This window comes from Schistocerca serialis, chromosome 9 (genome assembly GCF_023864345.2).
Source record: "Schistocerca serialis cubense isolate TAMUIC-IGC-003099 chromosome 9, iqSchSeri2.2, whole genome shotgun sequence".
NCBI lineage: Eukaryota > Metazoa > Arthropoda > Insecta > Orthoptera > Acrididae > Schistocerca > Schistocerca serialis.
Window position 1 is genome coordinate 341708840 of NC_064646.1, and position 144179 is coordinate 341853018.

Consider the following 144179-nt stretch of genomic DNA (forward strand, 5'->3'; position numbering starts at 1 on the left):
TGAGTATCTGGGGATTTCCAGTTCTCTTTCTGAAGTCTAACAGCAACTTCTTATACAATTATATACTGCTGCATTTCTATCACTGTCTCTGTATTTCTTGATCATAACTTTCTACAAACTTGAGTATTGGTGCTTATCAGCCATATGTATTTCAGTGTGCGCACAGAGATGAGAAACAGTAGACTGAACCAAAAGCTGTCTCAGAATTTTTCACGGCCCAAATTTGTGACGATGTTTGGACCGCACGTTACGACGTGTGTGCGCAGAAACAATACACATGTCTTTTGCGCATACTTTTCGTTGCGTATGGGCTGACGTGCTCGTAAACAGCTCGAAAAGTCAAAGAGAACGGATGGAGTGCGGGAAACCAAGACTTGCACAGTGATCTTTCTAATTCTAAGAGTTCCTTGGGTATGGCGGCGGCTGTGCTGTTGAGGGTTTATGGTGTTTCTGGGTTCGGATGCTTAAAATTGACGTATCGTCGTCCCCGTGGTGTATGCTGTCGAAATATTTCACATGCCAATCTTTACAAGAAGCCGAAAACTTTGGTGTTTAATGGAACATCATTGCTATATAACCCTCTTACGTCAGCACGAGTAAGTTACTAAGTTAAAGAAGTTGTATGTCAATTTTTACGCGTTTCAAACGATTTGCCCGTATAACGTTTTGCTTAATGACAGACTGAAACGACCATTATCCGATTTAGAACTGTCTTGAGGTGTGTCAGTGTGTTTGAAGTTGTAAGATGGGCCGGACACGCAGAAGCAGACGAAGAAGAAAGATTGCCGGTAGATGCTCAAGAATAGACTATCAGCAAGAGTTGAGGACCCTTGGCAAGTGGCTTAGAAGCCAGGGATGGAACCCAAATTGTAAATTAAGAGTGGCTGATTTCGACATTACAGGAAGAGGACTTATGGCTGGGGTTGATATAAAGAGTGGTGACAAAATTATGAGCATTCCGTGTGACATACTGTTGACAACAAACACAGTGAATTTGTCTGATGTGGGTTGTTTATTTCATGGAACTGATAACATGTTTTCCGCGCAAGAGGTCTTAGCGACCTTCCTTCTTTGGGAACGTCATTTGGGGTATCACTCTAAATGGTTCCCATATCTAGATACTTTACCACCAAGTTTTTCAACTCCAGTTTTTTGTGCAGATGATGAAATAAAAATGTTACACAATCACCTTTTGGATGCAGTAGTCTCACAAAAACAAGAAGTCAAGGATTCATTTCATAGAATTAGTGATTTAATTTCTATGAGAAAGACATGCACATATTGTGGCAGTAATAAATTTTTGAACAGAATGGAAACCTTTTTTACCATAGAAGCATTTATGTGGGCCTGGTATGTCGTTAACACACGCAGTATATTTTACCCAGTCCCTTTGGCGACATCTCGACCTTCAATTAAAATTAAAGATAAAAATTGTATGGCATTGGCACCATTTTTGGACCTATTTAATCATTCATATGATGCAGTTGTTGATATTGAAATGAGCCAGAACAGTTATGATATTATTAGTAGATCATGCTATTCAAAATATTCTCAGGTTTTCATTAATTATGGTCCCCATTCAAACATGAAATTGTTTTTAGAGTATGGTTTTATAATTCCTTGCAATCCACATGACTCTGTTGATTTGACATTAGAAGACCTTGTGGATGCTGTAAAGAGAACTAAAGGCATAGAATGCAGTTGCTCTGGAGCAAAATATGATTACCTACTTTCTCACAAATTATTGGAAAACATATTTTTATGTTCTGAAGGCTTATCATTTAATGCTAGGGCTGCCATATACATTTTGATTTCACCCGAAGCCAGTAAATTGGGATATAAAAGTGTGTACTCTTCTGAATTCTCAAAAGAGGAAATGTATATGTTGTGCATGACTGGCAAAAAGTTGGTGTCAATGAAACGTGTGGAATATCAAACTATATTTGGCAGGATGATTAGAAAAGAAATCAACCAGTGTACTTCAAGTTTTCAGGTTGCAAAAGACTTAGTTACAGAATACTTGACTGTTTTGGACAAGTGTGAAGTTTCTTTAAGTGAAATGTGCCAAGATTGATTTGTGAAATGATTGTTCTAAGACAGCCTTGTTTGCTGCTTTCACACAAATCTGAAATGGAAACACGCGGTTTATGTAAGTAAATGTGCAATGTTGTGGTAGTATTTTGGTGAAGGACAAAATATTAAAATTAGGAAATGCTTACAGTTTTTTAAACAAAGCTCTGTAACAGTGTAATTCCTTGTTTAATTAATCTGGTATTTTAGTTCATTGTCAAATGCACATTTATTTTGATAGTGATAAAGAGAAGTGAAGAGAGGTTGCGAAGGTGTAAAATAATCTTTTGGAGTTATACAGCAGTTAATATAAATAACTATTAGTGAATATGACCATTTCGTCTATGTCAAAATTGTTACTGTGTTTAGTAAACTAATCAGTATGAAAATTTATAACTCTGTTAACAAATCTTCGGTGACGGTTATGTAGTGCAATCCCTTCCTCTTGCATTTTTCATAGTCTATGGGTGAAATATCTATGTGCACCAAAATATTCCTGGGATATTTGTTTGTCATACAATCTTTCTGAATTTACTTCATAGATTTAGATTCATAACAAATTGCATTAAAGATGGTGCAAAAGTAGACATCATCCCATGCTACAGATCAGTCTGTTATATTAACAAGGTTTTCACTACAGCCATGAATGTGGGGCTGCAGAGTGATGGCTCAATAATAGCCTGAGTTCTTTGTATAGTAAAATTTTGTAGGGTGTTTACAAGCAGAATGATGTAATGGAAACCAAAAGAATAGATTTAAGAAAAAAATATTTTAAAGGATAGATTTTGTGCTCTCACCACCTACTTGTGTAATGTTAGGATGTATTTTGCAATTTGTGTATACAGTGGTCGAAGTATTTCAGTGCGTTTCAGCACGGCCGCCAACAACGGGTAAACCATCTCCTGCAGACAAACCACCAGTTCGACAATGTTTCCACCCTGGTACTGCATCTCTTGCAAGGGAGGGGGAGCAGTTGGTCAAAGGTGGCCGGAAGATCACTGCTGTAGAAATGCTGAGTGCTATGGGAGCGTACATCTGGCCAAAGGTGAGCGTGAGCCATTGTAAATTTAATTAGGTTACTCTGTGTGTATTGTTATTGTAGTAGTATCATTTTTCAACATTACAGTAATATGGTACCTGTTTCATTATATCATTTACATCTTTGTGTAAAATGTGATGAATTAACAAAATTGTTTATGAAATGTAGATCTGCTCAGAGTTAGCAGCCCACAAGTTGATATAAGTCTGCTGTCTTATAATTCAATTGGCCTATTTCTGTATAATCTTTCATTTCACCCAAGGGGACTGTAAATAGTGAACAGAAGCAGTGTAGTATACCACTTTTAATTTCTCAGTAATTAATCAGATTGACACATTAGATTCCACTTCACCAGCTTACAACTAGTCGCCTTTCAACCTAAGCTAGACCTTGGGCTATGCGAAAAGTCAGAGATAAACCAGAGCATTTGACTAAAGGAAAATTAGTGTTTAAAGTTCCATTGACAGAGAGATCATTGGGGACCGAGCACAAGCTCTGATCAAGGAGAGACGGGAAAGACTCTCTGACATGCACTTTGAGGATCTATCCAAACATTTGCCTTAAGTGATTTGCGGAAATCTGGAAAACCCTACATATGGATGACTGGATGGGGATTTGAACCACCTTTATCCAGAATGTGATTACAGTGCGAGGCAGGGTCGGGGATTTTCTCTGCCTTGTGATGACTGGGTGTTGTGTGTCTATCATCATCATTTCATCATCATTGACTCGCAAGTCGCCGAAGGGGCATCAACTAAAAAGGACTTGTAATACGGCGGCTGAACTTCCCCGCATGGGGCCTCCCGGCCAACAATGCCATACAATCATTTCATTTCATCTGGCTCAGTCACTGTGTTTGAAGTAACGCTCATCAGCTTTAACTATTGATGTCACATCAAGCTTTGAGATGCTACACAAACATGATATCAAAATGGCAACCAATAACATTACATGTTTTCATGGCATGAAAATATAATCATCAAATACAGAATCATACAAAATCTTAATAATAAATATTGAAGTTTACAGGACAACCATGGGTCAGGATAAGCTAAAATCTAAACTAAGAATTGAAAAATTGTGATGATAGTAAAATATAGAAAGCTACCAAAGGTACACTTTATGTTGGCTCCAAAATGCAAAAGACTTGACATCAGATGTGAATCAACAGTAACTGATATTGAAAACATCACTTGTCCTATAAACTGTAAATGCTGGTACCAACGCAGAGAACCAAAATGTGTAAAAGTAATTACACTTTATATCATTTTAGTGGCACTAAAACATACTAGGCAAGCAACTCAAACAAAGCAGCAATATAACATACTAGGTAAGCAACTCAGATGTACTACAATATTGAACGAAATAAACCAACACTAATGCCTTGAAGCAGAAAACTTACAAATAATAGCTTAGATACTTCAACAAAACAGAAACACAATTTACCACACACACAGTTTGCCATCAAAGAAACACTGAAACTATGAAATGAAACCAAATGATAAAGAAAAACTGTCAAAAATATAAAAATAGTACAATTTAAGAAACCAGAAGAATAAAAAAAAAACTAAATAAAAAACACCAGTGCCATACACAAAGCCCCCCTTAAAATTTACCAATTAAATTCAGGAAGCCCTGAAGAATACAGAAATCCTTAGGAGCATTGTTCCACCAGCAATACTCATAAATCCAAGTCTGCAGGATAGGATAGCACCTTTTTCTGTTCCCTACAACAGTGTTCACAGCCACAACTATCCCCTAGTAGTGTTCATACATGCCCCAGTTTCATACTCTTTTATTCCAGGTCATGATTCACATGAAGATGGTTGTAACTCTTCTGTCCAATCCTTTATAAAGAAGCAAATCCATTTAACATTACCGTAGGATCTTCTGCAACATGTTCTCATATAAGAGAAACCAAAACCTACTTAGGGCAATTTTCATCCACAGGACATGCACACCCAAAATAACAGCCCCACCTAGACAAAAAGAACCATCTCATCTAGCTTTCTCCTGCCCTTGTTCTTATTATAAGGTGATTCATCACTTTCCTCTGTCAACCCATGGGCCTTTCTCTCCTCTCTTTCTCTACCCCCCCCCCCCCCCCCCCCCCCGCCTCCTGCTATTCGGCCCTCAATATTTAATAAATTTACAACATAACTCCCTAAGAAAATAGAAAATATTCAGCCTGTTAATGTTGCCACAAACATCTGTTTTGTGCATGTCATATCTTACAGAGGACATACAGTAAAAATAGTTGACATCCCTACCAGGTACTATGCCAGATTGACTGCCCCAAGCACTCTTTACAACAACTTTGCGTGTAGCAGTTGGATGACTAATGAGACAAAACCTTCATCAAGCACATAGTAACATGACATATACGGCATCTGCATTGTTCTCCAATTACATGTAACTTTTGTAAAAATTCAATAGTTGGCTCCTGATCTTCCATAACAACATACGGCTGTTAAATATTAATGAAGGATGTGTTTTGCAAAACTTACAGTGCAAGATCAGAAACTAGTAAAACAAAATAATGAAACAAGAAATAAAACAAAGGAGCGTGTTATTTATCTCTAATACACAAAATGAGCCTTGATGCCTTGAAGAATTTAGATACACTGGATAAAAAATTTATTTTTGAAAGGAAAATGTTTATATATGTATCCTAAAGCTCATATAAATTGTAATCAGTGTTTTTGCTTGTTATTAAGACAATTGGAGACCGTGTTTAATCTCTGACTGCTTAGAAGATGAGACATTTGTTAATGAATGACTTCTATAATGGCACTACTCAAAGCCAACTGATGGTTTTGAATGCTAAGTTGTTCACAGTTACTATACAGAAATTTTTGCTGTCTTTACTCTTTGACATCTTCATATGAATGTTACTTTTTTCCCTTTGTTGTCTGTTAGAAATGACGAACAGGTGCTTCTGTCATATTATGTTCACTCAATTCAGTGGCATAAAGTTTTTGAATGAGTAATTTCAAACTCTAGTTTTCTCATGGTATTGTGTCCCTGAGATCCTTAATCTGTCCAGATGAAATTCAACCATTTAATATTTCCTTTGTTTTGTTATTCCATCATTTTGATCTACAAATAACTTTTGCAGTTTAGCTATGTGTGCACTAATATCGTCTGCTTCATTGTGCTTGACCCAAAAAAGGTTTCAATCATGTTTAAACATTGCATACTGCTAAGTACAAATCATACATGTAGTTTTTCCCCATAGTTCCTCAATTTTTGTATATCAACAAAAATTGAACTCGTTCCCTTTGTGCACTTGTTATGTGTTACTGCTTGCTTTCGTACCATCCCCTTGCCAGTCTACATACATTATTTTTTATTAACGTTCCTTTGGCCACTCCACATGTTGGCACATATCATTAATAATGTTTTAGAATTCATATGAATGAAGCTCCATAGAGATGTGCCACTTCCATTTTGTTCAGTCATCTGTACCTTCAAGCTTATCAATATCCACTTTATAGTCACATTTATGAGCAATGTTCTTATGGAAGGGTCTTATTATCGTAAGACATGTTTCAACAAAAATTTCATCCATCACTCACTGGATTGAGACAGTCTTCTTTTTAAAACTTTTCTTTTTGTGCCATGTACTCATAATAGCTCAGCCAGCAAACAATAAAGAAGGTTGATTAGGGGGAAAAAATGTGTAGTCACAAATTTTTTTACAGTGGTAGGCAGGAGTGCCAGGAACAACACACTAAAAATCCTGACAAGTGGTGTGTGACCATTGGAGTGAGTGGGTGGGTGGGAGGATGACACATACAGTGAACTTTGTTTTTCTTAAAGAATTTGAAAACTGTGATGTTTTTCAAAAACTTTTCCCACTGTGGAATTAAACAACATTATATTTTCGACAAGAAAGGGGCTATTCGTTTTAGCTCTGGGACCAATAATTTCTGCATTGCAGGAAATGGAAAAATTGCAGATTATAAAAAATGATATTTTAATGGTATAAAATGAATGTTTGTTTGTTAAATACAGTGAGATAAGAAACAAAGTTGTGTAACTGTGTTGTACTCACTTCGTGCTCAAATAATAAATGGTCATAAAGTTACTGTATTGGTCTCACTATTAATTGTATCAATGGTAGACTGTGTAAATCTCTACCATTAAGAAATTGTTGGCACTTGTAAAAGTGGGCTGCACTCGGTGGAACCTGTTACCACACCTCCAACATCTTGCAAGGTGGCTGTGAATATCTCTGATCAAATGGGACTGATTGTGTTCAAGTCTAGAACAATAATTGGCTGCAATACTTTGTTTGAGGTATGTTGAAACATCTGAAGCTTCCCTAACACCTGAGTGAACTACTTCTATTGCAGAGGGAACAAATTTAATCCTGCGGGCCTCTTCAGAGCTTGAGAGAGCTGAGACAGGAGTGATGCATTTTTAGATTAGATTAGTTTTTTGTTCCATAGATCCGTGCTGAGGAGATCCTCGTGGATGTGGAACGTGTCATTTTTTTTTTTTAAAGCTGATATAACAATACAAATAGTATGAATATATACAATACATGCTTTGTTTCTATTAAAAAATTCGTCAATGGAGTAGGAGGAGTTGGCCACTAGTAAGTCTTTCAGGCTCCTTTTAAACTGATCTTTATTAGTAACTAAATTTTTTATGTTTGCTGGCAAATTATTGAAGATGAGTGTTCCTGAGTAGTGGACCCCTTTTTGAACTAAAATAAGTGCTTTTAAGTCTTTGTGCAGATCATTTTTGTTCCTGGTATTGCATGTATGAACTGAGCTGTTTGTTGGAAAAGAGATATATTATTTTGGACAAATTTCATTAAGGAGTAAATATTCTGAGAGGCAGTAGTTAGTATACCCAGGTCTTTGAAGAGGTTTCTACAGGACGTCCATGAATTTACTCCACAAATAATATGTATTACACGCTTTTGGACTCTGAAAACTTTTGTTTGACTTGAAGAGTTACCCCAAAATATTATACCATATGACATTATGAAATGAAAGTAGGCGAAGTATGAAAGCTCTTTTCATTTTTATGTCGCCTATGTCTGTTAACACTCGAGTTGCAAATACAGATTTGTTAAGGCGTTTCTGTAGTTCTGTGGTGTGCGCCTCCCAACTGAATTTATTATCAAGTTGTAATCCCAGGAACTTAAGACTGTCAACCTCTTGTATTTGCTCTTCTTCATACTTTATGCATATGCCGGGTGGAAACCTCTTACAGGTTCTGAATTGCATATAGTGAATCTTTTCGAAGTTTAATGTCAGTGAGTCGGCTTTAAACCATTTATTAATATCCATGAAAATATCATTAGCAGAGCTTTCTAGAACTACACTCGACATACTATTTATTGCAATACTTGTGTCATCTGCAAACAAAACAAACTCTGCTTCTGGCAGTGTAACTGATGAGAGATCATTAATGTACACAAGAAAAAGCAATGGCCCTAATATGGATCCTTGTAGGATGCCACATGTAATTTCTTCCCATTCTGATGATGACTGATGACTTAATTCACTAGTCTCTTGCACTGACACCCTTTGTTTCCTTTTAGCGAGGTATGACTTGAACCATTTTGCAGCACTGCCCATGACACCATAGAATTCTAATTTATTTAAAAGGATGTTGTGGTTCACACAATCAAATGCCTTTGACAAATCACAGAAAATACCTGCTGCTTGTAACTTGTTATTTAATGAATTAAGTACATTTTCACTGTAGGTGTAAATAGCCTTCTCGATATCAGAACCCTTCAGAAATCCAAACTATGTTCCTGATAATATGTTGTTTGTGGTCAGATGGTTGAGAAGTTGCCTGTACATTACTTTTTCTAACATTTTTGAGAATGCTGGCAAAAGTGAAATTGGTCTGTAGTTTGATGGTATCTCTTTATCCCCTTTCTTGAATAGAGGCTTAACATCTGCATATTTTAGCCAGTCAGGAAATGTCCCAGTTATAATTGACTGGTTACACAAGTAAATTAGAATTGTACTAAACTCACAAGAACATGCCTTAATTAACTTTGTTGATATTTCATCGTAACCACTAGAAAGCTTTGTTTTTAAAGATTTTGTTATGGAAGTTATTTCTTTGGGAGAAGTGAGTGACATATTCATGTACCTGAAGCTATTTGTAAAGGCTAGTTTAAGATATTCAAGGGCATTATTTACTGATCCTGACAATCCCATTCTATCAGTAACGGATATAAAGTACTTGTTAAGTAGATTTGCCACACTATGCCCATCGGTTACTAATGTGTCATCTACCCTTAGTACTATTTGCTTCTCTTCCTTTCTGGTTCTACCAGTCACCTCTTTCACTATATCCCATATCGTTTTTATTTTGTTCCCTGACATTGCTATCTTCTTCTCATAGTGCATTTGTTTAGATGTCTGGATTACTTTTTTTAATATTTTACAGTATTCCTTGTATTTAGCTAAATCATCAGCATTGGAGCTATTCTTGGTCGACAGATACATTTTCCTTTTTGTCTTACAGGAAATCTTTATTCCTTGTGTAATCCATGGTTTTATTATAAACTTCTGTTTAATTTGAGTAACTTTTAGAGGAAAACAGTTTTCAAACATGGTACTGACATTGTTCATGAATGTGTTATATTTTTCATTCACGTCATGAGCACTATAAACATCTTTCCAGTTCATATCTTTGAGCAGTTTTCTAAACACTCAGTTTTTGATTGATTGACTACTCTCCTGTACTCAGATTTAGCAGTCTTGATAATCTGCTTAGAGTTTACATCTATAACAAGGAGCTGCATGTCATGATCTGATAGTCCATTTATTACAGGTTTTATGATATGATTTTGTTCCTTTGATTTGTCTAAAAATGTTATCAGTGGCTGTCCTTGAGGATTTAGTGATCCTAGTTGGAAAGTTTACAGTGTGAGTTAGATTGAAAGACAACATTCTTTCTCTTTGTTGAGTCACATCCGACTCTTCGTGACCCCATGAACCAAATCACCCCACTTTTTCCTGTCTTGCACTTTCTCCTGTAGACCTTCCAGGTTGGAACACATTGCTTCTGTGATGCCATCGATCCATCTCATCCTCTGATGTCCTCTTCTTCTAGTTCCTTCAGTCTTCCCCAGCATTAATGTTTTTTCCAGCGAGGCATGCCTTCGCATTGTGTGTTCAAAGTAGGTCAGCTTTTGTTTTAACATTAGACCTTCCAGGGAGACATCTGGTTTTATTTGCTCCAATATTGATCTGTTAGTTCTCTTTGCAGTCCATGGAACTCAGTTTCCTCCAACACCACAATTCGAAGGAGTCCATTCTTCACCGTTCAGCCTTTCTAATGGTCCAGGTCTCACATCCATACATCACAACTGGAAAGACCATAGCCCTCACAACACGGATCATTGTTGCTAGTGTTATATCTCTGGACCTTATAACCTTGTCAAGGTTTGACATCGCCTGTCTACCGAGCAACAGGCATTTCCGGATTTCATGGCTGCAGTCGCCATCAGCAGAGATCTGGGAACCGAGATAACTGAATGTGGTCACTACCTCCATGGTTTCTCCTGCTATATCCCATGAATTGATAGGTGTAGTTGCCATAATTTTCATTTTCTTCACATTCAGCCTAAGACTGGCCTTTTCACTTGAGTCTTTCACCTTCAGCAAGAGTGTTCTCAATTCTTCTTCACTTTCTGCATACAGGATCGTATCATCCGCGTACGTGAGGTTGTTTACATTTATTCCAGTTATTTTAATTCCTGTTTCTCCTTCATCTAGCCTCGCATTCCTCATAACATGTTCTGCATACAGATTGAATAAGTATGGTGACAGTATGCAGCCTTGCCGGACCCCTTTCTGAATCTTTATCCATTTTGTTGTTCCATACATAGTTCTCACTGTGGCTTCTTGGTCAAGGTATAAACTCCGTATCAGATGAATGAGGTGATCTGGTACACCATGTTCCATAATTTGTTGTGATCGACGCAGTCAAAGGTTTTGGCGTAGTCAATAAAGCAGAGGTACACATCTCTCTGGAATTCTCTTGCTTTTTCCATAATCCACTGAATGTTAGCAATTTGATCTCTAGTTCCTCTTCCTTTCCTAAATCCAGCTTGTTCTTCTGGTAGCTCTCGATCTAGATATTGGCGAAGTCTATTTTGTAAGATTTTCAACATGACTTTGCTAGCATGTGAGATAAGTTTGATTGTTCGGTAGTCTGAGCATTCTTTAGAACTTCTCTTCTTTGGAATGGGGATGAATACTGATCTCTTCCAGTCTTCTGGCCACTGCTGCGTGATCCATATTTTTTGACTTATTGAGTGCAGCACTTTCACTGCATCCTTTCCAGTGACTTTAAACAATTCTGCTGGTATTTCATCATGTCCACTAGTTTTGTTATCAGCCATATTTTCAAGGGGCCCCTGGATTTCACTCTCCAAAATATCTGGCGCTAGTTCTAAATTAACATTAACATCAGCAGTAGGAGCCCTGTAATTATGCAGTTCTTTCTTGTGTAGGTCTTCTACATATTCTGCCCATCTTTCCTTAACATCCTCTGCTTCACTCAGATCTTTCCCGTTTCTATCTTTTATCATTCCAATTTTTGCCTGGAGTTTTCCTTTAATTTCTCTAATTTTCTTATAAAGATCTCTTGTCTTCCCCATTCCATTACTATATTCAACTTCCTTGCTCTGTTCATTAAAGAATATATTTTTATCTCTTCTAGCTAATTTCTGAAAATCTTTATTTAACTCAAACATAGCTGATCTATCTCCCTTGATTTTTGCTTTCCTTCATTCTTCTGCGACTTGCAGTGCCTCAACTGATTGCCATCTAGCCTTCTTGCTGTCCCTTTTCTTGGGAATGTGTTTCTCTGCAGCCTCCTTGACAGTATTAGCTACTTCTGTCCACATCTCTTGTGAGCTTTTGTCCTCCAGCTCTAATACATTAAATCTGTTTTGCACCTCTACAGTGTAGTCGGAGGGTATAGAGTTAAGGTCGAATCTGCAAGTTGGGATACTTTTTGCTACATTCTGAAGTTTCAGCCGAAATTTTGCAATCAGGAGCTCACGATCTGATCCGCAGTCAGCGCCAGGTCTTGTTGTAGCTGACTGAACCGCGCTCTTCCGCCTCTGATTACAAAGTATGTAATCAATTTGGTTCCGGTGTTGTCAGTCTGGCGAAGTCCAGGTATATAGGCGACGTTTTGGTAGTTTAACAGTGTATTATTAATTATGAATGAATTTTCTTGGCAGAATTCTAGGAGTCTCTGTCCTGCTTCATTTGTTGTATCAAGACCATATTTCCCTGTTATACCTTCTACAGCTTGATTTCCCACTTTTGCATTCCAATCTCCAACTATGAAGACGGTATCCTTTTTTGGTGTTGACAGTAGTAATTCTTGTAAATCTCCATAGAACTGGTCAATAATTTCCTTTTCAGCATCAGTTGTTGGCGCATAGACTTGAATTACTGTGATGTTGAGGGGCTGACCTTGAAGTCTGATGGACATCATTCTATCATTTTTATATTTGCATCCCATTACAGCTTTTCTCACTTTATCACTAACTATGAAGGCTACTCCATTACTTCTGTTGTTATCGTGCCCAGAATAGTACACCATATGCCCATCCGAAGCAAATTCTCCCATGCCAGTCCACCTCATTTCACTTATTCCCAATATGTCGATGTTAATTTTCTCCATTTCTCTTTTCACTATGACTAGTTTTCCTTGATACATGGATCTTACATTCCATGTTCCTATGCAGTGCTTCTCTTTGCACCATCTTACTCTTCGTGAAGCTCCTCTCAACCTGGTTCCCGCCGGAGATCCGATCGGGGAACTTGAAACTCTGGAACATTTTGAGCTGAGCGAAGCCATGGGGTTTTCTTGGGATAGTTCAGTGGTGGTTTCCCGTTGCCTTCCACTGTCCTCCAACTTCTATCTGCTCACCGACTCAGTTTCCCGCTGGGGTTGGTTACCCAACCTTCCGCTGAGTTGCTCGGCTTAACAGGGGCACCATGTGTAGGTAGGAAGTTGGAGAATTGAGGTGACAGAGGCTGTGAGAACTCTCTTGCCGAGTTCTTGTAATCGCGTATCACCCCCATTTTATGCCAGTCTCATGATGTCTGCAGAGAGACAGCCCCCCCCCCCCCCCCCACCAGGTCGTTTCCTGGGCCCAAAGACAACATTATTAACTGCAGTAAATGTTTACTGGAAGATTGCATTAGAAAATCTGTATTAAAGTCACCAGCAATCAAAATTTCTTTGTTTCTTCCTATTAAATAACCCAAAAGAGCTTCTAGATGATTTATGAATAGATTATAATTTCCTGCAGGTGCTCAGTAAATAGTTATTATTATATAGGATCTGTTATGGAACTCTACTTCTGTGCACATGCTTCTAGATGCTGCTCTAAACAGAATTTATTAATGTCAATGTTCTTGAATTTATGGCAGTTTTTAGTAAATGTGGCAACTCCTCCTCCATCCATATCTACTCTGCAGAAGTAGGAAGCTAGCTTAAATCCTGAAATGTCTAACATATCTATTCCAGTGGTCACTTGATGTTCAGAGAGGCAGATTATGTCAATTTGGTTAAATGAATTCATTTCATCGATACAAATGAGTAGTTCATCAACTTTGTTTCTGAGTCCCGGAATGTTCTGGTGTAATAAAGATAACTGATACTGCATACTAATGGGATTATAACTGCTTGGGCGAAGATGAACTGGCGGTTTCTGATTACTTTCTGTTAAACATTGTTTAAATGGAAGCTGTATGCTAAAATCTGACTCCTGTTCATCTGTTTTCTTAAACTGAGTGTGTCTGCCAATCTCCCTTAAAACTCGTTTTCTTTCCGCCTTCCGTATCCTAAAAAAGGCATCCCTCTGACAGCTGTGACCACTGGTATTTTACCACTTGTGACAGTGTTCCCCCTTAAGATTTCTGCAATCAACCCGGACAGTTTTCCCTTTCCTTTCCTATTGAGGTGAAGGCCGTGCCTAGTGTAGTCCCACCTATCGATAGCATCCACAGGAATCAAACCAATATGGGACCCTATATCCGTCCTAAGCAGCCACTCCAACTCAAAGTTCACCATCCCTACAGGAGAGTTCAAATGAGGTCGATCATGGCGTCTCAACACAGACACAAATCCCACACTCGTATGCTTCGTTGCTGATGCTATATTCACCAAGTCACTCTCTATGGATATTCAGTCTCTGCCAATGCTATTTCCCAGACCACCCACTATAACCACGGCATACTCCTTTGTGAAATCCTTGCATAAAGAACCTACATCCTCTGTTACCTGACCCAGATCTGCACTAGGCTTGAAAATGTTTGTGACCTGGTACTCTGGACCTAGATTTTCCTGCAGTTGTTGGCCAACACCTCTACCGTGGGAACTACCTAACAACAGAACTTTCTTTCTGTTTACAAATTTCCCTACCTTTTTCAAGTCCATGAAAGCTGCTTGTGCCCTTTCTACAGCTTCAGCTACATGAGGCTCATCCAATTCTGACTGAGGCAACAGGTCAAATCTATTTTCAAGATTTATGACAAAGCTGTCTGATGCTCTCCTTTGCCTGTTCCCCCTATTACCTGTTGCCACTTCCCACCTCCCACCTCTGTTCACCCTTCTCCCTCTTTAACCTGTCCAGATCCTCCCTTGCCTTATCTAGGTCAGCTTGAAGAGCTGCAATTTTCCCTTCCTGTTCCAGTATTTTCCTATCTCTACTGCAGATCCTACAATACCACTGGTGAGCCTCATTTATGTCCCCATTTCCCACGCCAGTACATTCGCCCCAATGAAAGAAACTACAGCACCCATCACCCCATACCCCAAAACTAACGATCCTACGGCGTGTCACACACTTCTCACTCATGATAAAAACGGAAATCGTATAAACTGATTTAAGTGCTGACTAAAACGTAAACTATGGTTTAAGTACTGACTAAAACATAAACAAACAAAAGACCCTAGAAACTATTCAGGCAGATATAAATTTCATGCCCCACATGTTTTGAAAAGTATTTGGGCCCTTGTCAGTGGAGACAATGATACTGACATTGTCGAATAAATATTGGTTGCATGTTTCACTTTGGGAGGCTCTTCAGTGTGGTAGACAGCTGATAGCTTCAGTTGTTGAGCTTTTTGAAATAATAACCCACATAACAACTGCAAATAAGTGCTAACATAATAAGCTGAAAGTAACTCCATTGTATAAACCCAAGCTCTGTGAATTTATTTTGTGTACTCACTCATCGTGGGTAAAATTGCCTTTCTTGGATGAACACTAAAACTATCTTACAGGATAACTAGGGAACAGTTTCCCCTCTAGCAGTGTACAACAGTGTGCAAAGATTTAAGTAGAATTTGTCCATATTTGCATTATTATTGTTAGTAGCTCATTTCTGTATTCCATGAAGTAAGTGTTAACACACTTTGTGAAAAATACACCCCGTAAATGTGTGTGTGTGTGTGTGTGTGTGTGTGTGTGTGTGTGTGTGTGTGTGTGCACTGTTTGCTGACTCGCTCGCTAGCTCTTCAGTTTGCACACCTGTGAAGGAGGGAAGTAGAATGTGCAATAACCTCCCTCCACTGCCTAAAGTCTAGATCAGGGCTGCGGCAGTTGTGGCAGTGCTTATCTGCTGCTCATAAGTTGGCAAGGCGCCAATTTCGCATAGCCAGTAGGATGATTCTTTGACGTAACCAAAGAAAGGTGAGAACAGAAGCAATGTATTTCTAGCTCTGAAATTGAAACCATTGTCTTGTTTGTTGTTTTTTGGTGTAGTAGTGAGCATCGAGAGAAATATTTTGTGATTATGGCAGCTTATACTATAAAGTGGGCTAATTTAAGTGATTTAGTTCTGCACAGCAACATCGACTGTTAGTGCATGTCTTGTGGATTAATTGCCGAGAGACGAAAATGTATCAAATTCGGTGGTGAAATGACTCTTAGTCAACGGTTTGTATGGAAGGAATCATCTGGAAGGGCAGCAAAAGCTGCCACTTTGAGTAAGTGGATCAATGTTTTTAATTCAGTGTTTTTTAATAAGAGTTGCATGTTCAGTATATTAATGAACATTGATCTACATACCTTCTCTAAAGATTTAACGAAAAAACTTGATCCACTTATCCAGTGTGCTTGCACACATCGACTGTGTAACAACACAGAACGGAGAAAGTTCACTGCTTTTTCGAATATATCATGGGTTGCGACACTGTCCATGGTTTGGAGAGACTGGCACAGTTCAAATAACTGTGACTCAAACAAGGAGCAATTAATTTATAGTCCTTGTTTATGGCAGTGTTTCACACTTTCTTACGTATGTATTCCTTCAAAACTCTCATCTGCCTGCTGCTCTCTCATTGGCTATGTAATGTAAACAGTGGACATGTCTTCTTTTTTTCCATTGTCCCTTACAACAAGAGCGGACAACTTTCCTGCATGAAATGCATAAGTATCCCATTGGCCCTGTTGTAGACTTTTACCCCTCCAGCCTGCCACACCAGCAGGATGCAATTTATACCTTAATAAGATTCTGTTGTGCTTACATGTTGTACACACATTTAATATTTGTTCTTAGGCCACTTTATTCAACAATAAATATTAATTTTTTTATTATTACAACACCATGTTTAACAATTTGCCATTTTTCCACCCTTAGCAATGGGAAAACTATTAATTCTAGAGAAAAAATGAATATGACCTTTTTTGTAATAAATTTAATATACTCTAATTTTGTAGAGGGAAACATTTTTGCTAGGAGCATTAGTTTAAGAATTATATAAGAAAAATATGAAAAAGCTATCTTAAAGCATCAGCCCCTGCCCTTCCACCCACCTACCCCACACTCACACTCAACTAGTCAATATTGTTTGTATGTTTTTCCTGGCACTCAGCAGCCAGAGACTGTGTCATGTGTGGGCAAGTTGTGTTTACGTATGTTGTCTATTTGTGAGGAAGGCCTTGTTGCCCAAAAGCTCACTCCCTGACAGTCTTTTTGTTGTTCCTATCTGCTATATTATCCGTAGCAACTATCCTTTTCATAATATTGTTACATTCCATCCTGGATTTTACATTGTTTGATTTCTCAAGGATTTTCCTTTTATTTCAACACAAAGCTGAGAGAAGAATTATATTTTATTCATAGCAATATATCATTAAATCGTACCAAGCATTTCGGACTTCAGTACCTCTATCTTAGATACTTTGCAACTTTTTAATTGTTCATCTTATTCTGTACTGCTTGTGCCTATAGAAAAAAGGTATTTTGAAATTCTAGCAATAAATTTTGTAAATTCTTTAATATTAATTAGTTTTTGCCCAATAATTTATAAAAGTTGCCTTTTTTATTTCTTGAAGTTTGTCGGAATACATATGCCTGTGCTTGTGTAACAGTAGCAGTTAGCACTATTCCATGCAGTATGCATACTTATTTAGAGCTGTTTTAGGTTTCAGAAGATTCTGCTTTTTGTCTATATTTGTGAACAGATATGTTACAAAATAAGGTCAATGAAGAACAAGCTGTGTTGTTTTTGTAGATGGTTCTATTTTAAGCCTGCAGTATTTTCATACATTATTTTATCTCATTTGCTCTAGGTAACTCCTGTGAGCTCTGTGAACAACTGACTGAAGTACCTATATTACAAGTACTCAGTCTAAAATGGAGACACAACCTCAGGCAGTATGTCTTTTAACCCTCTACTACATGGTGTTCCTATTTGCCAACAAACTGTAAATTTATGTACAATGTTAAGAAAACCACTTATATATACATGGTGTTGCTATGTGGTAATGCACAGTGTGTAGCTGTATGGACCTAGACTGCAGTTACATCTATCTAGATCCAACCTATGCGAACCATCGTGAAGTGCATGGCAGTAGGTATGTCCCACTATACCAGTTATTAGGGCCGTTTCCTGTTTCATTCGTATATGGACCACAGGAAAAATGATTATGTAATGCCTCTGTGTGTGCTGTAATTAAACTTATCGTTATGATGCCTATGGGAGCAATATGCAAGGGGCTGTAGTATATTCCTAGAAGTCATCAATTAAAGTCAATTCTTGGAACATTGTTAGTAGACTTTCTTGGGATAGTTTCCATCTGTCTTAGTCTGCCAGTTCACTCCCTTCAGCATCTCAGTGACTCTCTCATGGGTCAAACAAACTTGTGACCATTAGTGTTGTCACCCTCTGTCTGTCAAATATCCCATGCTAGTATCTCACATGATTTGTAAGCAATCACTTTTGTAGATTGGTGGAATTTTCCTAAATTCTACCAATAAAAAAGTCTTACCACCTGCTTTACCCACGACTGAACCTATGTGATCATTCCATTTAATGATATACACGTGCTGTGCTGTGGGGCAATCAGTATGGTCGAAAATGAACACACTTCATATGTCGTGATCGCAGTATTGCTCCAAGATGACCGGTTTCAACAGTCTTATGCTGCCATCATCTGATGTAATGGGAAAACAAAGATAATAAGGGGGGCTGGAGGGAGACTAAAATTCATATGACGGATATACGAGGGTCATCCACAAAGTGAGTTCCGTTTCTAATTCTGTCCTCCGCAGCACTATGATCGCAGTTCCGAGCATGTGCGGCAGTTAATTTGACTCAAGGAGAAGACATATATGCTATTTTCAGATTGCTGCTGTTGACGTGTGCATTGTAGTGTTTCTTTATAGTGTCAACCATAATTGAAAATGCCACCATGTGTGAAATCAGATCTGTGATTCGTTTTCTAAATGCAAAGAAAGTTAAACCAAAGGAATTCATCCGCAAATCTGTGAGGTTTACAGACAAAATGCTATGAGTGATTCAATGGTTAGAAGATGCGTCAGACTGTTCAGTGAAGGACGTGATCAAGTGCACGATGAAGAAGGAAGTGGATGCCCGTCTGTGGTTACTGATGAACTGTTTCACACAGTTAGAGAGAAGATTAAGCACAACCATAAGCTTACACTTAGTGCCCTTGCTATGGAAGTTCCACAAATCTTACAATCACCAATTCATGATATTCTTACTGAAAAACTGAAATTTCAAAAACTTTGCTAACATTGGGTACCCAAAACTCTTACTGAACAACACAAAAAACAAACAGATGGGCAGTGCACTTCAGTTTTTGACACAGTGCAATGAAGAAGGTAATGGTTTTCTTTCTCGGATAGTCATGGGGGATGAAACTTGGGTATTGTATGACACCCCTGAAACAAAACAGCAATCAATGGAATGGAGGCACACTTCATCCCCAACAAAGGTTAAGCCTAAACAAATCTTGACACCTCAACTTCATGTGCACCATTTTTTGGGACAGAAAAGGCATTTTGCTGATTGATTTCTTACCACGAGGCCATACAATCAATGCACATAGTTACTGTGAGACCATTAAGAAATTGTGCCGTGCTATACAGAACAAGCGCCGAGCATTACTGTCAAAAGGTATTGTTTTTTTCCACGATAATGGCCTACCTCACACAGTGAATGTAACGAAACAACTCTTACGGCAATTTCACTGGTACGCGTTTGATCATCCTCCGTCATACAGCCCGGACCTCGCTCCTAGCGACTTTCATCTCTTCTTACACCTAAAATCTGTCTTTGGTGGTCAACACTTCAACGGTGATGATGAGCTGAAAGAACGTGTTACCACATGATTGAATACACAGGTGGCAACCTGCTGTGAAGAAGGCATACAAAAACTTGTGCCACGCTATGACAAGTGCGTACAAAATTTTGGAAGCTATGTAGAAAAGTAGGTTAACAGTTGTAGATTTCTGTACAATAAATATTTTTTCTGTGTCTGTACACATTTGTTTTATATAACGAAACAGAACTTACTTTGTGGACATACCTCAAATAAAGTATGCAGTATTCCATGTACTTTCTGGAACTTACTATAAAACTGTCATGTCTCATTACATGAAGTCAAAGCATAAAAGGCACTTTCCGCATGTACATGTCTTGATAAAAATCCAATCAGTAAAATGCACACAGGTGTGAAAATCCACACAAGTGATAAAACGCACACAGTTAAAATCGTCGTGTTGTCCATGCAAGCTGGTGCTGAACACCATTCTCACAGTTTGTCGGACACTGTCAGTGGATTGTTAACATGGAGGTGGCAGACCCGCTACAAAGTCATCTATCTCGCTGTTGGATGATCACATTCAGTGGTTACAAGCAATGAATAGCGGTATTTTATTGCCATGTCCTATTTGACTTGAACACAGTTGTATTTGCCACTGCTGTCTGCTTTGATGTGGATAACAAAAGTGTAATCTCTAACTTCCTTTTTCAGTTTAGATTTTTTAAATTTCTTCTATTCCGTAGTATTTGAAGTGACTTTTCTGTTTGCTACACTGTGTGTGTTTATTCAGCTTTATTCTTTTGCTGTCATGCAAACCTGGGGATTGGACATGTTATTTAATAAAAATGTCGTGTCACACTCAGAACCGTAGACAAGGGGCAGAGTTTACACTAAAATTTATTCTGTATCTCGTACTGTTATTGTGGGGGATCACAGTACAGTTGAAAGGGATGTTTATTGTCTGTAACAAAAGCCACTAAGGAGTAAATGTGGTGAGAAGTGAATGTAAAATTCCAGGGAACTTAAAACAGGCTTCTACAATATGTACCATTATCTATTTTACTCTGTTGCTCACGTCTACTAAATGAACACTTTGTTTACTTTAAGTGCTTTGCCGTAGCAGACAAATGCGTAAGACAACAAGGACTGAAGATATGCAAAATGAACCGACACCTGTGTCTTTAGGTCAACACATAAGAGATGCGTGCTGGTTTTCTCGATTAGTGTGCAAGTTGATTCCATTTTAAATTCTCCAACTAGAGCACAAGAAATTTCTTGCAGTGTTTCATCTAATAAATGAACATTGTTTACTTTTGGTGCAAGCTGGCCAGTTTAACTTAGTAGCAATAGCATTCCACGAGTCTTTGTGAAATTAAAATTACACTATTAGCTGTGAACCTCTTGTAGGTGTGTTCAGTCCTCATCTGAAGTTTCTTCTAGGACTGAGTTGGTCCCTTGAACAATAGGCATTGCAGTTTTTGATCAGCTCTTTAAAGTCATTGAAAGACCATTTATGTTGGTTAGTAACAGGAGTGGATCCACTACTGATCATTGGGGCACTTATCATACCATATCCCCCCAACACACACACACACACACACACACACACACACACACACACACACTGTGGTTAATTTCATGTCTGGGACACAGCGTGGTAAAGAGACCCAGTGCTTTCTGTTATGAAGGTAAGATTCCATCCTTGAAGAGGGTTGCCATTAATGCTATAACATTTTAGTCTGCCATCTAGGATTTTGTGATCTATACAATTAAAGCTTTGACAAAATCACACAATATGCAAGTGGATATTTTTTCTTGATATTCACATCAGCTCTTATCTGGAACATAATGTCATCTTGACACAATATTTTGGCAGTCCCCTTTTGCCGCCATCACACTAACTCACTGGAAATGAAATCAAACCACAGCAGCAGCTCCATCATACGTCGCCTGTATGTTCACCGCACATGCACGAACGTAACTGTCCTCCAGTGCAAAGACGACAGCACACCAGTGCTGAAAACTCACAGAAACGATAAATTGATATCAAACACTGTTGACACCTTTTTATAAACAAAATAAAGACTCTTTTTAATGTCAAACAAAACAGGATTCCAACTCTTACTTAAAGGATGTCCATTATGTCTGTTTATATATCATCAGATAGCCAGATTTAAAAAGCTTCTTTCACTACACAGTTCCAATAACATGATGCAGGGGAAACCACTTGTCTCTCATCATACAACATTTTATGTCCTTCAGTAAGACAATGTTCCGCAACTGCAGATTTTTTTCTGGCTGAAATAAATGTGTGTGGTGCTGGTGCCCCAGGCATTGATCATGGACCGTACAAATTGTTTGTCCAATATAGGCTTTCCCACAATGGCAGGGAATTTTGTGCTACTGGGCTTCTTCAAACCCAAATCATCCTCCACTGTACCAAGCAGCACACTGGTCTTAGCTGGCAGATAGAATACACTTTTGGTATCAAATATTTCTAAAATTCTTACTATTTTTAAAGATACGGTTCTCATGAAAGGTAGGAACGCAACTGATTTGCTTGTGTCTTCTGTTGGTTTCCGTGAGGGTCCAGTCTGTAGAGCACGGCAGATCTGACTGTCGTTATAACTATTCTGCTTGAACACTGTTTGTAGATGATCCAGTTCTTGTGTCAAACTATCTGCATCTGAGATGGCATAAGCTCTTTTTACCAATATACATAGAACGTCTTTATTCTTGTACAGTGGATGACAACTTGATGCATAAAGGTATTGGTCTGTATGTGTGGACTTAACGATAAACTGTGTCCTAATGTCCCATCATTCCTTCAGTAGAGAAAGACTTCCATCCTTTTCAACTTCCATTGAGAACTTAATATTGGGAGGCAGACAATTAAAATGATCTAGGTATGATCCAGAGCATTCCACCTATGCGGCGATACCATTAAGGTATTGTTGACGTATCTCCAAAAACATGTTGGTTTTAAGAACACTGTCTTCAGTGCCGTGTCCTCAAAATCTTCCGTAAACAAATTGGCAACTATGGGCAATAATGGACTCCTCGTAGCCACTCAGCCAGTTTGTTCAAAGTATTTGTCATTAAATAAAAAATAAATTGTGTCAATGCTTGGTAACAAAGCTTAGTTTTTTCTTCATCCAATTTTTCGCCAATTAACTGCAAAGGATCTTTGAAGAGGAACTCTGGTAAAAAGTGACACATCAAAACTAATGATCAAATCCTTGGGTCTGAGACACAGATTTCAAACAGTGAGTAAAAACCAGAGAATTAGAAGTACGATGTTCACATATTCTGACATGGGGACTGAGAATGGATGCTAAATATTTGGTCAAGTTGTGAATAGGAGCACCCAAATTGCGAACAACAGGCTGAAGAGGAACCCCTTGCTTGTGTACCTTAGGCAAGCTGTATAGTCTCGGTGGGACTGCAGCACCAGGTCAAAGTTTTTTAAGGACATTGTCAGATAATGAACTTTTCTTCAAAAAACAATGGTCTTTGTTTCGGTCATCAAAAGGTGTCAACAGTGTATGATATCGATTTATTGTTCACGAGTTTTCACCACTGGTGCGCTGTCAGGCTTTGTGCTAGATCTAGGGTTCGCGCATGTGCAGTGGATCTGCAGGCAGTGCATAAAGTAGCCACTGCTGCAGTTTGATTTCAATTTGCATGAGTTAGTGCAGCGGCTTACTCACCTGAATATGAAATTTTGTGTCTGGATGATGATATGTTCTGGCTGGAGACCCGATATGAATATCATCAATTACTATGCCAAGGAAGTTTACAGAGCCATGATATTTTTTCTTGTTTAGCACTGCCAGCATTTTATTTGTGATGTATTGTATTGTACTGTATTGGATTGGATTGGATTCGATTCTCAGAGGAGAACCCTTTAGTGGTTCACGCTGACTGGCAGTTAACAGGTTTTACTTAGTTAAATGAGTCAGTATTTTATTGTAAGCTAGCTCTACAAGGTATAAGCCAGCCCAAGGGAAGATTAGTGTGGCCCCCATAGAATTATAGGAACATGTGAGACAATACTGGTCTTAACAGTTTATCTTAGATTGAAAATAGGCTAATCTGCATTTACATTTGTTGTAACCAGACAGCATTTATACAAGTCACATGAAATGAGAGAGAGGTAGTATTTAAGAAGGTATTGAGAGGTAACCTATCCCTCATGTTGCTCAAACTATATACACAGCAAGCAATTACAAAACCAAATAGCCGAAGAAATAAAAACTCTTTTTGTCAAAAACGTTGTAATTGTCGGAAATGGCAAAGAATTGGGAAGCTCGGTTGGTCCGAATAGACAGTGTCTTGTAAAGTGATTAAGTCGAGTATAATTACAATAAAATATACTGCAGTCACATTAAGTTGAATGGTGTTCAATGAATTATTTAGGTAATGAGGTACAAAGAGTTGTAATGGTTTTTCGTATATGGGCTTGAAAATAGCCATTGTTGACAAAAGTAGAGAGGTCTGACATTAGCAAGAGAAGCTTTTCCCAAAAGTAGAAATACAGTAACATTATGAGTTGTTATTTTCTCTGAAATATTTGTTTGGAGAACATGTTTATCTGCAAGTGAAACATGGATTATAGACAGTACAAACCAGGAGGTAATAGAAGGTTTTGAAACATTGGGTTGCAGAAAAAGCGGTAGATTTATATATTTATTATCATGTCAGAAGTCCAAAGTATATAATGAACACTAGGAAACCGATCATTAACATTAGTTTATACATCGGTTGACCAGGAATTTGCCACATCTAGTGCATTCGGTGTTACCCTCATCGGGTGTCTCGTGGTGCATGTGACTGGAAAGGGACAACACTGTAGTACATGGTTGTTAGTCTGCACAGCACCATATTTCCAAAACTGACTCCCCAGGAAGACACCAATTGTGATAGTTGGCCTAGTATCTCATAGTAAGACATTGTAATCTTTGAGAGGCCGCTGTGTTGTCCACATCTGAGGGAGCTCTTCCTTCGGAACCATCCATTTCTCCAAATATTGGCATTTCTCCTCCTGCTTTGAGGTCTTTGCTTGCTGTATGTTCCTATAATAGCTTCAGTAGTTGCCAAGGTTAGATGAGTAGATATGAATACTAATGGGGAGTTACTTACACAAATTGTGGATAATACAACTTTATGGCCAGACTTGAGTAAAAGAAGGGATAGGTTTTTATAGGACACATCATGTGGCATCAACTAACAGATAATTTGATAATGGAGAGAAGTGTAGGGTGCACAAATTGTAGAGGGAGTTGGTGATGTGAACACAGTAAACAGTTTTAAGTGGATGTGGGATGTAGTAGCTATTCAGAAATGAAGACACTAACTATGATAGATTAGTGCAGAGAGATGCAGCAAAGATGGTGCTAGATTGAAGCCTTAAATGGTGATATGTAAGAAATGTGAAACAATGTGTGACATTGTGTAAGTAGTTTACGAATGTGTGATCAAATGTGTATTCAAGATTATGAAATTCGTGTTTATTAACTTTTCAAAGGAAGCATTAGATAATTATTTTTCTTACTTTTTATTGTATGTATTTATAGTTCTAAATTATGTGGTTTATTTTTTTGTGTACTGTTCCAATAAAAAGTATGTTAGTCTAAATGTAGGTGTCTTCTACCTGTAGGAGGATGCTGCTATTCGCAAGCGAGTGCTTGTAGCATTGGGCCTACTAGCTGGTGCCAAGCTGCTCAATGTATTTGTTCCCTTCACATTCAAGTGGGCTGTGGATGAACTGAATGCCACAGCTGCTGAGCCTGCGCTGACTCTTGCATCAGCAGAGAGTACTGTCCTCACATATGTCACTGCTCTCCTCATTGGATGTGAGTATCAAAAAGTGGAATCGTATTTAATTTTCAAATGTCTTGAATGTGGTTCATTATCGTTCATAATCATCAGCCAAACCAGTCATTTGATGTGGCGTATGGGTCGGCACACAGTGTAGCATCCCAGCATGTTCTTTCGTTTGTGCAAATTCAGTTTCCCATTGCCATTTGTATCCAGCTGTCTTTCGTAAGTCTGTCCCATCTGTCCAATGGTCTTCCTCTGCCCCTTTTTTTTTTTTTTTGCTGAATCAAGCTCCAGTGTAGTGTTTGTTTTGACCACCTGCCATCCTTTCTTAAAGTGGTGTGACCAGCCTGCTAACACTTCCAGGTGCTTACTCTTTCCATCATGTCGCTGACATATTTCTTACATGTTGTGTATCTACTGCTTTCTTTTTATCTTTCTTTGTGTAAACCAAAATTGAGCCTTCCGTTTCTCTTTGAGCTACTATGAGTTTCCTGACAATGAACTTGCTTAACGTCCCTCTCTTACAGGCACATGTTATGACTGGTAGTATACATTGGTCAGAAACTGTTGTCTTCATCTCGGCTGACATCTTGGACTTGAAAACTGAAGAGCGTCTTCTGTAAGCCTGCCAGCCAACTTAATATATCAAAATATTTGTGGTTTTAAGTCTCTCTTCATATTTAGAAGTTGACCCAGGCAGATATATCCTGCGACCCATTGTAATTTTGTACTTCCAATGCGTACATTTTTCTCCGACGTACATTTATTCGTGACGATTGCTCGTTTTGTCCGGTCATCATTTTAGATAGACTTCAGAGCAAACCAGCTTAAGTTTGCTAATTAATATTTGGAGTTCTTCTGTATTATTTTCAAATAGAACAGTATCAGCAGCAGATCATAGGATGTTTAATCTTTCCCAGAATTTGAATTCCCTTTGTTTTCCAATGCAGTATAGATATTGTATTTTGTAGGACTACTGGAAATAGTTTTGAAGATGTAGTATCATCTTGTTGTACACCCTTTTCAATGTGATATTCATTGGTTCCTTCAGTGACATTCACAAACATTATGGAGGTTTTGTACAGGTTATATAAAATTTTAGTACAACCCTGTTAGACTTCTTTTTCTGTTAGAGCCTCAAATACAGCTAGGTCACTTATGTAATCAAATGCCTTTTCAAAGTCTATAAAGGCAAGGCAAAGAGGTAATGGTACTCATTTTTTCTACTAATTTCTTATGTAGATGAGGATGTGGTCAACTGTACTAAATCCGTTATGAAACCCAGCTTGCTCAGTGAGTTAAGCCCAACCAAGCATAGTGCTCATTCTGGTAGTTGTATACCAGTGCAAAGTTAACACTTAACCGTCTTTTTGATTCTGCAGCTCTTGTTTCTTTCTGACCTTGGAAAGAAAAACTGGACAAGAATTTCACCTTGTGTGTTGTTCAGTTTTGCTTTACCCAAAGTACTTTTTGTGCTATCAGTGGTGTTTCATTTATTATTCCACCTGAAAATTACTACAGGATGATAACATCTTATGGATCTTAAATGAATTTCATCATTTGGCCATTAAATTTTATGTTGGGTTATGTATGTATCCCAGCCAAATTTTCAACACTGCATAAACATATATTATTTCATAGATCAACAGTGCAAACACTGTGGCATGATTCAGGCTGTGCCTTGCACGAGACATGATAGATTATTCTTATCATATGGTCCCTTCATGGAAATGATCTTGATCACATGGCATTATAGAGAATAAACACCACATCTTGTTAACCAAGATATTCAGAGGAAGGAAAATCATATAGTCTTTATAATAGTGTCCACTGAAATTTTATCAAGCTTTGAATCCTAGTCCTTGTCATACATTTAAGGCATTATAGCAGTGTCCAGTATATTGTTTCAAGTTTCATCAATGTACAACTGAAATAAGAGGTAGAGAAGCTATCATTGTCACATTTTATTTAGTATTCAGTTGCAGCAGATGAAGTGAATTGGTTTTGTAGGAAGATGGTGGACTCTTATTTTGGAGGAGCAGAGGTCAAACCTTCTTATGCTCATTTTGATTCAGGTATTCTGTCGTTCCCTCAAAAGCTTCAGTTAATTTCTGACATTGTTTCTTCAACAAGGCCTCATCTTATTTTCTTCTTCATACTTGTCCAACTGAGTTAATGCTACATCTGTAATGATCTAAATGACAATGAGAATTAAACTCCAACCTACCTGTCTTCCTTCCAGTTGCTCAGGAAATTTATGTGCATTGGTTTATTATAGTTGAAAGTAGATTTGGCTAAGAAGCAGCCCCTTGAATGACGGCATTTGAGGATTCTCCTCTACCTAAAAAGTGACCCTTGCCCTTAGCGATAGCTGCTCTAAATGAAAATGTTTGACATTAAGTGAATTTTCCTTCGATATTTGGCAGAACATGATAATGTGAAAAAAGGAAAAAGTTCCTAATGTCCCACAAAATTATATTTATTTGCTCATTAATCAGCTTTTGACTTCACATGCCATCTTCAGGTGACAACTGACAGTCACAAACAAAGATAAACATGATGTGTGAATTGCACAGATATTTGTACAGAAGATACAAAAATGACAGTGTTTTCGTATGTAAACATTACAGTTTTTTTCACGTAGAAGTAATTAGATTAACCAAAAAAGGGTAAACAAAGTTTCTATGCAGAGATACCGTTAACAATGATGAGAAATAAGATGAATTTATAGTTTGAATCTAGCATTTGTAATGAAAACTTATGTAAAAAAAAAAAAAAAAAAAAATGGTAGATGGAAGTTGAGTCTGGTCATTTAATATTCGGCTGACATTCTGTGTCAAGTGTTTGTTGATTTTCAGTAGGGTTATCTTTCTGCTTTTCTTGGCAGTATGTGAAACTTCACTTTCTACATCATATGAATGTTTTTTAGTAGACAGGATATTGTTCCATAACAGAACATATCGTGTTGGTAACTGGAAAACCATTCTGTCAAGAGAATGAAATGACCAGGAGTGTCGCAGCATCATAAAAGTTTAAATTTTTCAGTGTTTTCCAAAAACAAAAACACAGACCAGTCTAGCTCATTCATGGGTTATTCCATGTCATCTCACCTAGGCCTGCCTGCTGCTTGGCCATCACAAATTTTGTTGAAATTTTGTGTGAAAATTTTCACATAAAAGTTTAACATTTATTGAAGCAATACTGTTAGAAATATAGTCACTTGTTTGACTCATTGCGTGACTTTGCACAGAGCAAGCATGAGTTTTTGATGACTTTGAGCTGTTATAACTTGGGCAATATTTTGTTGAAAGATATGCAATTTGGCCATCTTGTACGACATCATTTGTTCTCTTCAGAATAATAATGAAAAGAATTTTGCAAACCATATTCAGCCTGAAAATTTTGTACAAAATCACCAGAAAAAATTGATGCACGAAAAATTTCAGAATTTTGAGTCTTATATTTCAGAGAATAAAGGTATGAAAAATGTGAAACTAGGCATGTAGTAACCTAACCACACAAGGTTCTCAAATATAAAGTTTCATTTGTACAACACTTTCCAAAACTGAATGAATGAAGTGAAAATTTGATGATTTTGTTATAGGATGAAAAATGCAGTATTTTTAACCTGATTTTGCAAAATAAAAACCAGTGCTATATGAAACTTTCCAAACTGGGCTCATTAGAGTGACCATGATTTTAACTGCCAAAAAATTGTGTATGATTGTCCATTACAGGCTAACAATGCTAGATAATTTGAATCACAATTGGGTGTGAAAATAGCGCCACAAGAAGATGTAAACTTCAGATTCTTATCTCTTAGAATAAATGCATACTGAATATGCAACTTAATACACAACTTGTCGGTAGCACGAGGAACTGAAGTACAAAATTTCATTCACCTAATATTTTCCAATCATCTGCAAATTTGTCGAAAATGTGTTTATTTTCGGAAAAAGGTGAAAATAGGGTAAATTTGACACTTCTTTCACAAATACAGTTTCCTGTAAAAGCTTTGAAACTGATCTAATTCAAATCACTGTGTTTTTAAGACCCTCTCTGCCCCTCCCCCACTGTCCTGTGCAGAGGGTTTAATTTCCAAAATGGGCTAACAACGCTCCGTAATTGAATCAAACTAGCCGTAAAAATCAGGCTGCGAATAAAGTTTTAACTTTGGCTTCTTATATCTCGTTGACTTAACATTTGATAAACATGAAACTTGGGATACAACAAATTAGTAATGTAAGGTTTTTCTATATAAAATATCATTCACATCCCACTTCCAAAAAAATTTTTTTTAAATTATAAAATAGATCACATTCAATTTGCTTTTAGAAAATCTGTCTTCCATAACGGATTTCAAACTAACGGCAAGAGAATGTTTTGAAGCATTCTGAAAATCACGTTCTATTTTTCAGTGTATGCTGACAGTACCTGAAAGTGATGGACAAATTGGGAGAAATGCACTTGTACCTGTTGCTCCTGTTTTGTTGCAAGTGATTTTTATTTTTAAATTGACAAGAATATCTCACTGTATTGCATTGATCCTTTGTGACATTGTCACTACCAGTTTGAGAACACGAGTTGGCAGCTCTGTTGCCATAGAGCCATGTGAAATACCAGCCATGGGTGGATATCTTCACCCAGATTCTCAAGCCTGTAATTTTGTTTCTTAGTTTAGGTACCAAAACATTGTTGTGATACCTGTCTGCTTACAAAGCTGTTTGCTAAATACGTTATCTCTGATTCTCATATCTGTCAGAGTATCTTGCATAGGTGGCAAGCAAAAACGTTGGGAATCACCACAGAATTCATCAACCGACCACGGCATAACAGCCCGGATAATTATAATGGACATGATATTTCCGGCCATGAAAGTTTACATTTTAGTATCATGGCAAGCAAAAAGTAATATCAATTTTTATTTTAAATTTGTTAACACAGCAACGTTGACATATCAGTGGCGCAAAATGAGGCACTAATAAAATTTGTGTCATCAAGGTGAGGCTCCTCTGCCCCCAGGGGGCTCACGGTTCTTTCATGAGTTTGTACGTGACCCACACGGGCACCAAACTATTGCAGCTCATTTTTCCTTCCCGGGCTGCTTTTCCTTCACCGTGCCCCTCCCTCCCCATCCTTGCTCCTTCCTGCTGCCTTCTCCTTCCCCTCTCTGTGTTGTGATTTATGATGACCTGGCTATCCACCTGGGTTCCCTGTATTCCATGTGATTTTGTTCCTTTTGCCTGTTCTCTCCCCTCCTTTTTGGCATTTTAGTCCCCCATGAGATTTGACCTCCACTTCTAAATTTTCCGTCTTTAGTGTGAGCCATTTGGGAAAGAATTCCCTCCCTAGCATCTGTGGCGTGGATTCCTCTCCCCCTTCCTTCCCTGCTGTATTCCCCCTCTGCCCTGCTAGGTCACCAGTACATGTAGCCAGTCCTTGTGGTGGGTCTGTGATGTACCCATCTGATTGAACCCCATGACAACACAGGGATCACACTACTGATGCATGAGCTGTTGCCTCCCCATGTATGGACATGGCCATTGCTGTGGCTGGGTGGCACTCATGGGGAGAGCCGCTGATTGGTATGCATGATAGGGTGGATGCTCGGTACATGAAGCATGTCGTGCTGGAAAAATCTGGCTGTTCTCAAATGGCCATCTCTTTGAATGGTAAAGAATCATTGAATGTTGCTTTGTATGACCCGACATCCTTCCCTTCCCAGGTTACACCCTGGGAGGAGGGCCAGGCTTACCATCTTGAGATGAAATGCTTTCGCTGCTACCTCGTCTGTACTAGAATGGATGGGGACACATTCACCACCACAAAGCCATTGTTTTCTGTGGAGAATGTCGAGGACAAGTTTGGTGAAATAGTATCTCAGTAAGGTGCAGTTGGGCACCCTGTTGATTGAAACAGCTTCAGCTACCCAATCTGCAACTCTTCATGCTTGTGATCATCTTGGCAATGTCTCAGTGTTTATTACACCTCACAAGCCTCTGAATGTGGTCCAGGTAGCACTGATTTTTCATAGGGACCTCATCCTGCAAACTGATGAGGAACTCCAGGCTGTTCGGGAGTGACATGGCATTCATTTTTTTTGACGTATGCCGAAGGTCCATAAAGACAACCACACCGATACTGGCAGCACCTTCATTCTGGCTTTTGATGGAGATACCCTCCCAGTGAAGGTTATGCGCTACAGGTGTGATTTGAAGCCATATGTCCCACCACCCATGAGGCACTTTTGGTGCTTGCATTTTGGGTATATGTCTTCCCGCTGTATGGTGGACCCTCTGTTTGATGACTGTGGACACCCACTCCATGAGGGAAGCATCTGTGTTCTGCCACCTGTGTGTGCAAATTGTCATGACCGCCACTCTCCTCACTTACCCGATTGCCCAGCTTACAAGGGAGGAAAGAAGATCCAAGTCCCTGGATTGCCTATCTTATGCTGAGGCTCGCCAGAAATAGATTGACTCCATCCATTCTCACTTTCTTCAACTTTTGCCTCTGATACATTCTTTCCCCCTCCTACCTTGTCCTTACCTCAGCCCCATCCCCATCTCCTCTCCCTGTCCCCTGCAGTTTCCACACCCACCCCTTCCAGTGCCACTCCATTCCCCCCACCGGACGCCTTCCCCTCGCGTGTCTCAGGCTGGAAGCCTACTACCAGTACCGGAAATACAACATGTTGTTTCCTCTTATTTTGCGTTCTGTCTTGCTCTTCAAGAAATGCACTTCCGTGATGACCACTCTCCTACGTTTTGTTGTTTTGGGCATTCTGTCAGAATCGAGCTGGCCTTGGGATAGCATCTGGGGGGCCCTGCACCTTGGTGCACACCGATGTCATTAGTGGCTGGATCCACCATTGTACCAACTTGGAAGCAATAGTAGTTAGAGTGCAAACGACCCCAGCAATCAGTGTTTGCAATGTCTACCTCCCTCCTGGTAGGACACTTGCTTACGTTGAACTGTGTACCTTTACAGCAACTCCTGCCGCTGTATCTCCTCCTTGGGGACTTCATTGCACACCACCCCCTGTGGGGGAGTGCCACTTTGACAGGTAGGAGCCTGTTAATTGACCAACTTATTACGGACTTTGATTTGTGTGTCCTAAATGACAGTTCCCCTACCCACTTCAGTGCTGCTAATGGCACCTTTATTGCTATTGATCTCACTTCCCTACATTGGTCACCCAGTGGTGATGTTCGTGACAGTGATCACTTCCCAGTGATTCTATTGTTCCCCTGCCTCCGCCAGGCGGACAAGACCCTATGTTGGGCATTTCGTAGGTCTAATTGACCTTTATATATGTCAGCTGTGCATTTACAGTTCTCTCTCGAATTGCATTGATGTGGTAATGCAGGGTGTGTCTGCCACTATTCTTCATGCTGCTGTCCTCATCACTGACTGGTACCGTGGTGGACCAAGGATGTAGCAGCCGTTATCCAGGACTGTTGATGGGCACTGCAGAGATTTAAACACCACCATCCATAGACCAGCATTATCCCTTTTAAGTGTGTCCATGCTAAGGATTGCGGGGAGCACCATGTTTCCTGCCTGGGGATGTATGCCTCATCACAGGTTTGTCCAAGCTTTGTAGCCTTCTAGCCCACCAGCAACAATCAACTGCCCAGAGTTTTATCCTCCAGGGTGCTCTGTGTACTGATCCATTGGTCTGTACAGAACACCTTGCAACAGCATTGGTCTCCTCTTCCTATCCTGCTACCTTTCTCCGGCAGAAATGCTGAGTTGAACAGACCCACTTCTGTTTCTACCGCCACCAAGCTGAATCCTATAATGAACCCTTCACTAAATGAGAGTCCTTCCAGGTTCTTACCTCTTCACATGACACGGCCCCAGGCCTGAATTCCATCCACAACCAAATGATCTAACATTTGGAAGTTACCCAGAGGCAACATCTACTCAGGGTCTTCAACCACATTTGGCTCAGGGTTACCTTCCCCTTGCAGTGGTGTGACAATATACTTATCCCCTTCCTTAAGGCTGGGAAAAAACCCAACGTCTCTCTGCAGCTACTGCCTGATTAGTGTGACCAACATACTTTGTAAACTGCTCAAGAGGATGGTTAGCTTGCAGTTATGTTGTGTCCTAGAATCTCTGGGCGTTTTGTCCCCGTACCAGTGTGGCTTCCGGGAAGGACGATCTCCAAATGGCCATTTATTCAGGTTGGAAACAGCAATCCAACAGACTTTTACTCACTGCTGGCACATTGTTGTGGTCCTTTGACCTACATGAGGCATACAACATTACTTGGCACCATCACATTTTAGTTACCCTCCATGATTGGGGACCCCTTCTGATTTTTATCCGCGAGTTTTTATCCCACTGGCTATTCCGGGTTCGAGTTGTCACTTCACTCAGCACCTTTCGGATTCAGGAGAACGGTATCCCACAGGGTTCTGTGTTTAAGTGTCACATTCTTCCTCTTAGCCATCAATTGGCCTGTGGTTACCCGAGCATTGAACGTCGATGATTTTTGTGTCTGTTTCAGCTCCCACTTAATACCATCTGCTGAGCACTGACTTTAAGGTGCTGTCTGACAGGCCTCTGAATGGGGGTCTCTCTCATGGCTTCCAGTTTTCTCCCTCCAAAATGTGGGTTATGCATTTCTGCCATCGACCCACAGGACACCCCAATCCAGAACTTTATTTAGGTGACCAGCGCCTAGATGTTGTAGCACAGTCCTATTTCTTGTGCCTTATATTTGATAAAAAGCTGACCTGGCTGCCCCATATTTGCCACCTGAAGACCACATGCATGCGGAAGCCTAACACTCTCCGCCTCCTGCCCTACACATATTGGTGTGCAGATTGTGATACTCTTCTCCATCTTTACTGTGCTTTTTTTTGTCCAGATTAGATTATTGTAGTCGGGTTTATGGCTCAGCAGCTCCTTCCACTCTGAAAATACTTTACCCTGTTCAGCATTGGGTGGTGCATCTGGCTATTGGTGCCTTTTGCTCTAGTCCTGTTGACAATCTCCTTGCTGAAGTGGGGATTTGCCCTCTATAAGTACGACAGAGTCAACTCCTGGTTTCTTATGCAATTACCATTTCTGAGGATGTACGTCTGGAGTACAGTGTTGTATGGTAGTGAAACATGGACTGTGGGAAAACCGGAACAGAAGAGAATCGAAGCATTTGAGATGTGGTGCTATAGACAAATGTTGAAAATTAGGTGGACTGATAAGGTAAGGAATGAGGAGGTTCTACGCAGAATCGGAGAGGAAAGGAATATGTGGAAAACACTGATAAGGGGGACAGGATGATAGGACATCTTCTAAGACATGAGGGAATGACTTCCATGGTACTAGAGGGAGCTGTAGAGGGCAAAAATTGTAGAGGAAGACAGAGATTAGAATACGTCAAGCAAATAATTGAGGACGTAGGTTGCAAGTGCTACTCTGAGATGAAGAGGTTAGCACAGGAAAGGAATTCGTGGCGGGCCGCATCAAACCAGTCAGTAGACTGACCAAAAAAAAAAAACCATTCAACGATTCCCTGACCATCCCTTGTACCCTGTCTTCTTTGCAAATGAGGAATGTCTCCCTCCTGATACCTGCCCCAGTGTGGGGTTGCTGGATGGCATGTGTCCCATTTACCTCTGCCAGGATCTCAATCTCTACTCACTGGAATGTACCCTATGTATTTCGCCCACACCGCTGCCTTGGATGGTGCCTAGACCATGGATTAGGACCAACCTGTTAGAGTCCTAAGGTCTGTGTTGCCTCTATGGTCTTCCAGCATCTTGTACATTCCATCCTTGCAGAGTTCCAGGGTGCTACTGTCTTCTGATGGTTCTAAGATGATAGATGAGTGGGATGTGCTTTCACATTTCCTACTGCCTTAGAACACCATTTATTACTGAGATCATGTCGCAGAGCTGCTGGCCATTAACAGGGTTCTCCATATTGTTATTCAGGCCTCCCTCCAAAGTGTTTTAATGTGTACTGACTCGATGAACAGCCTGCAGGCTATAGACTGATGCTACTCTTGTCACGCTTTGGTCTCCGCTATCCATGACCTCCTCTCTGCTCTTGGCCATGCTGCCTGCTCAGTTGTCTTTCTCTGGGTCTCGAGTCATATGGGCAACCCAGGGAATGAACTAGCTGACTGTTTGGCTAGAGAAGCAGATACTGACCATTCCCTTTCATGGTTCCAGCTCTGCAGATATGCAGATCATCAAATTTTTCTTTGCCCAAAAGTGGAATGACATCTGGTGCGCTACTGTTGCCGGTAGTAAACCACGCACAATCAAGGAGACTACTGCAGTTTGGCACTCTTCTTTCCACTCCTCTCGGAAGGAGTCCATTGTCTTAAGCTGTCTACGCATTGATCATACAAGGCTCACCCATTGTTCTCTCTTGCGTCATGAGCCACCTCCACAATGTGGCTGTGGAGCCAGACTGATGGGGTCCCATATATTGGTGGAATGTCACCTTCTTTTGGCCCTTTGTACTAAGTATGGTCTTCCAGATTCCTCAGCTTTAACATTAGCAGACAATTCACGGGTAGTTGAACTGGTCCTCAGTTTCCTCCATGAAAGTGATTTTTATTTTCAGATACGAGGTTTCGCTTTACTCCTGGAGTAGGGGCAAGGCGGTTGTGGTTGGGGCATCTCTTTATGTTTTCTTGGTCGGGGCCACATGACCACTCCCCCCTGCAAAGACCACTCTTTTATCCCTCTCTTTTTCCAGTTTTTAGATTTATTCTACCCTTGCATGTCTTCTGTTGTGTGTGTTAAAACTTTCTCGTTTTATAGTTTGACCCCTCTGAGTGGATCCATCCACTTTTAGCATACCCTCTCTCTTGCCCCTGTAACTTTGGAACTGCGGGACTAATGACTTTGCCCTTTAGCCCCCCCCCCCCCCCCTCCCCCTGCCGTCAATGAATCAATCAATCAAGGTGAGGCCCATTTATTTCATTGGCCGAAAAGCCAAGATGCTTGTTGGGTATCAGAACAATGCCTCATCACCACAGTCCATGTCCATTTAATATCAACATCTGGCTGATAGTATCAATTTCCAGAAAAAGTTTGAAAAGTGTAAACTGCGATGTTGAGAGGCTTAAAATAAAAATTGGTATTAGATATTATCACAACACTGCTTTGGAACCTAAATTAAGAAACCAAGTTACAAAACAAACCTGGATGGAGAAACTCACCCATGGCTGGTATTGCACAGATATCAGATGTGACCCCTATGGTGATGGGATTGCTGGTTCTTGTCCTTGAATAGAGAAGTGACCAATGCAATATAATGAATTATTACTTGTCAATTTAAAAATAAAAACCACATGCAGTGAAACAGGAGCAACATGTTGCTGCAATGTAAGCTTTTGCAATGGTACTTTCCCTCAAATTTACCCATCATTTTCAGGCATTGTTAGTGCAATTGGAAAATTGAATGTGATTTTCTGAATACTTGAAAACGTTCTCCTTCCAGCAATGATTAGTTTGAGATCAGTAATGGAGACCAGATTTTTTAAAAGCAAATTGATTTTGATCTATTTTTGTAATAAAAAAATCAATTTCGAATGGATTGTGTAAAAATTTAAAAGTGGGGTGAACGATACTTTATATAGGAAAACTTTGTTACTTAGCTGTTGTTGACGTCAAAATTTTCATGTTTATCATGTGTTTAACCAACAAGATACAAGAAGCCAAAGTTAAAACTATATTCGCAGCCCATTTTTTGTGGCTAGTTTTATTCAGTTTATGTAGCATCTGTAGCCTTCGTTGGAAATTAAACACACTGTTCTGGGGAGGGGGCTTGAAACACATTGTTTCGAATGAGACTGGTTTTGAAGCTTTAATAGCAAATGTTATTTGTAAAAGAAGTGTGAAATCTACCCTATTTTCAGCTTTTCCAAAAACTCAACATCTTTTTGACTAATTTGTAGATTATTGGAAAATAGTAGGTGAATGAAATTTTGTATTCCATATCCTTGTGCTGCTGACTTATTGCATATTAAGTTCCACATTTAGCATGCATTTATCCTACAAGATATAAGAATTTGAAATTTAAATCTTTTTTGTGCTACTATTTTCATGCGCAAATTTTATTCAAACTATGTAACACAGTTAGTCTGCATTAGATAATCGAATACACTTTGTTTTGCGGCTCAAGTTTGTGGTTCAAATCATGGTCTTTCTAATGAGATAAGTTCGGAGAGTTTCATAGAACACAGTATTTTTGTAAAATCTGGGCGAAGATACCACATTTTTTGCCTTTTTTACGAAATCTTCAACTTTTCACTTACTTTATTCAGTATTGGAAGGTGGTACATAAATGAAACTATATTTCTGAACTTTATGTTGTTACATTCTCACAAGCTAAGTTTCACATTTGTCATACCTTTAGTCACTGAGATATATGAACCCAAATGTCAATATTTTTTTGGGTGTTTATTTTTTTTCAGGCGATTTTGCCTCAAATTTTTGGGCTGAATATTGCTCACAAAATCCCTTCCATTATTATTCTTAAGAGAACACACAAAGTTGTAAAAGATGGCCAACAAAATATTGCCCAAGATATAACAGCTCATTTGCCAGAAATTCAATCTTGCTCCACACTGTCATGTATGAAGTCAAATAAGTGACTATATATCTGCCAGTATTACTTTGACGAATATTAAACTTTACCTTTGTTAATTGGGGACAAGGGCGAATATTCTCACAAAATTTCACTGAAATCCATGATGATGGTTGAGCAGGAAAATGTTCATAAATTAGGCAATTTGTCTTGGAATGAATAGCATATTCTCATTAAGATTATGCAATGTTGACATTCCTTTGCTGTTAACTCTTTTTTTTTTTGTATGAATATGCAGTACCAAGTATAAACCACTGTTTGACAGTGTTATCATTTTTATCTCAGAAGAAATTAAAGAAAAGGAATAATGTTTAGAATATATTAGAATTTTATGTCATGGCTGAGATGGTCAAGGATAGGCAAAATAACTGTGAACTTTTAGAAGCAGTGGCCCCAGCATTTGTCTGAAATGATTTAGTGAAGCTAAACCTATGCACTATGATAGAGATTTGAACCCAACATAGAAGTCCAGTGTCTGAAGATTTATGCCACCCCATTTAATGCAAACACAAATCAATAACAATCAAAGATGTGCTGTACCTAGAGGACTTAAAATAGTTCTCAAATACAGCATTGTCCTTCCAGGCCCACTGTTCATTTGGTTGGAGTATATCATGCAATGCGAGTGAGTAAACTTTATACATGTGGTTGCAGTTAATATATGGTAATTGACTGCTGCCTTTCTTGAGCTGTTACCTCCCTTAGCCTTCAACTCTACTTTCAGATTCCCTACACTTACAAAAATTCAGTTTTTATGGAGAGTTTCAGCCATTAAGAGAAGTAGTTTTTTCCTTTTTGGGAGAGGTTTTGATATTTGTATTTTGTTTCCATCACAGGTGGTGTTTGTTGTACCTTTTTCTTCTGTGAGGACTTTTGTATTAGTTAGTGTTTTGTTTTCTGCCAGTGAATATTTAATTTGCTATTGGGAAGTCACTTCAAAACTAAAGTATCATATTTTTTATGTTTAACTTCATGGAACTGATTGGAAATTTCAGTATTTTTTATTATGTGTATTAAGCACTTTAGCTTTTTCAGTTTTCTGATTGAACCTTCTCTTTACACTTTTAAAGTGTTGCAAATGCACTAATTGTTTCAGATGGTATTGCAAGGGCAGGAGCAGCTGGATTCAGTGAATTGCGTAATGCTGTCTTTGCAAAAGTGGCCCAGCATTCAATACGCAAATTGGCACGCAATGTATTCCTTCATCTACATCGTCTTGACCTTTCATTCCACCTTAGCCGCCAGACAGGTGCATTGTCAAAGGTTAGTGTACATTTTGAGAACAATATTTTATGAGTTTGCAAGACAAAAGAAAGTAAATTAACAGTTGGCTTTCATTTATGCATGGAAAATGTTTAACAGTTTGTAATTAATATTTCTCGTCATTTATTATAATAATCAAATTATAATCTTCATGTGTTGGTAGTAGAATTGGTTGTTACATATTAATTAGTGTCAGTGGATGATATCTTTTCAGCCACTGTCAAATTCTAATACTGGCACATTGCTGCAGGGGACACACATCTTGAACACACTGATGCATTGTGATACCAGTGTGCTTGTTGCCTTGTCCCTTAATTGTCTTTTTCTGGTGGCTTTGTTCAAGTCTCAGGGAGGAATAAATCAAAAGCTACTCATTTTTGTATCCTAAGCTCACAGTTTTTGCAACACTGAAGCAGGTATAAATGATCCAAAAAGAAGAAATAAATTTGATTAATTATGTACATGGTGTGAAGTTTCCAATGTTGTGTCTTAATACACATGTAATTTGCATGCATGTGTTCTAATGCTTAACTGGTGCGTGAGGAGAAAACAACAGAAAGCTCTTGCACATAAAAAGTTTAAATAAGCTGTTCATTTACTTCACCATACAAACAACTTCAACACAGTATGCCAAAACTAGATATAAAATGGATATGCAGCAACTATCTGGTAATCCAACCAGGTACTGAATAACAGGTCAGTATCCAGAGGATACTGGATTTTCAGTAAATTACATCAATTTTAAAAAAATCTAGTTTATTAATTCACATGTAAGATACTCTAGACACAAAGAAAACCACAATATCTTCAAATCAAAACATTGTTTATTATTCATTTTAATAAAAATTAAATTAGTACTCGTACTGAACTAGGGACGGATTGTGGTTACTGTGATTGATTTGAACTGTCTTTAAATAATTTTTTTCATTTACGACTTCATTGAAGCAATCCCAAAATGTATTGTGAACTTTGCAAGTCTCAGTTGAGTCAGTCTCGTTTCATCTACTTCAGCAGGTATTAGGGATGAAGTACTGCTGGTGGAAGATTCTTGAAAAATTCCAGTAGGATCTTCTGACAAGTTCTTTCAGCTTCAGTGACAACCAAATAGCTTGGATCTAGAAAGTTTGTAATCAAGTACTTTGGATCTTCATTTAAGACACTGAAATGACTTTACAGCTTTCAATGAGGCTCTTATGTGTGGTAAATCAGGGATTCTCTATACTGCCTCATCTTTATGTAAATATGCCACAATGTGTGGTATTGCTTCAGGTATACAGGAGAGAATGAAACTTATGTCTTCAAAGGGCTTCAATAATTTAATGCACTGCTCCATCAGAAGCCAGTGATAAGACATGAAGTTAGTGACTATACAGTGAGTGACATAGCCTGTTTTTGTTCTAACAAGTGCTTTACCATATAAAAGGTGGAATTCCACCTTGCACTGATACCTTGCACCAACTGCTTTTGTAAATTTAGTTCTTTTGAATTGCCAACAGTTTTTTTTTTTTCTGATCTTGAATGATTGAAGTGGGTTAAGAAATGCCTACAAGTAGTAACTGTTGCTACTAGTGTAGGCTGGACCTTCAGTGACTCAGTTACAACCCTCTGAAGCAAACAACTGGTACATGCAGCAGAATCATACTCAGCCACATAAACACTGTTTACCATGTTCGAGCCACAGTCATCAATGAATAAATGTATGTTGCTTTGGTCAATATCCTAGTGATCTGCAATAGTAATAAAGCCCTATTGCCATATTTTCTCCAGTCTGAGAACCTAGACAACTGTTCGTAGCAAGAACTTTGTGTTCCAGCCAGAAATCAGGAGATGACCAACAAGCTGTGAAACTCATGATTACATTATTATGGAACCAAGTCCCTATATCAGAAGCTACAAAACCTACTAGAACAACTGAAAAATTTCTTTTGATTTTTTCATAACTTCTGCCGTAGATGTAAGGAACAATGTTTTGGAAAATGTAGTATGGCTTGGCATTTCATAATGGAATAAAGCCCATTCCAGGAATCCTGTAAATCTGTTCTTTTCTATAATAGATGATGGCTCATCATGAAGTGCGATCATTCCTGGTATTAGGTTATGCTCTCTTTTGGTTTTTGTGTTGTGTACATCCCAAACTAGTTTCTTTCCTTTCAGATGACTGTGAGATAATCAGTTGCTTTCCTGTTGACATTGAAGACAAACTTGTACTGGGGATGTCTAAAAGACAGTGTAGGCACACCAGCAGCTATAGCTTTATCAGTTGCTTGGAAGAAGGAAAGGTTAGATATTTTCTATTACTTTAAATGGTTTTCTATATTTCACGAATATATCTGTGCATCCCAGGCAAGTTTATTTAAACCAAGTTTTCAATAAATAGGAACCTACTAATGATATTTGCCATTTTATCTATAGACCTTGTTAATCAGTGTAATAAACCAATCCAAAATAAAAGAAAAAGACAAGCCAAGGCTAGGGTTGCCATAATCCAAGGACGAAAATCAAGGACAAAATTCGGTGATTATAAGGATGTGGTTGAAACATGGACCGATATGTTGTGCGAGTGACCATTGGTTTGCATTTCAGTTGAATCTTCACCATTACTTTACAGTGGTAATTATGAAGATGTGGCTGAAACCTGGAATCACACAATGCCCTTTCACCTTTCTGCACGTCAGCCAAATCTTCATAATAACCATAATTCAAACAGTAATTCTGTCAGCAAAGAAGTTGTAATTAACAAGGAAAATTAATCCAAGCGTTAATGGCGTCTATAAAGGAGTAGTCAATGATGAAGAAAATTAATTGCAATTGACATTAAATAACATTTTAATTAAAGCACGGAACACAAATTATTAACATGTACACGATCATGCTGCTACAATTGATACATATCTTTCGTTTTATGCTTTAAACCAGTCATATTTCCACATTTAATACTTGGAAATGCATCAATATATTCTTCTCGAAAATGTACTTTTCATTTTGACATTTTAAATTCTGTGCAATAACACCACCAGAAGTACACTTTGCACTGCTGAATGTTAACTTTACACGACCAAAGAATATTACAGCAGAAACGTTGTAAACCAACAGTGGAAAACTGAAACAATCACAAAGAATCAATTATTGCACTGCTTCCACAGTCTGTTCTGAAAATAGCAGAGTGATTCTGAAGTGACACGGAATATCAGCACAGGTTTCAACGGCTATCGTCAAGTTTGCAGGAGTTATGAAACACTTGATCGGTCACCAGTGGCAAAACTTGTGTTAAAAAAAGTTTTTTTACTTACTAGCCACTTTTTTCACGGACATTTTCCTCTTCGTCCAGGACACCCATCTTCGAGCATAAAATCATGGACTGTCGGTGAAATCTGCAACATATGGCAACCCTAGCTAAGGCTTTGGTGTTTTCCTGCTGTTTTTTCTTCTCTGCCACAAGAAATTTGAACTTGACACAACAAGCAAATTGCTGGCTTCTTATTTTTATATCTGATAATGGTTTAGATTCCCAATTTAACACTGATGTGACAATGTCAGAGGTAACATGGCTGCAAGCGGTGGCTATGGGCCACTGTCATAAGGGGAGCCACTGCCAAGATATGCACGTCATGTACTGCCACCCATTGGAGATTATTTTCCACTGAGCCTGTGGTTGAGGCTCATGGCGTGGCAAATTACTTGCTGTACTTTGTAGCTGTTTGCATCACATCATTGCAAAACCAAGTTGACTGTGTTTTCGACTCAGTTTGTTTCCCAGTCTTTGAGTGCTTACATATTTGGAACTCTTGTATTTCTCCGCTGAGTTAGCTGTGTCCTGAACTTGTTAGTGCTTCTTTCACTTCATGAACTCGGTCTATTGCAGACTTATGGGAATGCGTGCTCGTTTCCCTACATAGTATGATGCACCCACCAGAGGAAGTGGCAATGAACAGTCTACCTATGCCACACAAGTTAGAAAAATTGTCACCGTTTATACAAAAATATTCCTAAGCAGGAAATTTCTTCTTTACAGATGACATTTTTTAAAATTTATATTGAAATTAAAAATTATTTTTAGTATTAACCCTAAATGATAATTTGAAATGAGCAGTAATCAGTGATCACATTTCTTAAAAAATCAAATAGTAAAGTCAATCAATCACTTTTCTTTGAACAATGCTGCCCAAATTTACCTGAATCTGCCTACGCATCCATTCATGATCTCCATGGGCTCACTCAGACCTAAACATTACATGCATCATGGCAATATTCAGCCAAATATCCAGCTTATAGGATGGCTGGACATTCACACGGCCAAACAACTGTCCATTTCATCCATAAACAAAACCCTCAGGTCTGTCATAGGAAATTAATTTTTTACCTAAAAGTATATTTTATGGTTAACTACATATTCCACATGGTGGATTTCTGAGTATGAATTATGACAGATTTCATAGCATGCATCAAAATTACCAATGGTATTTCTGCACACACCACCTGAATCTCCTCCCAAAATGTGTCCAGATGCTGTTTGCGGTGGTAAGCTTCCTCTTTTACATTGCTCATAAGGGAAAAGAGAGAGAGATGAGGTCTGGAGAGCATGCAAGAAATTTGATTGGACCCTGCTTTCCATACACTGACATGTTACTCAAAGACTCACTTAAGAGACAAACCAAACCATTTTTTATGCACTAGGCACTGTCAGTCTTTTCGTCAGACTAGTTACACAATTATGCCAACTGACCGTTCCATTAAGTTTGAATTGCACTTCATCTGACCAAACATTGCTGCCCATAAATCCTGGTTCATGTGTAATCATTCCCTGACCTTATTCACCGAATTGTAGCTTGGGTCATTGTCACTTAACTGTTTCATCAGCCTTGGAATAAAGTAATGCAACCTGCTTCTTTTTGGAAGGCATCGTAGACTACTGACTTCTAAACCTCTTTCATGTGCCTGGAATACTTTTGTGGTGAACACAGAAACAATTGCAGCACCAAATCTGAGGTTTCATCACTTCTGGCCATGCAAAATCACACTGATTGGCCTTTCTGCACATGACACATTGGTCTGTGAACATCCAGTTTTTCTGGGAAATGTGCATATGTTAACCTTGTAGATGAATCAATCCCATATTTGCGCCTCCACAGTTTCTAAATTGCAGAAACATTCGCAAACTCTGATAACAATTGGAAGCTCTGTGGGGTTTTGTGCAGGTGGAGCTAGTGCCTATAGGAAGTTTGCAGGGACTGTTAGTTGATCCCAAATGTTAGTAATTGTGCAAAAATAGTGAAATAGAGGGAAGACCATGTAAAACTATTTGTAGGAAAAGTAGATTCCAGGCTGAGATTCATTGGAAAAATCTTCAGTAGTTGTTATTGATCCACAAAAGAAGTGGCTCAAGAGCGGTGCATTTTGTTGGACATTCGATAAGTGCTAGAGTGCAGCAGAAGTGTTAAACAAAGTCTAGTGGCAGTTTCTACAAGAGGCCGTGTGCATATCTAAGAGGTGTACTGTTGAAATTCTTAGTGCTTATGTTCCAAGTAGTCGGGCAACATATTATGTCTTCTACATATGTCTTATGTTTTGAGCATGAACAAAAAATCACAGAAACTATAGCTCATGTGTAAGCTTAACAACAGTTGTTCTTCCCTCACAGCATTCATGAGTGGAACAGAGAAGGTGGCAGATGATTATGGTATGAGTAGAACCTTCCAACCACCATAAGATAGTGTGTGAAATTTAGTTGTAGATGTAATCTACTTCTACTCATATGTGCCGTAACATATGTCATCCATTGTAACGTTAATCTGCTGCCACTAATTATGGTTGTGAGCTAGATTGATGATCCTGTTGCCATCTGTTGAGGAAACGAAATTGCTGTTATCCAGAAATTTAACCATTTAGTTGGGAAAGTCTAAACTAATATTGTACGAGGGCAGTTCAATAAGTAATGCAACACATTTTTTTTCTCAGCCAATTTTGGTTGAAAAACCGGAAATTTCTTGTGGAATATTTTCAAACATTCCCGCTTTGTCTCGTATAGTTTCATTGACTTCCGACAGGTGGCAGCGCTGTACGGAGCTGTTAAAATGGCGTCTGTAACGGATGTGCGTTGCAAACAACGGGCAGTGATAGAGTTTCTTTTGGCGGAAAACCAGGGCATCTCAGCTATTCATAGGCGCTTGCAGAATGTGTACGGTGATCTGGCAGTGGACAAAAGCACGGTGAGTCGTTGGGCAAAGCGTGTGTCATCATCGCTGCAAGGTCAAGCAAGACTGTCTGATCTCCCGCGTGCGGGCCGGCCGTGCATAGCCGTGACTCCTGCAATGGCGGAGCGTGCGAACACACTCGTTCGAGATGATCGACGGATCACCATCAAACAACTCGGTGCTCAACTTGAAATCTCTGTTGGTAGTGCTGTCACAATTGTTCACCAGTTGGGATATTCAAAGATTTGTTCCCGCTGGGTCCCTCGTTGTCTAACTGAACACCATAAAGAGCAAAGGAGAACCATCTGTGCGGAATTGCTTGCTCGTCATGTGGCTGAGGGTGACAATTTCTTGTCAAAGATTGTTACAGGCGGTGAAACATGGGTTCATCACTTCGAACCTGAAACAAAACGGCAATCAATGGAGTGGCGCCACACCCACTCCCCTAACAAGAAAAAGTTTAAAGCCATACCCTCAGCCAGTAAAGTCATGGTTACAGACTTCTGGGACGCTGAAGGGGTTATTCTGTTCGATTTCCTTCCCCATGGTCAAACGATCAACTCTGAAGTGTATTGTGCTAGTCTTCAGAAATTGAAGAAATGACTTCAGCGTGTTCGTAGGCACAAAAATCTGAACGAACTTCTCCTTCTTCATGACAACGCAAGACCTCACACAAGTCTTCGTACCTGAGAGGAGCTTGCAAAACTTCAGTGGTCTGTTCTTCCTCGTGCACCCTACAGCCCCGATCTCGCACCGTCGGATTTCCATATGTTTGGCCCAATGAAGGACGCAATCCGTGGGAGACACTACGCGGATGATGAAGAAGTTATTGATGCAGTACGACGTTGGCTCCGACATCGACCAGTGGAATGGTACCGTGCAGGCATACAGGCCCTCATTTCAAGGTGGCGTAAGGCCGTAGCATTGAATGGAGATTACGTTGAAAAATAGTGTTGTGTAGCTAAAAGATTGGGGAATAACCTGGTGTATTTCAATGCTGAATAAAACAACCCCTGTTTCAGAAAAAAAATGTGTTGCATTACTTGTTGAACTGCCCTCGTATTTGTTAACTGATGAATCTATACTGGACTATACTTTTAAGGGCAGAGAAAATATATGGTGTTTTTTAATTTGAAGGTTTACACCTTCCTGTAGTGATATACTCAAGAGAAAATCATTATAGTGAATGCCAAATTCTGATGTGAAGAGCATACAAACAAAGCACTGAGGACAGCATGTTCTCATTCCATGCATGCTTATAAATTTAAGACAGTCTTAACAAGTTGATCTGTATACTAAAATAATACTTTTAATTTCTGTTACAGACAATAGACAGAGGTAGTCGTGGCATCAATTTTGTTCTCTCTGCCATGGTGTTCAACGTGGTTCCCACAGTATTTGAGCTGGCCCTTGTGAGCACTATACTGGTTAGTACGTGCTTAGATCATTAATATTATAATTGTGTTACATATTAGTGAAAATTGAGAGTTATTTTTAATTTAAATCAGTCATCTGTAATAACTGGCAGTTTTTTGGGTGCATGTAACATTTTTGAAATTATTTGATTCAGTTACCTATCCCTTAATGTGCAGTTGTTGGTACTTCTATTTTAAACAGAACACACACGCTAGTATCTGTTTTGTTAGTAGTTGAATCATGCAGTTTCAACGCTATCAGAGAAAATGCCACCTTGTATGGAAGGTGTAGCATTTGTTAAATTTGAGATGTGGGCTGTGTTGGATACATTTAATTTATCCCTTGTGCATGTGCTTTTTTTTTTTTTTTTTTTTTTAATCTCACTCATGTGATGGACTGATGAATTTTGTATGTAAACTCACACTCTGGAACACAGTTCACTCATATCCTTTGTGCAATAGGCATCTGGTGAGTGTCCTTACTCCTACTACATGTAGCTTTTCTATCTAGTAGTAGAAGCTACTGTCATTCCTCATTTATTCGTTTTAGTGCAATCGGTGTCTACCCAGCCTTGTTTTAAAAACAACCAGCAGGTTTCCACTAGAACAGAGTCTTTTTAGTTAGTAATTCCCATATCTACAGGCCAAAGCAAGTACATTAACATGTTTACATTAACTTACCACGCAGATCTACCACTATGTATACAGTTTTGAATCCTTAACAATTTGACTAAATTGTTGTGTGTTGTTGGCTTTATCTTTCCAGTCATACACTTTCATTACTACCAGTTGTTGCTGTCATCTTCAGTGCGATGTTGCCTGTGCATAACTACTGCAACCTAAACACGTTTCAACTTGCGTATTACATTTCAACTGTGCCCCCCCCCTCCCCCCCCCCCCCCCCCCCCCGACACACACACACACACACACACACACACACACACACACACCTTTTTCCTCCGTAACCGCATTAACTATTCCTTGTCATCTTAGGATGTTTCTGATCGTCTTATCTTTTCTTTCAGTCAAGTTGTGCTATAATGCTCCTTACTCCATGATTACATTCAGTATCCTTTCATCAGTTATCCGATCTACCCATCTAATCCTTATCATTCTTCTGTACATTTTAAGTTCTCTATTTTCTTTGAGTATATGCTGTCTATTGTCCATGTTTCCCACTCACTCTGGACAAATGGTTTCATAAGACTTCCCAAAACTTAAATTTATATTAGATGTTGACAAATTCCTCTTTCAGAAATGCTTTCCTTGTTATTGCCAATGTACATTTTATAACTTTTCTGCTACCATCAATTTTGTACCCAAATAGCAAAATTCCTCCACTATTTTTAGAGCATCTCATTTCTTAATTCAGTTCATCACTGTCACCAGATTTATCCATCTACACTCCTTAACACTTGTCTATTCTTCTTGGTGTTCATCTTGTAACCCCTTTCCAAGGCATGGTCAATTGTCTTTTCTCCAAGACTTTAAATTTCTCTAACACAATGACAATGTAGTTGGCAAACTGTGTTTTTATTTTTTCTTCCCATTCCAAATTTTAGTTTAGTATTGTTTATTGCTTGCCCAATGTACAGATTGAACACCATTGAAGATAGACTCCAACTCTGCCCCTCTATCTTCTCAACTACTGCTTTCCTTTCAGGTCTTCATTCTTGCACAGAAACCAGACTACAATTTAATGCTGTAGATAACATTTCACTTCCAGTGTTCTATTGCTTCTGAATCTTTTTTTTTCTAAATCTACAAATGCTAGAAGTGTGTGTTGTCTTTCTTCAACCAATCTGCTAACATAAGTTGCAGTGTGGTCAGTAATGCCTTGTATGATCTTACATATCTCTGAGACTCAAACTAATCTTTCCCCAGGTCAGCTAACCAGTTCTTCCATTCTACTGTAGCTGATTTGTGTGTAATGCCGACTGTCAGCTTATTACCTTTGATCAGCAGATAAAAAAAAATATATTTCTGTTTTCAGGGATCTCGGTATGGTTCCGAATTTGCTGCTGTTTCCTTGGGCTGTGTTGCTACATATGCTGCTTTCACACTCGCAATCACACAATGGCGTACAAAGTTCCGTGTTCAAATGAACAGGGCAGAGAACGAAGCAGGAAACAAGGCTATTGATTCATTAATTAACTATGAAACTGTTAAGGTAAAGCAATGTGGACTACAACCAAGCTGTTGTTTAACATGAATATAAGCTTCAGTGAAGATCTCTTGAAAGGCGATTTGTTGAAACCAGTGAAACAGTGATCTGATCAGTGGCAGTGGACAGAAATTCACTAAAATAATACTGTTGTCTCTGATGACCTTTCCTCAAGATGAAAATGAACAAGGCAGTTGAAGAGCCAGTGGGAAGAATATAAATTGGGAGATCCAAGGTAGATGGGAATAAAACAAATATTGAGAATAGCTATGGATAAAAAGCAATGGGAAGGGAGGATACACTCGTCTATCTCGATAGAGAAATGAAGCTGGAGAGGGAGAGAGACAAACAGTGAAAATAAATGGAAATGCAATTTTCACATTTGTCATTCCATATGTGAATGGAATGGGGAAAAACTAATAACTGGTACAATTGGACGTACCTTCTGCCTGCACCTCACAGCGATTTACATGAGTGTAGCTATAGGTATAGATAAATTCCAGTGGTTCATTTCTAGTTTTTGGCTTTTCGGGAATACAGACAATGCAAAAAAGTGACATTTTACATTAAAAGGTGGTGTTACATGACCCTGTGGACAAAAATAGCAACAATTTGTGCTACATCTGGGAACCTGAGAGTGAAATAGATGCAAAAATCATTTCAAAAAGCTGTTGGCCTCATGACATTCAGCAAATGTCTTTTTATGATTTTTTTTTTTTTCTAAATATGAAGATGCTATTTTTGGTTTATTTCAAATAATGTTTTGTCACCATCTTCTGGCCATTAAAAGGCTATTACTATATCTAATGTATGTTGCCTTCCTTCAGTGACTTACCTGAGAAAAAGAAACAGGACCCTAGTTGTGTTTTTAAGGGATTGTTAATAGAATCTACTGCATAATTTATCCAAAAACAATGGGAAATGTACAGTGAAATGATTCGACTAGGTCTTAAACCTAAAATTATCTAATACCAAGTGAGCATTTTATCACAGAAAAATCTCAGTTTCTCATTGTTTGTGGGTGGTGCTGCTGCAGATCAGATCACTGTTAAACTTGTCAGAGTACAGCATTCTTATCTCTGCACAGGTGTATTGCTCAAAATATTTATCAGAAGCTTTATGTACTACATTTGTAAGTTGCTCATTTGTGTGAAATTGTTTTAAAGAATTCCAATTTCAAATACTCCTGTGTTAGTGTTCAATTTTCTGGGCATAGAATCACAAGTATAGTGTTTCTTTGATGATGAAAAGTAATATGAAAATATATGAACAATTGTTTTTCTGTTATTTATTATAATTATACCAAGCTTTGAAATCAAAATGAATGTTCTCATTTGAACATTTTCACAGCAAAATAGACATTTAAATGAAGAGTGATTGTCAGTTTTCCTTTTGCTGAAGAAAAACTGCAAGAATTTATCTTATTCTGTAGATAATTGCCTAGACTGACAATCAGAGAAGACAGGTCTTGAACTTTCAGAAATTAAAAAAAAAATTTTTTTTTAATTGAGTGGTAAAGGATAGGAATTAGAAAGAGGTAAAGAAAAGTGTAAAGTAAATTCTAGTCTGAATCAGAAGAGACAAAAATCTGCAAGGAAAGTAATAGTAAACTCAACAACTTCCTGCTCCAGGATTTGAAGAGATTTTTTGTCTCCTCATTTAATATTTACAGTGTTTCTTTATCGTCATTTCATGTTTTCTACTGTAAATAGTCTGCTCTTACTTTTCTTAGTAAATATGTTTTTACTTGTATATACTTTAGCACCTATGTTCATAAAATGAAAAAGTAACTATATTGTAGTTGGCTGATAAAAGCTGGAGGTCATGGTAAATGGAGCAAATGAACAGAATTGACAGAAATAATAATTTGAATTCCACATGCTACATTCAATTGCTACTGTGTGCTGGTAAATTTTAGCTTTAAGAGGGTATTCCATAATTTTTCTTGTCTGTACTTTATCCCTCTATTTTGTTAAATGTTTATAACAGCAAATGAACACACAATTCCTTATTATTTGTGTAAGCCCTTCTCCAGTTATTTGTAAGCAGATTTTGTTTCTATTTAATTTTAGTTGCGTTCTTGCACTTGTTGCACAACAGGCAAGGTGAATATGTTTTCTGAAACTTTGTCAATATTCCTAAAATTGTGTGTGTGTGTGTGTGTGTGTGTGTGTGTGTGTGTGTGTGTGTGTGTGTGTGTGTGTGTGAGAGAGAGAGAGAGAGAGAGAGAGAGAGAGAGAGAGAGAGAGAGAGAATATTGAATACATATACATATACTTTCTGCATGAATCTAATTTGTGTTACTCAACATTTATCCACAATCTGGATATTCTACAGCAGTGCAATTTCCACTGCTGTTATACAGAGAGCATTACTCCCTCTCTCACTCGGTAACACTAACATAACATTATGTATGGATAGTTTGTTTGGATTTACTTCATGTTGCTCAAGTCAGGTAGCAACAAATGAAACAGACTTGTGCCTGATGTTCAGAGTTGTTGTTTAAAGTCTGTTTCATTTTGATGCAGTTAAGTAGTTTCAACATTTGTGTATGTGACTTTGGATATTACAGTTTGATGATTTTTACCTCTCACAGTATTTCAACAATGAGCAGTACGAGGCAGACAGATATGATCGGGTACTGAAAGACTATGAGCAAGCTTCGCTGAAGACAAGTACCAGCCTTGCTTTGCTTAATTTTGGCCAAAATGCTATTTTTAGTGGTGCTTTAAGTCTTATAATGGTGATGGCTGCCAAGCAAATTGCTGCAGGTGAGTTTACTATTGCATGTCGTGGTAATTCTTTAATTATGCCCACTGTCATTTAGAAATGTTGGTTTGTGTACTGAAAGAAATGTTTAAATATTTCCCCAGTAACAAAACATATTTAAATGGCTCTAATCAAGTATCTTGTTAGATAACAATTTAGTTTTGTAAAGAAGGAAGGAAATAGCCCTTATTATAAAGTTTACTGGACCAAATATCAACACTTATGTAAATAATGGCAGTTAACTGGTACATATGCATGATTAAGTTACGTAGATCAGTAAGAGTAAGTCAGGTCTACATAGATAGAATCCTATTTAAAAACAAAGATGATGTGACTTACCATACGAAAGCGCTGGCAGGTCGATAGAAACACAGACAGACAGACACATACATACACACAAAATTCAAGCTTTCACAACAAACTGTTGCCTCATCAGGAAAGAGGGAAGGAGAGGGAAAGACGAAAGGATGTGGGTTTTAAGGGAGAGGGTAAGGAGTCATTCCAATCCCGGGAGCGGAAAGACTTACCTTAGGGGGAAAAAAGGACAGGAATACACTCGCGCGCGCACACACACACACACACACACACACACACACACACACACACACACACACATATCCATCCACACATATTCAGACACAAGCAGACATATTTAAAGACCAATATGTCTGCTTGTGTCTGTATATGTGTGGATGGATATGTGTGTGTGTGCGAGTGTATTCCCGTCCTTTTTTCCCCCTAAGGTAAGTCTTTCCGCTCCCGGGATTGGAATGACTCCTTACCCTCTCCCTTAAAACCCACATCCTTTCATCTTTCCCTCTCCTTCCCTCTTTCCTGATGAGGCAACAGTTTGTTGCGAAAGCTTGAATTTTGTGTGTATGTATGTGTCTGTTTGTGTTTCTATCGACCTGCCAGCGCTTTCGTATGGTAAGTCACATCATCTTTGTTTTTAAATATATTTTTCCCGTGTGGAATGTTTCCCTCTATTATATAGATAGAATCCTATTTGGACATGATCGCACTGTGAATAAAATTTCCCTATTTGTTGGTGTATCAACACTTACCGACAAGCATGTTACAAGGAATGATATTCCACTCAGTCATGTAACATGGTGTAAGGAAAGTGGTTATGAAAACTTCCTAAACTACAGGAATCTGAGACAGTTGTCATACCTTGTCTTTACTATAGGTTTCGAACCTGACCGAAATTTCTACTGTCAGTGACTGCAGGTCCACTTCACTCAATTTCTGAATGACATTTTGAATGGAACTGCTTGCAGTGGTAATTTGTGAGTTGGGTACCTCACAAAAGGCCATTGCTTATAAACATCCTTAATGAGCAAGTTGGCTTTTATTCTCCTTCGTGATGAGAATGCTGTGGACATTCCGATCTTCCAAGCTGGCAACAGCTCTGCTCGCAGGGCTGCAAATATGTGTTCCTGCTTTGAAGCACACTCGGGCACCCTTTAACAGCTTGACTGACACTAGACCAGAAAGGAGCTATCGTGTTTGGAGGTGCACATGATTGTAGTGTGACCTTAATGTCTGGGACTATTTGGAGCAGCAAAGGAAATGCAGATGTCAACATCTCCATAATTTGGTAGCTCTGCAGGATGTGACGGTCAGTGAGTGAGTGCCTTTAGATGAATATAGTGTACCTGAAGAACTTGGCATACACTCTTCCTCACTGAATAGAAGCCATTATCAAGTCTAGAGTTGGCGTTAACAGCATCACTGTGAGTACTGAGGAAGAATAATTTTTTGTCCGGTGTATTTGACAGACAAGGAGCCTATTTTGTCAATGGCATTATGTATGAAACTCACATAATTTCGTTCTTTGTGGTATGGAGAGTGTGAATCTGCCCAAAAAATCATACAGACACCAGTAGAACTGCATGTACAAGGAAGTGATTAACATGTTACAGCAGGAATTTTACTTCTGACAAAGGCGACCAGAATAGTTTTAAAAAGTTCAAAATTTTTTTATAAAAGGGAAAAAAATGAATTTGTAATGAAATGTGAATAGTAATATGTAGTTTATTATATTATGATTTAATCTGTAGGGCGAGAACAGAATCGCTGGTGAAATTCTGCAGTGACTGAGAATAATAATAGTGAATAGAGAACTAGTTATGTACTTCATGCACCAAATGGCCAGCTTGGCTACAATAAATCTATTATTATATTATGATTGTGGTGCTGAAAATTCCACATGAATTTTGTGCAGCCAGTTGTCAGACAGTATCTAAAACTCGGGATTGGGAGAAATTTAAATTACATCGAAAGTGTCGTCGTGCAAGCTACTTAACTAAATAATTAAATGCTGCTACTGGGTTATTAGTATAATGTGTTTTCAGACAGTTCCTTTGGGGCCCTTAGTAGAAATGACACTCGTGCACTAAACTAAATAGACTGTGTGAAATTACTTCGAATCCAGCTGAATTATAAGGTGATCATAATGAAGTGCTATTGGTAATACTCAGATGCCAGAGTGCAGCAAATGAGTCATAAACATGAAAATTCTAGATACAAGGTGATTCTGTGTTGATGTTACAATCATCAAATAATCAAGCAGCAAAGTTCAGTATAATCTCTCATTGTGTTGACCCAAACACAAAATTTTTGTCTTATTTTACACATTTCACCACCTGTTATTGCACCTAGAGTAAATAAAGCAGAAGTGAGCAGCAAGAATATAGTATAAAGTAAATAACCATTCATCTTGCAGAAATCTTTTTCTAACTTCCTAATACACTTATTCTTAAGTAGTCTTTGTTGCCGACGGTTCCAGCTGAACTTTGATTTACAAACTCACAACACAAGACACAAAAAGAACTTGTATAGACATTATCTCTCATGAGAAGATATTCAACAAGCTCATGTCTAACATAAAGTGAGAAATTGAGAATCTCAAGTGATTTGAAAGAAAAAAAAGTACCTTATTAGCTTTTGCTTGCACAAATTAACTGGATATGTAGATTCAAGGATTGAAAAATTCTGTTTGCTACATGGAAGGTAACAGTGTTCACTGTAAAGCTGCATAACAGGTAGTAATGTACTGTAAATAAGACACAATATTTACAGATGTAGGCAAACATTTTCTTTCAAAATTATCATTGTAATGAAGTAAATATTAAGCTACCAACGGCAGGTGAACAGCAGCTATATAGTATGGTTGACAAGAAACACCTGCTTCCATAATGAGTTTTCTTCCTAATTTACGTGATTAAATTTAGCTGGCATTTGCACAAATAGCATTAAATGGTGTAGTGATAGTTTATTGTTAATTCACTAAACAGATTAAGAATTCACCATTCTTTGTGTTTTGTTAATGTATATCTTGCTTTGTACCAAAACCCTGCAATTTCTCCTTCATGAGGTCTGCAAAAAGTGAATGAATAAAAGAATTACTTGGGAATAGTTCTAATGGCCTAGAATTATGATTTCTAAAAATAATGTTAGGCTGCAGAAAAAGTAAATTTTATATGCAAAGATTTGTTCAGCAGTATTTGCTTAGCATGTGGATGTCATCCAGTATTAAGACTGGTGGAAGTATTCTCTAGGTCACATTTGCCAAAACCATTTACTGTGGAAGCCTTTTATGATATTCAGTTCGCTTCATTAGTTGTCTGATTTACATAACAGCTACAAAGCAGATTTTCTGCGAACATAATGAAGTGCTGTTGATAATACTCAGATGTCAGGGTGCAGCCAATGAGTCATAAATATGTAACAAAAATTCAAGATACAGGGTGATTCCATGATGATGATGATGATGATGATGATGATGATGATATGATGATACAAACTCTCAGGAATGATGGAGAAGGGTAAATGCAACCATTTGAGATAAGAAATATTGGTTCATAAATCAGAAATGAAAGCTAAAAGCGAAAATCGTTCTTATACTTCTTGACAGTGGAATAGACGTACCGGTACTGTTACTGCTAAAATCTGGACCAAAATAAGAAAAAAAAAAGTGTAGTCAGATGGGATCTAAAATGCCTGCCTTAAGAGGTACGAGCATTTTATCTTTGCTACTGTGCATCTTCTTAGCAAGTGCCCATTGCTCATAAGGTGTGCATTATAGAGCCCATAGTTACTACACGCACTTTTTCTTTAATGGGTCCATACTACTGCCTTTGAAAGTTGCTCACCCTACAGTTTAAGCAGCAACAGTACCAGTACATATTTTCTTCTGTCAGAAGTAATGATTTTTGTTTCCGGACTAGGATGCCTTACCTCAAATAGATACATGTACCCTTATACGTTTATCCTTCTCCATCATCCCAGAAAGTTTTTTAATTGGATGGATAAAAAAACCTACTTACCAAGTGGCAGCAGAACACACACATAAGTTGGCTGTAATTGGCAAGCTTTCGGATCCAGTGGCTCCTTCTTTGGGCAGGAGGGATGAAGGAAAAGGGGCAGATTATGGGAAAGTCACCCAGAACCATGGGTTAGGGGGGACTTACTGTATGGGATGACAAGGAAAGACTCTAGGAAAGAGAATTTCCTTCTCATCTCATACGGTAAGTCTCCCCCGACCTTCTATTCTGGGTGACTTTCCTGAAATCTATCCCTTTCCCTAGACCTCTCCAGTCCTTTTCCTTCACCCCTCCTCCCTGAAGGAGGAGTCACTGGCTCTGAAAGCTTGTCAATTACAACCATCTTTTGTGTGTGTGTTCTGCCGCCACTTGGTGAGTAGATTAAATAATTTTGTCAATAACTGATTGTTTTTGTTGTTATATTATCCCTCAACGTTTGTATCATCATCAGAATCTCGCTGTACTGTGCCATTAGAGGATAAGTGGAGAGCACTTTTTAAACCATGTGATATAGAGATGTATAGTATTCTGGTACAGATGCACAGTCGTTAATGCAAAAACACAAAAAGTGCTCTATTAGCAATTTTAAATGAACATGGCTTCCTGTACCTTAGCTGTGTGGCTAGAGGAAGGAACCAATTGTAATTATATACTTATATGGATATGGTATCTGTTCTTTCGGACATGTCCGAAAGAACACACACCATATCCATATAAGTATATAGGTCTGGCAATACTGTGCGGATGCACACACATTTTCTGAACTCTTACGAGACTTGGTAAGAATGTCTTCCACGAGTAATGAGTGTGTTGGGGTGGGACACTACGAATGTAGTGTGTGTGGACATACAGGTGAGAATGTGGGTCTTGTGGGAGGTGTGCACGAGATAGTCCCTGCAGTCGCACTATCTTCTGTGCCCTCGGTGGCACACATTTTCACCTGTCCCCGTAGATATATATCAACGCCCATCAGCAGCTGAAGCTATTAAATTAATTCTAATTTTGTCCAATTGTAATTCGTCACAGAATAAAAGTCAATTATAGTGGTGCATATTTGTCAGAGCAAGTGTGTAAATGAAATCAGAAGTTAGAAAAAAAATATGTCAGTAGCTAATGCTCCTATATGTTTCAGGTGCAATGTCTTATGACTCCATAGAACATTGGTGTCATTGTGACCATTATGATGTGAGATGGTGTCACAGTAAATGGCATAACGAGAACATTCTCACACCAGCTCCCCTTTTATCCTCTAGTTTCACAAAGTTTTCGGCATTGCCCAGAAGTGATAGTGAGACATGGCCTATTCTTTATCACCCATATAGGGCAGTTTCAGACGTATCATCAGGGAAGATTGTACAAACTGTTTTTGAGGATGGAAAAGATGGCGTTGAAGCACAACACAAAGACTACTGCTACCAGTACTTCATATTCAAACTTTATTATAATCTTTGCTCTTAAATTGGTCAAAAATTGATTGCTGTCAGTATGTTGAAGTATGACAATGCATAGCTCACGAAGCCGTTGTGATAATCTCAGATCTGAAGTTTGAATGTCCTCTGCATCATCCATATTTTCCTTCACTGATTTTTATATGAATGAACAATTCTGGATTGAGCACTAAGTTCTATTCTGAAGAATGAAGTACATTGCACAGTGCTAGAGTTGTTTCACAGATTAAAAAAAAAATTGTCTATGGGAATTTGACATTTTATAGTAGATAGTACCTGTGAATTGAGCATGGGGGAGATGTTCAACAAGTGATACAGCTTTGCACACTTTTTGATTTAACTTTCCTACACACCATATTGAACCACAACTTTTGATCTGCATTGATAAATATTTTCAGTTATGTTTATTGCTGCTGTAATTTCTGTTTGTACAGGGCAAATGACTGTTGGTGACCTTGTAGTAGTGAATGGTCTACTCTTTCAGTTGTCTGTGCCATTGGGCTTCTTGGGATCTGTATACCGTGAAGTGCGCCAAGCTCTCATAGACATGCAGACAATGTTCACTCTTATGACAGTTGATTCCAGTATCAAGGTACGTTGGGTTAATAACTTGTGTCCCTCATACAGTAGTGAAAATCAGTATACAGGCAGGGTTCCTACAAAAGTAATTTACAATTCTGAAGCAGGCCTGCATTGAATTTATTACGAAAGTAGTAGATACATATGAGAAGCTGGTACTGGGAGGAAGGAATTAGATGGTGCAGGTTGTGAAGGAGCCATCGAAATTGAGCACATTGTACTCATCAGTTTTCTGCTGGTAAACTTTGTTCTTGTCACAGTTTGGCAGTGGCCATTCATTCAGTTCTTCCTTACTCCCACAAGCTATTGACTTCTACCAAATTTTTATTACAATTTACAATTGCTGCGTCTTGAAAACTTGCTTTCCTTCTAGTTTAATTCTGCTACTGGACAATAGCAGATCCGCTTTTTCTCTGAAAATGTATGGCTTTGCAGTTATGGAATAAAATTCACACTTAGTTGTCACTCTTGTTGTTTATTTAGATATCATGTTTAAGCATAGTTATGAATACTGACTGTACTCTGTGTTCGAATAAACGCTCCATACCTCTCATCCTTTTACAGCAAACAATGTAAGCTATCTTAGTCAGACATTTTACCTCAAGCTATGCAAGGTTAAGGTTTTCAATGAGGAAGATTAGTGATGTTTATTTGCCCTTTACATCATTCCTGGTATTTAGTCACACTTCGTTAACACATTCCTGTTAGTTTCCATTGTTTTAGTCTTTTTCCATGGGTAGAGCATAATTATCTCAAAACATTGCTAAAATAAATCATTGTACTATCTCCTTCTAGGAATGTTCATACAATCTATTTCATGGCACTTTTACAGTAAAAACCCTGGTAAGCTTCATTTCTGATCACCTCTTTATATGGTGGGTTTTCAGATACCTTATTGTTAGATCTCCCCTGCGGCGAGTACATCGCAAATAATTAATTGTGCAAAAGACATGAAAAGCTGGATCTCTGAAGACAGAAAGTAGTATTAGTAAATACTATATCACATAGTGAGTTACACATCATCTTCAAAGTGCACAAACAAACCTGTTCAAATTGAATTGTGTAAAAAGGTTCAGCTTCAGCAAAATTACAATGTATATTCAGTACACAGTGTGTGATAGCAAATTATGTTTTGAATTACTATTTGAGTGTGTCCTTTCCCCTTTGTATTGTATTGTGGGCCCTTTTGTTTCAGTGTGTACTGGATATGCAATGGAAGGTTTCTGAAATGCTGTAATGTAGTGGGATCAGCTGTTTAGCATAGACAATAGAAACAGTATGTAAAGTAGTTTTATAAACCCATTAATAATTTTGTACTGTATCTCTTTGGAGCACAAGATTCTATTTTATCCAAGGTATTTTGAATGAAAGCTTATTGAAACTGTGAAACAGGAGTTTTATACAGAGGTGGAAGTAACCTCTACAAGAATGTGTAGTTTTGTAACAGCCATCACATAGATGCTGGCCCCACACAACCATAATGAGTGAGGTGAGGTGGAGCATTGGTAACACTGGGGACTGATATATGGGAGGACTGCGTCTTACTGTCTTGCCATCCAGATTTAGGGTTTCTGCAATTTCTCAGTTTCATAAGGCTAATGCTGGGATGGTTTATTTGGAAAGGACACAACCGATTTCCATCCCCAAGCAGAGTATGTGCTCAGTCTTTTAAAAACCTTATTGTCAAGAAAATGTTAGACATTAATCCTCTGTTTTTGTTATTAATTCACTTTTTATTCTTCAAGTAACCTAGACGAAATGTTATCCAAGCCAATGGATAGTTTTGTTTTAAGCTTTGAAATAATTTTCAGGACATGTTCTGTAACACTCCACAGCCAAAAGGAATTCCTCAATTTAGATGAGTCTATTGCTAAATTTTCCCCTTGTTGTCTTACTAAATAGTGAACCTGAAAGCTGAAAGGGTAGAAGTCTAATTTCTGCAGTTTTGACTTGAAACTGTGTTTGAAGTACCTGACAGTCCTTCGTTTGTGGAAGAAAGAGGGCAGTCCTGCTCCAGACAGTGCTTGATATACCTAGTGTTAAATGATCATGCACCCTCGTGTTTTTAGCACTGCATAAATCACCTATGGGCAGGTGAAGAACTGGAAAGATTCTTCCACAAATGAAGCAGTCTGCGAGTATTACGAATATTGTTTTAAGTCAAAACTGCAGAAATTGGCTTATGCTCCTTTACCCTTCAGGAATCATATTTTTCTATAAAAGTCTCACATATTGTATTTGGCTCATATGGCAACACTTCCTTTCCCCTTAGTGCTGTGCTATATTACTGCAGGCTGGCATTCCTTGTATTAATATACTACAGTTCAGGCTGTTTTACTAACATTACTAGATTCACTTATCTAATCAGCATAGTAATATGCTTTGAGGCTCTTTTAGAGACACACTGTTTCCTACAGTTTTGGTATTTCATTAGGAAGTACTGAATTTTGTTTTGTTTGAATGGAACATCATATCATCCTTTAATTTGATAATTTTGAGTGTGTTTAATTCTTCTAATTATCTCATTCTCATAGTATTTTTACTACTTGACATGCGTGATTAGAACTTTGGTTAAATATTTCGTAGGAAAGACCAAACTTTTCCTAAGTTTTGTGAGTTTTTTCATTGAAGAGCAGCATATGTAATTTTGACTGAACACCTATTCACAAGGGAGATATATGATGAGATTACACAGCCAGTTCAGAATTGTATCAGAGTGGTTTCTGTTTTCTTCAGACAAAACCTGGGGCTCCAGTGTTGTCACTTACCCCATCAACGGCAACTATTGATTTCAGAGATGTACATTTTTCGTATGGACCTGGCAAAAGTGTTCTCAATGGACTCTCATTCTCCATTCCTGCTGGTAGCAAAGTTGCTATTGTTGGTGGTTCTGGTACTGGGTATGTATCCTGTTAGCTCTAATTTACATATATAGTTGAATCACCTGAATATATAAAATTTTCTTGGTAGGTATTAAATATGTAATTATTCTTTCTTTTTTTGCAGAAAGTCCTCTATTGTAAGGTTGCTCTACAGATTCTTTGAGCCACAAACTGGGCAGATTTTGGTGGGAGGACAGGACATCCGTGATGTTGATCTGGACAGTCTGCGAAAGTCCATTGCTATTGTACCACAGGTATACTTCTTACTAATTAGTCCCATCAACAACCCCTGCCCCTCTCCCTCTCCCTCCTGGAATATGGTGCGTGAAACAATCACAAGAGAATGAGTGATGTATTTATAGTGGGAGGCACTAAGTGGCAGATCTGGTCACAAATAAGAATTAGAACATGGTTATTCTTCAATTCTTCTTGAGAGTACAGTCCAGCTACAGTGCCAGGACAATGCAGCAGTGTACATATGTTTGTCTAGTCCATTACCTGAACTACAAGGTTTCATTTTTTCTTTGTGCTTGCCCTACACTTAGTGCCTCTACTATAAGGTCAGCAGCTACCATTGCTAACTCCGTTACTTAAATTTGTAGAGAATCAACACATTTTATGCTTAATAGGATTTTGGATCAATATTTGACATAATGTATATTAGAATTATAGATGCCACAGGAAAAGAAGTTAATGTGTAAACTATGTTTCATAGGACTCTGTGTTGTTTCATGATACAATCATGTACAATGTTCATTATGGAAACCTCAACAAATCAGACGAAGATGTTTACGCAGCAACAAGATTAGCAGACTTGCATGATTCCATCCAGCAGTGGCCACAGGGCTATTGCACACAGGTACATTTTTTCTATTTTGGCTAGTACAATAATGAGTACTTGGAAGAAATATTTTAATTTCAACTTGCTGTTATTGTTTTCAAAAGGTTGGTGAGAGAGGACTGAAACTGTCAGGTGGTGAAAAACAGCGGGTAGCCATAGCGAGAGCTGTGCTGAAAGGTGCCCCAATACTTGTTTTTGATGAAGCCACATCGTCACTTGACTCAATCACTGAACATGTAAGTACACAATAATTTATCTCGACTTTCAATGTCTGGGGAGCAAATAAAATTAGAAGTGCTAAATAAGATGATGCGCTACCTCGTTTTAATAAAGTTTTGTTGTTGTGGCTCATAAAATTTTTATGTAAACCTTGAGCAATCTCAGTTTGAAATTTATATCATTCTTTGGAAAAGAACTGTTGAAAGAAAATTACTCTTGCGGTAAAATTTTTAGTAAGCCACAGTGGCTCACAATACTGAAGTTGAGCAACTGCACCTTAGTCAGTTTATGTTTATACACTGTGACTGAGAGCAAAGAAATGTAGTTGTGTTTATGTGGTCAGGATCTAGATGCTGTCATGTTGAAATATGAGAGATGTTTTCATGACAATAAACTTCTTAATTGAGGTTTTTACAAACCTACCTAGAGAGAGGTGGCTGTGAATTAGTTAAATCAGAGTTTTTTTCAGGTCAAGAGGGAAGGGTTCTTTGTATTTTTGTAGGCCATGAAGAGATGCCGATGCCTTTCGCACATTGTAGTTATGTGCTCAGCCCAGTTTAGATCCTCATGTATTACCACTCCTAGACTCTTTCTGGTGGAGAGAAATTTATGTTTGTTCCATTAAACACGGGAGATATTCCCAAAGTTTCGGGCTAATGACAAACGAGGACCAATCAAGTTTTGGATGGATTGAGAAGAGTATAATTGAACCTAATACCGAATCCTGGGGGATGTGTGATACTACCTGTTGCCACTGCAACTGTGTGTACCCAGACATGAATGTGACTCATTGTTGGTGATGTCAGGTACTACTGTACCATTGTACTGAACTTGGAGGAAATTTTAGGTTATTCAGTGTGGTGAGTAAGGTATTAGTAAAGTGACAGAGGCTTTGCTAAAATCTAAAACGGATATTATAGGCACCTCTTCTTTGTACAGGGCATAGGTTACTTTTATTGAAGATGATGATGTGGTGCAGTGCTTATGGAAGCCTGGTTGTTATTTATGTACTAGGTATTTATGTAGTTGGTAAGCTGGTTGTGGACTAAATATTCTAAGGTAATGGACAATGCCAGAAGAATAGAAATGGGTCGATAGTTGTAGGATATTGTGGTAGCATCGGTCTTGCGAAGTGTTTTGACAACTACCAGTTTCCAGACCACAGGAAAATCTTTGCAGCCAAAGAGTGGTTGAGTATATGTTGTTATGGGCAGCAGCAATGTATCTGTAATAAGCCCAATCATTTAGAATATAATGCCATTGAATCCAGTAAATGGTGATCAGATACTCATGATGAATTCTTCCATATGGTATTGGCAGTAACATGCATAATATTGTAATGTGCACAAGATTTCGGTTTATTTTTTTGACTGGGACAATGGGATCAGTTGCAGCTTTTAATTTGCCTTCAACTTGGTGTCACACAAATTTATTTCAAGGATAGCTGATATGTGTCTATTGTCATTTAATGCCTGAGGTTAGTGTTTCTCACAGATAGATTGCCTCTTTTCCACTTTTAAATGTAAGCAATCTGATTTTCAGGGATGGTTTGTCATGTGTCTATGCCAGATATTTAGTGTCTGAGATTCATGAGCTGTCTAAGCTCATCTGATAGCCAAGATGTGTGTTTCCTTCTCATTTTTCTAGTCTTTGGGAGAGCATATTTGTCATATAGACGAGTATGTCAGTAAATACATAATGTTTGTCATTTATGCCTAGATATGGAATGTAAGTTGTCTCCGAATCTGTCTTTTGCACCCTGGGTACAAGTACATGTACACTGATGCATTTAAAATCTATGTATATGGTTACTTGCAGTTCATTTGTATGACATTCTAGTATGTCATGAAAACTGTCATGGGCAGACACACTAAGTGTGGATCTCTGATCAGCACTAACTACTCTTGGGGATTTTGTTGCAAATGTATCTGAGGCTGTGACTGTTGGCTGTATGGGGGATAAGTGTAAGCTGAAGAAGAAAACATATTTTTAAATTTACCAGAGATATGAGCACAAGAAGCAATACATGGCTTATGATTAATTCTTGAAATAAGACTAATGGCAGCTCAGGAAACAGAAATTGCCTTTGTTGACTTTAAAAAAACGCATTTGACACTGTAGACAGGTGACAACTTTTTGAGATGGGCAGAGAGAGAGAGAGAGAGAGAGAGAGAGAGAGAGAGACGTAAAATGTAAGGACAAGAGAGTAGTGCTGAGTGTATACAGAGGAGGTGACTTTGATAAAATGTAGAGAAAATCAAAAAGTTACTATGAGCTAAAAAATGTACCTGTTAGAGCACAAAAAAGGCAAATATGGTCCTCTTTAAGAGACTCTGACAGAAAAATGGGGAACTAGCTGCCCCAATCCTCTTTCCATCTTCCTCACCATGTCTCTCTCCCCCCCCCCCCCTCCCCCCCCTCCACTGTCTCCTGTCTGTCTCTCCCAGTATCAGTGTCCTCATCCCTTTCTCTTGCTCTTGTGTACCACAATCTCTTTCTCTGCCACTTTGTCTCTCTGCCCCACTGTCATTGTGTTTCATTCTTTTTCAGTTCCATTGTCGCTGTCTTTCGCTTCAGTCACCATTGTATCCTCTCCATATGTGTCTTTGGGGATGGTTTGCTCAGGATTTTGACCTCTATACCAGGAAACTTTAACTTGTGGTTATAGGGGACGAGAATAAGTGGCATATTTTTTTGTGCTGAAGTTCACTGCATCGAGAGGGTAGGGGCTCCAAAGCCCCTCTTCCCCCAAGCTCTTGTACAGTCCACACTCTACTCCTACTCTCTCTCTCTCTCTCTCTCTCTCTCGTCACTATCTCCACTCTCTTTGCTCTTTTAAAGATGAACTTATTCGTCTTTCTTTTGCTCAGACAGGAATGTTTTTCAGCTGGTTCCAACACATTGTGAGGTTTGTGGTGCGCCACTTTCAGTTCAGCATATTTTGCATATGTGTTGTACGCTTATATCAGGGCAGCTCTGTCTCGATGGAGATCTCGCCACAATCCTCTCCAATAGTGATTCCAGAGCTACACGAGAGGTGAATTTTGTGAACGGCCTCATCCCTAAATTGGTGTGGGTGGAAGCCAATTTTAATGCTTTATAAAGTGCTTTACATGTGTTCCCACCCACAAGATCATCAGGCTGACTTTTCATCAGGGCGCTGATGACCATGATCTTGAGTGCCCCTCACATAAAATAATTATTGTCATCTTCCCTTCCATTCTCTAGTATGTAAAATCTGCTCTGTGCCTTCCATTCCCTGTTATAGCAGGGTATGCTGCTGCTTGTATAAAACAAATTCTATAGGTCAGTAAAGTTTTTCCAGTTCATTTATGTACTTAATATGTGTCAAATAACAAATAAGTATGCATGATAAAGGATTAAAAATCATCTCCCATCCAATGTAAGTTCACTTGGCAGCACCTGCCATAAAAAAATTCTAGGCCACATCTACAGTATACCAACAGATCGTTTCCCAGCCAGTGGAGAGAGATAGGAGCCACGTCTCTTAAAGGCTTTCCAACACAGAAGGGACACAAGGGTCTCTGTTGAGGCATCATGATGCCATTAAAAAGTATCATTGAAGGGACAATAGAAGGAAAGAACACAAGAGTCGAACTGAGACTAGAATACATAAACCATGGTGTACCTGCTCCACCATTTATACTGCTTTCAAGAGGAAGGCAGAAAAGCATGGTGAGCTGCTGCTAACCAACCTGATGGTTGAAGATAACAGTAATAATAATAATAATGGAACAGAACCATTATAACAGATAAAACACCACCACATAACAAACCTGACATAATAGTAACCAATAAAAAGAAGAAATTAACACAACTAATTGAAATATTCAAACCCAATACACCAAATATACAGAAGAAAACAGGAGAAAAAATTGAAAAATACATCCAACTGGCTGAGGAAGTCAAGGACATGTGGCATCAGGATAAAGTTGACATTATACCGATTATACTATCAAGTACTGGAGTCATACCACACAATATCCACCAGTACATCAACGCAATACAGCTACATCAAAACGTATATATACAACTACTGAAATCTGTAATTATTGATACATGTTCAATTGCCCGAAAGTTCCTAAATGCAATGTAACATATACCGTACAGTTAAAAGGAAGTCACGGTTGATCAAGGTCCACGTCACTTTCCATTTTTAACCAGACATAACGTCTGAGAAAGAAAAGAAATAATAATAATAATAATAATAATTGTGTTACTGGCAATAATTTACATGCTTGTATGCCTGCTTGCCCCCTCAGTGAACAAGGGAAATAGGAAATGCCACTAGATCCTATTCCAAGGAAGTGATACTCCGGATTTACACCTCATCACGGCAAGAATGAGAGAAATAAGTAGAGATGTACAAGAAGACATAGCCAAAGCAAACATAAACAAAATGTACTGAAAAATTAAATCACTGCCGTTTCGATGTAGAGCTCTTAACAACATATTTAAACATAAAAGTAATATTCTGTTTGAACCTGGAAAAAAATAAACAAAAAAGTTAGATGGAAAGAATACATTGAACTACATGCTTGAAATGCCTGAGAGGATTCAGATTACATAAGCCCAATGGAAAAAGTGGAAAATATTCATAGGACCACCAGTTATGAGGTTAGAATTCAACAGTGCTTTAAACAGCTTGGACAACAATTAAAGTGATGGGAACATATAACATCCCTGCTGAGTTATTAAAGAATTCTGGAGATGTGATGAAAGAACAGCTGTAAAAATTTGTGTGTGTGTGTGTGTGTGTGTGTGTTATGAGCATGGAATGATAATTTCCATAACTAAGAAAGGAAGTGCCAGTGATAGTTTAAATTATAGAATCTTGGCATTACTAAGCCATGCTTCAAAAATTCTACTCAGTATTAAGGAAAGTTGTAATGCTAAAGCTAACTAACATGTAGAAGAAACCAATTCAGATTTTAAAAAGGGAAAAGGAAACAGAGAACCTATAATAGCACTAAAAATGATCTTAGCTTAGCAAGCTACCGAGATGAACAGGAAAATGCATTCCAAGTTCATTGACCTAGAGAGCTTTGATAAAGAGGACTTGAAAATACTGTTTAGAAAACAGTAAAACTGGAATTCAATGGAGAGAGAAAGAGATTGATTCTCAATATATTAAAAAACCAAACTACAGAAATAGATGTTTATGGCACTGCGAAAGAGCCAAGGATGAGAAGGGACATCTGACGAGGGGCTCTCTCTCTCTCTCTCTCTCTCTCTCTCTCTCTCTCTCTCTCTCTCTCCCTCTCCCTCTCCCTCTCCCTCCCCCTCCCCCCCTCTCCACCCCTCCCTCACCATCCCTTAATTTATTTATACAAACAATGAAAAGCAGCACCAAAGAGGTCAGAATTAATGGCGAACAAATAAATTTACTAATGATATAATGGTCGATGTGGACTAAAAGTTAAAAATTTTATCTGATACCTTGCATACCACAAACCAAAAATAAAGACAAACAAAACTAAAATACTGGTGACAGATAAATCAAACAAGTGAGGGCAAACATTAAGATAGGAAATACATCCCTGCAGTGTTGGGGGTTGGGATAGACCAGCAGTTATTCCTCGCCTGTCGTAAGAAGTGACTAAAACGAATCTTACACCTTGTGAAGCTTTTTAAGTTTATGACTCGGCTACTATTAGGACACCCACCAGTTTTAGCTCATTTCACAGACTTTCCCTCGTTTGCTTTACTTATGGTCCTCTTTTAGTGTTTGACCTCACTTTTCTTAATTTCTCACAAGAGTGGGCCATTTGGGGAAGGATACCTTACATGGTATACAATCCATTCACCATGTGTCAAGACATTCTGCACCTGCTGTTGGAGTGGATATTTGTTCACACCAGAAATCCAGGGTGATAGCCATTTCATTGTGTGGGAAATCACAAAGTACCCTCATAGATGTAGCCGCCTGACAATGCGGGGAATGCACTGCTGATGTCTGAGCTATAACACCCCCATGTATATGTGGGAGTAGGTGCCTGTCCAATCTGAGGTACCGTGACTCATAATGGTTACTATGGCCAGGTAGACTTTGCCATGGCTGGGTGGTCTTTATGGGAAGAGCCTCTGATGTGGGTGAGTAGCACCAGGGCAGTTCACCTGTACTGGTCCTGGCATGGCCATCTCAGCAGACAAAGTAAGATTTTAATGCAGAGGCTTACAGCTCCATGGCATTTCCATATTTGGTCAAGAGAGTGATGAGAGTTGACGTAAGATAACTGGAGATGAACAGTTCGTCGTGTTCTTCAGAACTGACTGAGAATCTTCCACAGCAACAATGAAGCCACTGTTTTTCATTGAAAAGACAGGATAGGTCTGTAAATGTGCTGCAATAGAGAAAATGAGAAATGGATCTTTGTTGATCAAAACTTTGAATGCTTAACTAACCACAGGGACTTCAGGACTGTGACAAACTTGGGGATGTACCAGTTACCTTCTCTCCTCATAACAAGTTCAACAGAATTCAAGGCGTCATCTTCCATTGGGACCTAAAACTGCAAAGAGGTGCGGAACTGCATGCTAACCTAGTGGTGTGGAGTACATTTTGTTCATCAAATTCAGAGAGAATCTAAGGATAGTAGGGTGGACACTCAAGCTTTCATCCTATCCTTCAATGTAAATGTTTTACCTCAGAAATTGTAGGTCATGCTGGATAGGTAAGATGACAGACTTTATTTTCTTACTCTTGTAAAATATTTATACATCAGAGGCTTGAACATGTCATTCCGTTGTGCTGAAGATGCTACTTGTTTGGTGTCTGTAAGGACAACCCATGAGTGTAGTCCTTGTAAACAACCCCCTGCCCAGAATTTCGCCCCTCTTATTCACTGATGTGTACTGTTTTTAAAAGGGAGAAGAAAATCCAGGAATATAAATCATGACTTCCTGTCTTATGCTAAAAAAAGTTTAATCTACTTTCTTCAATTGATATGACACCAAACTTAGACTTCTCAAAATTTATGTTAAAATCCTCACTTAGTGTGATTAACATGATCTCAAACAGCAACTCCTGACCTTAACTGCTTGTCAGTGCTTGTTTTTCAGTTGGGGGAAGGGACATCAGTTCCCTTGACACCCAAACCCAACAGCACCTTTGTTAACCGACCCATCAATGCCTCCTCCTCCAGCATCGTCAGGGAAGAGGACATCTGGCAAGGTGTCCCGCCCCCCTCCTAGACGGACAATCTACCACCAACAATGGCTAATGGAGCCACAGGCTGCAGGCTGTAGAAAAGAAAGGTCCTTTTCTATGCCAAAAGTCCCAACAGGAGTATTCCCACAGAAACTAAAACCACACAGGGACAATGCGGAAAAATTCTGCTGTTCTGGCTGACTTGGCACCCATGGCACTTCCTCCCCCAGGGACAGTCTATAAATATCGATGGCAAGTCACACAAACAGGTCAAACATGACTCATTCGCAAAATAATTTGCACTCCCATTTTCCCTTTGTTGCTGCTTTTCAGATCCAAATCTGATGCTCCTTCAATGGGACAGCAACTGCAGTCTTAGCCACCTAACGAATCTGTCCGCTAATTGCTACTTACTCTGCAGTTTGCATGGCACTTCAGAAGACAAATTTCTCAGAAACCTAATTTGCTACTAATACAAAGTACAAATTCAACTATAAAAATTGTGTTAATGCGGAGAGGGCACCTGGAGGAGTTTGTAAGCTCATCCACTCTGACATTTTCAATGAGCAAGTGTCACTAACCTATTACCTAAATACCCCCGGACATATTGAAATACCCCCAGACAGATCTATACCATATCACAAGCTGGTGGAACTAGTGGAACAGTTGCCTCCACTCTTCCTCTTACTGGAGGATTTCAGTTCACTGTGGGGCAATGAAGCCACATTTGGCAGGAGTCAAATAATAGAACAGTTAATTTCCATAGTGGGCGTCTGCCTACTTAACACTGGAGTTGCAACACATTTTAGTACAGCCCAGGGATCATACTCAGCAGTAGATCTCATGATCTGCAGCTCAAGCAACTCGCCCTTGATCTGACGATATGTCCATGGTGACCTCTGTGATAGCAACTACTTTCTTATTACTCTCTCAAACCACCAAGCAATGAAACGTGCACCATGTTGGTCACTTTGGAAAGGCAGTGTTGGTAACAGTTTGTATCATCTATGAGAGGCCATACCCTGTTGGCTCAAGCTTTGACTGAACTCTGCTACCCACTGTCTACAGTAGTGTAGTTACTGGCATTACTGGCATCCCCCTCAACGGTGAGATCTGTAAGGATCCCACAGTCACTACTGAATGTTTTGCAGCACATTTTGCCAAAGTGTTCGCATGCAGTAACTACCATCCTAATTTCCTGACCAGGAAATGCCTTGCAGAGTTGGAACTACTTGTCCTGTGCACAAGGCCTTGAATCATACAATATTGTTTAGTGAATGTGAGTTCGACAGCACCTTAGCGGAATGTGGCAACACAATCCCAGGACAAAAAAAAAAAAAAAAAAATCCATACTCAGATTCTTAAATACCTTAGCAACGACAGCATAAAACATGTCCTCAAGTTTTTCAATTGTATTTGCGAGAAGGAGAGTTTCTCTTCCAATGGTGTATGGTATTATTATTACTATTCTAAAACCAGGAAAGGACACTCAAAATTTGTCTAATTATTGACCACTCTCTCTAATGAATGTGGTGTAAATTATTTGAAAGAATGGTCAACAGACTACTGTGATGGAGCCTGGAAGCTAGTGGACATTATCAGTCTCAAAGTGGCTTTCAGGTATTCATGTCCACTACAGATCAACTGATTCATCTGAAATCTGCAGCATGCAATGCTTATGTGCATCGCCAACACTTGATCACTGTGTTTTTTTGATCTGCAAAAGGTCTATGACATCACCTGGTGTCTTCATGTCGTATCTGCTGTGCATGAGTAGGGCTTCCCGTGTTGCTTACCTTTTTTATCCAAAATTTCCTTTCCTTCAGACTCTTTCAGTTCTGTATAGGTTGTACCCTCAGCAGCCAATACATACAGGAAACTGGGATAATTCAGGACAAGTTTTGAGCGTAATCCTCGTCACCATCACCATCAGTGGTATTGTGACTGCAGTGGAACCCATTGTCTTACTGTCACTGTATGTGGACAATCTTTGCCTGTATTACAGCTCTACATTGTTGCAAACCACAGATCATCTGCAGGAGGCTGTAAAGAATGTACATAACTGGGCCTTGAATTATGGATATCATTTTCCTCTCATGAAACCTCATGCCTTGCACTTCTGTAGATTCGGAACTGTGCACCCACATCCAGAACTTAAAACTTGGCAACCAGTTACTAGAAGTTCTGAAACTATCAGAGTTTTTAGACCTTATTTGAAAATAAGTTAAAGTATTTACCACGTATATGCCAGCTCAAGACAAATTGTACGAGGAAACTTTACATCGTCAGATGTCTTAGCAGCTCTCCTTGGGAGCAGACAGCACGGTTTTTATGTGACTCTACATAGCTCTATCAGTACTGAGCTTGGAAGACCCTGTCCACAGTACTGAGCTTGGAAGACCCTGTCCACAACAGTGTTGTGCAGTTGGCAACTGGAGCTTTCTGTACAAGCCCTCTAGTGGGTATCCCACCACTGAGGGTCAGATGCCAGCAACACTTGGCAAACTAGATGGTGACAATCTGTCAGATGCCTACCCGTTGTGTTATTTGACCCTGTTTCATAACCAACCATTCACACTGTTTACAAATCAGCCAGAAATGGGTGGACCAGCTGGAGAACAATTGGAGGGTCTTTCAGGGACCTCCAGTTGCCTCAACTTTATGTCGCAAGAGTTCTGTCTCAGCACCACCCTAGGATGTGTACACAGTCCAGTGATTCAGATGGATTACTTTTGTGGCACTAAGAAAAATGCTGGTACCACAAGTTCTCAAATGTCTGTTCCTTTTGGTTTTCCGTGACTGCCCAAATTAGACAGGTCTCTAAATGGACAGATAAGTCAGTAACAGGGTTGGTTATAGTTTCATCAATGTAAGGGGCATGAGAAGTATTCTCTGCTGAGTACGGTGTTGGGTCACCATGTCATGGGCTTTGCAGTAGATGAAAACTCTTTTCACAAAGATCTTCCTGGTTTGTAGTGTGTCTGTGAGCTGCTTACAGGGCAAATCTCGGTGGTACCCCACAAATGTTTTGGTTGCTGACATCAAAGACTTATTAGTTAACCTTCACAGCACAGGAATGTCATAGTAACATTCATGTGGACACTAACCACCTGGTATTCCAGGAAATGAACTCACCGCCAAATTAGCAGCTGCAGGAGATAAACTTGGACTCAGAGTACTTGGAAAAGACCTAATTGCAACTGCTACATCAGAGACCAATCACGAGGGACTATCAGGTGTGGCATACTTTTCTCCGCACCTCTCAGAAAGATGCCACCATACTAAGTCGATTGCTTATCAGCCACTCCAGATTTATCCACAAGTTTCATTTGGATCAAGAGGACTCCCCTCAATGTAACTGTGGTAGTCTGCTCATATTAGCTCATCTCCTTGCAGTGTGTGCCCTACTGAATGACCTGAGAAGAGTTATCGACCTGTCACCTCCCTATCACAGATACTTGCAGACAATGGGATAGCATCTCGCAAAATTGTGCACTTCCTGAAAGAAAGAGGAGTAAAATTTAATTTATTTCAACAGTCAGTGGAGAGGACAAATGTGGGGGAGCAACTCTCACTGACCTCGAACTGCTTCCCGCCCTCCCTTCCCCTGCATTATCATGCATTTAAAATTTTTTCTGTACGTATTTTATTTATCTAACTGTTTGAAGATTAGAGAGCTAATTAGCTTATTTTCCCCGCCCTGTTTTGATCTTTCTTGGGGTATCCTCTAATGACCAGTATCACTTTTAGCTGCTCAGATTTCATGTTTCTTCTAACCATGTGACTTAAATCTACTGTTATGTAGGTTTTCAACCATGACAACATGTACGCAAACCAAGGAGCTGTTAGTTCTCCTTTTCTCGTAGCACTCCACTTTACGTGAAGTTCCAGTGCAGTGAGGGACTGATAACCAAGATGTTTAGTCCTTTTAAAGTATTGTATTCATTGTCTAATCCCACTCCTTCCCAAACCAGCCAAAAAGGAAATAAGACTTTGAATATAAATTCAGTGGTTACATGTACCATGGCAATAAAGTAAGGTGATACAAAGTTTGTGTAAAAAGAGAGAGAGATTGAGGCCTGTTGTAGATATTGTCTAAATATATTATTTTTATGTTTCATATTACCCATCAGTTATAATATTATGATTTCTCCAATAACATTGATAACATATCTGTAGCACAATAATATAATTGCCAATATGTTTCAGAACATCCTCGATGCCTTAAAACGTGCTACCAGTGGTCGCACCTCAATCTGCATTGCACACAGACTCTCTACAGTCATGGACGCAGATGAAATCCTCGTTTTAAGTGGAGGCCGTGTTGTGGAACGTGGCACACACACCCAGCTTCTGTCGAGGGCAGATTCACATTATGCTCGCATGTGGGCTGTGCAACAAGACAATGGACTGGGGTATGCAATCCAAAACAATACTTAGCCTGTCAGGTTTCCACTACAGTGCTACCTGAAAGCTTTCGCAGATAGTAATCTTAGATTTCAGATACATTCTACAAATTTAAGTCAGCTTATTTACAACATAACACTAAAAGACAGAAAACCAGCCAGTTATGAATTACTTTTCTTTTCCTACAATATTGTGACTGGTCTGATGTGGACTGCTACAAAGTCCTCTTCTGTGTCAATCTCATCATCTCAAATTAGCACTTGCATGTAATGTTGTCAACTATATGTTGGATATGTTCCAATATATGTCTTAATTTTCACCCTCTACATTGCCCTCAAGTACCATCGAAGTTAATCCTTGATATCTTAACACATGTCCTCATTCTGTCCCTTTTTCTTGTCAGTGTTTTTTCTTATTAGTCCATCCAGTTTTGAACGGTCTTATGTAGAACCACATTTCAAACGCTTTGATCCTCTTCTCTTCCAAAAACCCCACAGTCCGTAATTCACTTCCATACAATACTGTGCCCCAAGTGTACATTCTTCGAAAGTTCTTCCTCAAATTGAGGCCAATGTTTGATATTAGTAAACTTTGTCCTCTGTGGCTGTGCTAGTTGGCTTTTGATGTCTTCTTTGCTTTGTCTATAATATGTTGTTTTGCTTCCAAGGAAGCACTTTTCCTTCCCTTAGTTTACTTCGTTATCCTCAGTTTGAAAGAGAAATATAATGAACATTCTTTCCTTTTGCAGGACGGAGTTGCGGGCAAAAATAGCGTCCAAGAACTAGAAGTGAAGTTTTAAACTAATGTGCCAACCTAATGCAATTTACAGGTGTGTGTGTGTGTGTGTGTGTGTGTGTGTCAAGTCTGTATGAAATGAGTATAAATTTTTGATCAATTAAAATTTAGTGACACAGTGGTGGTCTGCGGAGATACCGCCTAGCTGTATCTGAGCAATGTTCTATTTTGTAACTATTTCTTATATAAATTATTGTGTTGTCAGATATGGTTAATTTTGTGATGTGAATGACAGAAATATACAGGTACATGAAATTTTTCAAGTATTAAGTTATTAACCAGTCTTCAGCAGAGGAAAATGTGAAGAGTGCAGTGAAAGTGGAGATACCTCCTAGCTGTAGCTGAGCAATGTTTTATACATAAGAAACTGGGAATTAGAAATTTAAGTCCAAAAGCTTGAGACTTAAGTGTTTCAACTGGTCATGAATTGATTTCTGTCTTGTCAGTCAGTAACTGCTTATGTATGATACTTTCATACCAAAGTTCATTATTGTTTGTAGTCATTATTAACACTCGCTACACCATCCTATGTATATGATAAGTCTTCTGCCTGGAGTAATATGAAAAGAACTCGCAACATTATTTACAGAATGTCTGTGGAAGAATTATACCGAACTGAAACCACAAGAAAGGCAAGATAAAATAATAGATAGGTCTATCAGCTTCTTTTCCGTAATGTACAGGATCATCAATAAAGTCAACTCCGACTGCATAGAAAAACACTGGATTTTAACCAACCAAAGGAGCACAGTAGATTTATCACAATGGATATATTGCAAGTTATGAAGAAAATAATAGAATGGAGCAGTGAGTGTGAATTCATAGATTTTGAGAAGGCAATTCACTCCATTTCATCGGAAACAGTGCTAATAACATTCTGTTACACAATATGTTTGTATACTTAATAATATATACACCAATGCAGCAAGTTCCATATTGCCAAGAATTTTCTCAGCAGTTTTCAGAATTTCAAACTGGCAAAGGAATACATCTTTATAAAACATTTCTGAACCACTTACATATTGCCAATAGCATTTACCTTTAGTCCAGATAAACTTAAACAATGAATGGAATAATATAATGGAGCAAATTTGAGAGTAGGGATGAAAATAGATATCAGTACTGCTAAAACAAGACGGGGCAGCTTTTAAGTTTTTAAAAGTTATGGTAACTCAGAAACTGGCACACACACATTGGTTTACGGTAAGTGTTTAAAGAAACAGTGTTGTGAAAAAATTGAAATGTCTTGCCAAGGTTTATGTTGGATGAATTTTAGGATTTCTGAAAAGGCCTATCTTGGCAGCAATGTCTTGAATCACATTAACTTTTGGCAATCTGTCATCTTCAGAAAACACTGTACATTTGATTTGCAAAATTTTGTCATGGCTGTGCTTCTGTCAGTATCAAATTTCACAAAGATTGACAAAAAAGGAGGGGGCTGGTGAGATGATGCTGTAGGTAATACAACTGAAGAGCTTCAGCACACGAAATACCACAATGACAGTAGTACATTCGATTTTTCATGAAGTGTTTTTCATTGTGACATGGCCAGCGGTCACGCAGCACATCAATTTATTATTTGTCAGCTAAACACTGAATTTATTCTGTCATTGCTCATGTTTATCTGATGTATTGTGTTTCCTTTTATTTCCCATAAAAACTGCATGGCCAACAATATTATTCACCACCAGAACCTGTTGAATACTTCCAATACAATACTGTCAAAACTGGTTTAGAAGCTTGCAAAATTAAAATTATGTGTATTTTAAAGACAAATATTTTGAGAAACAAAATGATGTGAGTAAACAAAATTCTATTTTTGTGGAATCTTAAAAGTCAGCCCTTGTGATGTATAATTAACACAGCAAAAATAAAACAGCATGCATTAATGATGAAATCAGACCAGATGGACAGAAGAGTAAAAATGGTCTATAGTGCTTTTGGTACATTGAATAGTTCTCAAAAAGTCTCTGAAATTATACAATCAGTGTGTGGTACCATTTTTGAGACTTTGGCGCAGAGAGAGAGAGAGAGAGAGAGAGAGAGAGAGAGAGAACACTTTTCAATGTGAGAACTATTCATACACAGAGTGAGAGATGCATATTGGGAATTATTAGGGGAGAGAGATTAAAAAGACATAATTATGCCTATGGCAGAATGTAAATACTTGACAACTAAAGGAGGCTACATGCCAAATAGCAGACATGTTTTCAACAACACGTGGACCAAAAGAGAAAGCAAGCTCACTAGACTGCTCATGAATAGAGAGCGCGCAGCTGGGCTACGGTAGTGTGCATAGAGGAGAACAGTGAGTATGAAGAGGGGCTGAGGGTGGGTAGCAATTTGCTGGCTACAGGCGGGGTGGTATATGCGAGGGAGGGAGGTCGGAATGGATTTTTCACAGATTTCACAGTTAAAAATACACTTTTTCTGGATGAAAACTCAGTTTTTTCCCAGGTCAAAGTACATCTTTTTCTGTGTTAAGTGACAAGAACTTCCCAGCACTTTCTGAAATGAAACCCAGGCAAAAGGCAATAAGTCCCATAAAGATCTTTGGTGAGCAGCAACATGTACACTGCATATTTTCGAATTACATAAGTATAAACACAAATTCCATCAAGTACAGCATGGTAGCTTCAGAAGCACTGGAATCTAGATTGTGGCGTGCTTTTGTCAGTCAATTATAGCTCATGTCACGTGATCTCACCAGCCAATGACAGCAGATACTCAGAGCATAGGACATGTAATGTAGTCAGCCTATAGCATCATTGTTAAGTAGCATGAAAACACAAATAAGAAAAGTTAATGGTTTAAATTAATATGCGTGCATATAGCTACGAGGAAAGTTAAGCTTTCACATATAAAGCTGATCATCAAAATGTTTTTGCTGTTTTCTGCCAAAAAGTGCGGTTAGGCAGGATCCTAAGAGATTAACTTAAATTGCAGCAGCTGAATAGTTCTGATGACCATGATTATGAATTTCTGATGAGCACGATTATGAATTTCTGATGAGCACGATTATGAATTTCTGATGACCACGATTATGAATTTCTGATGACCACGATTATGAATTTCATTGCTGTGCACCGAACGTTTTGTAAGTTACCTGGCTGAATACTTGTTCCGTCAAGCACTTAATTTTCCACAGGAAAGCCAGTTACTCATGAAATTTCTCAAAAACTCACTTTGCACTTTCTTTTGGAAGATAATTATACTTTTTGCCATTGTTATTGTGAACATTGTAATCTATGAAACAACTAAAATAAATATGACAAACTAACCTTGGTCTTTATTAGTGTGTGTTATCCTTTAAGACATATTAAACACTAACGTGCCTGAAAAATTTTAAGTAATGGCATAAATGAGTGGTCTTTTGGGCCTGAAATTTTTCTAAGTGCCTGGTCGTCAGTGTTAAGTTTTGAATGAGAGTCTAACGCTCCATCATTTGAGAGATTCATCACACATAACATAATTCATCTTATGTAAAAGGAAATTTACTTTGAAAGTAATGCAAAACCACCACTCGCAATATTTTCCATGATCTGTTAGAAATGCCAACAGTTGTGATGTCATGCTCATTGAAACTACACCCTCGAGAAAGGCACATTGAAGGCAGTTTTTTGTTATGAAGTATTGCAAATTGTTCATCCTAAAGCCTTTGACACATTTTGCTGTCTGCAGAAGCTTGTGTGTGCACTATGTTTTGTCACTGTAAATTGCAACTTAAGTTTTATTTTCGTGTTATTCTCTTGTATATGTTTTATTGCTGCAGTAACAGGCTAAAGTAAAATTCTTTGTTAGAATATTCGTTCTTACCAGTCAAATTTACAAAAATTTCACTGAAAACTAACACAGTGAAAAAATTGCTGGGTGTTTACCGGATATCCCAGTTGTCTCAGGGCATATACACCCTGTGGCCAGGAATGTGAAACACAGGTACGAGAACTGCTGGGATGTGGCACGTGATGAAGGTAACATAGAGATGGGTTGGGTGGAGGGTGTGGGGCAGTGGGCTGATGATTAAGGCCAGGAAGGTTATGGGAGTGAAGGATACATTACAAGGATAACTCTGTCTGCATGGTACAGAAAAGCTGATGGTGGAGGGAAGAATTCAGTTGGCCTGGTTGTGAAGCAGCCATTAAGCTGGAGCATGTTGTGCTCAGCTGCATGTTCTGCCACTGGGTGTTCAACTCTGTTCTTGAACACAGTTTAATGGTGGCAATTAATTCCGGAGACAGTTGGTTGGATGTCATACTGACATAAAAAGCTGTGCATGAATCAGCAGCATTAATGTGACACGGCTGCTTTGTACTGGGTGGGTAGATTGCACAGGTTTTGTACCTGGGTCTTCCATAGGGATATGATCCCTGTGCCAAAGAGTAGGGAGTGGGAGTGGGTAAGTATGCACCAAGATGTTGTGTAGGTGACAGAATAAAATTTTGGGAGAGGTGGGAAGCTTTGGTTCAGTTGTTCCAGTTGAAGGTTATAATGGGTGACAAGGCTCCTTTTTCCTTTTTAGATGATTCTTGGGGGTTGTAGGGGGGTTAGTGCTGTGAGAGGATATGGCATGGAAAATCAGTTTTTGGTCTAGGTTTTGGGGGGGAAGGGAGGACAGTTAGTGACTGTCTGTGAAGAACCTCATTAGACTTCATGCATACTGGGCAAGAGTTTTTGTGTGTGGAAGGAGCAACAGCTGTTGAAATGCAGCTAGTGTTGGTGACTAGATAATATATCATGGCCACGAGTGTTGTTGTTGGCATGAGAGAGGTGGAGGGAAACATCCCAGCAATAGCATGCAGGGCTGAGGAGGGCAAGATGAAGCGGATGGGAGAGCATGTGTTGAGGTTGTGGAGGAATGGGAATAGGGTGTCTTGGTCCTGAGTCCAGATGAAGATATTATCAATGAACCTTGGGCTGAACCGCTGATCCTGTCGCAGCAACTCAGCAACGATGTCTGCAGCAGGGGAAAGAAAGGCAATCTGCAAACCAACGGGCTTCACAACAGCCTAACTGTGTACCCAATATTGATGGTCCACCGCAGATCGAATTATAAGTTCTTTTCCCAGTTACTCGAAAAATCCATAAGAAAAACATTAAGCTGTAGCAGATTCAACATAGAAGATATGGGAAGATGCAGCAAAATTCACCAGTCCCTGTAGTAGACAAGTTTTATTGTAAAAAAAAAAAAAAAAATTTTTTTTGACAGTTCAACAAAGTCACAGTTTCTATATATTCGTTGTGCGGTCTGACACTCTTTGATATCTTTGCCAGAATAAACTGAATTTCTCCTGACTTTTCCTTAAATAATTAATTAATGTCACCAAAGAATCAATCCTATTCTCATTCAACGAAATATTCCACTTTAAAACTGATCCTCCTGACCACAATCGCCGATAAAGTTTCAAAATAGAATCCTAACACACTTCACAGTATTGATTATTATCAAAATATCAATATGTGTCGAGCTCTCACCAATAAAACTTCAAACATTGAAGATCGTCCACTCTCTCGACAAAACCCTGCCAGAACCTCTTCAAGAAGTCTGAATTTTAATAAAGCTTGCAAATCTCACACATAAGTAATATTTACGATGCATGTCGTAACAACAGAGTCAACTGACTGTTCCAACTCGAAGTTTATTTAACAATTGATAACAAGTTGACATCCAATTACAAACTTTATCCTTCCACATTGAACTCCTTTTCCTTTTATGTAAAAAAAAAAAAAAATTTGAATAATGGTCAGCATGACATTTCAACGGTTCTTCCGGCCGTCGACTACGATGCAATGGTGGTTAGCTCTTCTCGTCTGCCGCGACTGGAGTCCCCACTGGATCATCTTGCTGCCACGCTCGACATGAAAGAAAAGAAACAAAATCTTTTTAAATAACAAGTCTCCACTTTATATATATATATATATATTTATTTATTTGTAGTATGTTAACATTTCTTACCTGGCGTCACTCAAGCGGTAAAGAAATGTGATGTTTCCTGATTAGACTTTTGGAACACCACAACCTGAACCAGCCACTGGTTTTAGGACTTTGGAGGCTAGGGAGCTATCATGTGGTCCATAAAAGTATAGCATAGGAGAGTGCCATGTGGGTACGCACAGATGTGCTGCCTATTTGTTACTATATCTCCCCTTCAAATGAGAAGTAATTGTGTGTTAGGACATAGTTGATAAGGTGCATTAGAAATGAGGAAGTGGTTTTGGAGTCTGAACAACATTGTGAGAGGTAATGTGAGATAGCACCAAGGCCATGGGCATGGGAGTGTCAGCGGCGTGCAGGTAGGTGGCATCAAGGGCAATAAGTAGTGATCCAAGAGGCTAGGGGATGGGGACAGTGTAGAGTCAGTGAAGGAAGTGGTTAGTATGTGTGATGTTAGAGGCTAGGTTTTGGGCAATTGGTTGAAGGTGTTGGTTAACCAGAGCAAAAATTCTTTTGGTAGGAGCACAAAAATTAGTGACAATTGGGTATCCAGGATTGTTAGGTTTGTTGATTTTGGGGAGCATGTAGAAGGTGTGTGTATGGGATGTTGTTGGTGTGGGGAAGAAGATGGACCCCGGGGAGATATTCAGGAATGTGTGTAAAGATTTTGGTAGAGTTTGGATGTCACATTGGACACGTGTGAGGACATTTGTGTTGGGATCACAATGGCAGAGTGGGACAATTGGTAGAAGCCTGCTGTCAGGTAGCCACTGTGATTCACCAAGACATGGCACCTTTGTCTGCAGGAAGAATGATTAGTTCAAGATCTGCTTTTGAAGTTATGGATGGCAGCCCTTTCTTTTGCTCTGAGAAGTTAGTGTTTGTAGGAACGGATATGTGGAAGGATAGTGAGGCCATATTGGATGTAAGAAATCCTCAGAATGTGAGCAGTGGGTGATTAGTTGGGAGAGAGGGAGGATCACTGTTGGACTGTGGTATGAACTGGGAGACGTAGTGTTCAATGTTGGGATTAGATTTGCATTGGTTGCAGGAGTTGTTAATAAGAAGTGTTCCCATTGCACAGATCAGGAGAAGGAAAGTACATCTTCATTAGGTCCAAAATGGTTCAACCTGGGTGTAGAGCTAAATGTGAGGCCTTTATGAGATTGAGAGCTTTTCTGGAAAGGGTAACAATAGTGTTTTGGATTTATTTTGGTCTGGATTTCTTGAAATGTTTGGGGGCGGGGGGGGGGGGGGGGGGGAGGGGGGGGGGGGGGGAGTTTTGAAGGCTGTGTGAAATTGAGAAGGTGAGCTAGGCTAGGTCTTGGTGTTATGAAGGATTAAAGAGGGGTTCACTGTGGGCAGGATGAGATCTGATGGGTAGTGGTGCTCCAAGGTGGGAATAGGCTGTCAACACATTGGGTAGTTTATGGAGATGGTGTCTGAAGGAGGTGTTGGAGAGATGGTGTATGTAGCTAGGACTGCACAATAAATTAATCTTATGAAGAGAGCAGAGGTGGTACTGGGATACCTGTGCCATGGAGCGCCAGGTTTGTGAGGAATAGGGATTGGTGGAATTTAGATGGTCATTCTGAAAGGAGGGTCAGGATTCAGAAAAGGGAATTTTTATGGTTAGGCCATTGGGGCTGATTCCTGGCTTAGGCACTAATTAAGGAACACAACATGGGACTGGGAATGGGATGCTTTTCCAAACTGATGCAAATAGATGGAGCAGGGATTGGTATGGTGCTAGGAAAACGTGAAATGGTGGCGCAATAAATGGCCAATGGAAAGCATTAGGTGGTTGTAAAGAGAACTGGATAATAAAGCTTGAGTTTGGGAGCATAATTATGTCATCGGAGAATATTTCATTGCACATCAGTTATTGTCAAGTGCAGGATAGAAAAACAAAAGAAGTAAAATTCAGACAGGAACAATATGAAAGGAGAGGTAGGTGGATTTGGGAATGAAATGTGGTGGTTCATTACTAGAATTGTGTTCAGCAGATAGGACAACTATCCACGAACTCAAAACAGAACTCGACTTAATCATCCCCCTGCAAACAAAGGCACCACCACTAACTGCCAAGCTCCTCCACCTGAAAGCTCTATCATATTGATCCATCCCAGAAGTCCAACATAACCTCCAATCACTAGTGAAATCCTCTGGCCCACTCCACCACTTCTCCCCTGAGTCGATCTCCCTCCTCACCCTAACAACACGCCACAAACCTACTTTCTACATACTCCTCAAATCCATAAACCCAACAATCCTGGACACCTCATTGTAGCTGGTTATTGTGCCCCTACTGAAATTTCTCTTCTGGCTGACTTAACACCTCCAACCAGTGGCTCAAAATCTAGCCTCTCACATCAAAAATGTTAACCACTTCCTTCACTGACACACTACCACCTCCATAACTTTGCCTCCTGGATCCATACTAGTCACTGCTGATGCCATATCCCCACACACCAATATCCTTAGGCGCATGGCCTTGCCACTATGAAACACTATATCTCCCACAGCCCCTCAGACTCCAAACCTACCACCACATCCCTCATACACCTTACTAACTTCATCTCACATACAAATACTTCTCCTTCAAGAGGAAAGTATATTAACAAATATGCAGCTCAACTATGGGCACCTGCATAGCACCCTCTTATGGTAACCTTTTTATGGACCATCTGGAGGACATCTTCATAGCCTCCCAAAGCCCTAAATCCATTGGCTGGTTCAGTTTCGCTGATTATATCTTCAAGAACTGGACTTGGGGCCAAGGCACATTGTCCTCATTCCTCCACAACCTCAACAGCTGCTCTCCCATATGCTTCATCTCGTCCTCCTCAAGTGAACATGCTACCTTCCTGGACATTTCTCTCCATCTCAGATGGCTCCATCTACATCTCTGTCCACATAATGGAAAAATTAACCATCAACACTGCCTGCATTTAGACAGCTGCCACCCTTTTCACAAAAACTGCTCACATACAGCCTAGCCACCTGTGGACAGCATTTATACAATGACTAGAACTCCCTAGCACAGTATGGATAGTCTGACAAGAGTCTTTATGGACACACTAGCCCCATCCCAATACCCAGACCGCAAACTGATTTCCCACACCATATCCTTACACAGCCCTAATCCTCCTCCTGTCCCAAAGAATCGGTTACAAAGGAGCCATATTGCCCAATATCACAATGGGCTGGAACAACTGAACCAGGGCTTTGACTATCTATTGTCACGCTCGGAAATGAGATGTGTCCTTCCAAAGATCCTTCCCACCTCTCCAAAGTCGTGTTTCGTATCGCCCACTCAACCTATACATCATCCTGGTCCATTCATATGCCACTCCCCCTCCGAACTCCTGTTAAACCAGAAAGTCAACTCTGTTGCAATCACTGCAGAGCATTTTATGTTTGTATGACTACTGACCAGCTGTTACGAAACTGAGGGCAAGAACAAAGTTGATTGTTCCCACATCCTACTGGCCTCAGTTTACACAGTGTTGCAATACCCTCTACCCGACAGTTTCCTCCTCATTTGACCAATCATCTCCTTCCATTCCACATCTCCACTTTACTTCTATCATGCGATGCACTTCTTTGGTTTTGTATCCATGTATCACATGCCCAGCCCGAGTGCCTGCATCCTGCATTCCTAGCTGGCAAACTGCTGTCTCCCTCCAAGCCACTAGCTACCTACCCCCAACCCCTCTTTCCCCCTCCATCTACCCCACCCAACAAAACCCACATCCCATCTTGGTCCCCCCTCTTTTGTGTGCCTGTTGATGACTCAATGCTGCTTTTGTTGAGTGGCCTTCTTTACTCCTAAAGAATTTATGCAGGTGGACAAGACATGCACCTGAAAATCTCAGATTTTTTTAAACCAATTCTAGTTGTATGTGACAGCAAGTTTTATATAAACTGTACCAAAGGCAAATTCACTCAAGAAAACTAATACAGTGGAATCTCACTTCTTGAGCACCTCCCATAACTCACAATTCACACAATGTGCAGAACAAATTGCAAGAAAAAGACTCACTTAATGAGTGATATTTTGCATAGCGTGTGACAATGATTCAGTGTGATGTCACCAGCCATTTGTGCATGGCAGGGGAAACATTCAACAATATGAACAATGTCTTTAGTACATACTGCAGTCTGGGTTTAGTACTCTTTCTGCTACCATCTTAGTGCAGCTTGTGATCACAGATTTTTGTGAACTTGTGTTCACAGTGCTTTTTTTCCTTTTTTTTTTTTGTGCAAATTTTAATAACTTTCATAGAAATATCCCTGAACATAAAGCCTCAAGAAGACAACTGTAAGAGAAAGAAAATGACCTTACAAAGGAAATGTAAAATAAATGAAAAACATGAACGTTGTGTGAACATTGCTGATTTAGCACGCACATACAATCAATCTACCTAAGCTATTCAGACTACCCTCAAGAGCAAGGACAAGATTAAAGAGATATATGCTTCAAAGGGAGTGACAAGAGTATCTAAAGAACAGTTTTGTATTCTGGATGATGTCGAAAGGCTGCTCCTTACATGGATAAATGAAAAGCAATTGCAAGGTGACACTGTTAACAAGAACATCATTTGTGAGAAGCTGAGAATGATTTTTTAACGACCTTGTTAAGATGATGCCAGGATCATCAACAGCTGAACAAGTGTTTTAAGGAAAGCCATGGGTGGTTTGAGAAGTTTAAGAGAAGAATCGGCATGTGAGGCAAAGCAGTCAACTCAAAGACAAAGGCAGCAGAGAACTTCATCAGTGGCTTCAAGATTCTCGTAGATTCTGAGCGGTATCTGGCACAACAGGTTTATAATAGTGACGAGATGAGTCTACTCTGGAAAATGATGCCTAAGTGTAACTATATAACAGCAGAGGGGAATGCACTGCCCGGTTACAAGCAAATGAAAAACCATCTCACACTGTTATTCTGTGCCAATGCAAGCGGCGCTTTGAAAATTAAACCACTGCTTGTTTACCATTCAGAAACTCCACAAGCCTTCAAGAAGTGTAAAGTCCAGAACAGCAGGTTAAATGTGATACGGAGGTCCAACCACAAGGCTTGGGTGACACGTGATCTTTTTCATGATGGGATCAATAAAGTGTTTGGTCTCCTTTGGTGAAAAAATATTTGCTCGAGATGACTCCATGTCTTGCTTGTTGTGGACAAAACTCCTGCCCATCCTCCAGGCCTACAAGACCACCACCTTGAGGAATTTCAATTAAACGAGATCCAATTTTTGCCTCTCAACACCACTCCGTTACTCCAGTCTATGGACCAGCAGATTATTTATGACTTTGACAAACTCAACTCAAAGCAATACTCGAAGAGCGCTTTAGTGTAGACTGAAAATACCAAGATCATTCTAGGAATTTTTGAAATATCACTTCAACACTATTACCTGCGTTAAGATGATTGAAAAGATGTGGGAAGCGACTACCAAGAGAACTCAGTTCTGCTTGGAAGAAGCTTTGGCAGGAGTGCATTGTCGAATGTGACTGAGGCATTTGAGTCAGTACCTGTGGAGCCTTTAGTCAACGAGATTGTGTCTTTGGTCAAGAGCATGGGACTAGAAGTGGATATCAATGAGGCTGTGGAACATCACAGCCAATAAATGACCCACCAAAGAGCTTATGGAGTTGCAGTGTGTTTCACAGCAGGAAACTGTGGAGAGGAGTTCTTCAGAGGACGGGATGGTAACAGCAAAGCAGCAATCTTCTGGTGCAATAAGAGAAATGCTGAAAGCTTGGAAATCGGTTGCATTGTGCATTGAAAAGCATCACCAGTGGCTACACATGCTACAAATTTAGTTGACAATAATGCTGTGTTACATTTCCATGAAGTGTTGAAGTGTCGGCAGAAACAAATGACTATACACAGCTTCCTAGTAAAAACGAATTAGTTATGCATCTTGAATAATACTGTATGTATAATTTTCTTCGGATAAAAGGCATGAATAAGATAACACTTTTAGTACTTTTCCTACATGATTTAATTATCATATTGTACATTAACTTATATAGGATAAATTGTTTTGCTTAATGAGTGTTTCGCACTACGAGTAAGATTCTGGAACGAATTATGCTTGCTGTGTGAGGTTCCGTTGTATTAATATGGGATGGAGTTGCTGGCCTCCTTACCTTCAGAAGGCGAAAAGTTGCTGATTTAAGAGTGGACTCACAGTACCTCCTTTGGGAACAGAGGGCACTGAAAATGGAGTTCAGCTCTGTATCCGTAAGTATGTTAAAAATCTGGCTTCTGTTAGAGGATATTGTTCACACACATTATGGAAAAATTAGAAAAACCTCTAACATATCTGCATTTTTGTATTGTTGCTTTTTACACAGATAGTAAACACAGTATTAAACAAATAGTGTACTACAAATGCAATTGTGCAGCATATATACAGAGATACTAGTGTTACACTATTCTGAGATCTTGCTGGCAGTAATGTACTTCTCATAATTCATTAGTAATAGGAATGCTATATTCACAGACAGTAACAGAACATAACAACACACACACACACACACACACACACACACACACACAGAGTTACACTTATTTCCCTGAAATATACAATAAACCTGAAAGTGGTTTTTGTGACACACACACACACACACACACACACACACACACACACACACACACAGAGTTACACTTATTTCCCTGAAATGTACAATAAACCTGAAAGTGGTTTTTGTGACTACAAAATATTATTAAAGATATTTACTTAACCCACAAATTCACCCCAATTTCTAAACAGTATGTTGGAATGAATTTCAAAAATCAGCTTATAGTCTGTAAAGTAGCACCTACAATTTAACAAGGACGTCTTTCACAACTGAATGTAATTTGCTGAGTGGAGAGGAGTGATTTAGAAGACTGTCATGAGGCATGGTATAGGAAAAGAGTTACCACTGCCAAGACACAGAGTTCTATGAAACTGTCATTTAGTCGCATATTCTTTTCCAATATACTGATTGAATCATTATATGCAAGTACCAATGAATTAATGTCCTATGTGTGTTTATATGATTGTCAGTCTGCACAATGAATATGATGCAGGGTTTTTATCTGGGTAGAACTATCTGGCCGTTGTGACTGAAATTAAATTTCGTGTTGTTTCTGTAACCAGTCTTTAAAGTATATGGCTCCTTGAATCACAATCTATTCCCTCCCACCCCTTCCAAAAAATCCTGATTTCTAACCCACACCGTTCCCAATGTCTCTTCTACAAAAAAGTCATGATACTATATACTGGACATGGACAAAAATATGGAAATTCTATGACAAATGCATGCTTGAACATAAATGCAGATACTAGCCAAGCCTGGAGATGGCACTGCTGTATTTGTCCACAAAAAGCATCTGTGCAATGTCCTCAATATGTTGCAAGTGCCATTCAGGGTCAGAACAGTGCTGCGTGCAGTTATGATTAGTGTTGGAGCTCAGAGCATTCACATGTGAACAAATTATTGGTGGCTCCTCCATAAAGAAGTAGCTGGAGTGATTGGTGTTTCAAGAGCAACTGATTTAAGATTTATACCAGATACAGGGAAAGCAGAAAATCATTATCCACTATGTCATTACTTGGACAAAAGTGTATGTTGAGTGTGACAGAGGGTCTTGAAGAGGATAGTGATGAAAAATAAGAGGATGACATCTGCAAAAGACACTGTAGAACTGAATGTCGCACTCAAGAACCCAATCAGCACCAAAAAAACATGAAGGGAGCTCCATAAGCAGGGAGTGCTGGAGTTTCAAAACGATTCATCAGTGCTGTGAAAGCCCACAACTGCAAAATGTGGTACCAAGTCCATAAAACCTGGACTATCAAGTAATGGACAAATTTTGTTTGGTTGGATGAGTCTTGTTTAGCACTGTTTCCCAGCTTTTGGCCAATTTTACGTCCCAAGAGTGAAACATGGAGGTTCAGTGATGATCTGGGCAGCCGTAGCATAGTATTCTATGGGGGCCATGGTTACTGTGCAAAGTTGCATTACTGCCACGGATTATGTGACCATTCTGACTTACCAAGTCCATCACATGGTACAGTGTTTCACACTAAATGGTGACACTGTGTTTAAAGATGACAGGTCCCTGTTTGCACAGCTTGCAATGTCCAGGACCGATTTTTTGAGCATAAGGATGAGGATGAATCGCCGCATCTTCCCTCACCACCACAATCATCAAGCCTCAACTATTTAGGTGTTGTGGTATACATTGGAGAGAGAAGGGTATATAGTGTTGTCTTCCTCCAATTTTTGCTGAACTTGTCACTTATTTTGCAGGAAAAATGGTACAGGTACCCTTGAAAACTATATAGGGCAAGTATTTATCTATTCCAAGACAACTGGAAGTTGTTGTTTTGAATGCCAATGGTTTTCCTACATTGTATTAGTTACTGTACTGAGTTGTGTTTTGGTGTCTCCATATTTTTGATCACATGTGTAAGTAGTTTCATGTTACCATCTCCCCTTTGTTTTCCTTCCATCTCAATACATAAAGTGTGGCCTCAAAAATCTGTTCACATTCAAGAGGACGAGGCTCAAATTTGCATCTGGCGATTCTGATTTAAGTTTTCAGAGGTTATCCTAAATCGCATAAGGCAAATGCCAGGGTGGTTTCTTTGAAAGGGCATGGTCAATTTCCTTCCTCATCCTTCCTTAATCTGTGCTTGCGCACCATCTCTAATGAACTTGTTGATAGGACATTGAACACTTAATTTCCCCCTTTCTTTCAAAATCTGCGATTAGCTCTTTCCTACATCTTACCATCCTTCAAACAATGCCCTCTTCTTTCCCCCCTCACTCCACTGTAACCCCCCCCCCTCCTCCCCACACACACTAAAGCACCATCACCACCTCCTTCACTGTATAGTTATTCATGTGCTACAGATTATGAGCACACTTCAACACTTTAACTTTCAAATCAATCTATCGATTCACTTTTGAAATTTTTAGCATCCTTTCATATCTCTAAAATACTCTCTTCCAGAACAGTTCTTTTGTTTTGGTTGACATAACTGAAGCGTGTGCATTAGATTTAAGGTGTTCCCGATGTTAACAAAATCACATGCCTATACATGAGACTACAAATGACAATTATGTTAGTTGAGTTTAGTACTGGCATCAGTTCAATAGTATATTTTTCTTTCTAACTGTTGTCTACCCTATGTAAACATAGGTAACATCAGAGATAAAAAATAATGAAATACAGATTCCATTTTATGGTTATAAATCCAGTGCTTGATAACATAAGTATGAAGCTTAAAATGTTAATATTACATTCGAAACACAGCACTGAATAAAAAGTGCTATTTAAATTATTTAAATTAGTCTGCCTTTTCCAGATTTATAGTTGAATGTATTTTGCTTTAAAATATAAATAATAAACCTTTAATAAGGTAAATGAAGATGGTAGCAGATACAAAAGTGAAACATTAAAATGAATGTCTGTGTGAAAGATTTTTTATTATTTAATCGGTAGATTATTATACCAGCATCTCAAAACATTTAAAGCTTTCTGATTAGTGACATGGATCTCTCTTCATAAAATCCTGTTGGTCATCAAATTAGATAAGCCATATTAGTATAGAAATTCAGCAAATTAATTCTTATTAATACTGTATGGTACTTCAGATGACAAAGAATTTACCGTGAAACATCTTAGACATATCGTGAATGAAATGGGAACAGGAACTAAAGGCATTAAAAGCAATACTGAAAGCAGTTTAAATACTGAAGAAACATAGTCAATTAGAGTTGTAATTGTGTATGCATCAATGTGTACCACAACAGTGTTAATCTGTTATTGGGGGGGGGGGGGGGGCAGGGGCAGGCAAAATAATGTAACAATACACAATATTTCTTACTGATCCCTCTTGTTTGTACTGTTAACAACAGGGAAGGACTGATATTTCTGTGGGACTAAGGCTTCTGGAAGAAAGGTTCATAACTGTGTTGCGGGTTTGTTTAGGTCCTCCAGAACCTCAACAACTTCTCCCCCATTTGCTTCACCTGGTCCTACTCAACCCAACAAGCCACCTTCCTAGATGTTGACCTCCACCTCAGAGATGGCTATATCAGTACCTCCGTCCATATCAAACCTACTAATCACCAGCAATACCTCCACTTCGACAGCCACCCATTCCATACCAAGAAGTCCCTTCCGTACAGCCTAGCCACCCATGGTCATCACATCTGCAGTGACGAGCAGTCCCTCTCAAAATGTATTGAGGGCCTCACTGAAGCCTTCACTGACCGTAATTATCCTCCCATCCTTGTACAAAACCAAATCTCCCATGCCTTATCTTTACAGTCTCCCACCACCTCCCAAAGTCCCACAGTCCGGCCAAAGAGGAGCATTCCCCTCGTAACTCAGTACCATCTGGGACTGAAGCAACTGAATTACATTCTCCGCCAGGGTTTTGATTACCTCTTGTCATGCCCTGAAATGAGAAATCTCTAGCCCCCTATTCTTCCCACCCCTCCTACCGTGGTATTCTGCCGTCCACTGAACCTACACAATATACTCATCCATCCTTACACAACCCCTGCTCCCAATCCCTTACCCTCATGGCTCATACCACTTTAACAGACCGATGCAAGACCTGTTTCATACATCCTACTACCACCACCTACTCCAGTCTGGTCACTAACATCACCTATCCCATCAAAGGCAGGGCTATCTGTAAACCAGTCATGTGCATTACAAGCTAAGGTGCAACCACTGTGCTGCATTCTATGTAGGCATGACAACCAACAAGCTGTCTGTCTGCATGAATGGCCACCAACAAACTGTGGCCAAAAAACAAGTGGACCACCCTGTTGCTGAACACGCTGCCAAACATGATATCCCTCATCTTAATGACTGCTTCACAGCCTGTGCCATATGGATCCTTCCCACCAACACCAGCTCTTCAGAATTGCGCGGGTGGGAACTTTCCCAGCAATGCATCCTATGTTCCTGTAACCCTCCTGGCCTCAACCTTCGTTAGTCACTGTCCTCACCCATCCAGCCCCCTCCCTGTTCCCATTCCAGCACTACACAGCTGTCATTTCACCGCCACACCCATTCTTTTAATTTCTTTTTATTTATCTCCTTTCCGCTACTTACCCCCTCCCCCCTCTCCTGCTCTCTGTCTAAACTGCAACACTTCACTGTCCGTCACTCCCATATACTATCCCTCCCCCTCCCCGCCCCAGCCTCCTCCTTACCCCCACCCAGTCGCCACTCCCATCATGCACTGGTGCTGCTGCTTGCAGTATGGTTTCATTTCTCTGAGACTGCAGACGTGTGTGCAAGTTGCGTTTGTGTGAGTGCGTGTGTGTGCGCGTGTGTCTACTGCTGACAAAGGCCTTAATGGCCGAAAGCTACAATTGTGTGAATCTTTTTGTTGTGCCTATCGCAACTCAACTCCGCTGTATGGTGAGTAGCAACTTTCCAAATAAAAAATAAGACTTTTAATTAAATGCATTGCTCACATTAAAAGCATGAACACGAAACTTATGAAACCTAATGCTACAAAGAAAGTTCTGTATTAAAATATCAAGCTATTCTCAGTTTTCCCACTTCTCTGTAAGTTTTATTGTTTCACACCTTTCTAGATGGGGATTTACAATATAGTTTGTTAGTTTCAGTTTCCTATTATTCATAAATATAAATAATACCCTGTTCATAATGACTTTAGGATTGGTATCTACAAAGGAAGTAATGGGGTGAGATTCCTGCTGGAGGCATAGCGAGCATTCAACCAGCCTCATGGGCTTTGTGACAGGTCAGATGTCTGCGTTCCAGTTTGGAGCTTATACAGACACGATTTCTTCTAAAAATTTTGTTGGCGTAATATTTTCATCTAAATTTAATGTGAATAACTTTGCAATGTCAACAGAAAATGCATTTTTGTTGTTGCTAAAAGTAAAATGAAGACAGTGCAACTTTTCCAAAACATACTGATGCCAGTGCCATCTTAGTACATTTGATAATTTGCAAGTTTGAGCATGATTCTGAAACATAACACCTGTTCCATACGGTATTTGACAACTATCTTCTGCACCTACATATGGTCCTGCTGAAGTGTCGATCTTATAGTAATTTTGGACATAATGTAAACATCTTTTGAGGAAATAGTCTTCTTAGAATTTCTCAAGCTAGAGACAAATTCACTACGGAGTATACAGGACTGAGTAAATCTGGCAACAGTACTCTCAACCTACTGCACCCTTACATTGGTAAAAGTCTCATAATTGTGTTGTGTTGTGCTATGATGAGAAGGGTGTCTGGACACTCTCACAGTTGATGGAAACAAAATTTGAGTGTGGAAAAAGTATCATCAAAAAAATAAATTCTTTAAGTTATAGCAAATTACAATGCTTAAACAGGCACTGTTGAAAGGGAGATATGCTCCAAAGTTCATTTAAATTGTGAGGAAATAATGTCATTGGTGGTAAGAAACCCCCCACCCCGTCCCGCGATTACATATGGATGTATGTGTCGATTCCCTCAGGCCAAACCATAAAATCAACACAAAGATACTTTTTGCAATATACATTTAGTTTCACATGGTGCTGAAAATATATCTTTGTGAACAGGCTATGGCTTTAAAAATTACTGCACAGAGACATATTACTGATTTTCATTACAATAACAATATTCATTCAACATACTGTTTGTGTAGCATTTTAAATCATTAAAATAAGTAGATGGGAAAATAGTGAAACAGGTAAGAAGGCATCTGCGAGATCGAGAGACCAGGGATCAGAGTGGCCGCTGCAGAGAACTACACATAAAGGATGGACCCTGTTTCACACAGCCACAGGCATACAGCACTGTTATCAACTGCATAATGAGGATTTAAGAATTAATACAATGCAATCAGTGTCCAGACGTGTCTTTTATAGTTCAGGTGTGGACTACTTGAATCATTGTACATTCATTCATTTTTTGAGATCCTACTTAAACTAATACTAATCTATGATAAATGCATCAATTTTTTGGAGAAATAAATGGCAACACAGATCAGACTGTATGTGATTTTGGAGAAAACATGTTATTGTAATACCAGTAGTAAATAATTTTGTATGTCACAATACGCTTTACTTCCAAAATTACCCATCTACCTATATTTTATTTACAATTTAAAACTAAATTAAAAAGTGCCAGAAGGCAACACAGCTCTCAGATCTGATGTAGTAAATGTATAAACTACATAACAGTAAAAAAATCACTATCTAGCAATAAAACATTTGAAAGCATACAGTGTATTTGTATGTTAGCTTTCAATCAATGAAATTGATTCAAACATTTTTTAAAGCACATGTAAAAATGAAGGGGACGGATACAGGGATCTCCCCCCCCCCCCCCCCCCCTCCCTCATCAAAAGAGCTCACTGCTTTATGCATTGTAGCTGAATAAATAACCACTATCATGTTAAGAGAAAAGAAGATAAATAAATACACACACACACACACACACACACACACACACACACACACACACACACAAAACTAGGGGGAGATGCCCTGGCACAAATGGTATAATGGATAATGGGAAGCACACACTCTATGGCCCATTCACATTTTAGTGATTACTATTTGACTCTAGCAGCAACTGTACTTTGGTACTGCACAGTTTGTAGTTTATTCTACTTACTTAACAGAGGGAAAAGTACTGACTATGATTTTATTTCAAAACAACTACAGCTCCTCTTTTTGCACCAAATGCTCCTGATACTGCTATCCATATGTTACTGTTTAAGACTATTAGCACATGCCATAGCTGAGTCTGGCACTTTGGCTGAGTTCACAGTCTTTTCTTGATAAGTTTTTCAAGCTTCTTGATGCGACTCGACTCGTGGTCTGGGCTGCCAAGACCCAGAGGTGGCAGTGGAGAACCCGGTGGTCCAAGCATGGGACTACCTCCCAGTGGAGGAGGTGGTGGCAGTTTTTGGCGGAACAGTTCTACCAGCTGACTCTGCTCTGCCCGTCGCAGACCCTAAAAAGGAGAAATTCAAGTAGCCAATTTGAAGCTGGGTGAATGTCAAATGGCTGGCATAGTTCATTTCACTAAGAGCAATATGGAGAACATCTCAGCTGGAGAAAGGTGGAAGAAATACACAATGATATCCTTGGTAAGAGGCAGTAAATGCATATGGAAAGTCTGAATTGCAAGGATGAGTTAATCAACAATGCAGTTACTTAAACAAACTGCTACTCTTAAAATAGAAATTTTGATTTATTACAGAAATAAAATTAGCTTAATTAACTGATTATAATGGAAATAATTTTTTATGAGACTCTATGACAAGTTCTGCATCTCATTTTTGTTAGGAAAGTTTTGGTCTCAATAATCTTGCAATGATGTACTGGCATATAGGATTTTTTTTACACATTTATGCATTTAAAATTTTGTAATAGCAACACTGCATTTAATTTTCTGTAGTGTCATTTTCCAGTCACTGTGCAAAACACTGATTTTTCTGCAACTTTACATTTACATCCAGACTCAACAAGTTATGTTATGATGTGTGTGAGTTAGTTACATGTTCCATTGATCAAACTCACAGTAACCGTTACGACGTGGAATGAGTCAAATGCATAAGAAATACACAACTGAATGAAGTTTTTTTTTTTTTAGTTTAAAATTTTTGTTACCTACCCCAAGCCCTTAAATGGCACAAAATACATCTATTATACCTATAGATTTATTTATTCTGATTCAAGAATTCATCTATGGTACAGGAGGAGTTGTCAAGGAGATATGATTTCAATTTAAATTTAAAACTGTTACTGCTGTCTGTCAGACATTTTATTTCATCTGGTAATTTATCAAAAAGTTTTACAGCATCATGTTTTACCCCTTTCTGTACCAAAGACTGGTTCATGTTGTTGAGAACAAATTTCATTACTGAGTAAATGTACTGTGAGGCTGTTGTAAGAATTTCTAACCTTTTAAGGGGGTTGGACGTCGAATGGGCTGACTTGCAGCAGGAGAGGCACCACAGGACATTTTAATTTCCACCGTATATACTTTTACAAATAAATTCATAAAACTTTTTCAGCATGACCAGGAAGGATTCAGAATTCACAATCATAGCAGTGGAAGTTCGAAAACATAACAAAGTAATTTTTTTACATGTGAAATTCCATCATTTTTTTCACTTACTAATGGCTGCATTTGTTGCTGTAGGTACATTTTTCTTCATAAGTAAGAGAGATGCTTCAATGAATTTTGCACAGCCTACAAACCATACTTGAAGGTGTATGAAACTCTAGAATTTTCCAAATATATTAAAAACTGTGGTAAAAACTGAGGTAATTAACTACAAAATTTGTGTTTTTTCTAAACATGAAGTTTAAAATATAACAGCTCATTCATTTTTTCATAAATTAAATAAATTCTAGAGTTTCATACACCTGTACGTATGGTATGTATGCTGTGCAAAATTCATCGAAGAATCTCTCTAACTTATGAAGAAAAGTGTACCTATAGCAACAAATGCAGCCATTAGTAAGTGAAAAAATGATGAAATTTCACACGTAAAAAAAATTACTTCATTATGTTTTCGAACTTCCACTGCAATGAGTGTGAAACCTGAATCCTTCCTAGTGATGCTGACAAAGTCTTATGAATTTATTTGTAAAAGTATAGACACTGGAAATTAAAATGTCCTGTGATGCCTCTCCTGCTCCAAGTTGGCCCATTTGACGTCCTACCCCCCTTAAAGAGATGCCTACAAGATGCACGACTATGAGCCCCACACATTATTCTGACCATTTTCTTCTGAGGAGTGAATACTTTTTGTCTAAGTGTTGAGTTACCCTAAAATATCATTCCGTATGACACCAGAGAGCGAAAGTATGTTAGCATGCTAATTTCTATATCCTCAAAGTTAGCAATTATTCTGATTGCAAAAGTTTCTGAACCTAGTCGCTTTAGGAGATCCAAAATATGAATTTTCCAATTAACATTCTCATCTATATGTACACCCAAAAACTTAGTATGTTCTATCCTGGCTACTGACTTCTGTTGATGTGTTAAATTTATTGAAGGAACTGTACTCCTTACAGAAGAAAATTGGCTGTACTGTGTTTTTTCAAAGTTCAGAGCAAGCCCATTCACAGAAAACCAATCAATAACTTTTCCAAAGATATTTGTATCATTTCCTATTGGAGTTTCCTTTACTGGATTAATAATGATGCTTGTATCATCAGCAAACAGTGTCAGTTTAGCTTCTTGTTTCAGATAAGAAGGGAGGTCATTCACATATATCAAGCACAGAAGGGGGCCCATGATTGAACCTTGTGGAACATCTAATGTCATTCCCTCCCCTGTACACGAAATGTCATTTAAAGACACTTTTTACTAGCTGTTCTGTAGACGTGACTTAAACCACTCTTATGATGCTCCTTTTATCCATAGAATTGTAATTTCTGTAACATAATGTCATGCTTCACACAACCAAATGCTTTGGACAAGCCACAGAAAATTCCTATTGGTGACATTTTACTACTTAAAGACTCTGTTATGTGGACAGTGAAATTGTATATTGTTGTCTCAGTGGAACAGCATTTTTGAAATCCAAACTGTGATTTAATAAGTATCCCATTACTGTTGAGATGGCTAACCACTCTAGTATATTATTTTCTCGAAGATTTTTGAAAATGTTGTAAGCAAGGATACTGGCCGATAATTATTGACATCTGTGGTGTCCCCCTTTTTGTAGAGAGGCCTGACAATGGCATATGTTAACCTGTCTGGGAATATACTTTGAGTTTGTGATGCATTACATATGTGACTCAGAACATCAGCTGTAATTGCTCCACATTGTTTTAATATCTTATTGGAGATGTCATCTACTCCAACAGAACATTTATTTTTCAAAGATTTAATAATTTTACTTATTTCACAAGAGGTTGTTACGTGAAACTTAATCTGACAAAATTTTTTCAAAACAGACTCTTCCATGTACTGCCTGGCTTTTTCTCTTGAACTGTTCTCACCAATTTTTTCTCCTACACTTAAGAAATGGTTGTTAAATACATTAGCTACTTGATACTGTTAGTTAGGATGGTCTCGTTCTACTTAATAATAATACTACCTACCCCAGTGGTTACTTTTCCTATCTCCCTTCTAACAACATTCCATACTGATTTTATTTTATCACCCGAGTTGTTAACTTCATCTCGTCTTTACTAATTCTTGCTGCCTCACGCAATTTTCTCTTCCTTTCTGAAGACTCTTTAATGACTGCAGTGATCCAAGGTTTTTTTTTTGAAAACTGTTTGGTGTTACATTCAGTCATTTTTTGGGGCAACAGTGTTCAAAAAGGGATATAAATTTATCAAGAAATATGTTGCATTTATTTTTGGCATTTGGCTCATTATATACAGCTCCTCAATTAACATTTCTTAAACTTTCTCTGAAATGCTCTACAGACACCGGGTTGACCAGCCTTACACTTTCACTTAATGGTTTCTGTACTGTACACCCTGCTAAGCTTTGTAAGTTAATCAGTTGTGCATCATGGTCTGATAATCCATTTATCACAGGGAAATCATGTGTTAGTTTTACATCCTCTTGTTGCACAAATACATTATCTATTAGAGTGCTACTGTCTTGAGCTATATGTATAGCGAAATTAATCACTGATTCTAAGTTATATGTCATTAATAACACTTTACTTTTCCTATCAGAATTGCTTAGAAAGTTTACATTGAAATCATCACTGATTAATAAATTCTTTTTGTCTGACAGACAGCATAATAGGGAGTCAATAGCTCCCAATCTCCTAATGGGAACCTGTACACTGTTTCTAATATCAACACTACATTATCTAGTTGTAGTTCCCATGCACAAACTTCAGAGTGCTGATCAACACAAAATTTGCTTATTTCCACTGTTTTGTACTTATACCCTTGTTTTGTGTAAATGGCAACTCCTCCTTTATGCATGCTAGATCTGCAAGTGTAAGATGCTAAATTGTACCCATTTATACTGACACTTTCCATCCCCACAGTTAAATGGTGATCAGACAGACAAAGTATATCAATCTCATTCTTATTTTTGAGATAATTTAAACACAGCTCATCTACTTTATTTTTTATTCCCCTGATACTTTGATAAAGTAAATTGATACTACCCTTAGCTTTATCCCTAGTTCTTGTACATGAAGCTTCTTTTATTATATTTTTCTTGATTATTGTCTTTCTGGACTTTGGCTTTAACCTAAAAAATCTGACTGCCTGGTCCTGTTAACTGCAGGTATCATCCCTTGTGAGACTGTGGCCCCCCTGCTAATAGAGAAGCTAACTTATCTTTCCCCTTATTATTTAGGTGCAGGTCATGTGTAGTGTATCCCCACCTGCCAATAGCATCAACTGGAACAACACTCATGTGAGATTTTGCTGGTGTCTGGGGCATCCTGTTCAGCTCAGTGTTAACATGCCTTACAGCAGTGTGTACCCAGGGCTGATCATGGCACTGAAATACCTCCACAAAACCAACATTTGTGTGATCAATTTCTGCTCCTATTTTGTCCAGGTCACTCCTAATACTATATCTTGGATTCATGGCCAGGCTGTTTCCTGCTCCCCCGACTATAATTACCTGATCTTCCCTCTCAAAGCCCCGGTACAGCTGTTACCTGGCTAAGGCTAGCAATTGGTTTCACAAAATTTGTGACCTGGTACCCTTCAACTAATTTCTCTTGAAGCTGCTGGCCTTCCATGACTGCTACATAGAAGCAGAATTTTTTTTTTCTATTATGGTTTGATCCCGACCTGTCTTTTTTTTAAAGCTACTATTCTGCTTCAACCTACATTCAGCTACATCTGGATGAGGCCCTTACTCCACTACTTTGGATAGCAAGCCAAACTGATTTACAAACAGAATTTTTAAAGTTTTTTCATCAATTTCCCTTTTTTACCCTTTGCTTGCTACCTTTCACCAGCACCTCATCTCTTTTTCCTCCCTTGGCCTACATAATTCCAAATTTGCGTCTTCTTATTCAACTTTAAGGGCACAAATCTTTGCCTCCTGTTCAGCAATTTTTTTTTTGTCCTTTCTAGATAACCTACATTGCCATAGGAGAGCCTCATTATCTACCCCCGTTTCTTTGCTGCTACATTCTCCCCAATGAAACTATAACTTACAGTCTTCACAGAACATGCCCTCCATCAAATTTCTATGGCAACCACCACATTTGTCACACATGTTTTGATAGAAAAATTTACACAAAAGCAGAGAATAACTTGGCACAAGATCACTGAAGTTTCGTAGTCTGTACTAATCTAAACAAACTTTTAAACTTACTTTCAAAATTTCTAATTAACTACCTAACGTCTGTATGACAGATACGATTTAATTTAACTTTGTACCACTAGTCTGGTCAAAAAAATAAAGATGTAACACTTGCCCAAAATTTATGCCTAAAAATGTAAACAAAACTAACGACTATTGACCTTTACGAAATACTTTCTTTTCGATCTAAATAGGCTCAGAAAAGTGAAACCTTCAATAGACTGTGTAGTGAAGAAGTAAATGCACTAGTCTAAAATGTAATATTAACTAAATTAGCACTCATTGTAATATTAATCACTTAACTTAGTGAGAGCTTTGTGGACGTGTGTCTGCCAGAGATATTAGCACTACTGCATATGCTACATATGTAGAGGACTTCATAATCATTTGCCCCAACAATAAGCTTCTGTATGTGCTCACAATTATCTGTTTCTACCATTAGGGACATTTTGTGAATTATCATCATCATCATCCATTGGACATACACTGCTGGAAAATGCTATGTCCAGAACTCTACCAGCATTTCAATCTTCCCAAGTTAGATGTCTTCAAGTGCCTCCTGTTTGTTTTTCAATGTCATCTGTACAATTACCATCAAGTTGTTGCGTTGGTTCTCTCTTATAGTCTAAGATCTCAACTTAAATTGATCTTCCCTCATTGAGTCTGTTAATAAAATGTGTATTTTATACAGTACAGTGTGTAAATAAATGTGCTACGATTGCCATCCCATATATCTGCGCAGCTATTATTAATTAAAAATTATTTAATTAAATTAATAGTGAATGTTATACAGTTTCTTAAAAAATTTAGCATCACTCAAGAGTAAACACTGCAAATAAATATCAAAGTATAGTTGCATACATTTTCCCAGATAACATGAAAGGTTGCCAGGTGTAAACAGGTAAGTATGTATTAGGAAATTACCCTCATGAAGTTCCTTACAAATTACAAATATCTGTGTGTGTGTGTGTGTGTGTGTGTGTGTGTGTGTGTGTGAAAAAACTATGACAGTTCTACGTATATCCATAAGTATCTAAAAACTAGGACGATTCTACATCGAGTATACATGAGAAGGAGGCGTGAGCAAAGAAAAAGAACACAAACAATAGTGGAACTGATTGTGATAGTCATTTAAGAAAAGTCAGTATAATAAATACTCTGATAAAGTGACGAGCTGTAGGATAGTGGGACTTGAACAGCCAATGTAAGCATATTATATACTGAATAGTGTATACAGACATGGTATCTACTGGAAGTATAGAAGTTGATAAGTAGAGGAGGACTGTACAGATTAGGTGAAGTATTAAGAAGTATATGTGAAGTGTTGCTGTTGTGGTACTGCGAACGGCTGAAAGCAAAGGGGAAACTACAGCCGTAATTTTTCCCGAGGGCATGCAGCTTTGCATGGAGAGCTGCATCAAACCAGTCTCAGGACTGAAGACCACAACAACAACAACAACAACAACAACATGCGAAGTGTAGAGAAGATTTGTAACTTTCCCAGAAAATACTTAATTATAGTATGCATAGGAACGTATAAAGGAATAATAAACCATGAGGCCTACTCAGAAAGGATGACGAGGGGGCGTACGTGGCATTCGTTACGTATATAGGGCAGTTGTACCTACATGGAGATAGGACGACCTGTGGCCCAAGAAACAGGACAGTTCTATAAAGGGGCGCACCTACCAAAATGGAAAGAGGAAGTGCTCTCATATGGTCAACCCACAGGCAAGGTATAGGTACTGATCCTATGGGAAAGGGACAATATCGTGACAGAAGTCACAAAATTTTGTATGGATTATTCTGGAAAGTTTGCATTCTATGTACCACAAGCATTTATATTTTTTATGTAAGTTTACGAGTGTCGAAAGGAACACTTTCATGTTCCCCAGAGTTCCTCCAAACTGCAACAGATAATGAAGCTAGTACATACTAAAGAGAAAGTAGTACAGAGGATAGAAACAGAAAATAGAATACGCAAGTGTCATGTACACCTGCAGTTTATGATTAGAAATAAGGAAAGAGTGTTGTTGTGAGTGATGCTATGTACATAATGATTATGTATAAAATATATCGTGTACGATCTGAGGGGGGATATTTAGTGTTTCGAGAATTTCTGCGCAAATTCTAGAATCACTCAGCCTTTCACCATCTCGAACACACGATATTTTAGATGTGACTGGGAGAAAGGAACCCCATCTACTGTGTGTCACGTGTCTGCATGTGCAGGTTTGAAGTTTGTTGTAGAAGACGGTAGACACAGCGGTCGAAGCACCGACAAGTACTTGTCGGTCGCGCCATGGAAGTCATAACGAAAGGGCACGGCGGAACCAAGGAACTTCTGTGGTAATCTGTGCTATTGTTTATCTATGACTATTGTTAGTGATTAAAGAACAATTGAGTGGAAAAAGATTTTTAGTAACTTTTAACCTGAACATGCCAGAGGCAAGACAGGTGTATGATTTCTGTATAATAGAGTTGTGGTTAGCAAGCCAACTTTGTTGTAAATGTAACGGTGCTTCTAAGATTTGGATATGCGAGGAGACTTACTTAACAGTATTTATTCATGTGGAGAGTGAGATTTGTAAAAGGTTGATGTTTAAATATACACTCCTGGAAATTGAAATAAGAACACCGTGAATTCATTGTCCCAGGAAGGGGAAACTTTATTGACACATTCCTGGGGTCAGATACATCACATGATCACACTGACAGAACCACAGGCACATAGACACAGGCAACAGAGCATGCACAATGTCGCCACTAGTACAGTGTATATCCAGCTTTCGCAGCAATGCAGGCTGCTATTCTCCCATGGAGACAATCATAGAGATGCTGGATGTAGTCCTGTGGAACGGCTTGCCATGCCATTTCCACCTGGCGCCTCAGTTGGACCAGCGTTCGTGCTGGACGTGCAGACCGCGTGAGACGACGCTTCATCCAGTCCCAAACATGCTCAATGGGGGACAGATCCGGAGATCTTGCTGGCCAGGGTAGTTGACTTACACCTTCTAGAGCACGTTGGGTGGCACGGGATACATGCGGACGTGCATTGTCCTGTTGGAACAGCAAGTTCCCTTGCCGGTCTAGGAATGGTAGAACGATGGGTTCGATGACGGTTTGGATGTACCGTGCACTATTCAGTGTCCCCTCGACGATCACCAGTGGTGTACGGCCAGTGTAGGAGACCGCTCCCCACACCATGATGCCGGGTGTTGGCCCTGTGTGCCTCGGTCGTATGCAGTCCTGATTGTGGCGCTCACCTGCACGGCGCCAAACACGCATATGACCATCATTGGCACCAAGGCAGAAGCGACTCTCATCGCTGAAGACGACACGTCTCCATTCGTCCCTCCATTCACGCCTGTCGCGACACCACTGGAGGCGGGCTGCACGATGTTGGGGCGTGAGCGGAAGACGGCCTAACGGTGTGCGGGACCGTAGCCCAGCTTCATGGAGACGGTTGCGAATGGTCCTCGCCGATACCCCAGGAGCAACAGTGTCCCTAATTTGCTGGGAAGTGGTGGTGCGGTCCCCTACGGCACTGCGTAGGATCCTACGGTCTTGGCGTGCATCCGTGCGTCGCTGCGGTCCGGTCCCAGGTCGACGGGCACCTGCACCTTCCGCCGACCACTGGCGACAACATCGATGTACTGTGGAGACCTCACGCCCCACGTGTTGAGCAATTCGGCGGTACGTCCACCCGGCCTCCCGCATGCCCACTATACGCCCTCGCTCAAAGTCTGTCAACTGCACATACGGTTCACGTCCACGCTGTCGCGGCATGCTACCAGTGTTAAAGACTGCGATGGAGCTCCGTATGCCACGGCAAACTGGCTGACACTGACTGCGGCGGTGCACAAATGCTGCGCAGCTAGTGCCATTCGACGGCCAACACCGCGGTTCCTGGTGTGTCCGCTGTGCCGTGCGTGTGATCATTGCCTGTACAGCCCTCTCGCAGTGTCCGGAGCAAGTATGGTGGGTCTGACACACCGGTGTCAATGTGTTCTTTTTTCCATTTCCAGGAGTGTATGTCATTAAGTGAAGCAAAAGAAGAGTGTATGTTACTTATTTTTATAAGTAGACAGAGTCTTGAGAAATTCCAGTTCCCAGCAATATACTGTGAAGAAGAAGAGAAAGGGAGTTTGCAGCAGCAAGCTAACCAGCTAGGAAAGTCGGCTGACCATTTCAAGTAAGTCGTATCGTTAAAGAAGTGGGAGTTTACACACATACTTCACCACTTTAAGTTGTTCAAAATGTTAGACTGTGACATGCTTATCCAGATGACTTCTGTAGCTGTCATGATAGACTTTACTTAAAATTGTAATAAAACTATCTTTACTATTGGAGTAACTATTAGGATATCACATTTACAAAAAAGGCAACATAACTTTCCAAACACCACTTTTATAAAGTTACTATCTTCTCAATGATTTACTCACTTTGGTCACATTTAATTTGTGTGTACTATCCACACTCTGAGCACACCATCGCCTCACCTTTATATGGTATCTAAACATGTAAGTAGCACTCTGTAAAGTTGGACCAAATAGTTATTTCAGAGTATCGGTTATCACAGTTACAGTTATTTTTTTGTACCAGTTACTTTTCATAGATATTTATAACTGTCAGTTATTTTTGCTACCAAATTTCCCAGACAGGAGTACTGTTAACTCTTGAGTGTCCACGAAATGTGAGCTGCTAGATTTCCCCAGCTCACGTACATACAAACTCAGACTTTTTTCTCCAATATATATCTTTTGCGTTAGGAATTTCACTTTTGTCACTTAATCTCTAGGCTTTTTTGAAGAACAGTATCTTAAAGTAGTCGACTGACAGTGTCTCATGGAACAGCTCATTTTGAAACTTTTTTGTTAACTAACATTTTTTTAATTTTCTATTTTTTTTATTTTTTTGTGCTCCTACAGTTGAATCTGTAAAACATACATTAAATTATTTAACTTTTTTTGTTTGGTTTGGTAGTTGTGCAAGTTGATTATGGTGTGTGGCACCAAGCTGAGAGCTACTGCATTCAGATTAAAGGCACCTGCATGAATGGCATCATCTGGAGCACTTTAAGGGCAATAACAATCCAGTTATTTTTATACTCAGTGGAGCTCCCTGGCAACCAGTGGTTGTTTCTGCAGAAGTAATCAAATGTTCATTCAACTCAAATATCTATCCTCCCTGAATATCATTGTCTGCTACGACCTGCTGGAGTCCAGGACACAGTTACCAGCTTCCGGGTTACCTGCAGTGGTAGCCCGTGACTTCCTCATGGTCACTCTATGTAGTTAGATAGCATGGAAGTGTAGTACACACTCTGATAAAAAGATGGCACGCAGTCTCACAGTTATTAGCAGAGTATCTACTGGGTGGTTCGTCCTTCTGCTCTGTTTATTTATTGCTGGTCAGATCTCAGATAATATGAAAGCATAGAACACACTTTAGTAAACAGATGGCATGACACACCATTGGAAGTTATTAAAATAATTGCTAGTAACATATGAGTGGTTATTACAGTAGCTGCTACTGCTGAATAATGGCCGATCTCTATCAGTTAAGTTATTTTTGGCCGCTTCTAGCACACTGACACTTGTAATCTGATTTAATGTGTTGTTGTTGTTGGAGCTTGTCATTGTTGCCAGCACTGACACGAGGCAGTTAGTGTGTGTTGGAACCCATGTTAAGTGTTAGACATTGCCAGACCACAATGTATATCGCTTTATGCAGAAGGTGGTAATGCTTCTATTAATGTTTTTTTGCAATGTGGTTTATGAAGAACTGGCCAAAAGTACTATATTTTCATAAAAGTGTACTGTTTCCATTAACAAATGGTAAGTGTTATTGCCCACCATTTTTATGTACTTGCAAAACTGAATTATCATGAAGATACTCACAACTGTATCACTGAGAAACTAAGTAACATTACTAAAACGAAATGTGCTTCTTGCATGTAAATGTGTTGATTGACAATATGATGCCAGTACTTTTAAACTTTCTTGCCGTACTAAGTTGCAAAATATTCAGAATTTACTCATACAATAATCAATAATGAAGAATTAGTTCTGGCAACACATAAGTGATTAACCACTGCCAAATAGATCACTGAAAGAATTTCAGAGCATACTACGAGTATTTAGGACTTTGTGTGAAGTTATTCAGAACTCACCTTGCTATCTATGTAGTTAACACTTTCATATATAGTCTGTTGAGGTGCGGACAGTGAGCTGTTGCGGCCCATGTACCGTGAAAAGGTGAGTGAGTGATGTAAAATGTGCTGTGCTCTGATTGAATATTAGTGAATGTATATATGTACCATACATTAATAATGTGTCACATGCAGGTGTAGGCAAACTACACAAATATGCCATTACTAATGAGAGGCACTTAGTAGTACCCTTTTTCTTTCCATTTTTCTGAGGAGGAGTGCATGAAACAGAGCAAGAGGACACTGGACACTGCACTGGAAGTTTCATGAAGGACAATGTGAAGCAGAATTCACCACGTTCACTTGCTGATACCAAGATGATAAATTAGACTAGTATTTTATGATTCATCAAGCATACCTGTAAAGATGTTTTAATGTTTCACATAATAATAACTAAAATTGCTTCACAGTACCACTGTCATAATAATTTCAAATCATAAAACATCCCAGATAAAAGCAATACCATGGCGGAAAATCTTGTGTTACTGTTTTGTGGTCACACAAGTAGTTCCAAGCTTTATGCTTATTACAGTTATGCTGCTTATGTGTTTCCTCCTATTTACTCACAATGTTGCTGTTGTAGTCTTCAGTCCAAAGACTGGTTTGATGTAACTATCGATGCAGGTCTATCTTTATGCAAGCCTTTTCATCTCAGGATATTAAACCTTGATTCTCCCCCCCCCCCCCCCCCCCCATCTATCTTGCCCCCAAACTACCTTTAGTTACCAAATTAACAATTCCTTCTTTAGCGAGTGATGCAGTTGTTTCATTATTCCATATGAATGCAAGAACATAATGTTGTTGAACATTATTTCAGTGCTTCATAAGTAAACAGTTGCCCTTTTATGAATCATTTTCTATGTATGTGAAATTTATTGGACAATATGAGCAAATCTTCCCAATTAAAGTGTATTAATTTTATGAACTTATAGTTCATGGTCACAGATTTACAGTTTTGGAACAGATCTCAGGTGGGAGCATTTTTTTCACTGATTTCTGATAGATTTTGATGAACTACATGAAACTGCAGAGGACAGTCCTCACTAGCTCAAAGCAGTTGTCTTTATAGATCCTCCAAAACTGAAGAATTCTAGGGGGGAGACAGTAATAGTGAAGAAGACCATCTCTGTCAGAAATACTCGTAGTAAAAGGTGAAATAACTATAGTGGGATTCACAGAAAAAATAATCACTGTATGAAATTTCCTCAATGAAATTTAAGATTAAGCAGCTGATGAAGAGCTATCAGTAAAAAATAATAATTTGAAAGAAACTGATAGTGCTTCCACTGAACCCTCTGATCTAGTACGTAAAACAAAACAGGACAAAAGAATTGTTTGCACAAGAAGTAATATATTATTGGGATGATGGCTAACTAAGGAAGGGACTTAGCTTTAATTTCTGAAAAATCGAAGTTAGTGCTGAATTATTTTAATTTGTCTTTGATGAGTACCTTCTGTCCATGACTGTTTCTTATGCAAACCAGTGCACTTCAAAAATTAAGAATGCAATGGTAGATGTTATTGCTAATGAACTGAAAGTATTTTTCACAATTTTATTCATATATGATTATTGTCCATTTCCTATAATGAAGAGTTACTACTGTCAGAATGAGTCTATTTCTAATGTTATAGTATAGAATAGGTTTCTGGTAATTTTGAGAAACTTACATATTTCAAAAAATAACGTAGATCTATGTAATAAATTCCCCAAATTCTAGCCCCTGTAGCAATTACTGAATGACAGATGGAAGAATTTTTGCTATGCGGACATAAATTTGTCAGTGCCTGAGTCAACGGAATTATATTATGGAATACATGGAGCAAAACACTATGTACATGGTAACCCAATTAGATTCAGTTATAAGGTCTACCGCATTTGCTTATGCCACCTGTTTAGTGCAATCTGTTGCATATTAGGGAGCAAGAACTAGTAATAGACATCAGGTCTTTGTGTTGGATGGTCTGTATATACACTACTGGCCGTTAAAATTGCTTCACCAAGAAGAAATGCAGATGATAAATGGGTATTCATTGGACAAATATATTACACTAGAATTGACATGTGATTACATTTTCACGCAATTTGGTTGCATAGATCCTGAGAAATCAGTACCCAGAACAACCACCTCTGGTCGTAATAATGGCCGTGATACGCCTCGGCATTGAGTCAAACAGAGCTTGGATGGTTTGTACAGGTACAGCTGCCCATGCAGCTTCAACACGATACCACAGTTCATCAAGAGTAGTGACTGGCGTATTGTGATGAGCCAGTTGCTCAGCCACCATTGACCAGACGTTTTAAATTGGTGAGAGATCTGGAGAATGTGCTGGCCAGGGCAGCAGACGAACATTTTCTGTGTCCAGAGAGGCCCGTACAGGACCTGCAACATGCGGTCGTGCATTATCCTGCAGAAATGTAGGGTTTCACAGGGATCGAATGAAGGGTAGAGCCACGGGTCGTAACACATCTGAAATGTAGCGTCCACTGTTCAAAGTGCCGTCAATGTGAACAAGAGGTGACCAAGACGTGTAACCAATGGCACCCCATACCATCACGCTGGGTGATACGCCAGTATGACGATGACGAATACACACTTCCAATGTGAGTTCACCGCGATGTCGCCAAACACGGATGCGACCATCATGATGCTGTGAGCAGAACCTGGATTCATCCGAAAAAATGACATTTTGCCATTCGTGCAACCAGTTTCGTCATTGAGTACACCTTCGCAGGCGTTCCTGTCTGTGATGCAGCGTCAAGGGTAACCGCAGCCATGGTCTCCGAGCTGATAGTCCATGCTGCTGCAAATGTCATTGAACTGTTCGTGCAGATGGTTGTTGTTTTGCAAACATCCCCATATGTTGACTCAGGGATCGAGACGTGGCTGCACAATCCGTTACAGCCATGCAGATAAGATGCCTGTCATCCCGACTGGTAGTGACATGAGGCCATTGGGATCCAGCACGGTGTTCTGTATTACCCTCCTGAACCCACTGGTTCCATGTTCTGCTAACAGTCATTGGATCTCTACCAACGCGAGCAGTAATGTCGCGATATGATAAACTGCAATAGCGATAGGCTACTATCTGACCTTTATCAAAGTCGGGACCGTGATGGTACACATTTCTCCTCCTTACACAAGGTATCACAACAACTTTTCACCAGGCAATGCCGCTCAACTGCTGTTTGTGTATGAGAAATTGGTTGGAAACTTTCCTCATGTCAGCATGTTGTAAGTGTCGCCACCTGCGCCAACATTGTGTGAATGCTCTGAAAAGATAATAATTTCCATGACACAGCATCTTCTTCCTGTCAGTTAAATTTCGCCAGTAGAGTATAATTTAAATGCTATGTTTTTTTGCCCCCCCCCCCCACCCCACCCCCAAATTGATTTGCTTGTTCCCAAAATGAACACTCAAAATGTTTTTCTTTTCTAAAACACACAAATTTCACTGTCTACAACATTTTTTTTTTGCTTATGAAGGCAAAGGAAATCTATAAAAGATTACTTTCTTAAAAGAAAAAAATGTCCTGAACTAGATTAAACAAATCTGGCTGAGTTTCTGTTGGCAACAAACTGACATGGAGCAACATAATGAAAACAATAGTTCACTGATAACACTACCATGTAATTTTTAATGGGGAAGATACCAACTCCATCAACCCAACCAATGGAAACACATGACTCCCATTTGTAAATGCCTAATGAAAATGTATCATGCAGAATGTGGAACAAATTAGTACAATAATATAATATACAATTTTCAATGCAATCCACTGTAGTAAACATTGCCTGTGGAGGATAAAGTACTGTGCAGAGAACAAAAGTAACTTCTTATAATTTACATGAATTATTAGGAGCATCATTTGTGTAGGTTTCCATCTGCCAAGGAGAACTGACAGTGTTCTAATTGTGTCATTGACACCTGAAGGCAATGGCTTTAACCAATGGATATGATCAGGTGTTTGAAAATTCAGAAACAGTAAAGAGTGTTTTTAAATTCCCCTTGATTATTCTATACATTATATATATATTTTCCATTAAAAGAGAGAAACAAATTGCGAATAAATCAAGGGTTCACAGAGGAATAAAAATAGCTAATAATTTTTCTCATCTGGTAAGGAGGATAAATGTGTGTTCATTAAAGGAATAATTCCAGCAATTGCCTTAAGTGAGTAACAGGGATCAAGATAACATTCAGTCAGTTTGGGAGAATCTGATTTTGAATCTTGCTTTTCACCTGTGTGTTGTTTTAGTTCGATTTCCTTAGGGAGAATAATAACTGTCAAACTGTTCAGCTTTATATTCTTGAAATCACATTAAAATTGAATGAATGTATATATTTTAAATAAACCTCAACAAAGATATATATTTTGAATACCTTCATATCGAGGATCTTTTGTAGCTCTGAAATATCTGCACCCTGAAGAAGCTTGATGCACTGATCTACAAAAGCTGCTGCTGGTTCACTAGGTGCCATCACAACCTTGAGTATCATTTCTGCTTTTGTCATTCCCTTAATAACTATCTTGGCATAACTGAAAAATATTGAAACTAATTTTAGTGACTTTCTGAAAACAAAATGCTCAAGAACATGACTTCACATTTGGTCACAACAGACAGCTGCTGACTGATCTCTACTCACCTAGCTGGGGCCTTTCGATTTACTTGGGAACCTATGGAGGGCAAATCCAGCAACACTGTCTTCAGCATGTGAGTGTCTAGTAGCAATTGCTCAGCACCAACAGTGCTTATTGGTTTGCATTTAAATATATGATGTATTAGTTTTGGGATGAAGGAACTGAAATTTAAAAGAAAGAGACCTGTAAGTGATGACATAAAAATTATAGTTTTATGCATATCTACAAAATACAGGACAAGCAATCACTTGTCTATAGATGATTGGTGGGTCATGCAAGGTGGATATGAAAATTATACTTGCTTCTGAATTATGGAATCGTTCTTTCTAGTATAAGGACATTCTAATTTAACCAGACATTTCAGTCTATGACGATATTGAACCTTAAAGTTACTGGTAGGCACAAAAATGAATTAAAGAATGCCAACAGAAATGTGGACACGACACAGAATTCAAATTTATATACAATCAAATATACATAACTTTTGCCCTTTCTTAAATAAAGTATATGTCAGTATGTGCAACTACAAACATTCTAAAATGTGCTCATCAAACAGATGTTTTTCATTCACTGACTCTGTTTCAAAACTTCACAAGACCCTGTTTCCAATATTTTAGATTTCAGTGTCTATTAGCATGATTTTATTCTCATGAACTATGATTATTACAAATAACTTCATTATCACACATTATATCGATAGATAAGAGGACAACTTGGCTAGTGTGATATAAAGGGTCATATGGCTCCTCTCCTCGAGACACTGAAAAAAGGTTTTTGATTAAATTCAAATACTGAGAATGATGAACTGTACACTTTAAAAATTTGATTAATCAATCAGCTTCTAGTATTAGCATCTGTCCTCTACATATATCTGACAATAGGTTTTCATGTATACACATTACACAGTCATTGGCTTGTGACATCTTTTACTATGCAACAATAAAACAGTGCCCTAAATTGGCAAATACCTACATAAATACAGAAGTGTCATCCCCCATTTAATCTGCATCATCCAGCAAATGAACCTTACTAAATTCTGGAAACAAAATGTGTTCTCCATATCTCAGATTTTCACCTGATATCCTTCATGATCACTAGCAACAGCCCCCACCCCCAATGCCCTTTTAGTACCTCTACAGTTTGCACTGGACAACAAACTTTTTCTGAATATTTTATTTGAAGTATACAATGTACATTATCTCATCCTGCATCTCCTGTAGTCCTATTATTACTGAGGTCAGTAACATCTGATGGGGCTCAGTTGGTAAGTGCCAGATTACAGATCTAAAAGTTTGGGTTTCTACCCACACTTAGTCCTACTTTTTTGTGGATGGGGGTGGGGTAGGGGTGTCAAATCTGGTATTGACTTGTTCATGTGGAAAATGACAAGCTGCTCCATGGTTGGATTCTACATTAAACTGTAGGCCACCTTACACAGGTTGAAAGGTTGTAGGTAGGCAAAAGCATATTACCACCAACAGGATCATGCCTAGAAATACAAAACAGTATTCAAACAAGTATTTGAGAACAGTACAGCTTTATTTAATATTAAATGAACTGTCCATAAGCTACTTCTTATTTTTTCATTACAATGATCCCACCAAACTGTTGTAGACAATGAAACTAGTCTACCTGAGGACCTACCATTGTAAATTGAAATTTTCCATTATGAAGCCTAATGTGCAACATCATGGCTTAACCACAGGAGACAGTGGATTCCATTATCTAACAATAGCACATAATAACTCTGCAAATGGGAAACAGCAACAAAATTTATATACTTTTTGTCATACGTTTCATTTTGTCACTTTATTTTTGCAGCTACTGAGTTGACACAGTTTTTCACCATCCCTTATGACTGAGGCTTATCAACAATTCATAGGCTCATGTTACTGAGGAACTTTAACAGAGACAATCACAACAGGATAGGATGAATGAAATGCTACCACTTTTGCAGTATCTCTCTCTGTCTGTACATGTGTGTGTGAGACTAGGGACAGAAGAACATATGTTATTGGTTTCACTTTAAATGACTAATAATCACTATATTCCACTCTAACTGTAAATACAAGAAAATGTGCTATTTTACTTGTATATTTTGGACTACACTGCCTTTCATCAATTTTTATTTTGTTTATTCTATCCTGATTTTGTAGCAGTAATAAATTATTTAATAATTTGGATGTACTGAATCAATATTTTTATTACACAATCTGGATTAAGAAGAATTTCTTTTGATGGAAAAAGTCTACGAATTTTCCAAACTTGTTAACTTTTACAGACATAAGTGTGTGCACATTATGTACCTTCATATTTTGTTGTCACCTTTTCTTTGCATCATGTACTAATCTTCAGCTTCCATTTTCATTCTTTGAGTTACATAAGTATCTTCCTAACTGAATAATCTAACAATAAAGAGAAATATGGAGAGAATGAAAAGCGTAAATTTATGGAAGGGCTAGTGAGTAACTTGGATACTTAGGTAATCTTTCACCTACCTCTATTTGCTTCAAGTTGACTATTCTGCCCCATTTAAATATACATGTTCCAAATGATATACACAGAGGAATGTAGAATGACTGATTTGCCCAAATCATTAGTGTGATATGGAAATCATTTATGTAACTAATTAGTTAACTACATAAATAACTATGAGCATTAGTCCAGTCATATCAATAAAATTATGGTAATACTCACTTAGCAAATTTGATACAGAACTGAGTGAAGTATTTTCGCGACGAGACAAGATTGTCTCTGATTACTGGAACTGTCTGCCTCAAATGAGAAGTGATGGCAGAAACATAGCCACTCTGGTCACCCACTGTGTCTATGTTCTGCCACGATATCTGCGAACAAGCAAGGAGAGTCAGTATCAAGTACTGATAGCATATCAATAAAAAACCATAAATTTCCAGATAATAGCACTTCACAGAAACAAAATGTGTTTTAAACTCATATGAACATTAACCATGCTAATGATCTTCACTTATTTCATAGCTTAAACCAGTGGGATTGCTTTTCAATATTTGAGCTTAACCCTTTTGTGGTTGCTAGGCCAAGAATCCTGTCTGCCTGGCCGGCTAACAGGGGCAAATATATTTTGTGCCTGGAAGGCAGATGCCTGACTCAGCTGATGCACTGTAAGCTGATCACACATCCCAGCACACATAGAGCCACTTTTCAATAAAACTTTTTTCAAAATCAGTATCACACTGTACGGTCACAATGGTTGCAGCTGATGATATCCACAAAAGAGAGCTTCAAAACTAATCCAAGCTTTCCGTTACAAATTTATTCTGAGCTGATAAAAAATTATTTTAGAAAAATGATAAGAACTTTTTATTTGTGACTGGTTAATTCTGTAACCTGATATTTGCACTACCAATATATGTGCTTATAACCTATTAAAATTTCATTAATACTGGACAAATACTTCCCAAGATATACAGTTTCAAAGTGACCAGTTCCTAGCAAAGACACCCAAGACTACTTCTGTCCCCTGTTGCAGCTAGTGTTGCTGAGAAACTGCACATATTTTGTTGTATTGTTCACCTTTTGAACATCTCATAAATCAGTTCTGTAGGACAACTCATGCCCTTTCAGATTATACACGTTTGTGTCGTGTGCACTTTGCAGATTAGGAAATCAAATTTCATATGTTTGCCAGTGCATGCCATTTGCTGTTCACAATCTGAAACTAATAATATATTTTAGCCTTCTGTAATTATGTGAATGTATTTTAGTTCACGTGACAGCTCCCACTCACAGAAATACATTTTGTTTTCATTTGATGTGAGAGCAATAAACGAAGAGAAAACAGCAAAATTACTAAACGTAAACACGGGTCATAATAACCGATGATGGTCGAAGTAGAGAAGATATAAAATGTAGACTGGAAATGGCAAGGAAAGCGTTTCTGAAGATGAGAAATTCGTTAACATCGAGTATAGATTTAAGCATCAGGAAGTTGTTTCTGAAAGTATTTGTGTGGAGTGTAGCCATGTATGTAAGTGAAACATGGACGATAAATAGTTTAGACAAAAAGAGAATAGAACCTTTCGAAATGTGGTGCTACAGAAGAATGTTGGAGATTAGATGGGTAGATCACATAACTAATGAGGAGGCATTGAATAGAATTGGAGAGAAGAGAAGTTTGTGGCACAACTTGACCAGAAGAAGGGATCGGTTGATAGGACATGTTCTGAGGCATCAAGGGATCACCAATTTAGTACTGGAGGGCAGTGTGGAGGGTAAAAATCGTAGAGGGAGACCAAGAGATGAATACACTAAGCAGATGCAGCAGGATGTAGGCTGCAGTAGGTACTGGGAGATGAAGAAACTTGCACAGGATAGAGTAGCATGGAGAGCTGCATCAAACCAGTCTCAGGACTGAAGACCACAACAACAACAAACACGGGTCATGTGGAGACTACCCACCGCCCCACTGCAACTCAAACTGCACTGTGTATCAGCCCCTCATCTATGATATTTCCGAACTGGGCAACACTAGATAGCGGTGGCCCCCCTCCCCAAAAATTTAAAAAATTGGCTTTTCAAAAATACGTTCATTTTGTAGCACACTTCTTTCTGAAGAGTCCGATACATAAAACATACGTGTTTGAGAAAACGTAAGACATGTTATTTGGTCGTAAGTGTGCCAAAGTGCAGTGCCACGCCTCTTCCCGCTTGTAACGCCGGAAATGCATATCCTCCTATTTCCATCTATTGCACTGCAAATTTTTTTCCTTATTTTGTTACCTGAACATATAACATTTCTGTGTCTTTGTATATTGTAATTGTTTTACTATTTGTATATATTTATTCATTTATGTCGATTTATAATTGGTTTGTTTTGTGAATATTATTTGCATTTATACGCTGGGTCTGGCCTAGGGAAAACTATGCTATCGAACGAATACATCGACAGGTCGTGTGGAGAACCCAAGTGTTTAGGATCTTTGGTAGTGTTAACACTGTCGCGTGGAGCGCGGGAAGAGAGGGAGTCTGGCTGGAGTAGTGCAGTGGAGCAGGTGTGTTGTGTGATGCTCCCGCGAGTTGCCGCGCTTTCGGTGTTTGGCAGCATGTAATTGTGCTCGACTTGCTATGATAGTTTCTGACACAGTGTCGCGGACGGGAAGCATTAGCTGGCGCACATCAAGAACCCGTTTCGCCTGGCGACCGTGTCGAGAAGAAGGCGTGCCAACATCCAGCTTCTGCAACAGCGACGGCCGACAATGAGTGACTGTTGCCACCTCCTCAATCGACGGCTTCAAACCTTCAATCAACCAACAAGGAAGACTGGAAGCACGTAAAGTTTTAGAACTGTATGGCAGACCTCAGCTTTTCAAACTGTTCAAATCACAAAATTACAGCAACGTGGCATGAACCTTCGTTGCTCATTGTCCCAATTGCATTACCAAGCAGGGTCCCTTCCTTTTCCGGAATGAACCCGAGTGTCGTTGAAATTCAAACGCCAGCATCATTCGATTTCACTGCTTTAATTTCAAAGTTCAGTTAAGGTATTCATAGCTGGCTACAATATTTAGATTACACAAGCACAAATTAAGAGTGCGAGTTTTGTTACCGTATTTTAACTTACCTGTGACTGCAGCTCAGATTGGTACGTACTAAATTTTACTATTGTTAATTGTTCAGAATCATTTAATTCAAGTTCAAAGTTAAATCTCTTATTTCTAAATTGCGTAGATTCAAGTAGCTTTTGAAATGATTGTTGAGGTAGTCCGAGACTAACCGTATCTTACTGAATTTCGATGTGCTTCAGAAAGAAAGCTCACAATTAACTTTAGTCACTAAATTAACTTTCAATTTTCCGGTTTTATTAATTCTTTTGCTAAATTAAGTCAGAGTGTAGCGAAATTTATTACTTCTCACAAACTTTCAGTTTTCACACTACACGTGTCAACCTTCAGTTGCCACGCTTCTAGTGCTAATTATATGTGTAATAACCTTTCTTTTTCAGTTACTATAGTAATTGTCCTTAGGACTGGCGACCATAATTTCCTCCAAATCTCAAATATCTAACTACCACTAGTTAATTGTTAACGTAACGGCCGCACATTTACTTTCTTTATTAACTTTACCCCTTTTCAAAATTAATTTCCACCAGTTTCATTTGCATTTTTCCTTTCATTTAGATGTAACCCTTTCCTCCCTCTTTACCGACAAATTAACTTCGGTGACGATTTCTTTTCCCAAATTTCCATTAGATACACGCAGTTTAATTTTTCCTGTCATTAAGGTCGATAAGCGAGGGGAAGGTTACACGCTGCACTCTTGTATCGCACGTCTCTGTATTTCGCTCTGTGGAATTCAAATGTGTAATGTTTTGTAATGGATGCCATCACACTATATTCAGGACAGTGGAAATTAAAATGTCTTCTAGTGCCTCTCCTGTTCCCAGTCGGCCGGTTTGACATCCTGCCCCTCTTAAAAAAATAAACTCGCAGTTAATACTGGATGGGATTATGTGTAACTGGGAGAACAAGAACTCTTCAGAAAATTTGCACTTTTTATTGCCTATTAGCTAATAACTTGGTGTTTTGTGCGACATAAAATTAAATATACGATACATAAAACCAGTAAAGACAAGAGACAAGGAAGAATGTACACATTTCTTCATTCCTTAAGACCTAGCATTTTTTCTCTCTAATCTTGCTACAGTTTTACATGGTGCGCTTTCCATTCTGGGAAAGAATCTATTATCTCATCAAAGTTCGTCAAACGTTATGCTACATGAAAACTCAAAATGTCGTTATCTAATACTGAAAAAACTGTTAATACAAATTGTAACCAAGACTGGTGTGCTTTCTTGATCAGATTACATGCATTTTGTCACTGTCTGCTAGACAAAACGAAATAGGCCTGCCTAATATTGCAGCAATTGTAACACACATCAAACGAATGAGACTATTTTGGCACAAATGGTCATTTTTATAACATGACAGGATATAATTCACGAAGTACCAATATCAAATGCCTTTCACATTTCATTCATAAGCTCTAGCTTCTGAAGCATGAAATTACAAATTAGTAGTACGAAATTTTTATATAAATTTGGAATCATCATACTCTTCCGTAATTTGTGTGATGTCCCCGTTTCTTCTCCTTCCTTGTTCTAACAAACAATCCTGTCCATCACTAATTCTGTAAAGATTCCTGCCAGTGTCAAAACTTATTCTCCATTTCACTAACCCTGCCATAATCACTGGTTTAGTTATCCCGTGTTTATTCTCTGGTTAGGTGTTATTACATGTTTGTACAACACGTTTTCTGCGCTGCTCCCAGAATAGAACTTGAGCAGCTGCCAGCCGGGGACTGTACCACTGGCCCTTACTAGTGTAGCAGCTGGCCAAAAATTTTCTTTCAACATCTCATTTTCTTGGATACATCGATAAGATAATACGTAATCTTTCTTACCTGTTATACCTGCTAATCATTTATTTCCACTCTGGTAGTCTGAATCTGGATTTTGCTACCAATTATAACAATGCAGATCATTCACAAATCCAGTCAACCACATTAACAGCGACTGGCATTCACCCATTTGGTTTTATTCCACTCAGCTCGCATAGGCTCATAACCTTTCGTCAGCAGGAAAACTTTATTTCTAGATGTGACGGGGATTCCCCTGGCAGAGACATGACGTACACTATCCACACATTCAGAAATCAACTTATTCATTCAGAAGTCAATATAGAACCTTTTCAAAAACCAACAGGTATGCATTTCAAAATCATATGAATAGCTGATATACCAACGTGCTCTTGATGCTAGGCGCTTTGTGAAGCAAGGTCTTTTCCCTCAAGAATATGAATTTGCCCCCCCCCCCCCCCCTCCTCAAATTGATGACCTGGACAGATAGCCCCCTAGATCTGGGCCTGTTGCGCATATGTGAATCTGGCAGCTTAGATACACCAGTAAAATGTTTCCGGGTAGCATCTGGCTGCTTGCTGCTATTGCTTATACAGCTAACTGCCACGCTTCCATAGCCGAAAGCGGTAGAAGGTACTACTCATACGCGACTCAACTGCGCAGGCACATGAACGTGCTCGCAAATGCTCAAACGAATCTAATGTAAGCAGTTGTGACGTCATGCTCATTGTGGGCAATTTGTTGTTATGATGCACTACACAGTCTTCCTAAAGCCTTTGGCACATTTTGCTGTTGGCAGACGCTTGTACGAGCACTGTGTTTTGTTGTATATGACGCATTTCCTTCACAACTTAAGTCTTATTTTCATTTTTTTTTTTCTCTCGTTCATGTTTTATTGCTGCAGTATTATTCTGCAGTAGTGAGATACAGTAATATCCTTTGTCACAATATTGGTTCTTACGAAAATTTAACTGCAATTACAACAATGAAAAATTCCTGGAATTCCAAAAAAATTCACGGGTTTTCACGGTTTTCTCTTGGATGAAAAAATTCACAGGTTTTCCCTGGATCTCTCGGCTGTCCCGGGTCGTATACGCCCTGTGATACGAGCAGATGAGAGCCATGTCTTGTTAATGACAACTGATTTCAAACCTGACAGGAATGCTGTTAGCAAGTGCAGGCCCATCTCAACCAGTTCCTGAGTGAACACTGCAAAGGAAACTGCATGCAATGGACATTTGGAGTGACCCTGAGAATGGCCACTTGTCAGAGCAGCACATGAAGCTGCATATCCTCAGTTGGCTACACGGAACAGAAACTTGACAGTAACTCATTAGAGCAGGAATGGCCAAAAATTCGGCTCATGAGTCACGCCATGCCTTGTGAGCCATGTCCCGGCTCATGAGCCATAGCACTCCACCTGCCTGCCTACACACTTCCCCCATCGCCATGCCACGTTGTCCAAGTTGGAGGAGGGGGAGAGGAGGCAACTGCAAATGAGCTGCATTTACATGGCAATGCTGTTGTATTGCATATGGCCTGGATTCACATTTCACATTTCTTAACAACGTAGACCAGAAACAAAACAAAATTTCAATGTTGTTGTTGTTGTGGTCTTCAGTCCTGAGACTGGTTTGATGCAGCTCTCCATGATACTCTATCCTGTGCAAGCCTCTTCATCTCCCAGTACCTACTGCAGCCTACATCCTTTTGAATCTGCTTAGTGTATTCACCTCTTGGTCTCCCTCTACGATTTTTACCCTCCATGCTGCCCTCCAGTACTAAATTGGTGATCCCCTGATGCCTCAGAACATGTCCTACCAACCGATCCCTTCTTCTAGTCAAGATGTGCCACAAACTCCTCTCCTCCCCAATTCTATTCAATACCTCCTCATTAGTTATGTGATCTACCCATCTAATCTTGGCTACACTCCATACAAATACTTTCAGAAACGACTTCCTGACACTTAAATCTATACTCGATGTTAACAAATTTCTCATCTTCAGAAACGCTTTCCTTGCCATTGCCAGTCTACATTTTATATCCTCTCTACTTCGACCATCATCAGTTATGTTGCTCCCCAAATAGCAAAACTCCTTTACTACTTTAAGTGTCTCATTTCCTAATCTAATTCCCGCAGCAGCATCACCCGACTTAATTCGACTACATTCCATTATCCTCGTTTTGCTTTTGTTGATGTTCATCTTATACCCTCCTTTCAAGACACTGTCCATTCCGTTCAACTGCTCTTCTAAGTCCTTTGCTGTCTTTGACAGAATTACAACGTTATCGGTGAACCTCATTTATTTTTTCTCCATGGATTTTAATACCTACTCTGAACTTTTCTTTTGTTTCCTTTATTGCTTGCTCAATATACAGATTGAATAGCATCAGGGAGAGGCTACAACGCTGTCTCACCCCCTTCCCAACCACTGCTTCCCTTTCATATCCCTCAACTATTATAACTGCCATCTAGTTTCTGTACAAATTGTAAATAGCCTTTCGCTCCCTGTATTTTACCCCTGCCACCTTCAGAATTTGAAAGAGAGTATTCCAGTTAATGTTGTCAAAAGCTTTCTCTAAGTCTACAAATGCTAGAAACGTAGGTTTGCCTTTCCTTAATCTTTCTTCTAAGATAAGTCGTAGGGTCAGTGTTGCCTCACGTGTTCCAACATTTCTATGGAATCCAAACTGATCTTCCCCGAGGTCGGCTTCTACCAGTTTTTCCATTCGTCTGTAAAGAATTCACGTTAATATTTTGCAGCTGTGACTTATTAAACGGATGGTTCGGTAATTTTCACATCTGTCAACACCTGCTTTCTTTGGGATCGGAATTATTATATTCTTCTTGAAGTCTGAGGGTATTTCGCCTGTCTCGTACATCTTGCTCATCAGATGGTAGAGTTTTGTCAGGACTGGCTCTCCCAAGGCCGTCAGTAGTTCTAATGGAATGTTGTCTACTCCCAGGGCCTTGTTTCGACTCAGGTCATTCAGTGCTCTGTCAAACTCTTCACGCAGTATCGTATCTCCCATTTCATCTTCATCTACATCCTCTTCCATTTCCATAATATTGTCCTCAAGAACATCACCTCTGTATAGACCCTCTATATACTTCTTCCACCTTTCTGCTTTCCCTTCTTTGCTTAGAACTGGGTTTCCATCAAAGCTCTTGATATTCATGCAAGTGGTTCTCTTTTCTCCAAAGGTCTCTTTAATTTTCCTGTAGGCAGTATCTATCTTACCCCTAGTGAGATAAGCCTCTACATCCTTACATTTGTCCTCTAGCCATCCCTGCTTAGCCATTTTGCATTTCCTGTCGATCTCATTTTTGACACGTTTGTATTCCTCTTTGCCTGCTTCACTTGCTGCATTTTTGTATTTTCTCCTTTCATCAATTAAATTCAGTATCTCTTCTGTTACCCAAGGATTTCTACTAGCCCTCGTCTTTTTACCTACTTGATCCACTGCTGCCTTCACTATTTCATTCCTCAAAGCTACCCATTCTTCTTCTACTGTATTTCTTTCCCCCATTCCTGTCAATTGTTCCCTTATGCTCTCCCTGAAACTCTGTACAACCTCTGGTTCTTTCAGTTTATCCAGGTCCCATTTAATTAAATTCCCACCTTTTTGCAGTTTCTTCAATTTTAATCTACAGTTCATAACCAATAGATTGTGGTCAGAGTCCACATCTGCCCCTGGAAATGTCTTACAATTTAAAATCAAATTCCTATATCTCGGTCTTACCATTATATAATCTATCTGATATCTTTTAGTATCTCCAGGGTTCTTCCATGTATACAACCTTCTTTCATGATTCTTGAACCAAGTGTTAGCTATGATTAAGTTATGCTCTGTGCAAAATTCTACCAGGCAGCATTCTCTTTCATTTTTTAGCCCCAATCCATATTCACCTACGTTTCCTTCTCTTCCTTTTCCTACTGTCGAATTCCAGTCACCCATGACTATTAAATTTTCATCTCCCTTCACTATCTGAATAATTTCTTTTATCTCGTCATACATTTCATAAACTTCTTCATCATCTGCAGAGCTAGTTGGCATATAAACTTGTACCACTCTAGTAGGTGTGGGCTTCGTGTCTATCTTGGCCACAATAACGCATTCACAATGCTGTTTGTAGTAGCTTACCCGCATTCCTATTTTTTTATTCATTATTAAACCTACTCCTGCATTACCCCTATTTGATTTTGTATTTATAACCATGTATGCACCTGACCATAAGTCTTGTTCCTCCTGCCACCGAACTTCACTAGTTCCCACTATACCTAACTTTAACCTATCCATTTCCCTTTTAGAATTTTCTAACCTACCTGCCCGATTAAGGGATCTGACATTCCACACTCCGATCCGTAGAATGCCAGTTTTCTTTCTCCTGATAACGATGTCCTCTTGAGTAGTCCCCGCCCAGAGATCCGAATAAGGGACTATTTTACCTCCGGAATATTTTACCCAAGAGGATGCCATCATCATTTAATCATACAGTAAAGCTGCATGCCCTCGGGAAAAATTATGGCTGTAGTTTCCCCTTGCTTTCAGCCGTTCGCAGTACCAGCACAGCAAGGCCGTTTTGGTTAGTGTTATAAGGCCAGATGAGTCAATCATCCAGACTATTGCCCCTGCAACTACCGAAAAGGCTGCTGCCCCTCTTCAGGAACCACACATTTGTCTGGCCTCTCAACAGATACCCCTCCGTTGTGGTTGCACCTACGGTACGGCTATCTGTATCGTTGAGGCACGCAGCCTCCCCACCAACGGCAAGGTCCATGGTTCAATATCATTTCATAATTTTTGGTGTGCTGAAGACATGATATAATTTTTGTATGGAACAGGCTGTCGGTGTACAGACAGATGCAGACAATTTCACAGATTTTCACAATCAGGTTGCCACTGTTGGTTTAAAGGGCAGGGAAGGTGGAAGGGCCAAACTGCTCATCGGTCCACCATGTAATTATTACTTATTTAGTTCCATAATCGAAAAAAGGTCTTTCATGCACAGATAAGATGATCAAAGTATTGTAGCACTTTTGCAACCTTATTATGAAGACAGAAACTCTACATGAGAAAAACAATTTAGATATCCTGAACAGGGAATCACACTGCAGATCAAACAGTTACATCCAGATACGCACAAGGTCACTTTCAAGTGAAATGGCCACCAATCCTTAAAACAGTTCAGAATCTTATGTAAAATTGGCAGTGTCCTCAAAACACTTAGAAAACTGTCCCTGTAATTCTTTCAAGCCCACAATGAATTCTTCAAATCTTCAGTTTCCTTCAATGCCAGTGAGCTTGGGGAACTGGTCTGTATTTGTCAGAACTTGTCCTTTCTACAATGTGATTCTCTTTTTAAATGTATCCCCATCAAATCAGGAATAAGTTGTTTCTTACCTTGCAATGTCTCACTGAGGACAGTGTGCAGTGAAGTCCACTTAAAATGCGAGGTCCCTAAGCCATTCTGTATATTCTAATTTTTTGTTCCTGTACTACTTTTTCATTCATGAATTCAACAACAGCAGGTTTTAAATCAAAACAATCATTCCAGGCAGGCCCCTTGACTTAACAAATGTCCTTGGCAGTAATATATAAAGTTTACATACTCTGTTCAATGACAGTGGAATAAGTCATGCAACTTCAGAAATGGGACTATTCATACCACCAATTTCTTCATGTGCTCTGCACATGAAAATTTAGCACAAAGTGTTTCTTGATGTACACAACAATGAATCCAGTCTATCAGATGTACACAACAATGAATCCAGTCTATCAGTCATTGTAATCTGCACTTTATTGTTAACTATATCTTTAATCTTTTCTGCTTGGTACTGTAATGTCATTCCATAGCAATCTGCAGTACCTGTCAATTATGTGACTACATAATAGATATTAAGAATTCTCATCCCTCTTTCAACCACTCCTAACCATTTTTAACGGCTTGTGACAACAGACCACTAGAAAGCCCGTTTCTGTGCAAATAGCCACTGGACCAGCAGGGTGTGGAGGTTGTATTTACAGTGACTACTTCAATATTATCAGTGATGCAGTGTTACCCTTTCTTCTACAGCTTCAAAGAGCATATGCTGTGGAGAATACCATCTTCAAATATAACAATAGCCACATTTACAGGGCTAGAAACATAGATTCCTTATTAGATGAACATTCAGGCACCCTACTGCACCTCAAATGACCCGATAAATTACCACACCTTAACTCCATAGAAAATGGCTGGTATATGGGGAACAACAGGTAAAATGTACCAGTCAACAGTTTGAAATTTGGTAGCTCTGCGGCATCTATTCCTCAATGAGCGACTTCAGTTGAATATAGCATATCTGAGGAAACTTGTCAATTCTCTTTCTTGTCGAGTTGAGGACATTATCAAGTTTGGAGGCAGCATTATATGGTATTAGTGTTATGTCTACTAGGAGTGGCTATATTTTTGTTGTGTGTGCTTAAACCCTGAATGCTAGTACACACATCAGTGGCTCAGAACCGAATGTCCCCATCTTTTGCAACCTACCTGGTGTACCCATGGTGTGCTAATCAGACTCTGAGTATTGCAGACTAAACAGCAGTTATATACTTTTTTACAACAAAATAAGGGAGGTAGTGTGAGTCTCACTTTATATTTTTTTTAAAAAATTTTACGAGTTGAAGTGAGCTGTACTTGTCTCACTTTTGTGATTTATGAATCATGTTCTAAGTGCTTTCAGCTGTTATTGCTCCATGTCACTGCGCATTCCTCTTATTTCTGTAAAGCTTCATCCATATGAAAAACATCAAGTGTCAGAGACCAAATATGTTTTTAAAATATCTCTCACAGCCTGTCAACAAGTTCTGGAAATATGATAAGGAATTTGACATGAATGAAAGAGTAAACTTGTGTTAATGTAATACTCAGACAATTTTTGTTTCCTTTTTCATATGAAATACAGTTCTGTAAAACTCCAAAAGGGTAAACACAGAGTCTGATACAGCCTCATAACCTTATGAAGTTCACTGCCAACAATCAATCACAGGATGAAATCAACAGTAACACTCATAAGGGTAATTCTACAAGGAGTAAGACTTACACTATCCTTCACTCGGCCTTAGCGTGGCAGAGAAAAAGAGAGGTATTCAGCCATAAAAATCTTTGCGTAATTATCGAGCAATTTGAAGAATTTTATAGTTCATAAAATTAAATTCACACACAAACTGAAATCATATTATGTAAATCTGACTAATTCTACAACATCAAAATTATGATGCAGACAACATACAAATCATTAATATAGGCAGTTATGAAGCAAGCTACAAGGAAGGATCTTTCATTTTTACCAGTAACTTATAGATGGCAGCACGAGTACTCCATCTATGTTGCAAGAAGTGTTTGCTATAATTTGACAAAGAAAATATTACACACTTTTTAATTGACCACTTCAAAAAATAAAATAGCACAAACAATCCTTTCAGGTTAGAGACGTAATTGATTTGAGAAATATAAAGTATGTTATTAAGAGACAACTGCAACCTGTGTCAATTATATACAACAATTTCGAGTAAGAACATCTCTAAATGTCAACCCTCTTTTATCTGATATTGCCACACATGGACACATAATGTAAAACAAAGTCTCTGAAATGTACCAATTCTTGTTGCACACTACATCTAATAAAGGCATATTATTATAATGTGTACAGTGAAATTTTACTGACAAAAATTAGCTATTCCATTTAAATAAGTTAGAAAAGTGTGAGGCCTATGTTAAAATCACAAATTGTCAACACTTTACCAATCAATATTTTAAGTGGTAAAGTGACGACAGTTTGTGATATTAATACAGACTGGACATTCATCATTGAGATGGTTTTTATCAATTGAGGGCTGGAAATTTTGCCTAGCAATGCCAACTGTTACTCTGCAGCATTCTGTAACAACTCACTATACCATATGACTCAGCATTTATATATAGCTGAAGATGCAACTTAAAATTTGTGCAACCAATTGTGTGGGGCTCTAATCAATTTAAAATAAATACAGCAACAGTGAACTATTGGACTTTTTTTTATATTGTAATAGTTTTAACACCTATATTTACTGTACAAACTGTAATCAATGTAATAGTTTTAACACCTTATTTACTGTACAAACTGTCAATCAATTACGTATAACTATTTTAGCTGTGGCTGCCTCAGTTTTAAAATTACGTGTAGAATCAGATGGACTGAACAGAAAGTCATGTACTTTATAAAGCACTTGCATGTACCCCACATCCTGTCAGCCACATGGCTAACAGTCTCTGATGAGTAATGCACCGTTAATCCGTTTAGGAGGACCCTACACTTCTCAACCCTATCGTGTAAGCCTAGGAAGTCATAGCTTAACTTATAAAATAACTCTCAAAGTTTCTGGTTCAAGCTCTCCACTTGGCTAAGAACCAGAGTGCCATGATCAGTTCTATGGACAATGCTGTAGAGTGTGAGGTTCACTGAAATTCCACTGGCAGGACTGGTCTTCTCAAACTTCTCTGAGTCAAGTATGACCAAGGAGCCTAGATGACAACAATTGTTTATTCAAAAGTGTGCCACATTCTGCAGCTGGTGGCACCCTGTTTTTCAACAGCTGTCAGGACAGCCTTGTCAACATTTTGTATGAGACTTTCAGCCATATACTCTGAGTGCACAACGCGAGTCTCTCCATCTCTTGCTGCTATTTCCCTAAAGCATACCATTATTTGCCATCTACCTGAACTCCCAATTATTAACAAACCCATGCCCTTTTTATGTTTGCCTCCCCTTGAAATGAGACAAGTGCATTTCCCAACAAGTAAAGTATCTCATGCCATTTCAGTTTCAGTTTTAATGGAAGACAAAGCCTCAAAGTTTTTGGTTAGGGGAATGGGTGTGTTACCCTGAGTTCCCCCTGGTCCTTGCCTCCCCTGTGCAGGGCCTATATACCTACCACTGATACGCCAGTCACGTCAAGTGAATAGTGGCAACAGATCCTGTACATGAGGCAGTATCAACTGAAGAGGCTAGTATTGAGTTACCTTTGGTACATGTCTTTTTGTAGTGCTCCCAACACATCTACTTGCAGCTGCTTCCAATAGGTTGACAGCAGTCAGAGCAATTTTCAGCTGCGTAACAGCAGAAACTATCTTACCTGTGCCCAAGAACAGCATTCACAGTGGAACTATGTTGTGAATTGCAGATGGTGAGTGCATTCTTTTTTCCCAGAAAAGTATACAAATGTTTAAAAGTAAACTTGCTGATTCTTTTCTGTATCCACTGCACTACAAATATCTTTTTTAGGGATTTTTCTGTTGCTTCTTGGTAGCATAATTCCATATTTAAGGTCGAATAACAAGTACAAAGTTTTTGTTCTACCAGTTTTTGTTTATTTTGAACTAGTTTTCAGCTTATTAGGCCATCTTCAGGAAGCAACTGACTAGCCTCTGGAAGAGATGTTGGTTCTTAGGTAACCAAACATGACAGACAACGATACAATCACTCCATAGCATGTTGTGCATCGAACTAGTTTCTTAACGTTGAAATTACACTTTACATAATGGACGATGTGAAGTACAATACAAAATTAAACTAAAAAATATTACAAGTTAAATTTAGTTTTTTCTTTTCTTTTTCCATGAGATACTGTTGAAATGAGTGCTTTTCATTTATCTTGTGCAACACTTTCATTTCTTTTCTTTTTCTATTTTTTCCCTTTTTGTTACATTTTAAACTAAACCCTAGGCAATGGGCACTATTATATACAATAATTAGAATACATAATTTTACACTACTACAGGATATATTGTTATGATACCATAACTGAGCAGTAGCAACTTATATTGAGAAACAAACATGTTTTATATTGTAAATAATACATTTATCCAATGGACAGTATTGAACGTAGTACCTGGTTAAAATATACAGTATTGTAATATTACAAGTTATATTGTTTAAGTTTGTGGGGTAAGGTCTAGGGTAGTGTGGTATTTTTTAATTTTGTGTAGCAGTACGTATCACTGTGGCAGTTTGTGGGTATGTGGCTGGTTGGTAGTGTCAGGTGAAGTTGACCAGCTGGGAATTTTGAGTTAAATGTCTGTTGACCCTAAGGGCGTCTAATAGCGTGTTAACAGATGATTTAGTATCAATCACTACAAAATATCAAGAACTTCTGAGAAAATATCAAGAGCTGGAAACTAAATATAAAGCAGTGGATTGGAATTATCGCCTAACTCAAGATAATGCTAAAGAACCAAAAAAGAACTTGCCAACCTTAAGATGCATCAAAGGGCTTCTTCTGTATGCCGACAGTCATGGAAAAGATCTATCCAAACATTTTCGCGAAAGTATGCCTTCAAAGCATTCAGTTTTCGCGAAATTCAAGCCTGGTGCAATATTAAATGCAGTGGTGGAGAATATTACAACAGAAACAAGTCAGTTGGACAAAGACGCTCAAGTTGTGATTATTGGCGGCGGCAACAATGTATACAAAAACGAAAGCAAGATAGCCCTGTGAGGCTTCCGTAACATATTAAGAAAACTATTTCAAACGAACATTGTCATCACAAACGTGCCAGTGCGACATTATTTACCACTGTGGTCATGTGTAAACAAAGAGACTCGACACTACAATTCCGAGCTAAAGAAACTGGGTGACAAATTTAGCCACGTACATTTGATAGACTTAAATAAGATGAGTCGTGATGAACATACAAAACACGGATTCCAATTAAACAGGAAAGGGAAGGCCAAGCTAGTTTCCCACATAAGCAAACTTTGGGAGAAAGACAGTGTGGAGAAAGCTCCAATTGCTCTGGGCTACAACAGCAAGACTTTTTTAGAATAAAGGACCATAATAATAGTTTTCAGGGATGTATTTCGGATATGACTGAGTCCCGTGTGCGCAAAGAAAAGCCAGGCTGTGAAATAAGTGCTCAGTCATTGCAGGTCAGTTCCAAAAACCAGTGTATGCAAAATGTCGTAAAAAGTGTAACTCAAACAATTTTGATTCGTGCAAAATGGTAAATAAACAAGAAGGGATAACACCCTTAAAGTTAATGCACTTAAATGTCCAATATCTCAGAAACAAACTAGACATTCCACAAATATTCACAGAGGAACACTTGTCACATGTACTAGTAATAATGGAACACGGGCTAAAATGCAGTGAAATAATATACAGGGTGATTCAAAAAGAATACCACAACTTTAAAAATGTGTATTTAATGAAAGAAACATAATATAACCTTCTGTTATACATCATTACAAAGAGTATTTAAAAAGGTTTTTTTTTCACTCAAAAACAAGTTCAGAGATGTTCAATATGGCCCCCTCCAGACACGAGCAATATCAACCTGATACTCCAACTCGTTCCACACTCTCTGTAGCATATCAGGCGTAACAGTTTGGATAGCTGCTGTTATTTCTCGTTTCAAATCATCAATGGTGGCTGGGAGAGGTGGCCGAAACACCATATCCTTAACATACCCCCATAAGAAAAAATCGCAGGGGGTAAGATCAGGGCTTCTTGGAGGCCAGTGATGAAGTGCTCTGTCACGGGCTGCCTGGCGGCCGATCCATCGCCTCGGGTAGTTGACGTTCAGGTAGTTACAGACAGATAAGTGCCAATGTGGTGGCGCTCCATCCTGCTGAAATTGTGGAATTTCCAGCTCTCTGCTAGCTCTGTGAGTCAATTTTCCTGGGCTGCGAACAAATGCTTGCTGGATGCGTGCTACATTTTCATCACTCGTTCTAGGCCGTCCAGAACTTTTCCCTTTGCACAAACATCCATTCTCTGTAAACTGTTTATACCAACGTTTAATACACCACCTATCAGGAGGTTTAACACCATACTTCATTTGAAATGCACACTGAACAACTGTCGTCGATTCACTTCTGCCGTACTCAAAAACACAAAAAGCTTTCTGTTGAGCGGTCGCCATCTTAGCATCAACTGACGCTGACACCTAGTCAACAGCGCCTCAAGCGAACAAATGTACAACTAAATGAAACTTTATAGCTCCCTTAATTCGCCGACAGATAGTGCTTAGCTCTGCCTTTTGTCGTTGCAGAGTTTTAAATTCCTAAAGTTGTGGTATTCTTTTTGAATCACCCTGTACTATAGATTACAAGGTTACTTACTAACAAGTAGTTATTGTAGGCAATTTATGTTAATAAGGATGTAGAAGCTAAAAAAATTTCCTTTCTTGAACACCACACCAAAGAAGGATCAATTGAAATGACAGGTATTGTACTCCACAGTAATGATCTTAAGTTACCAAAGCATAAAGTGATTGGAGTGTATAGGCCACCAAATGCTGATGTAATGCTGTTTATGGATAAACTTAGTAGTGTTGCTGGTCAGGCTGGTTCTAATGACCTTACTATATTAGGTGACTTTAATATAGATGCAAACTCAAATAGTATAGTAAACTTGAAACTCAGTGATGTACTGACCTCATACAACCTTGTAAATATAGTGAACTCTGACACCAGAGTGACGGACACATGTTCCACTAGAATAGATTATGCTGTAATCAACAAAGATGTTATAGATAAGGTAAAGTACAGTAACTTAGATTTTCTTTATTCTGACCACTTCTGTCAGGTGATAGAATACAAAAATTCAGTTGTGCCTAAAACAACAAAAATTGTGCTACAGAAACGAATGCTGAATACCTCAAATATTAATGCTCTTAAAGACAAACTAGCGAATGAGAAATGGGATTCTGTGTACAAGGTAAAAGGGTCGGATGAGAAATGGAATGAATTCTACTCAACCCTATTGCATCATTATGAATATAGTTGTCCAGTCAGAGAAATCCAGAAGGTAGTTAAACACTGTCAAAATGGAAGTAATCCTAGACTAAAACTCCCAACAAATCTGATTAGGCTCAGGCAGGAAGTACATGATCTAAACCAGCTTTATAAAGCTACTACTGTGCAGGTTTTCAAGGAAAAATACAATAGGGCCAAGCAAACTTATAAAACTGAAATTGTCAATCTAAGGAAGCAAATTAACAGCAAAACAATAGAACAGTCCGACAACATAAGCAAAGCATCTTGGAAGCTGATGGACAAATACCGAAAAGGTCCCAACAAGATGAACGTGGAACCACTCAGCAAAAGACATGATGGTAACATTATAAAAAACCCAGATACCATATGTAATATTTTTAATAACTACTACATTTCTGGTGAACAATCAACGCATATTACAGATTGACAGATAGAGATCCAATGCCATCTCACCCAGTGTACTGAATTTGAATTTGTGGAAGTGAATGAGCAGGAGGTTCGCAGGGCAATATACATGCTAAAGAAAAAATTTTCATCTGGATGGGATGGCGTATCCAGTGCTATTACTAAAGCATACTTAAAAGAAATTTCTAAACCTCTTACTCACCTGATTATTTGCAGCATTAGAGAAAACATGTATCCAACAGTTCTAAAAATGAGTGTAGTGAAACCAGTGTATAAAAAGGGAAGTAAGGAAGAAGTCTCCAACTATAGACCAATATCATTAATTCCCACTTTTAGTAAGATATTCGAAAGTATTATCCTTTCTCAAATAAGTGCCTTTTTCACAAAACATAAACTGCTTGTAGATTCGCAGCATGGCTTCAGAAAAGAGCTAAGTACAACCACAGCAGTTACACAGTTCATCCATGAAGTTTACTGTCTGTTGGACCAGAAGATGCATAATGCAGGTATATTTTTGGACCTGACAAGAGCATTTGATACAGTAAACCATAGGGTACTTCATAAAAAGCTAAAATCTTATAGTATTGGGGATCAAGCCATGAATCTTCTAACCACATACCTGTTGAATCGTAAGGAAAGCACTAAATTGTCATACAAACTAGATAATAAAATCATGAATGCCCAGTCCACCAGTAGTACAAGGTGTACCAAAGGGCTCAATCCTTGGACCCTTTCTCTTCCTGATATATATTAACGACATTGCACAACCCATTAACTCCCATATTGTAAGTTATGCAGATGACACGTCTATCTTATTCTATGGGAGCGAATCTAAAGAACTAGAATCTCTTGCTACTAGTGGTGTAACAGAAGTAACAAAATACTTCAATGATCAGCGACTCGAGGTGAATGTCACCAAATCTCAACTACTGACATTTAAAACAGGCAGTTCTCATCACAACAATATGAATAGTGTGTGTAATATCTCTGCAACAGAAAATGGTAACTGTAAATTCCTGGGTGTATATGTTGATGAAAATTTCGTATGCGGAAAAGTGAGTAGTGCCATATATCTCCTCAGCCAGCTCGCAAAGGTAGTTCCTAGCCAAGCACTGAAATTAGTATATTATGGAACACTTTACCCCTTTCTCAATTACAGAATTGAACTATGGGGCTGTGCAGCTGATGTAGATTTAAAAAGAATACTAACTACAGAAAAGAGCAAGGAGATTTATACATGGGATGGGACATAGAGATTCATGTCGTGAAGTGTTTGTGCAGCACGAATATCTGACAATACATTCTCTGTACACCTTCAAAATAGTTGTATTTTTTATAAGTCAACCAACAGAAGCTATCATGGGCAGTGATGTACACGATCACAACACTAGAAAAAAGTGTAACTATTTCCGTAACAGAACAACGTTAAAAATGACTGATAGAAGTTCATATATCAGTGGTTTGATTTGGTATAACAAGCTACCAAACTCTCTAAGAACGTACACGGAAAATGTTTTTAAAACAAAATTAAAACCTTTTCTAATAGAAAAATGTTTATATTCTTTCAATGAATTTTAAGATAGTGATTGTAACATGAGGCATTAGCATATCAGTTGTAATGTGATAAATGTAAAAAATAGACATAAGAAGCAATAGCTACAGAATATAGTGTAATTTTATAAGTATAAATATAACCATAGTATTAAGTCTGACATTTGCAAAAGCTATCATTACGATGGCTCCACCCAAAGAAAATGTAAATAAATAAAAAAATAAATACATAAATAAATAGGCTTATTTTCTTACCTTTTGAGTACATGTAATACTTCCGTGTGGATTTGACATTTGTGTCCTTCCTTCAGCACATGTTTGGCAAAGGTGGAGTCTGACTTATGTAATCTTCAGCTGCATTTGTGTCAGCCTTATTGTTATGGCCCTGCCTGTCAGCGTACAATTTGTTGCAGTCATTGCAAATGATTTTGTAAACATCACTGTAACTTAATAAATCTGTTTTGTCCTTGCTGTTGAATAGGATATGGGCTGTAGTGCCTCTTACATAAAATGGTGTTTTGTAATTGCAGGATGTGAGCATTTTGGCTAATTTGTCAGATAGCTTTCCTAAATATGAGAAAGTACGCCAGTTGGTTTTAGATATAAATGTTGCTGTAGGGGGGGAGGCCATACACATAGGGTAACATTCTTCTTCTTTTTTTGTGTAAAACGTTGTCATTTAATTCAGTGGTACAGCCATTGATGATGCAATCTATTTAATGGTGTCTATTTCTGTTTAAAAATTCTGTTTTGGCTTTGGTATGGATATAAGACGACATGTCACAGAATGGAACATAGCATGTTTGTGTGATATTGGGTGTTGTGAACATGTGGGTGTTACAGTGTCTGTTGTGGTGGGTTTTCTGTAAATTCTGAAACTATATATATTTGTAGTGATATCTCTGTTGAGGTCTAAGCAGTTAATGGATTCTCCATGTTGAACTGTATGTCTTTGTGTTGTGAGTTTAGATATTCAAGAAATGTGTGGACTTCCTAAATTGCACAAGGAAGGCCAACTTTTACGACCTCTTGTGCCAACCTACACCACACCAAACTACAAAATTACCAAGAATCACATTCCTGTATCAAAACCAAGACAAAATTTCAATCTAAGTTCAGAACTGTTAATTCAACAGACATCATTACCAAAATTAAAGACCACCCTATTCCACTCTACATGCTGCACAAAATTCACAAACCCAACAATCCTTGACACCCTTCTGTGGCTGGTTGTTGTGCCCCCACTGAAAGAATTTCGGCCCTCACTGACCAACACCTCCAACCAATTGCCTGTAATCTAGCCTATCACATCAAAGATACCAACTTCCTTCACCGACTCTCCACCATCCGCACCCCTTTACCTCCTGGATCCTTACTCGATAGTGTCGATGCCTCCTCCCCATACACCAACATCCCTCAGTGCCCATGCTCTTACTGTTATTGAACATTACCTTTCCCAATGTACTTCAGACTCTAAACCCACTACCTCACTCTTCATGCAACTTACTAACTTCATCCTGCAATTACTTCTCCTTTGAAGGGAAGGTATACAAACTAATTCACAGCATAGCCATAGGTACACGCATGGCACCCTCCATGCCAACCTTTTTATGGGGCATCTAGGGGAGACATTCCTAGCCTCCCAAAATGCCAGACCCCTAGTCTGGTTCAGTTCCATTGATGATATCTTCATGATCTAGACTCAGGGATAAGACATCCTATCCTTTCTCCTTCATAACCTCAACGCCTTCTCTTGCATCCGCTTCACATGGTCCTCCTCAACCCTGCATACCACCTTCCTAGATGTTGACCTCCATCTCTCTGATGACAACATCTGCACCTCTGCCCACATTAAACCCACTAACCACCAACAGTTGCTGTATTTTGACAGCTGTCATCCCTTTCACATCAAAAAATCCCTGCAATACAGCCTGGCCACCCACGGACAGCATATCTGCGGTGACAAAAACTCCCTTGCCCAGTATGTTGAGGATCTCAGCAAGGCCTTCACAGACAGAAATTACCTCCCAGGCCTAGTCTGCAAACAGATGTCCTGTGCCATTTCCCCTCCTACCCCCAATCCTCCCACCACACCCAAGAACTAGCCACAAAGGAGTGTCCCCTTCACCACTATCACCCTGGACTGGAACAACTGAGCCACATCCTTCACCAGGGCTTTGATTACCAATCATCATGCCCTGAAATGAGTGACAACCTACCCGAGATACTTCCCACACCTCCTAAAGTGGTGTTCTATCACCCACCCAATCTTCACAACATCCTAGCCCATTCCTATGCCACTCCCAATCGCAACCCCTAGCTATAAGGATCATAACCCTGTGGAAGACCCAGGTGCAAAACCAATCCACCAACCCAAAACTTCCTATTCCATCCTGTCACAGGTTTATCCTACCCCATCAGGGGCTGTGCCACCTGTAAAAGCAGCCATGTCATTTACCAATTCTGCTGCAAGCATTGCACAGCTTTTTCTATTGATATTATTGCCAACCAGCTGTCCACCAGGATGAACAGGCACAACCAAACTATGGCCAAGAGCAAAGTAGACCACCCTGTGGCACAAGATGCAGCTGAATATAGCACAATTGATTTCAATGGCTGCTTCACTACCCGCACCATCTGGATCCTTCCCTGCACCACCAGCTTTTCTGAACTGCACAGATGGGCATTATCCTTAGAATGCATTCTCTGCTCCCATAATTATCCTGGTCCCAACCTACAGGAACATACTTCCCCATGTTTCCATCCCCTCTGTCCTACCATCTGCTCCCCAACCTCATTTCGCACCACGTTTCCTTTTCGCCCTCCGCCAATGCATCCACCCATCTTTCCCGGCTCCTCTTCTTCCTTGCTCCTTTTTACCCCACCTCCCAGTCCAACAACCTACTGACAGTAAGCCTGCTGGCGTTCTACTCCCTGCACACTCCATCAGACAGCATTTGTCTCTTATCACCAGCTGTACACTACTATCCCTTCCCCGCCTCCTCCAGATTGCTCCTTGCATCCCACATAATAGCTGCATTCTGACCCGAGATGCTGGAGTTGGCAGTCATGTGTGCATGAAGTGTGGTTGCTCGTGTGTATGAATGGTGTGTGTCTCTCTCTTTTATTGATGAAGGCAGTAGCCAAAACCTTTGTGTCAATTAACTGTCTTTTAATTCTGCATGTCTGCAACATAATGTGTCTTCTTTACGATAAGTAGCAATTTGTCGTCACCTACATTGTTCATATTCTGGTGAAAGAATGCCTTGATATATTGAGAGAAATACTATACCGGGCAGGTGTCAATGCTATACAAGTAGAAGATATAAAACTGGCCACCCAGACATGTTTACAACAAAATTGTTTTTAACCATGTAGATGGCTTGGCAATGGGGCCTCACCTTAGTCCTCTTTTAGCAGATATATTCATGGACCATTTCAAAAAACTGTTCCTATTAGTTAGCCTCTCAGTGATAATATCAAATATTGGTGTAGATATGTAGATGATGTACTTTCTACATCTACATCTACATCCACATCCATACTCCGCAAGCCACCTAACGGTGTGTGGCGGAGGGTACATTGAGTACCTCTATCGGTTCTCCCTTCTATTCCAGTCTCGTGTTGTTTGTGGAAAGAAAGATTGTCTGTATGCCTCTGTGTGGGCTCTAATCTCTCTGATTTTATCCTCATGGTCTCTTCGCGAGATATACATAGGATGGAGCAATATACTGTTTGACTCCTCGGTGAAGGTATGTTCTCGAAACTTCAACAAAAGCCCGTACCGCGCCACTGAGCGTCTCTCCTGCAAAGTCTTCCACTGGAGTTTATCATCTCCGTAACGCTTTCGCGATTACTAAATGATCCTGTAACGAAACGCGCTGCTCTCTGTTGGATCTTCTCTATCTCTTCTATCAACCCTATCTGGTACAGATCCCACACTGATGAGCAATATTCAAGCAGTGTTTTTTTGTCTGTGGATTGGAACTAAAAGACAACAGAACACATTCTTGGAATACTTAAACTCACAACATCTATTTCACCTTGGAGATTCACGAAAAATCCATTAACTGCTTAGACCTCAACATAGATATCACTACAGATATACATAGTGTCAAGATTTACAGAAAACCCATCACAACAGACACTGTAATACCCTCATGTTCACAACGCCCAATATCACACAAACATGCTATGTTCCATTCCATGGCAAGTTGCCCTACATCCATACCAAAGTCAAAACAGAATTATCAAACAGAATTAGATGTCATTAAATGTATTGCATCATCAATGGCTCTACCACTGAATTAAATGACAATGTTTTACACACACAAAAAAAGAAGAAAAATATTACCCTATGTGTATGCCTTCCCCCCTACAGCAACATTTATATCTAAAACTAACTGGTGTACTTTCTCATATTTAGGAAAGCTATCTGACAAATTAGCCAAAACGCTCACATCCTGCAATTACAAAACATCATTTTATGTAAGAGGCACTATAGCCCATATCCTATTCAACAGCAAAGACAAAACAGATTTATTAAGTTACAGTGATGTTTACAAAATCACTTGCAATGACTGCAACAAAGTGTACGCTGACAGGCAGAGCCATAGCTATTAGGCTGACACAAATGCAGCTGAAGATTACGTAAGTCAGACTCCATCTTTGCCAAACATGTGCTGAAGGAAGAACACAAATATCAAATCCACACAGAAGTATTACATGTAGTCACAAGGAAAAAAAATAAGCCTATTAGAAGCATTTGAAGTAAACAAACATTTAACTCAAAATTCCCAGCTGGTCAACTTCAACTGACACTACCAACCAGCCACATACCCACCAACTGCCACAATGATACGTAGTGCAACACAAAATTAAAAAATACCACACTTTCCTAGACCTTACCCCACAAACTTAAACAATATAACTTGGAACACTGTAATACTATATACTTCAACCAGGTACTATGTTCAATACTGTCCACTGGATAAATATGTGTTTTATAATGTAAAACATGTTTGTTTCTCAATATAAGTTGCTAATGCTCAGTTAAGGCATCGTAACAATATATCTTGTAATAATGTAAGATTATGTATTCTAATTATTGTGTTATATACTGTCCATTGCCTAGGGTTTAGTTTACAATGTAAAAAAATAAAAAAGAAAAAGTTGCACAACATGAATGAAAAGTACTCAGTTCAACAGTATCTTTTAAAAAAATCAATTTAACCTGTAATATTGTTTAGTTTAAATATTTATTGTGACTGAGCAAGGTGGTGAAGTGGTTAGCACACTGGACTCTCATTCAGGAGGACGATGGTTCAATCCCGCTTCCGGCCATCCTGATTTAGGTTTCCCATGGTTTCCCTATATCGCTCCAGGCACCACTGACTTCCTTTCCCATCCTTCCCTAATCTGACGAGACCGATGACCTCGCTGTTTGGTCTCCTCCCCCAAACAACCCAAGCCAACCCCAACCCTTATTTATTGTACTTCACATCGTCAGTTATGTAAAGTGTATTTTACATATTAAGAAACAAGTTCGATGGACATCACTCTACGCAAGTAACAGTATCTTTGTCTATAATGTTCGGTTACCTAAGGACTACCATCCCTTCCAGACACTAGTCAGTTGCTTCCTGAATAACTAGTATGAAATAAACAAAAATCAGTAGAACAAAAACAGTGTACACGTTACTCAACCTTAAATCTACAAATAACAGTTTAGATTATATTATGACAACTAGATCTACCTTAGGAACCCCTCAACAATTTAAAATAATCATTCAATAGGCTTATGCTGTAAAGGACTAAAAATTACTCTTTACAATAGAATCACAGGTGAAGCATTCAGAGGATTGGGATATGAGATTGTGCAAGTATGATGTCTTAGATTTAGATTTAGTTCAATTTAGTAGAGGTTCTGTTGATATTCTGTAAAGCAAATAATTTAAGGATAGATCAAACAATGGGAACTCCTGGTAGGAATATCAACAATGTAGGAAAAGTCATTGGTACTTACCATAAAAGAAGACACATTAAGTTGCAGACAAGCACAATTAAAAGACACATGATGTTTTCTGCCACAGCTTCCATCAGTGAAAGAGAGACACGTACACCATTCATACACACAAGTCAGCACCTCATGCACTCATGACCGCCAACTCAGCATCTCAGGCCAAAATGGCCAAGATGCTGATGAAGGCTGTGGCCAAAAGCTTTATATAAGTGTCTTTTAATTGTGGCTGCCTGCAACTTAACATTTCTTCTTTACGGTAAGTAGCAATCTGTCTTTTCCTACATTGTTGATTTAGGGATAGGTAATAACAGACACTTAACCCAAATTTCTTTGCTGCTCAGCCTCTTCTTTATTATCCTATAACTAAATGGGTAGGTTGGTCTTCAGTTGTATAAAGGTAAGTACCATTAGTGACAATGCCTAGTTCAAACCACCTTTGAGTTGGTATTGGTATTAAGTATTTATTACTCGCTATTGTATTACTATATTTATTACTATCTGTTGTATTTCAAAATACCTTGCTCATGGCAGTCAGTGCTGGTTCACAAGCAGATTCCAAGTCCTGTACCAGGAGTTGGATGCAGTTAGAGATCACACTGTAAAAAAAAGAGGAGGAAAATGCTTCTTTCAACAGTTTCTTGATTCAGTTAAGTGTCTGGTGCATGAACTATTACAACAAGTTATGAATGTTAATGTAATGTGAAAGTTTGTAAAATGCATGTTCTCAATCTCAATCATTTTCTTTTTCCAAAATATGAATTTTGAAAAAGTGAGGAAGTGCAATGAAAATTGACAGACTATATGATACTGTTAAATGTTTACTGGCTATATTTCAATAATTACTGCTGAGTAAGGAGGGGGAATTGGCAGGTTTGGTAGTGATTGAGAGGTGGACTTTGATAACTTGGAAGGAATGGCATACATGACATACTGTTACAATATTGTGAAAAGGACAGACTGCTAGTCACCATATAGAGATGTTGAGTCGCAAACAGGTACATAACAAAAAGACTGCTAACATCCAAGCTTTCAGGCAAAAGGCCTTCTTCTAAATGCACACACATTGATGCAAGCATGACAGACACGTATGACAACAAAATTTATACTGAGTGAAAAACTATCTATAAAATATTTCATTTTCAAGAATTTTTACACCGATTCCACAATTCTACTCGCCTACTAAATAAATTTTATGGGCTAGATAACTAACTTGTAGCAGCCAATGGCCTCATGCTTCTCTGAGTTCACATTTGCATTCAAACATGACGTATCTGCTGGCATCCTATGAGGATGTGTTGAAAAGTAATACCACCAAACTTTTTATTCTTTTTGTGCAGTCCTAAAGCATTGACTGCACATTGACTAACACAGTGCTGCGAAGCGGTATCAACAAGGTGCTGATCTGCACGATAGTGGAAAGAGCAGTCAGTGCAATACTTCCAGGAAGACGGAATTCAGCACTACCTGTCAACGCTGATTTAACCAGCTGGCCATCACTGGTCAGCCCCAGTTCGGTCACTGTCTTCAAGAGCATCAGTACAGAGTAATAGGAAGACGTTACTTTCTGGGAAGATGTTACATTCTGCGAGTAGTAATAGTAGCTAAAGTACTTGCAAGTAGGAGGCATAAGAGCCACTTCATAAAGATAAGTTATGTTTATTTTCTTTTTTGAAATAAAGTATTGCAATCATTTGAAAGTTTAATATATGTATCATTTTGGATTCCTGCAACTGGCCATCACAACTTCTCTTCTTCCTTGTTTGTGTCAGTGCTGACTCCCACAGCAGCCGACAAAGCACCTGGCGATCAGGATTCCAGAACAAATGCTGCCTTCCCTCTACACTGCTCCCTTACAGCTTGCCACTAATATTTCTCTCTTTTCTTTCAGAGGCGCATTGTTACTACTTTTCTTTTTTTTGCCTTGCTTCTACTTATAATTTGCTGCGGCATTCCTCTCATTAAAATGGCCTCTAACCTGCCTCCTACACCACCTGCACTTATGTTTCCAGCTGCTGCTGGCTTTGATCTGATGCAATTTATTCAGTTTCAGAACCACCAAACATTGCTGTAGATGACAGCTGTCCAGCAGCTTATTAATGCACAAGCCACTTCCGTATTAACTCTGCCACAACAGCCAGCCACATCAAAGGCACTGCCTCTGTGCATTCCACCGGTCCGAGCTTTCAATGAACAGCAGGAGGAATGGTACAAGTACTACACTCAGTTCGACGCTCATTGTGCTACACATCAAGTGCAAGGTCCTGTGAAACTTTCTTGTTAATGGCCTGCACAGGAGCTTACTGCTTACTTAGAAGTTATTCCTGACTAGTATGCTGGTGCTGCTAGTTTTTGAAGATTTAGTTTCTGCCCTTACTAAGTATTACGAGGATCAGGTACAAGTTGCTGCAGCTCATTACAAGTTCTTTCAATTGCAGTAGAAACCAAGACAGACATACCATCACTGGGTCACAAACTTCAGGGTTTGACAGAACAGTGTCATTTTCAGTGCAGCTGTGGATAGTACAATAGCGACACAATGATTCGTGATGCAATGATGTACAATGTGCCAGACAGTAGGATTTGTGAACAAATTCCCAAACATTCTGAGTCTACTTTGAAACAATTGTTGCAAATTATGGAACATCAGGATTCATGTGATAGTGCCATGGAAAACTTTAGGTGGCTCCCATTTGTGGTGTAATGGGAAGTGACAAACAAGTACGGCCTCACGACTGACCGCCGCACACAAATAGACCGCCATGCCATGGAGGGGTAAACTATTATCACTGTAAGTGTCAGCTGTGAAATCATGTCCCCGCTGCTTTTCCAAACACAAACAACAAAATTACCCTTTGCAGAATGTGACTTGCTTTGCTTGTGGAAAGCCAGGTCATGTACAGTCTATGTGATTCCAAGAGAAAAAGAACTCTACCCATCCCTGCTCTCGGAAACACGGTGCTCCACCCAGTGAATGTAATTTTCTTCTAAACTGCCTGCCAGTACTAGTAAAGACCAAGTTCAGGATGTGCCTTCACCCTGTTCAAGTGCTGTGCAATGACAGTCAAAGAAACTGTTTGTGAACTTAGTAGCAGCCGGATGCTGTGAGAGCCTTCAATTAGACACTGACACCTCAATTACATTGCCTACTCATGCCAATTATGAAAAATTGGGCTCACCACTGGTGACAAAATCTAGCATGCAATTTACTGCATATAATGGTCAGGACAGTCCAGTGCTTCGTGCATCTAATCTGCCTGCCACTTTACAGTCTCACAGAACAACAGTGACATTTACAATTGTGCATCCAAAAGACTGCAAATATTTTTGGGTTACATTCGCTTCATTTGTTTGGTCTTCATATTAAGGACAAGTACTTTCTGTTTCTGCTTTCAAAGCAAAAGAAAGTGTTACTCAATTGATTGAGGAGTTTCCTGATTTATTTTCTGAAAAACTTGGCAGAAGAAATAATTTTTTGGTGCATGTTAAATGAAGGACAATGCGCAACCTATGAGTTTTCAGGCGCGTCCCATCCCTCTTGTACTTAGAGACAAAGTTGCAAGTGAATTTAAAGAATGGGAATACAATGGTGTTATTGTTCCTATTCAGGCTAGTCAATTGGCTTCTCCCTTGGTAATCTTACCAAAACTTCTGGAAGACTTTGTCTTTGTATTGGCTTTAAATCCACTGTGAATCCACAAACAATGACTGATACTTATCCGTTCCCTCGCCCTGAGAAGTTAATAGCTAGGCTTCGTGCACACCACAATTTTTCAAAAATGGACTTAACTTACGTGATGTGTATTTGCAAATTCCGCTAGATGAGGAGATTCAGAAAGTATTTGTGGTCAACACACATTTAGGATTGTTCAAATTTTTGCACTTACCCTTTGGCAGTGCTTCTGTGCCTGCCCTATTCCAATGTTATCTAGAACAGCTTATGCTAAAGTTCCATTCTGTTCAAGTTACTTGGATGATATTGTGGTGTCAGAACATACACTGGAGCAACATGCCAATAATCTTTGTACATTTTTTCAGTGCTTTCAGCTGCAGGTTTGAAGTATCACCTGGACAAATGTGCCTTTCTTCAGTCTGCAGTTCAGTACTTAGGCCATTTTCTTAATAGCCAAGGTGTTCATCCTCTTCAATCACATTTGCTGGCCATCCCAGACCTCCCTGTCCCACATGGCAGAATTACAGGCAGTTCTCAGGAAGATGACATATTATATCCGGTTTATACCCAATAGAGCCCAGATCGCAGCTCGATTGCATCATCTGTGCCGGTAGAATGTGGCTTTTGTCTGGACCAGAGAGTGTCAGGATGCACTCCAGAAATTTAAAAATGCCTTATTAAGTGAATGAGTGACAGATGCCTTGTTCATTTTGATCCTGCTAAGCCTGAAGTTTTGCAGTTGACACTTTTTCGCACAGAATCAAAGCTGAGCTCTTGCACAAATTTGGTTCACAGGACAGGCCAACTGCTTTTGCTTCCAAGTCATTGGCCAAAACTCAATGTAACAACTCACAAATTAAGAAGGAAATGCTCACTATTATCTATTGCAATACAAAGTTTGGTCAAAAGTGACAAACCATAAGCCACTTCAGTCTTTGTTTCATCCAGTCAAACTTGTTCCGCTACACACAGCTCAGAAGCAGCAATGGTGGCCTTTGTTATTGTCACAGTGTCACAGTATCAGTTGAAATATTGTACCAGCCCACATCGAAGCATGCAAATGCTGACGCCCTTCCTCGCCTTCCTGTTGGTCCTGATTCTGAATTTGATGCTACTGCTGCATGTTATTGTCCGATCGATGAACAAGACACTGAACTTTTACGTACTTTTCCACTAAACTATAGGAAAACTGCACAAGTTACAGAAGCAGACCCTGACTTGAACCATTTGTTGCACTACACCCATACTGCTTGACTTCATTCTGTGAAAAACATTCAGAATTCTTTAGTGCAACGATATTCTGTTCGTTGGCATAGCCTCTCCATCTAGCATGGTGTGATTTTAACGCAAACTGACTCTGAACAATTGTGTGTGCTTATTTCCAAGGTGTTGCAGAAAGATCTGTTGTGATTGCATGTCAGCACTGTACTTAGCTGGGCATAGACGCCCACACTGAATAGACAACATCACAAACGTTTTCACTTGGCGAAAGTCTCAACTGCCATGGCAATCAGTGCATACTGACTTTGCTGGTCCTTTTTGGAACATTTGTTAGCTTAATGTTGTGGACTCTTTTAACAAACATCTGATTTGCGGTGCCCATGAACTCG

General features: G+C 39.0%; 2 protein-coding genes across 4 annotated transcripts in view; one reads left to right on the forward strand and one right to left on the reverse strand.

Moving 5' to 3' along the window:
- The first annotated feature begins 383 nt into the window (after positions 1-383).
- Positions 384-74872, forward strand: LOC126418497 (iron-sulfur clusters transporter ABCB7, mitochondrial). 2 transcript variants are annotated; one of them, XM_050085282.1, is made up of 14 exons: positions 384-596; positions 2933-3115; positions 25360-25555; positions 39238-39404; positions 46921-47022; positions 49004-49180; positions 51771-51945; positions 58154-58311; positions 61035-61198; positions 61305-61434; positions 61896-62039; positions 62126-62257; positions 73621-73826; positions 74567-74872. In XM_050085282.1, the coding sequence occupies exons 1-14, from the start codon at positions 414-416 to the stop codon at positions 74601-74603; spliced, it is 2154 nt and encodes a 717-aa protein (XP_049941239.1). In that variant the 5' UTR covers positions 384-413; the 3' UTR covers positions 74604-74872. The 2 variants fall into 2 exon arrangements, with proteins under 2 accessions (XP_049941239.1, XP_049941240.1); XM_050085283.1 differs by having other exon boundaries at positions 459-596; positions 2943-3115.
- A 19364-nt stretch (positions 74873-94236) lies between these two features.
- The window catches only part of LOC126419116 (vacuolar protein sorting-associated protein 53 homolog), a 169111-nt gene continuing 119168 nt past the window's right edge, over positions 94237-144179 (reverse strand). Inside the window, exons 12-16 of one of the 2 annotated variants that reach the window (XM_050086213.1) lie at positions 139417-139495; positions 113423-113571; positions 110731-110886; positions 110467-110623; positions 94237-94562 (exon numbers count right to left, since the gene is read on the reverse strand). In XM_050086213.1, the coding sequence (XP_049942170.1) occupies positions 94371-94562; positions 110467-110623; positions 110731-110886; positions 113423-113571; positions 139417-139495 (733 nt within the window). In that variant the 3' untranslated portion in view covers positions 94237-94370. The remainder of the gene's footprint in view (positions 94563-110466; positions 110624-110730; positions 110887-113422; positions 113572-139416; positions 139496-144179) is intronic. The other variant, XM_050086214.1, reaches the window with a different exon arrangement.

Excerpts from the sequence above, each read along its gene's own strand:
- LOC126418497 (XM_050085282.1), top strand. The coding sequence starts at position 414 with ATGGCGGCGGCTGTGCTGTTGAGGGTTTATGGTGTTTCTGGGTTCGGA. Across the intron at positions 597-2,932 it reads ACCCTCTTACGTCAGCACGA|TGCGTTTCAGCACGGCCGCC; the intron begins GTAAGTTACTAA and ends GAAGTATTTCAG. Across the intron at positions 62,258-73,620 it reads TTGACTCAATCACTGAACAT|AACATCCTCGATGCCTTAAA; the intron begins GTAAGTACACAA and ends AATATGTTTCAG.